The sequence below is a fragment of the Mya arenaria genome, chromosome 8 (genome assembly GCF_026914265.1).
Source record: "Mya arenaria isolate MELC-2E11 chromosome 8, ASM2691426v1".
In the NCBI taxonomy this organism is placed as follows: Eukaryota; Metazoa; Mollusca; class Bivalvia; order Myida; family Myidae; genus Mya; species Mya arenaria.
In genome coordinates this window covers 62,917,173-63,061,351 of record NC_069129.1, presented here as the reverse complement: position 1 = coordinate 63,061,351, position 144,179 = coordinate 62,917,173, and the positions used below count along the sequence as shown (strand labels likewise).

General features: G+C 38.4%; 6 protein-coding genes across 6 annotated transcripts; 4 read left to right on the top strand and 2 right to left on the bottom strand.

Moving 5' to 3' along the window:
• The first annotated feature begins 48,400 nt into the window (after positions 1-48,400).
• Positions 48,401-56,449, top strand: LOC128244452 (sushi, von Willebrand factor type A, EGF and pentraxin domain-containing protein 1-like). The gene is made up of 4 exons (XM_052962455.1): positions 48,401-48,980; positions 49,585-49,800; positions 51,818-56,278; positions 56,433-56,449. The coding sequence occupies exons 1-4, from the start codon at positions 48,401-48,403 to the stop codon at positions 56,447-56,449; spliced, it is 5,274 nt and encodes a 1,757-aa protein (XP_052818415.1).
• A 290-nt stretch (positions 56,450-56,739) lies between these two features.
• Positions 56,740-58,294, top strand: LOC128243472 (sushi repeat-containing protein SRPX-like). The gene is made up of 2 exons (XM_052961267.1): positions 56,740-57,046; positions 57,718-58,294. The coding sequence occupies exons 1-2, from the start codon at positions 56,749-56,751 to the stop codon at positions 58,152-58,154; spliced, it is 735 nt and encodes a 244-aa protein (XP_052817227.1). The 5' UTR covers positions 56,740-56,748; the 3' UTR covers positions 58,155-58,294.
• Positions 58,295-62,209: 3,915 nt separating this feature from the next.
• LOC128244451 (E3 ubiquitin-protein ligase MIB2-like) lies at positions 62,210-69,614 on the bottom strand. The gene is made up of 6 exons (XM_052962454.1): positions 69,594-69,614; positions 69,055-69,157; positions 68,487-68,566; positions 67,562-67,740; positions 63,472-63,692; positions 62,210-62,740 (listed from the first exon to the last, which is right to left on the bottom strand). Exons 1-6 carry the CDS (start codon positions 69,612-69,614, stop codon positions 62,700-62,702), a joined length of 645 nt encoding a protein of 214 aa, XP_052818414.1. The 3' UTR covers positions 62,210-62,699.
• A 2,601-nt stretch (positions 69,615-72,215) lies between these two features.
• On the top strand, positions 72,216-85,469 carry LOC128244450 (acidic mammalian chitinase-like). The gene is made up of 16 exons (XM_052962453.1): positions 72,216-72,511; positions 72,778-72,976; positions 73,781-74,033; positions 74,306-74,409; positions 74,675-74,798; positions 75,064-75,249; positions 76,515-76,637; positions 76,903-77,152; positions 77,974-78,143; positions 80,899-80,982; positions 81,259-81,362; positions 81,628-81,751; positions 82,017-82,202; positions 83,471-83,593; positions 83,859-84,108; positions 84,933-85,469. The coding sequence occupies exons 1-16, from the start codon at positions 72,448-72,450 to the stop codon at positions 85,106-85,108; spliced, it is 2,520 nt and encodes an 839-aa protein (XP_052818413.1). The 5' UTR covers positions 72,216-72,447; the 3' UTR covers positions 85,109-85,469.
• Positions 85,470-87,721: 2,252 nt separating this feature from the next.
• On the bottom strand, positions 87,722-117,270 carry LOC128243140 (uncharacterized). Its single transcript, XM_052960703.1, has 19 exons — positions 117,135-117,270; positions 113,449-113,548; positions 113,009-113,094; positions 112,159-112,223; positions 111,667-111,812; positions 108,784-108,911; positions 108,038-108,103; positions 106,605-106,677; positions 106,053-106,222; positions 104,113-104,301; positions 103,702-103,814; positions 100,780-101,315; positions 99,865-100,028; positions 95,678-95,801; positions 94,835-94,918; positions 94,491-94,661; positions 93,698-93,796; positions 90,495-90,612; positions 87,722-89,907 (listed from the first exon to the last, which is right to left on the bottom strand). Exons 1-19 carry the CDS (start codon positions 117,225-117,227, stop codon positions 89,862-89,864), a joined length of 2,571 nt encoding a protein of 856 aa, XP_052816663.1. The 5' UTR covers positions 117,228-117,270; the 3' UTR covers positions 87,722-89,861.
• Positions 117,271-117,304: 34 nt separating this feature from the next.
• Positions 117,305-137,482, top strand: LOC128243139 (protein O-glucosyltransferase 2-like). Its single transcript, XM_052960702.1, has 9 exons — positions 117,305-117,632; positions 121,542-121,747; positions 123,234-123,445; positions 127,168-127,245; positions 128,162-128,334; positions 128,846-129,083; positions 129,591-129,800; positions 135,150-135,239; positions 135,507-137,482. Exons 1-9 carry the CDS (start codon positions 117,436-117,438, stop codon positions 135,666-135,668), a joined length of 1,566 nt encoding a protein of 521 aa, XP_052816662.1. The 5' UTR covers positions 117,305-117,435; the 3' UTR covers positions 135,669-137,482.
• Positions 137,483-144,179: the final 6,697 nt, after the last annotated feature.

Below are 144,179 nucleotides of genomic sequence, written 5' to 3'. Positions count from 1 at the left end.
TGTGACTCATCTTACATGGGGGGGTGTAAGATGAGTTTTTCCAGCATCGGTCACATGACCGGAAACACACTTCCGGTATCCAAGAAAAAAAACCCTGTTAACATTGATAGTTGAGAGACTTACTCAGGTTTTACAACAAAACCAAAAATATTCGCAGTCAGGCATATACTTATAATAACTGTTATGTATGGACGCTGTAGATAAAACAAAAGACATTATTATCCAGTTAACTGTAACTCTTTATCCAGTACCCGAGCATTGGTCCTTAATCGACTTGTAAGGAAGTGTATTGTCATTACGTTGACGAACACACGGCGAAAGATGTTTTGAAAAATGAAAATGAATATTGTGGCACATAATCAATAGCAATTCAAATAATTATCATTATAACACATATCCACCTAAAGATGCCACTTGGTTACACCATTAAAGGTAAGAACAATTTGCTGCTGATATTCGTTGATCGTACATGCTCATTTGTTCAAAAATAAACACTTGAAATTACATCTTTTGTTTAATGTTGTCTTTCTGTATTAAACTTAAACTAGCGTTTACATACACATGCACATCAGACCCATTACACGTAGCCTCAATCTTTACACCATACACATGAAATAAACCCGACAAGCATACTTTGAAAGGGATATATTGTAGTTAACCTGTGGTCAATCCATTGCAATTTTACTTGTTCATAGCATACTGAGTGAAAATGCTGCATATAAGAACTATAACTCTATCCACCATTATCAGATAATTATTGCCCTTTGGTACTATTCCTTGTCTGAAGCATACTTTTTAATTTCATGACACTACACGCAATGGTAATGAACAATATCTTTTTAATAAAAAGAAATGCAGTGTAGAAGAACCATAACTCTTCAGCTATTTACATACTTGTTGCCCTTTGGTACCCTTCCTTATCCGGAACGCCATTGAATATTACTGCATGGATTTGAATTACACTTGGTAGAATGGTGAAACAAATTGCCATTGAAAGGAAACTCCAGTGTACGAGAACCATTACTCTTTTTCAGCTTATGACATACTGGGTTATTGCCCTTCGTTACTTGATTATGTCAGCTGATGATTTATTTTACTTGAATGATTTTAATGAAAAACACTATACAATGTTTAATCATGACTAGTGGCAATGCATTTTACCATAACCTCTAAGTCAGGGCCACTTTTTATATTAATACTTTGCTATTCCTCTATCAAGGCGGCATTCGGTGTATTCGGTGTACACTTATGTAACAGGTTCTGGGGTTATATTTTTCAAGTACATGAAAACCTATTTAACATTCATTTCGTAATGGACAACGCATAACAAATGCACACCTGCGACAGAACATGTGAGGTCACCGTCTCTGTTCGGCTTGGTATCGTCGGGGTGATTGTGCAAAACACCAACGTCACCAGACGGTGTGTTCCCACTTTCCCCAACCGCTATTTTTTTCCTATAAAAATTGAGGTCGGGGTTCGGGGGTGTATTGTGTGCTTAGCGGTCGGTGAATAGCAGTTTGAAAAGTGGGAACAAACCACCAGACCAGCGTTACTGTTCCCTCCGCGGCGCCCTTGTTTGTATCCTTAACAGTCGGAAATACCGTAAACATGGAATGGAATCATTTGGAATTTGTTTTCGGAATTGTTTGGGCCATGTTTGTGGGACGAAGTCTTGGAAAATGTCACAGTTGGCAGATGTTCGCTTGTCCGGCATATACGTGTATTCTGGTATTTGATAGAAATACCTACAATGTAAATGGTATTTTGATTCCAGTGGTAACCACATCTAATGTCGGTATCAATTGCATGTGTTCACGAGTGTAAAATGTAATACGAATAACGTAGGACCAAATAAATGTCAATAATTGTATTTTAAACAAAGAAAGTGGAATTGTTATCGAGCATGTGCGTCACAAGGACGTTTGAAAGAGCCTGCATGTCTGGGAGCAAGATAAGTGATACGTGTTATTATGTGCGCCCCAGTTGTACAGCAAAGGCGGGACCGACAAAGCGTGTTGCGGGGACGCCCGGCTGAACGACAGAGGGCGGGACCGACAAAGCGTGTTCCGGGGACGTCCGGCTGTATGACAGAGGGCGGGACCGACAAAGCGTGTTCCGGGGACGTCTGGCTGTACGACAGAGGGCGGGACCGACAAAGCGTGTTCCGGGGACGTCCGGCTTGGTGACAGAGGGCGGGACCGACAAAGCGTTTTCCGGGGACGTCCAGCTTTGCTACAGAGGGCGGGACCAACAAGCGTGTTCCGGTGACTTCCGGCTGTATGACAGAGGGCGGGACCGACAAAGCGTGTTCCGGGAACGTCCGGCTTGGCAACAGAGGGCGGGACCGACAAAGCGTGTTCCAGGGACGTCCGGCTGTACAACAGAGGGCGGGACCGACAAAGCGTGTTCCGGGGACGTCCGGATTGGCGAGACCGTCGATGTATGTGTTACGGCACTTCTAAAATAGATCTGTACAGACTGTGCGACGAACCGGTGATGAGCCTGTAGGGCCTTGGCTACGGAAAATATGTCTTATGGCTACGCGACAGGCTTACAGCGTAGTAGTGACGCTTCATACTTTCGCCCGACAAAGCGATCGACGTGTTGTGGACGCTTACATGTGGCACACCGGCCGTATATTTTGTCTTTTAAAATATCTTGCTCGCAAAAAAGGAAGAGTTTGTTCTCAAAAAAAACAGCAATCGTAAACGAAAGTGTGTGCTAGGCTTGACTTGAAAAGCAGTTTTATAAAACATTAAAAAATAAGGACCAACAGCGAATTAATAATCATATCACTAAATTACAATGATAAACAGATTTAATCTAAGATGAAATTATAAAAAAAAATCACCTCATTCAAAAATATTAGTTGTGTTCTTTTTAATGCTTTAGAGTGTTGATTCCGTGCCGGAAAACTGCTTTTATTGCACTCGTAAGATCTCAATTAGAATATGGCTCAATTATATGGGACTCATACCTGAAAAAAGATTATGATATACTAGAAAAAACGTGTATTCTACAGACTAGTGATGCTCTACAATATAGCAGGGGGTATGGTGCCGGCAGTGGACCCTGATCTTTACCTGACTAAAAAAACAATCGCTGCATAAGCAAAGGCAAACGCGGATTTTTTTTAACGTCTGATTTAATAGATAGACGTGTTTCAAATAACACACGTTCATATAATATTCCCTTTGCTCACTCTGAACAGTATACGCATTCATTTTTTGTGGAAACACTTGTAAATTGGAAAAACCTGGAAGACAGTGTTGTGTGCGCATCTACAGTCGAGGGCTTTAAAAAAGCTCTCCCACAGCGTTACTACAACCCCTACCCCCGTAGATATTTGCCAGAAGTGGCCCTTCTACGTATCAGCACAGATACAGATACAGAGAACAAATGCAACAATTTAGCGTCCACAATGCGGGACTGATCTTATGTAAGTGACGTAGCCAAATTGAAGTCACGACGTTATGTTTCACGCAAATCAATTGACGCCATTTTACCATAAATATCTGTATAATTTAAAAAAGCTATTAAAGGAGAAGTGAAAACATCTTAAGTGTCACTAAATAGCACGAACTAAGACAAAATGAAATCATGATGTGTGTCACTAATGTGAAATCTTGGAGTTGCCTTTATAATGAAGCCGCAGACTGGAAATCTATGGTCAAAGGGAGGCAACTCAATTATATATCATTCAGGAAAGCTTACGCGCTAGCCGCCCTTTTCACTTACTAACATTTACAAGAAGAAATTGGGATATCATGGATGCAAAATGTATTTTCAGGGATCGACCCGAAGTCCAAACACGAACCGCAGGGCAAGTTGCATGCATATAAATTAGGGATATTCGATCAAACGTTTGGTATTCGAATGTCAAAATCGTTATTCGAATATTCGAAAAAATAGTGCGAAAAAGAGAATAAAAACCTTTTGCCTACAACACTGTTTTTTGTTTATAAAGTCCGCTTGTCTTGTTTTTACAACGATAGACCCCTAATGCCAGAGGTGTGAATGTGATGACAATACACTCAACACGCGTCATATGTCATTTAGGGACATATCGTCGGGTACTATAAAGATTTCCCCTTATGTTACAATAAGTGGCTAGGAATCGGCTTTAACACCAATGTGTTGTCTTGGCTGAATATTAAGTTGGGCAACATAGCCTAAATCGCAGTGATGATATGAATGCCATGAGCTACAATATTGTTGTGACATACATGTGCTTTAAACGGTTTTCCATGTTTCGTTACATATTATAAATGGAGGTACATGTACATAACACGATGCCATTGTGGTATCAATAACGTACACGCTTTTCAAAAAAATAATTTCTTGGTAGTTTCCCAAAAATTTAGATCTGTTCTATTTCGAGTTATTTCATATGACAAAGTTGAAAGCATTGATACCAAAATCAGCTGATTCTGAGACAATTACTTAAACCAATGTCAAAGCTGTCCATCTGTGAGAGAGCAGCTTTTATACTTATTTAGTATTTAATGATTTTTTCACCTTTATTTTTTTTTTCTTATAAGCAATTGTTCCCCCACAATTGCGCCGTAATTTGTAACATTTATTGTACCTTGTTACTTTTTTAAGTATCTCATCAAATTTTAAGTGAAAGTAAAACATCCCGAATGCAGCATAAATTAACCACTATTACGTCATAATATTACGTTGAATCAACTATAGCAGGATATTCGGACATGCGTGTAAACCTAGATACGCCTGCCCGAATACCCTGTTACAGTTATTTTCATTGTATATTTCCTCATAATATGCGTATGCAAGGGTAGTTCACAAAGTTCTCAGAAACCCATTTTGCTGCATATCAATTTAAGAAAGTTCGTAGCGTTCGTACCCTGACAAAAATGTAAGAATAACACAAATGCTTTGTATACATCTTTATAATATAGCACCATAAATAGTATTAAATATGACAAGATTTATCTAATACAAAATATGTATGGTCAAACAATTAAAAATCTTTCAAAACAACAGTCTAATGACAATTATTATGCATGATGTACATCACATTTTCAAGTTTCAGGAGTGAATCAAAAGCACTATGGTAGCACTTAAGTATCTCTTGAAATATCCATTTAAAGAAATGAAAGAGATTCTCGAACAGATTTGCAGCGTTCCCTTACGATACAAACGTGCATATCTGCATTGAAATGATATAAATAAAATGTACGTTTAAACCTAAATATTCGCACACATTAATTTTCACAGAGTCACGTACATAACTAAACTCCAAACATGAAGTTTCTACCGTGTCTCAAAACCCTCATATATAAACATGTATATGTACGTGAGCATCCTCCTATAATAATGTTACATTGAAGGTTTCAATGGCATTTTGCAATGTGTTTTTGCAGTCTACAGTTACTGGAGAGCTCGGCTCCACATATCTGACACAGGTGGCCCTCGTGGCTGCGCATATGCCTCGCCAAAAACCTAGTGGTGATCAACTTCGCGCAAAACCCGCAGTTTACGCGCTTCGTATGTGGTGTCATCTCGTGGGCGCTGACATAGCCATACTGTCTAAAGAGATGGCGTCTCAATCGGGTCATCCGAGGGGTCACGTGGTGGTCATACTGATGACGTCGAGCCTCGTTCTCACCAGCGCACTTTCGGTTGCAGGCATGACACCAGAAGATGTGCGAAGATGTCGTCTGCTGGAAGGTTGACTTTGCGACGCGGTATCTCTGGAAGCTGTCCCAATCATCTGGGGTGAAGGTGAACTGCGGGACACCTAGGTTACACGATACAGCCGCGGGCGACTGGAATTGTGGCATAGAGCTGGCTGGAGAAACATTAGGGGACAGTGAGGATCTACCCAGGATCGCGTCCACAGAGAAAGGCAGATCGGGCATATTGTTTGCAGAGATAGATGGGGCTGTAAGAGGGTGAGTGACATCAGCTGAACGACCTGGCCATGATGATAACGTCTGGGGAGCGATGTCACGGTAGACTCCAGAAATGTAAGTTGGCGCAGCGCTAGCGTCAAAGTAGTTGTAGCTGATGTAGGACGGCATGGTGTAGTAGTCTGCTGTGTTGACGTCACTTTCGTCTGGTGATGAGGCTGAAACCAGCGCCTCGTAGCGGTGCTGGGTCTCGTCTGCGATGAACTCGTTGCCATAGTGACACGACATGACGTCATGATTAACGGTTTTGGAGGACTTTCCCGAAGCCAGCGATAGCAGGTCGGACATGAGCGACTGAGCGTCCATCTGAAATTAAATAAATATAATAAAATATAGTTTAATGGCAATAATTGTTCACACGGGTGCGTGGATACACAAATGAACATTTCCGTTACAACCAATCGGTTCTCGTGTTAAGATATACAAATTAATATAATGTTTCACTTCCAACTACAAACATACTATTCCAATGGTTTTAGACAGTGACCTGTGAAAGGTTATCGAACTTAAACAAAGTGACCTTTGTAGTTGTTGGCAGTTTCCTGATGTTTGTTATACTGTCATGTTGACCTAGATACCATTCTGACAAAGTTCCATAAAAGTTTTTTTGAAGGGCATTGTGTACATTAAACCTCGTTTATGACTAAACCGTACTTGTCATAGGTCTTTTCGGTCTGAGTGTGATATAGTTTGGTGGTTTTATCGAACATCTTTTTCTTTCGATTTAACGTTAACCATAAATCTACCTATCCTAACACTCTAGCACCAATCAATGTTCTGTAGCCCACTTAGCCGTTCAACCGTATTAATTTATGGGTGGTTGTGCATATGTGAGAGTCCGTACCGATTTGCGGAACCAATGAAACTGCCATATTAAATCATGAACCTTAGCCAAATGGCCAACGATACACAACGAAGCAAGTTTCATAATTGCGGACCCAACATCAGGTGCAATGTTTTCCCAAAGTTTCTCAAGTTTACTGTTATGACACTGAAATGGTATTCTATACTGTTTTTTTGTGCGTGAATATTTAGTATTAAGAACTAAACTTATATTCTATTCTAGGAAAAGTATAAAAATGAAATGTTGTTTAAATAGTGTAAAAGTTAATTAACAACCAATTCATTTACATCGTGAAAGGGGGCTGACAATTTTCTAAGACCATGGCCAGCAAACCTACATGTCCCAAACACATGAGGTGATAATACGATTGCTACGGTTCCACATGTACCCTGCATAGTATGTACCATCTGTGAACTATTTTAAAAATTAGCCATGCTACGTTCGTTGGGGTTCAAGTTAGAGATATATTGTCAGTTATTTACTTTACTGCCGAAAAGCGTTAGCAACGTAAGAAACGTGACTGCAAGTTGAAATATTTAATGCTTGGATTTACAAAAAAAATGTTCAATTGAGTATCTAGACAGCTTAAACAGAAGTAAAAATACTCAATTTGAACATATTTAAAAATGGCGATGTTTCATACATCATCCGTGGTTTTGATTTTGTTGATTTGATTTTTTACCAGTTTACATGTATGACTTTATCTTCAAAAAGGGACCGTTTCATAAAGCCACTTTAATAAGTAAAAAAATAAGTAAAAAAATCAACTGAAATAAAATATTTTTTTAACAACGAATATTTTAAATACCCTCTTCTTTTTATCAAATTTATTTGTATTCCTTCATTTTTTTGGATATTTTCCCTGCTTATTTTCATAGTTTAATGTCACTTAGTTGTCCTTAGATGCTTTTTGAATATGACACCAGAGCCCCAGCCTAATGGGTACAGAATTCCTTGCAGTAAAGTGGCCTTCACGCACAATATAGCTGCTTTATAATAGTGGATTTTACGCATCATAATTATATGCTTTTATCTTCAAAACTCGCACAAACACGTCGTATCCATGTGTCAATATACATATAAGGTAAAGCAGAGCTGTTTTTCACTTAATAACATAAATATTTTGAAATATTGAATCTCCTTAACAGAATTCAGGGTGTCTGATCATAATTTGGCCATTGAAACAGGGAGATACAATAACACACCTGAAGAACAAAGAGTGTGTGTAAGTTAAAGAATAAAGTATCTTTTTTAGTATGTCCAGCATATATAGATTTGTTTGATGTCTTGTAGATGGCCTTCTTTACACAAATTTGAAAAAAATAATGTCATTAATATCAAGACCGGCTCTAATTCAGCGTTCTATTTCTAATACAACATGAAGAACATGGCTTGGTTATTTGTACTAACTTGTGCTCTATTTTACTTTCTAAAATGCATTTAATCTTACACGTGCTAAATTCCACACTTCGTTTTCCTCAAAATGTTATCGCTATTAACTTTGTAAGTTTTTAATGCGAAATAAACTACTATTGTATTGTATTATTGTATTGTTTTTCCTTAAGAAACATTGAACCAATCAAAGAATCAGCCAATCAGTTACTTCCCATACAGTACATTAATCACTGGCACCATGCACATCACGTGACCATACATATAAAATATCACATTCCGTAGAGATTGTTTATTTTTCGTATTTTAACCTCAATGCACCCTGAATAATCGCCATATAATCAAACTATCCAAAAAACAAAAAAGTCCAGCTAAACTCGCTCATGCTATGTCACTACATAGGAGAAAGTTATTTAGTACGTACAGTTTAAGCAGCAGTGAAAACTTTACCCCAAAAAATCAATATTGCGCTAACGCTACAAGGCTCATATAAAAATGAACATTATCACATTAGCACAAATTTTTAACATTTTTAAATTTATTTGGAGAAAAAATAACAGCTGTTCAACTTTGTATACATCAGATATAGTTTGACATCTCTCATAATATAATCAAAATATGTTTAACCACTGTCTTTATGGGGAAATACTATTTTTTTTATTTTATTTTATAAAGCTTTGTACACAGTTTGCCTTCGGTTGATGTAACTATATTATGCCTAAATCCAACCATAATTTCAACCGAAATGGATAGCGAGCAATATCATAATTTTACATAAAATGAAGCGTTTTAAGAAATCTGTGTATACCTTTTCAGGTAAATTAAGGTTAAGTTGGCAATCAATAGTCTAAAATAGGTCTAAATACCTAATTTTCCTCTACAAACTAAACATTGCTTTACGAGCTTGCTCTGTTACATGTTTCTTTGCTGATGAAAAATATTTTTCGGTAACAAAACTGCTAGATATATGAAACTTAAACTATTGTAACTCACTAATTGTCTCTCTTTCGCCTCAGTTTATCGCCAAATACCATATCAAAATTAATTTTTAGGTTCCACTAACAGCAATAAGAGTTACATCTTCAGAACATCTTCATCTGGCCACTGTAACATAGCGGGCCGCTGCAGCAATAATGAACTGGTTCAATTTATTAAATGCAAACTACGTGGGTTCTCTAAAAGATTATCAGTTTTTACCATGTTAAATACGAATAATAAAACAGATGATTTAAATCTGAGTAAAGTGAAGTACTTATCAGACAGAATCGTTGATAACTCTTTGTTATACCTGATGTATATTGTAACAGTTAATAGTTGTAAGGAAATGCATTTAATTTCAAAATAGCATATACTGTAACTGTTGTTCGGAATAAACATTGATAACAAGTGACTCTCCTATTGTATTATATAAATTTACCTAATAATTGAGTAACACTGTTGCAAAGTAATTATTAAATATTAATTCTGTAATATGAAATGTTCAGCATCTTACTGCCTGCAATGTAACCAAATTGAAATACAAATCAAACAAGAAATCAGTTGCATGTCTGAAGGCCCTAAATCGTGTGACAAAGCTCCAATTTAACTTGTAGCATTTCACTGTCTATTGGAAATTAAAATTGGATAATATTAGCATCCCTCGGACATTTATTTTATTTCTTTGAAGTTATATTGCATTATCTTATAAAACAAACAAAATAACTTCATTAGCTACCAGACAATGTCCATGTTGCAATTCAAATTGCACTGCAGACGCATATCAATAATAGAAGGGAGCCGGACCCCCCCCCCCCTCTCCCCGGACAAAATCCCCCCGCTTATTTTTGTATAGGTGGACATAATCCTTTCCATCATTTTTACAAGGCGGACATAATCCCCTCATCATTATTTTCTAGACAGACAATACAACCCCTAAGGTTTTTTAGTAATATTATCTATTTTATTATCTATGTGCAAGACTTTTAGAGAATATGTGAGATTACTTTGAAATAATTGTCTTTTCAAACAAACATGTAAAGTTGTTTTTTTATTGTTGGAATTTCTTAATTAGCTGTAATTATGTTTAATTGATATCATATGAATAATAAGATTATTTATATTCAATTCAATTCAATAGTTTATTAGCACAAATATTCAAGTTCATCGCCTTTACTTCTGGCGGTAACATTTGTTTACATACATGAGAAGAGCATGATATTATAATACACAGATTAAAAACACTATTATGATATTGATAATTCACGTAAAAAAAGTAATTATTAACGTGAAATTGCTTAAACAGTGGCGTACCTTAATCCTTTACAGAACAATACCTATAAATTGACCACCCTCGCTAATGCGGTCAGGCATGTTTTGACAGTAGCGGGTATGTTAGTGATGAAAAGTGATCGTTGTAAGGCCACTGTTCAGAGCATAATTATTAATTGTTTTAGTTCACTGATCAGACTTAAGAAGAAAAAAGAAGAAGAAGAACAACAACAACAACAAATACACAATTGTTTCAAAAGCAAGCAATAATAGTAATACAAGAAAAAAAAAGAAATAAAATAAAATAAACATTTATTGGTTTATGATACTTTCTCGTCTTAAAGTTGAAAGATATACATATTTAGCAAGTTTAATTTGTGTACTTTTCTGCTCAGCTGAAATTAACAATTTAATTTTTTGCATTGTGGGCCAATGACAAAAATATCTAGGTAAGCATTCAATCCGTATGTCTCTGTAAAAAGGACATACAAGCACAAAGTGAAACTCATCTTCAACAACATTCATTTGACAAAATATACATTTACGTTCAGATTGTTCTATATTTCTAAAACGGCCTTCTTCGATTGCAAGTTTGTGAGCTGAGCATCTTAATCTGGTTAGCGAAATACGATGCTTGTCGTTTTTAATACAATTAAGATAATTCTCGTAACCAAACTTACGCTTTATACTACACTAAGTTTTTAATTTGGATGACGTGTCTAATAGAGAAAACCAGTGTTGGCAATACTGATCATGTAATCTTTGTATGACACTGTTTAATTGAAGAACGGAAATGTCATTATTGTTCCATAAATAACTAAAACCTAAACTATTAAGCAATTGCTTTACCTCTAATGCCCATGACCCACGAATATTATTATTCACTTGACCCCAATACACTTTATGTACCAAAGAACCGTGATGCTTAGTTAAAATTTTGTACCAATATTTCAGAATTTGCTTTTTACGTGCAATATCTCAGGGAAACCTCCCAAGCTCACCATAAACAGAAGCGTTTATGGTTTGAATTCTCACCTTTAATATCTGTTTAAGAAATTGTAAATATATTCTTTCCATGTCAGGGGCTTTATGAGAACCCCATATTTCTGCTCCATAATTAAATATAGGCATGACCATGCTGTCAAATAGTTTAAGTTTTTCATTTATCCCCAGTGAAACAACGTCAAAAAGTGAATTCAGTGAATAAATAGCCTTTAATGCCTGGTCGGCTAAAGCCTTTTGCGACTGATAAAATTTGCCATTTGAAGATAGGGTGACTCCTAGATAAGTAAATTTTGATACACAAGTAAACTTATTATTATCGTAAAATATATCAATGTTTTCAACTTGAGTACCCAATTTGCAAACCATTGCTACAGTTTTCTTGGTGTTATCAGTGATATTCCATTTTTTTGCAATAATCATGAAGCTTGTTTAAGAGTATTTGTAGGCCAGAAGCAGAGTATGAAAACAAAACAGTGTCATCTGCAAATAACAGAAGGAATATCTGTAACTCGTTAAGTGACACAATATCAGCATTATCATCATATATATGGGTAGACATATCATTTATAAACATAATGAACAGAAGTGGCGACAAGGTTTCCCCCTGTTTAACACCCACATAACTTTCAAAATAGTCCGAGCAATTGCCACTTGAACGAACACATATTTTGACAGACTTATACATAGATTGTAACATTTTAACAAATTTTGAGGACACATTATTGTTGAGGAGCTTAAACCATATGCCGTTCCTGTAAACTAGATCAAACGCCTTTTTAAAGTCTACGAATGCTCAATAAAGCTTTCGTCGTTCATGTTGTATAACTTTGTTAATAATTGATTGCAAAACAAAAATGCAATCAATTGTACTTTTATTTTGCCTTAACCCAAATTGATATCGTGTTAGTATATCGTTATCTTCCGCCCATTTTCTTATCCGAGTATCTAACATAAGTGAAAATATTTTAGAGAACATACTAGTAAGCATTATTCCTCATATACGCATATATAAGGAGGTTGTTCATTTAGTAATTACAACTGGTTCACAAAACAAGTTGTAGTATACTAACAATACGTTTTTCACTCTTATAGCGTGACACCTTACTGTGTTATAACTATATGTATATATTTTGCATGCCATCATGACCATGCCTGCCATAGGCATTTGTATGTCGTTTTTCCAATAACCTTTGAACCTTTTGCTTCATTATCCTTGGCCTTCATGGCAGCCTTTCAATCCTGCTAATCTAAGCTATACTTTTACTAGTATAACTTGTTGAGTGTTTTTTTCCCGTAACTATCTACAAACCAATGATTTAAGACTGCTGACAAAAAATAGATCGGAGATTTTCGTAGTTCCGTTGGGAAATTAATGTTTTATGGCTTAAACCGTTACCAGCGGTTTAAGAAAAATGCATAAAACATAATTTTTTTGAATTTAAATATGAAATTGCGGATCTGATTTTTGTCAGCAGTCTTATATCACTGGCTTTCATGGATTTTCGCAAAAATTGGCTCGTTCCGGGACAAAAAATAAAAAAAAGTTGTCAAAACGTTTAATCTGAGAGAGTGCAGCTTAAAGGGACTCGTTTATGTTAAATACCTTAATTTTAACAATTTTTAACAGCACGATTGGCACTTTATATCATTTGTGAGTATTGCTGTAATGTGAATTTGGTAATTGAATTTAAATGCCTACTTTCACTCAGGACACAAACCCAATCATCCGATATCATTTGTACACGAGATTTCCAGCCATCAACATCTAGCATTGTTGCTGATGAATGTTGGGCGAACACCAAAGATATCGTTCAATAACGAAAACTTATTCTTGTTCGATAAACCGTCTTCGTATTTCTTTTCGAGTGAGCCGATGGTGTCTCCTTGTCCCATTTCAACATTCCAATAAACTGCCCGTTAATTAAAACTTTTTTAACAAGGTTATTGCTGAGTAGGGTTCACTTCGTTCGATTAGTATTCACTGAAGTCAGAACTCATACAATGGCATGATATTTTCTAGGGAAAGTTTTATTGAAGAAAAAAACCTATTGATAGCAATAAACTTGTGCTCTTTCAAACTGTCTTTGCAATCGTTGACTTGCATCTTGGTAATTTAAGGGAAACGAATTATATATTCAGAACAGTTTGTAAGTTTTCCACACAGATTAGTCATTCTTCTCTGGAAACAATTACAAAACATTTTTGTTTTGTTTTTAAGGAGTTTGCTGAATAGCAAGAACGAAATACAAAGTAAGTGAATTGTGACTGTATAAAGGATCACACCAACGTATCGGAATGAACTATCGAAAATAACATTCTTAAATTAGATTTATAAGTAATTTAACTATCCATTTATTCAAGGGTTGTCAATCAATTCATGACAATAAACTTAACACACATAGTTTATCTAAAGATTTACAAACGTTTACGCCTCTATTTTATTATGTTCGTGCTGAGAACATTTCACTCACACATCTCAACAAATCATTCAATATGTATGAGTGTAAAACATGAGATAGCAATGCATGGAGCACACTATATGTATGAGTGTAAAACATGAGATAGCAATGTATGGAGCAACTATATGTATGAGTGTAAAACACGAGATAGCAATGTATGGAGCACACTATATGTATGAGTGTAAAACATGAGATAGCAATGTATGGAGCACACTGTATGTATGAGTGTAAAACACGAGATAGCAATGTATGGAGCACACTATATGTATGAGTGTAAAACACGAGATAGCAATGTATGGAGCACACTATATGTATGAGTGTAAAACATGAGATAGCAATGTATGAAGCAACTATATGTATGAGTGTAAAACATGAGATAACAATGCATGGAGCACACTATATGTATGAGTGTAAAACATGAGATAGCAATGTATGGAGCAACTATATGTATGAGTGTAAAACATGAGATAGCAATGTATGGAGCACACTATATGTATGAGTGTAAAACATGAGATAGCAATGTATGGAGCACACTGTATGTATGAGTGTAAAACACAAGATAGCATTGTATGGAGCACACTATATGTATGAGTGTAAAACACGAGATAGCAATGTATGGAGCACACTATATGTATGAGTGTAAAACATGTGATAGCAATGTATGAAGCACACTATATGTATGAGTGTAAAACACGAGATAGCAATGTATGGAGCACACTATATGTATGAGTGTAAAACACGAGATAGCAATGTATGGAGCACACTATATGTATGAGTGTAAAACATGAGATAGCAATGTATGGAGCACACTATATGTATGAGTGTAAAACATGAGATAGCAATGTATGGAGCACACTATATGTATGAGTGTAAAACATGAGATAGCAATGTATGGAGCACACTATATGTATGAGTGTAAAACATGAGATAGCAATGTACGGAGCACACTTACGTCGAAAGCATCTGATTTCATCAAAATTAACTGTACATTTCTTAACAGAATCCTTTACTAGATGCAGTGCATCCCTTAAAAGTTTCACATAGTGTAGGGTGTTAGATATTCATTATTCTCAAACCATATAACCCATGATGATGGACAGCCAAAGTGGAACGATGCCATTGCGCTTACACCCAGCACAAACCGTGGTAAGGCTGAATAAACGCAATATATCATCACCCTCAAAATTTGATTTTAATATCATAAATGTATATAAAATCAAATGCCAGAAATACTCGCCGCGCCATTTCCTGTTATTGCCATCTCTCATAGATTACTTTAAGTATTGAAGTTTACTTAAACATGTAATAAAACCATGAGCATGACATCGACATCTTTCAGGATGACCATACACATTTGGGTTAGCTTTAATATGTAATAATACCTTGAGCATGACATCGACATCTTTCAAGGATGACCATACGCATTGGGGTTAGCTTTAATATGTAATAATACCATGAGCATGACATCGACATCTATCAAGGATGACCATACACATTGGGGTTAGCTTTAATATGTAATAATACCATGAGCATGACATCGACATGTTTCAAGGATGACCATACACATTGGGGTTAGCTTTAATATGTAATAATACCATGAGCATGACATCGACATCTTTCAAGGATGACCATACACATTGGGGTTAGCTTTAATATGTAATAATACCATGAGCATGACATCGACATCTATCAAGGATGACCATACACATTGGGGTTTACTTAAACTAGTAATATTACCATGAGAATGGCATTGACATCTCCAGATACACAGTTATAAAAGCAAACGCGCATTTTGGCGTGCTGCGTACATGAACACCAGGGTATCATGTTTGAATTCCGGAATGCATTTTTATTTTTGTGAGTTAAATTATTTTCCATCAGTGAAAATGTTTCTTAACAACATATAGTCAATTTTAGTGTATTTGGCCGCCATATTTTGGAAAAAACAACAACAACAAAAACAGTATTTTTACAATATATCGGCAAACAATCGTACACAAAATGGTTAAACCATTCAAAAAAGTTTCATATTGTGGAATAACTGAAATTCAATTTATAGACAGTAAAAAGACAATATAACTACAATAATCAAAGTCAATGGCGTAGAGATGGGATGAACTAATACTCCGAGTCAAGAGCGTAGTGGTGGGATGAACTAATACTCCGAGTCAATGGCGTAGAGATGGGATGAACTAATATTCCGAGTCAATGGCGTAGAGATGGGATGAACTAATACTCCGAGTCAATGGCGTAGTGGTGGGATGGACTGTAATACTCCGAGTCAATGGCGTAGTGATGGGATGGACTGTAATACTCCGAGTCAATGGCGTAGTGGTTGGATGAACTAATACTCCGAGTCAATGGCGTAGTGGTGGGATGAACTAATACTCCGAGTCAATGGCGTAGAGATGGGATGAACTAATACTCCGAGTCAATGGCGTAGAGATGGGACGAACTAATACTCCGAGTCAATGGCGTAGTGGTGGGATGGACTGTAATACTCCGAGTCAATGGCGTAGTGATGGGATGGACTGTAATACTCCGAGTCAATGGCGTAGTGATGGGATGGACTGTAATACTCCGAGTCAATGGCGTAGTGGTGGGATGGACTGTAATACTCCGAGTCAATGGCGCAGTGATGGGATGGACTGTAATACTCCGAGTCAATGGCGTAGAGATGAGATGAACTAATACTCCGAGTCAATGGCGTAGAGATGGGATGAACTAATACTCCGAGTCAATGGCGTAGATATGGGATGAACTAATACTCCGAGTCAATGGCGTAGTGGTGGGATGGACTGTAATACTCCGAGTCAATGGCGTAGTGATGGGATGGACTGTAATACTCCGAGTCAATGGCGTAGTGATGGGATGAACTGTAATACTCCGAGTCAATGGCGTAGTGGTGGGATGGACTGTAATACTCCGAGTCAATGGCGTAGTGATGGGATGGACTGTAATACTCCGAGTCAATGGCGTGGAGATGGGATGAACTAATACTCCGAGTCAATGGCTTAGAGATGGGATGAACTAATACTCCGAGTCAATGGCGTAGTGGTGGGATGGACTGTAATACTCCGAGTCAATGGCGTAGTGGTTGGATGAACTAATACTCCGAGTCAATGGCGTAGAGATGGGATAAACTAATACTCCGAGTCAATGGCGTAGAGATGGGATGAACTAATACTCCGAGTCAATGGCGTAGTGGTGGGATGAACTAATACTCCGAGTCAATGGCGTAAAGGTGGGATGAACTAATACTCCGAGTCAATGGCGTAGTGGTGGGATGAACTAATACTCCGAGTCAATGGCGTAGAGATGGGATAAACTAATACTCCGAGTCAATGGCGTAGAGATGGGATGAACTAATACTCCGAGTCAATGGCGTAGTGGTGGGATGAACTAATACTCCGAGTCAATGGCGTAAAGGTGGGATGAACTAATACTCCGAGTCAATGGCGTAGTGGTGGGATGAACTAATACTCCGAGTCAATGGCGTAGTGGTGGGATGGACTGTAATACTCCGAGTCAATGGCGTAGAGATGGGATGAACTAATACTCCGAGTCAATGGCGTAGAGATGGGATGGACTGTAATACTCCGAGTCAATGGCGTAGTGGTGGGATGAACTAATACTCCGAGTCAATGGCGTAGTGGTGGGATGAACTAATACTCCGAGTCAATGGCGTAGTGGTGGGATGAACTAATACTCCGAGTCAATGGCGTAGTGGTGGGATGAACTAATACTCCGAGTCAATGGCGTAGTGGTGGGATGAACTAATACTCCGAGTCAATGGCGTAGTGGTGGGATGAACTAATACTCCGAGTCAATGGCGTAGAGATGGGATGAACTAATACTCCGAGTCAATGGCGTAGAGATGGGATGAACTAATACTCCGAGTCAATGGCGTAGTGGTGGGATGGACTGTAATACTCCGAGTCAATGGCGTAGTGATGGGATGGACCAATACTCCGAGTCAATGGCGTAGTGGTGGGATGAACTAATACTCCGAGTCAATGGCGTAGTGGTGGGATGAACTAATACTCCGAGTCAATGGCGTAGTGGTGGGATGAACTAACACTCCGAGTCAATGGCGTAGTGGTGGGATGGACTGTAATACTCCGAGTCAATGGCGTAGAGATGGGATGAACTAATACTCCGAGTCAATGGCGTAGAGATGGGATGAACTAATACTCCGAGTCAATGGCGTAGTGGTGGGATGGACTGTAATACTCCGAGTCAATGGCGTAGAGATGGGATGAACTAATACTCCGAGTCAATGGCGTAGAGATGGGATGAACTAATACTCCGAGTCAATGGCGTAGAGATGGGATGGACTGTAATACTCCGAGTCAATTGCGTAGTGGTGGGATGGACTGTAATACTCCGAGTCAATGGCGTAGTGGTGGGATGAAATAATACTCCGAGTCAATGGCGTAGAGATGGGATGAACTAATACTCCAAGTCAATGGCGTAGAGATGGGATGAACTAATAGTCCGAGTCAATGGCGTAGTGGTGGGATGAACTAATACTCCGAGTCAATGGCGTAGTGGTTGGATGAACTAATACTCCGAGTCAATGGCGTAGTGGTGGGATGAACTAATACTCCGAGTCAATGGCGTAGAGATGGGATGAACTAATACTCCGAGTCAATGGCGTAGTGGTGGTATGGACTGTAATACTCCGAGTCAATGGCGTAGTGGTGGGATGAACTGTACTAATCAGAGTCAATGGCGTAGTGGTGGGATGAACTAATACTCCGAGTCAATGGCGTAGTGGTGGGATGAACTAATACTCCGAGTCAATGGCGTAGTGGTGGGATAAACTAATACTCCGAGTCAATGGCGTAGTGGTGGGATGAACTAATACTCCGAGTCAATGGCGTAGAGATGGGATGAACTAATACTCCGAGTCAATGACGTAGTGGTGGGATGGACTATAATACTCCGAGTCAATGGCGTAGAGATGGGATGAACTAATACTCCGAGTCAATGGCGTAGAGATGGGATGAACTAATATTCCGAGTCAATGGCGTAGTGGTGGGATGGACTGTAATACTCCGAGTCAATGGCGTAGTGGTGGGATGGACTGTAATACTCCGAGTCAATGGCGTAGTGGTGGGATGAACTGTACTAATCAGAGTCAATGGCGTAGAGATGGGATGAACTAATACTCCGAGTCAATGGCGTAGTGGTGGGATGGACTGTAATACTCCGAGTCAAAGGCGTAGTGGTGGGATGAACTGTACTAATCAGAGTCAATGGCGTAGTGGTGGGATTGACTGTAATACTCCGAGTCAATGGCGTAGTGGTGGGATGAACTGTAATAATCAGAGTCAATGGCGTAGTGGTGGGATGGACTGTAATACTCCGAGTCTATGGCATAGTGGTGGGATTGACTGTAATGCTCCGAGTCAATGGCGTAGTGGTGGGATGAATGTAATACCGTAATACTCCGAGTCAATGGCGTAGTGGTGGGATGGACTGTAATATTCCGAGTCAATGGCGTAGTGGTGGGATGAATGTAATAATCTGAGTCAATGGCGTAGTGGTGGGATGAATGTAATACTTTGAGTCAATGGCGTAGTGGTGGGATGAATGTAATACTCCGAGTCAATGGCGTAGTGGTGGGATGAACTGTAATACTCCGAGTCAATGGCGTAGTGGTGGGATGAATGTAATAATCTGAGTCAATGGCGTAGTTGTGGGATGGACTGTAATAATCTGAGTGTATGGCGTAGTGGTGAGATGAATGTAATAATCTGAGTCAATGGCGTAGTGATGCGATTAATGTAATACTCCGAGTCAATGGCGCAGTGGTGGGATGGACTGTAATAATCTGAGTCAATGGCGTAGTGGTGGGATGAACTGTAATACTCCGAGTCAATGGCGTAGTGGTGGGATGGACTGTAATACTCCGAGTCAATGGCGTAGTTGTGGGATGAATGTACTACTCCGAGTCATTAGCGTAGTGGTGGGATGGACTGTAATACTCCGAGTCAATGGCGTAGTGGTGGGATGAACTGTAATAATCTGATTCTATGGCGTAGTGGTGGGATGAACTGTACTAATTGGAGTCAATGGCGTAGTGGTGGGATGAACTGTATTATTCCAAGTCAATGGCGTAGTGGTGGGATGAATGAAATACTCCGAGTCGATGGCGTAGTGGTGGGATGGACTGTAATACTCCGAGTCAATGGCGTAGTGGTGGGATGAATGTAATACTCCGAGTCAATGGCGTAGTGGTGGGATTGGACTCTAATACTCCGAGTCAATGGCGTAGTGGTGGGATGAATGTAATACTCCGAGTCAATGGCGTAATGGTGGGATGAATGTACTACTCCTAGTCAATGGCGTAGTACTGGGATGAACTGTAATACTCTGAGTCAATGGCGTAGTGGTGGGATGGACTGTCATACTCCGAGTCAATGGCGTAGTGGTGGGATGGACTGTAATACTCCGAGTCAATGGCGTAATGCTGGGATGGACTGTAATAATCTGAGTCTATGGCTTAGTGGTGGGATGAATATAATACTCCGATTCAATGACGTAGTGTTGGGATGGACTGTAATACTCCGAGTCAATGGCGTAGTGGTGGGATGAACTGTAATAATCTGAGTCTATGGTGTAGTGGTGGGATGAACTGTACTAATCGGAGTCAATGGCGTAGTGGTGGGATGAACTGTGCTTTTCCGAGTCAATGGCGTAGTGGTGGGATGGACTGTAATACTCCGAGTCAATGGCGTAGTGGTGGGATGAATGTAATACCGTAATACTCCGAGTCAATGGCTTAGTGGTGGGATGAATGAAATACTCCGAGTCAATGGCGTAGTGGTGGGATGGACTGTAATACTCCGCGTCAATGGCGTAGTGGTGGGATGAACTGTAATACTCCGAGTCAATGGCGTAGTGGTGGGATGAACTGTAATACTCCGAGCCAATGTGGCAGGATGTGGCGTAGTGATGGGATGAACTGTACTACTCCGAGTCAATGGCGTAGTGGAAGGATGAACTGTAATACTCCGAGTCAATGGCGTAGTGGTGGGATGGACTGTAATACTCCGAGTCAATGGCGTAGTGGTGGGATGGACTGTACTACTCCGAGTCAATGGCGTAATGCTGGGATGGACTGTAATAATCTGAGTCAATGGCTTAGTGGTGGGATGAATATAATACTCCGATTCAATGACGTAGTGGTAAGATGGACTGTAATACTCCGAGTCAATGGCGCAGTGGTGGGATGAACTGTAAAAATCTGAGTCTATGGCGTAGTGGTGGGATGAACTGTACTAATCGGAGTCAATGGCGTAGTGGTGGGATGAACTGTACTTTTCCGAGTCAATGGTGTAGTGGTGGGATGGACTGTAATACTCCGAGTCAATGGCGTAGTGGTGGGATGAATGTAATACTCCGAGTCAATGGCGTAGTGGTGGGATTGGACTCTAATACTCCGAGACAATGGCGTAGTGGTGGGATGGACTGTAATACTCCGAGTCAATGGCGTAGTGGTGGGATGAACTGTACTACTCCGAGTCAATGGCGTAGTGGTGGGATGAACTGTAATACTCCGAGTCAATGGCGTAGTGGTGGGATGGATTGTAATACTCCGAGTCAATGGCGTAGTTGTGGGATGGACTGTAAAACTCCGAGTCAATGGCGTAGTGGTGTGATGAACTGTACTAATCTGAGTGAATGGCGTAGTGGTGGGATGAACTGTAATACTCCGAGTCAATGGCGTAGTGGTGGGATGAACTGTACTACTCCGAGTCAATGGCGTAGTGGTGTGATGAACTGTAATACTCCGAGTCAATGGCGTACTGGTGGGATGAAATGTACTACTCCGAGTCAATGGCGTTGTGATGTGATGGACTGTAATACTCCGAGTCTACGGCGTAGTAGTGGGATGAATGTACTACTCCGAGTCAATGGCGTAGTGCTGGGATGAATATACTACTCCGAGTCAATGGCGTAGTGGTGGGATGAATGTAATACTCTGAGTCAATGGCGTAGTGGTGAGAGGAACTGTAATACTCCGAGTCAATGGCGTAGTGGTGGGATGGACTGTAACACTCCGAGTCAATGGCGTAGTGGTGGGATGAATGTAATACTCCGAGTCAATGGCGTAGTGGTGGGATGAATGTTCTACTCCGAGTCAATGGCGTAGTGGTGGGATGAATGTACTACTCCGAGTCAATGGCGTAGTTATGGGATGAACTGTACTACTCCGAGTCAGTGGCGTAGTGGTGGGATGAACTGTAATACTCCGAGTCAATGGCGAAGTGGTGGAATGGATTGTAATACTCCGAGTCAATGGCGTAGTCCGAGTCAATGGCGTAGTGGTGGGATGAACTGTAATACTTCGAGTCAATGGCGTAGTGGTGGGATGAACTGTTATACTCCGAGTCAATGGCGTAGTGGTGGGATGGACTGTAATTCTCCGAGTCAATGGCGTAGTGGTGGGATGAACTGTACTAATCTGAGTCAATGGCGTAGTGGTTGGATGAATGTAATACCGTAATACTCCGAGTCAATGGCTTAGTGGTGGGATGAAAGAAATACTCCGAGTCAATGGCGTAGTGTTGGGATGGACTGTAATACTCCGAGTCAATGGCGTAGTGGTGGGATGAACTGTAATACTCCGAGTCAATGGCGTAGTGGTGGGATGAATGTAATAATCTGAGTCAATGGCGTAGTTGTGGGATGGACTGTAATAATCTGAGTGTATGGCGTAGTGGTGATATGAATGTAATAATCTGAGTCAATGGGGTAGTGATGCGATTAATGTAATACTCCGAGTCAATGGCGCAGTGGTGGGATGGACTGTAATACTCCGAGTCAATGGCGCAGTTGTTGGATGAATGTACTACTCCGAGTCAATAGCGTAGTGGTGGGATGGACTGTAATACTCCGAGTCAATGGCGTAGTGGTGGGATGAACTGTACTAATCGGAGTCAATGGCGTAGTGGTAGGATGGACTGTAATACTCCGAGTCAATGGCGTAGTGGTGGGATGGACTGTAATACTCCGAGTCAATGGCGTAGTGGTGTGATGAACTGTACTAATCTGAGTCAATGGCATAGTGGTGGGATGAACTGTAATACTCCGAGTCAATGGCGTAATGTTGGGATGAACTGTACTACTCCGAGTCAATGTCGTAGTGGTGGGATGAACTGTAATACTCCGAGTCAATGGCGTAGTGGTGGGATGAACTGTACTACTCCGAGTCAATGGCGTTGTGATGTGATGGACTGTAATACTCCGAGTCTACGGCGTAGTGGTGGGATGAATGTACTACTCCGAGTCAATGGCGTAGTGGTGGGATGAACTGTACTACTCCGAGTCAATGGCGTAGTGGTGGGATGAATGTACTACTCCGAGTCAATGGCGTAGTGGTAGGATGGACTGTAATACTCCGAGTCAATGGCGTAGTGGTGGGATGGACTGTAATACTCCGAGTCAATGGCGTAGTGGTGTGATGAACTGTACTAATCTGAGTCAATGGCATAGTGGTGGGATGAACTGTAATACTCCGAGTCAATGGCGTAATGTTCGGATGAACTGTACTACTCCGAGTCAATGTCGTAGTGGTGGGATGAACTGTAATACTCCGAGTCAATGGCGTAGTGGTGGGATGAACTGTACTACTCCGAGTCAATGGCGTTGTGATGTGATGGACTGTAATACTCCGAGTCTACGGCGTAGTGGTGGGATGAATGTACTACTCCGAGTCAATGGCGTAGTGGTGGGATGAACTGTACTACTCCGAGTCAATGGCTTAGTGGTGGGATGAATGTACTACTCCGAGTCAATTGCGTAGTGGTGGGATGAATGTAATACTCTGAGTCAATGGCGTAGTGGTGAGAGGAACTGTAATACTCCGAGTCAATGGCGTAGTCCGAGTCAATGGCGTAGTGGTGAGATGAACTGTTATTCTCCGAGTCAATGGCGTAGTGGTGGGATGGACTGTCATTTTCCGAGTCAATGGCGTAGTGGTGGGATGAACTGTACTAATCTGAGTCAATGGCGTAGTGGTGGGATGAATGTAATACCGTAATACACCGAGTCAATGGCTTAGTGGTGGGATGAATGAAATACTCCGAGTCAATGGCGTAGTGATGGGATGGACTGAAATACTCTGAGTCAATGGCGTAGTGGTGGGATGAACTGTAATACTCCGAGTCAATGACGTAGTGGTGGGATGGACTGTAATACTCCGAGCCAATGTGGTGGGATGTGGCGTAGTGCTGGGATGAACTGTACTACTCCGAGTCAATGGCGTAGTGGAGGGATGAACTGTAATACTCCGAGTCAATGGCGTAGTGGTGGGATGGACTGTAATACTCCGAGTCAATGGCGTAGTGGTGTCGTGGACTGTACTACTCCGAGTCAATGGCGTAGTGCTGGGATGGACTGTAATAATCTGAGTCAATGGCTTGGTGGTGTGATGAATGTAATACTCCGAGTCAATGACGTAGTGGTGGGATGGACTGTAATACTCCGAGTCAATGGCGTAGTGGTGGAATGGACTGTACTACTCCGAGTCAATGGCGTAGAGGTCTGATGGACTGTAATACTCAGAGTTAATGGCGTACTGGTGGGATAAATTGTAATACTCCGAGTCAATGGCGTAGTGGTGGGATGAATGTAATAATCTGAGTCAATGGCGTAGTGGTGGGATGAATGTAATACTCTAAGTCAATGACGTAGTGGTGGGATGGACTGTAATACTCCGAGTGAATGGCGTAGTGGTGGGATGGACTGTACTTATCCTAGTCAATAGCGTAGAGGTGGGATGGACTGTAATACTCAGAGTCAATGGCGTAGTGGTGGGATGAATTGTAATACTCCGAGTCAATGGCGTAGTGGTGGGATGAATGTAATAATCTGAGTCAATGGCGTAGTGGTGGGATGAATGTAATACTCCGAGTCAATGGCGTGGTGGTGGGATGGACTGTAATACTCTGAGCCAATGGCGTAGTGGTTGGATTAATGTAATACTCCGAGTCAATGCCGTAGTGGTGGGATGAATTGTAATAATCTGAGTCAATGGCGTAGTGGTGGGATGAACTGTACTACTCCGAGTCTACGGCGTAGTAATGGGATGAACTGTACTACTCCGAGTCAATGGCCTAGTGGTGGGATGAACTGTAATACTCCGAGTCAATGGCGTAGTGGTGGGATGGATTGTAATACTCCGAGTCAATGGCGTAGTCCGAGTCAATGGCGTAGTGGTGGGATGAACTGTAATACTCCGAGTCAATGGCGTAGTGGTGGGATGAACTGTTATACTCCGAGTCAATGGCGTAGTGGTGGGATGAACGGTACTAATCTGAGTCAATGGCGTAGTGGTGGGATGAATGTAATAATCTGAGTCAATGGCGGGATGGACTGTAATAATCTGAGTCAATGGCGTAGTGGTGGGATGAACTGTAATAATCTGAGTCAATGGCGTAGTGGTGGGATGAATGTAATACTCCGAGTCAATGACGTAGTGGTGGAATAAATGTAATACTCCGAGTCAATGGCGTAGTGGTGGGATGGACTGTAGTAATCTGAGTCAATGGCGTAGTGGTGGGATGAACTTAAATAATCTGAGTCAATGACGTAGTGGTGGGATGAACTTTAATAATCTGAGTCTATGGCGTAGTGATGGGATGGACTGTAATACTCCGAGTCAATGATGTAGCCGTGGGATGACTGTAATACTCCGAGTCAATGGCGTAGTGGTGGGATGAACTGTACTACTCCGAGTCAATGGCGTAGTGGTGTGGTGAACTGTAATTATCTGAGTCAATGGCGTAGTGGTGAGATGGACTGTAATAATCTGAGTCAATGGCGTAGTGGTAGGATGGACTGTAATAATCTGAGTCAATGGCGTAGTGGTGGGATGAATGTAATACTCCGAGTCAATGGCGTAGTGGTGGGATGGACTGTAATACTCCGAGTCAATGGCGTAGTGGTGGGATGAATGTACTATTCCGAGTCAATGGCGTAGTGCTGGGATGAACTGTGATACTCCGAGTCAATGGCGTAGTGTTGGGATGAACTGTACTACTCCGAGTCAATGGCGTAGTAGTGGGATGAACTGTAATACTCCGAGTCAATGGCGTAGTGGTGGGATGAACTGTACTACTCCGAGTCAATGGCGTTGTGATGTGATGGACTGTAATACTCCGAGTCTACGGCGTAGTGGTGGGATGAATGTACTACTCCGAGTCAATGGCGTAGTGGTGGGATGAACTGTACTACTCCGAGTCAATGGCGTAGTGGTGGGATGAATGTACTACTCCGAGTCAATGGCGTAGTGGTGGGATGAATGTGATACTCTGAGTCAATGGCGTAGTGGTGAGAGGAACTGTAATACTCCGAGTCAATGGCGTAGTGGTGGGATGGACTGTAATACTCCGAGTCAATGGCGTAGTGGTGGGATGAATGTAATACTCCGAGTCAATGGCGTAGTGGTGGGATGAATGTACTACTCCGAGTCAGTGGCGTAGTGGTGGGATGAATGTACTACTCCAAGTCAATGGCATAGTGGTGGGATGGATTGTAATACTCCGAGTCAATGGCGTAGTCCGAGTCAATGGCGTAGTGGTGGGATGAACTGTAATACTCCGAGTCAATGGCGTAGTGGTGGGATGAACTGTTATACTCCGAGTCAATGGCGTAGTGGTGGGATGAACTGTACTAATCTGAGTCAATGGCGTAGTGGTGGGATGAATGTAATACCGTAATACTCCGAGTCAATGGCTTAGTGGTGGGATGAATGAAATACTCCGAGTCAATGGCGTAGTTGTGGGATGGACTGTAATACTCCGAGTCAATGGCGTAGTGTTGGGATGGACTGTAATAATCTGAGTCAATGGCGTAGTGGTGGGATGATTGTAATAATCTGAGTCAATTGCGGGATGGACTATAATAATCTGGGTCAATGGCGTAGTGGTGGGATGAACTGTAATAATCTGAGTCAATGGCGTAGTGGTGGGATGAATGTAATACTCCGAGTCAATGGCGTAGTGGTGGAATGAATGTAATACTCCGAGTCAATGGCGTAGTGGTGGGATGGACTGTAGTAATCTGAGTCAATGGCGTAGTGGTGGGATAAACTTTAATAATCTGAGTCAATGGCGTAGTGGTGGGATGAACTGAAATAATCTGAGTCTATGGCGTAGTGATGGGATGGACTGTTATACTCCGAGTCAATGATGTAGTCGTGGGATGACTGTAATACTCCGAGTCAATGGCGTAGTGGTGGGATGAACTGTACTACTCCGAGTCAATGGCGTAGTGGTGTGATGAACTGTAATAATCTGAGTCAATGGCGTAGTGGTGGGATGAACTGTTATAATCTGAGTCAATGGCGTTCTGGTGGGATAGACTGTAATAATCTGAGTCAATGGCGTAGTGGAAGGATGGACTGTAATAATCTGAGTCAATGGCGTAGTGGTGGGATGAATGTAATACTCCGAGTCAATGGCGTAGTGTTGGGATGAACTGTACTACTCAGAGTCAATGGCGTAGTGGTGGGATGAACTGTAACAATATAAGTCAATGGTGTAGTGGTGGGATGAACTGTAATAATCTGAGTCTATGGTGTAGTGGTGGGATCTTAAGAATAATCTGAGCAAAAAGACGTAATACTAAGATGCACTGTAAAAATCTGATTCAATGGCTTAGTGGCGGGATCTACCGAATTATCTGAGCAAAGGGCGATATGCTAGGATTCCCTGCACTAGTTCGAGTCAATGGCGTAGTGGTGGGATAAACTTTAAGATTCTTAATGGCGTAATGCTAGAATACACTGCAATAATCTGAATGGCTTAGTGGTAAGATGTACTGCAATAATCTGAGACAATAGCTTAGTTGTAAGATGCACTGCAATTATCTGATTCAATATCTTAGTTGTATGATGCACTGCAATAATCTGAGACAATAGCTTAGTGGTAAGATGTACTGCAATTATCTTAGACAATAGCTTAATGGTAAGATGTACTGCAATAATCTGAGACAATAGCTTAGTGGTAAGATGTACTGCAATTATCTTAGACAATAGCTTAATGGTAAGATGCACTGCAATTATCTGAGACAATAGCTTAGTGGTAAGATGCACTGCAATTATCTGAGACAATAGCTTATTGGTAAGATGCACTGCAATTATCTGAGACAATAGCTTAGTGGTAAGATGCACTGCAATTATCTGAGACAATAGCTTTGTGGTAAGATGCACGGCAATTATCTGAGACAATAGCTTTGTGGTAAGATGCACTGCAATTATCTGAGACAATAGCTTAGTGGTAAGATGCACGGCAATTATCTGAGACAATAGCTTAGTGGTAAGATGCACTGCAATTATCTGAGACAATAGCTTAGTGGTAAGATGCACTGCAATTATCTGAGACAATAGCTTAGTGGTAAGATGCACTGCAATTATCTGAGACAATAGCTTAGTGGTAAGGTGCATTGCAATTAGCTGAGACAATAGCTTAGTTGTAAGATGCACGGCAATTAGCTGAGACAATAGCTTAGTTGTAAGATGCACTGCAATTATCTGAGACAATAGCTTAGTGGAAAGATGCTCTGCAATTATCTGAGACAATGGCTTAGTGGTAAGGTGCATTGCAATTATCTGAGACAATGGCTTAGTGGTAAGATGCACGGCAATTATCTGAGACAATGGCTTATTGGTAAGATGCACTGCAATTATCTGAGACAATGGCTTAGTGGTAAGATGCACTGCAATTATCTGAGACAATAGCTTAGTGGTAAGATGCACTGCAATTATCTGAGACAATGGCTTAGTGGTAAGATGCACTGCAATTATCTGAGACAATAGCTTAGTGGTAAGATGCACTGCAATTATCTGAGACAATAGCTTAGTGGTAAGATGCACTGCAATTATCTGAGACAATAGCTTAGTGGTAAGATGCACTGCAATTATCTGAGACAATAGCTTATTGGTAAGATGCACTGCAATTATCTGAGACAATAGCTTATTGGTAAGATGCATTGCAATTATCTGAGACAATAGCTTAGTGGTAAGATGCACTGCAATTATCTGAGACAATAGCTTAGTGGTAAGATGCACTGCAATTATCTGAGACAATAGCTTAGTGGTAAGATGCACTGCAATTATCTGAGACAATAGCTTAGTGGTAAGATGCACTGCAATTATCTGAGACAATAGCTTAGTGGTAAGATGCACTGCAATTATCTGAGACAATGGCTTAGTGGTAAGATGCACTGCAATTATCTGAGACAATAGCTTAGTGGTAAGATGCACTGCAATTATCTGAGACAATAGCTTAGTGGTAAGATGCACTGCAATTATCTGAGGCAATAGCTTAGTGGTAAGATGAACGGCAATTATCTGAGGCAATAGCTTAGTTGTAAGATGCACTGCAATTATCTGAGGCAATAGCTTAGTTGTAAGATGCACTGCAATTATCTGAGACAATATCTTAGTTGTAAGATGCACTGCAATTATCTGAGACAATATCTTAGTGGTAAGATGCACTGCAATTATCTGAGGCAATAGCTTAGTTGTAAGATGCACTGCAATTATCTGAGGCAATAGCTTAGTGGTAAGATGCACTGCAATTATCTGAGACAATAGCTTAGTGGTAAGATGCACTGCAATTATCTGAGACAATGGCTTAGTGGTAAGATGCACTGCAATTATCTGAGACAATGGCTTAGTGGTAAGATGCACTGCAATTATCTGAGACAATAGCTTAGTGGTAAGATGCACTGCAATTATCAGAGACAATGGCTTAGTGGTAAGATGCACTGCAATTATCTGAGACAATAGCTTAGTTGTAAGATGCACGGCTATTATCTGAGACAATAGCTTAGTTGTAAGATGCACTGCAATTATCTGAGACAATGGCTTAGTGGTAAGATGCACGGCAATTATCTGAGACAATGGCTTAGTGGTAAGATGCTGGTAAGATGCACTGCAATTATCTGAGACAATGGCTTAGTGGTAAGATGCACTGCAATTATCTGAGACAATAGCTTAGTGGTAAGATGCACTGCAATTATCTGAGACAATAGCTTAGTGGTAAGATGCACTGCAATTATCTGAGACAATAGCTTAGTGGTAAGATGCACTGCAATTATCTGAGACATTAGCTTAGTGGTAAGATGCACTGCAATTATCTGAGACAATGGCTTATTGGTAAGATGCACTGCAATTATCTGAGACAATGGCTTAGTGGTAAGATGCACTGCAATTATCTGAGACAATGGCTTAGTGGTAAGATGCACTGCAATTATCTGAGACAATGGCTTAGTGGTAAGATGCACTGCAATTATCTGAGACAATGGCTTAGTGGTAAGATGCACTGCAATTATCTGAGACAATAGCTTAGTGGTAAGATGCACGGCAATTATCTGAGACAATAGCTTAGTGGTAAGATGCACGGCAATTATCTGAGACAATAGCTTAGTTGTAAGATGCACTGCAATTATCTGAGACAATAGCTTAGTGGTAAGATGCACGGCAATTATCTGAGACAATAGCTTAGTGGTAAGATGCACGGCAATTATCTGAGACAATAGCTTAGTTGTAAGATGCACGGCAATTATCTGAGACAATGGCTTAGTATTAAGATGCACTGCAATTATCTGAGACAATAGCTTAGTTGTAAGATGCACGGCAATTATCTGAGGCAATAGCTTAGTTGTAAGATGCACTGCAATTATCTGAGACAATAGCTTAGTTGTAAGATGCACTGCAATTATCTGAGACAATAGCTTAGTTGTAAGATGCACTGCAATTAGCTGAGACAATAGCTTAGTTGTAAGATGCACTGCAATTATCTGAGACATTAGCTTAGTTGTAAGATGCACTGCAATTATCTGAGACAATAGCTTAGTTGTTAGGTGAACTGCAATTATCTGAGACAATAGCTTAGTTGAAAGATGCACTGTAATACTCAGTCAATGACGTCCTAGTGTGTGCACGCCGTTGACACATGTTATTCATTGTATTATCCGTTTAATTATACACGTATTCTTTTATGCTTTGCATTCATTTCTGTCTTTTTAGTCTTACTTAACAATTCTACAGGCTGTTGAATCTGTGTTACATAATTCTTAACTTGATTCTATATGGACATTTATAAGACTTGATTTGAATTAAATATAGAACATTACTGTAGTCAAAAAAACAATTGTTACATTATTGACAGATATCGCGTTAATGTCACTGTGTGAAATTACAAAATCCTATACTCTGAGAAATAAGTATTTACAACCAGGTGATTCAATATTTGATGAGACATATTCCAAACTGCTAAGTGTTGGCTCAATTTAACAAGTGCATACTTAAGAGGTGAAATATTGTCCAGGCTCATTACCAATGCATATCCAAACATCACGGTATTACAACTAGATATGACATTGCGAATGTTCAAAATCAATATATTGACATCCCCGGTAAAATAAAGACATATTCCAATATAGTTTGAGACACATGAAACTGGTCTCGACCAGTTAGTAATTAAAATCAGCGACATTGACGCTTAATAAACAACAACAACAACAAGCACGACAACAACAACAGCAGCAACAACAACAGTTATAACAAAAACAACAACAACAACAACAAGAGCATCAGTAACAACAACATTGCCACGATCTTTGCTATTGTAGTCATTGTCAGGTGACAGTTGTCAATGTCAGGTGATAATGGTCAATGTCAGGTGACAGTAGTCAATGTCAGGTGATAGTGGTCAATGTCAGGTGACAGTAGTCAATGTCAGGTGATAGTGGTCAATGTCAGGTGACAGTTGTCAATGTCAGGTGACAGTTGTCAATGTCAGGTGATAGTGGTCAATGTCAGGTGACAGTAGTCAATGTCAGGTGATAGTGGTCAATGTCAGGTGACAGTTGTCAATGTCAGGTGACAGTTGTCAATGTCAGGTGATAGTGGTCAATGTCAGGTGACAGTAGTCAATGTCAGGTGATAGTGGTCAATGTCAGGTGACAGTTGTCAATGTTAGGTGACAGATGTCAATGTCAGGTGATAGTGGTCAATGTCAGGTGACAGTAGTCAATGTCAGGGGATAGTGGTCAATGACAGGTGAAGTTGTCAATGTCAGGTGATAGTAGGCAATGTCAGGTGACAGTTGTCAATGTCAGGTGATAGTAGTCAATGTCAGGGGATGTCAGGGGATAGTAGTCAATGTCCGAGGATAGTAGTCAATGTCAGGTGATATAAGTCAATATCAGGTGAGAGTTGTCAATGTCAGGGGATGGTAGTCAATGTCAGTTGATAGTTGTCAATGTCAGATGACAGTTGTCAATGTCAGGGGATAGTAGTCAATCTCAGGTGACAGTTTTCAATGGCAGGTGACAGTTGTCAATGTCAGGGGATGGTAGTCAATGTCAGGTGACATTATTGTTTATGTAGTATGATTTTCACAAGTCTGGACGATTAGATCTTACCATCAACTATGTAGCTCCATATAGAAGAACACATGTATATACCTACTCATTAATCATATATTTTCATCAACCATTAAGCTTAAAACGGCATTTTTATTTTTTGAAAATTCCATACCCAGTATGTCTAGTACATGTCGCGTACGTATGATTTGATGGCTACCCAAATATCAACGTGCAATCGGAGCATCTCGGCCATTTTCCTTCTGTCAATGTCAGCGGATAGTAGTCAACGTCAGATGATAGTGGTCAATGTCAGGGGATAGTAGTCAATGTCAGGTGATATTGGTCAATGTCAGCGGAGAGTAGTCAATGTCAGGGGATAGTGGTCAATGTCAAGGGGTAGTACTAAATGTCAGGTGATAATTGTTAATTTCAGGGAATAGTGGTCAATGTCAGGGAATAGTGGTCAATGTCAGGTGATAGTGGTCAGTGTCAGGTGATAGTGGTCAGTGTCAGGGGATAGTGGTTAATGTCAGGTGATAGTGGTCAATGTCAGGGGGTAGTAGTCAATTTCAGGGGATAGTGGTCAATGTCAGGGGATAGTGGTTAATGTCAGGGGATAGGAGTCAATGTCAGGGGATAGTGGTTAATGTCAGGGGATAGTGGTCAATGTCAGGTGATAGTGGTCAGTGTCAGGTGATAGTGGTCAATGTCAGGGGATAGTGGTCAATGTCAGGGGATAGTGGTCAGTGTCAGGTGATAGTGGTTAATGTCAGGGGATAGTGGTCAATGTCAGGGGATAGTGGTCAGTGTCAGGTGATAGTGGTCAATGTCAGGGGATAGTGGTTAATGTCAGGTGATAGTGGTCAATGTCAGGGGATAGTAGTCAATTTCAGGGGATAGTGGTCAATGTCAGGGGATAGTGGTCAATGTCAGGGGGTAGTAGTCAATGTCAGGGGATAGTAGTCAATATCAGGGGATAGTGGTCAATGTCAGGGGGTAGTAGTCAATGTCAGGGGATAGTGGTCAATGTCAGGGGATAGTGGTCAATGTCAGGGGATAGTGGTCAATGTCAGGGGGTAGTAGTCAATGTCAGGGGATAGTTGTCAATATCAGGGTATAGGAGTCAATGTCAGGGGATAGTAATAAATATCAGGTGATAGTGGTAAATGTCAGGTGATAGTGGTCAATGTCAGGGGATAGTAGTCAATGTCAGGTGACAGTGGCCAATGTCAGGTGATAGTAGTCAATGTCAGGTGATAGTAGTCAATGTAAGAGGATAGTAGTCAATGTCAGAGGATAGTAGTCAATATCAGGTGACAGTGGTCAATGTCAGGGGATAGTGGTCAATTTATGTGGATAGTTTTCAATGTCAGGGGATAGTGGTCAATTTATGTGGATAGTTTTCAATGTCAGGGGATAGTAGTCAATGTCAGAGGATAGTAATAAATATCAGGTGATAGTGGTAAATGTCAGGTGATAGTGGTCAATGTCAGGGGATAGTAGTCAATGTCAGGTGACAGTGGCCAATGTCAGGTGATAGTAGTAAATGTCAGGTGATAGTAGTCAATGTAAGAGGATAGTAGTCAATGTCAGAGGATAGTAGTCAATATCAGGTGACAGTGGTCAATGTCAGGGGATAGTGGTCAATTTATGTGGATAGTTTTCAATGTCAGGGGATAGTAGTCAATGTCAGGTGACAGTTGTCAATGACAGGTGATAGTAGTCAATGTCAGGTGATAGTAGTCAATGTTAGGTGATAGTTGTCAATGTCAGGGGATAGTAGTCAATGGCAGGTGACAGTTGTCAAAGTCAGGGGATAGAAGTCAATGTCAGGTGACAGTAGTCAATGTCAGGTAACAGTTATCGATGTCAGGTAACAGTGGTCAATGTCAGGGGATAGTAGTCAATGTCAGGTTATAGTAGTCAATGTAAGGTGATAGTTGGCAATGTCAGGGGATAGTAGTCAATGTCAGGTGACAGTTGCCAAAGTCAGGGGATAGAAGTCAATGTCAGGTGACAGTTGTCGATGTCAGGTAACAGTGGTCAATGTCAGGGGATAATAGTCAATGTCAGGTTATAGTGATCAATGTCAGGTGATAGTAGCCAATGTCAGGTGACAGTTGTCAATGCCAGGGGATAGTAGTCAATGTCAGGTGACAGTTGTCAATGTCAGGGGATAGAAATCAATGTCAGGTGACAGTTGTCAATGTCAGGTGATAGTAGTCAATGTCAGGGATAGTAGTCAATGTCAGGTAATAGTGGTCAATATCAGGGGATAGTAGTCAATGTCAGGTGACAGTTGTCAATGTCAGGGGATAGTAGTCAATGTCAGCTGACAGTTTTCAATATCAGGGGATAGTAGTCAATGTCAGGTGACAGTAGTCAATGTCAGGGATAGTAGTCAATGCCAGGTGACAGTTGTCAATGTCAGGGGATAGAAATCAATGTCAGGTGACAGTAGTCAATGTCAGGGATAGTAGTCAATGCCAGGTTACAGTTGTCAATGTCAGGGTATAGTAGTCAATGCCAGGTGACAGTAGTCAATGTCAGGGATAGTAGTCAATGCCAGGTGACAGTATTGTGTATGTTCTGGTTGTGTTACAGCCTTATGATCAGGCACCCGCAACACATTTCAAGCGCAGATTCGTCGTTATTGTAGTTGGAGCAAAACTTTGTAATAATTATTGTTTAATTTTGGTGTTCTTAGCCATTTACTTTATTTTCAGAATAAAAAAAATAACTATTCACCATCTTAGTCTCTGGCACGCAATAGTTTTACGATGTTTAGCGCTACTGCATTTAACTCAATGACAAAGTTTAACTATGGCAGTTGTTTCGTAACGGTTTTATCAGAATCTGTCCGGCGGTGTGATAGGCGCAGACATGCGCGTAAGCATTAAATATATATTTTGGGAAGGCGTTTCTTTTAAACCTCGTCATGCAATGTAATTGATATCGATTGTTTTGTCGATTACGTCTCTTGTCTGTGGGACACAAACATACGAGTTATTCTAAGGCATGCCTAAAGTTTGGTTACATAATAACAAGTTCATATTAGGAATGCAATGAAAAATATAATTATCAATATCACGTGTCCTATTCACCGCATGGCGTTTGAACCCCATTAATAATTGAATTAAATGTTTACTTAAGTATTTGAAAAGGCCGGAGCTTCAGATCTTGCTGTACTATGTGAAGAGAAGTCTGAGTTTATGGAAGAAATGAAATCAGTAGAAACTGCTGAAAAAAAATATAAAGAGTAAACATATAATCGTGGAATTCCTGGAAAACTGCTTGTGATATAACAGAGTTTTAATTTTAATCCCATGAAAACAGTTTGATTAACATCATGGTAGAAATCGTTCATAATAAGTGAAAAAGGTAATTCAAACTACAAATACTTTGATTGATTTTACTAGACATTATTTTTACAATAAAATACATAGTTCATTTGGTTAAAACATTTCCTTTACAAACGTTTTACGTATACACGTGTACTTGTTTTATTGGGCTGTAACACATATATACGGATATAAGCGTCCATAAACAATTGTTTAATCATTTACTATTTAATCAACTTATTTGTTCTAAAAAAGTATTCGTTTTTTTTTCAGGAAATGCGGGCATTTCTTGAAAACTTCGTCTGTAGAATAGTATACGTGTTTTCCATTTTGATATTTGGTAAGTTTTATCATGTTCAACTTGCATATGACGGAATGCTATATATTTATTATTGTACTCATTTATTATATATTGTCCACTCATATTCTATTACTGATGCAATTACCAAATTGATTTTCAAAAAATAACGTTTATTTACGAATACACGCACGCACGCACGCACGCACGCACGCACGCACGGGTTGACGAGCCGCGAAGTAATATCGTCCCGAGAGCTTTAACTTGAGGGCCGATGTTACTCGGCCGGGCCGATATCACCTCCTGGTCTCATAACCGTGTTATTATATGTGGCGGACCAGTGTCAAGGTCGGTACTTATGACGCCCTTGTCTGATGTTCTTCGTAAAGATAGATACTGCATCATGTATACATTAAACCAGTATATTCATAATCAACATTGATGGAATACATTGCTACACTGTAGTATTTTAAATGTTCACCTCCTTCATAACAGTAATTGATTGGTGTAGTTGTCAGCATAACGTAGCGCTTCTATATGCTTGTATATGTGAACATGTTTCTAGTTAGTGCAAATGTACCCATATCAATACAGTTTTATTTACCCAATTCGCATATATACGACGACTTTTACCCTCGATGGCAAATATGTGCATATAAACGCAATAACCCACAGCGGAGCAAATTTTAATCATCTCGGGAAGCAAAAGTTGGTCTTAAAAATGAAGGATTGAATTAGATTTCCCACGTTACTACAACATGATATAGATGATTATTTTTTTATCATATGTGAGTTTAAAAGGGTGCTGTTCCACTGATGTCGTAAATACTCTATTCTCTGATATTAGAATTATTTGTACTAAAATAAGCTTTTAACAGATATTGTCATTTTAGTCCACTTAATGAAACCTTTTGATCATATATTTTTGGAAATGCATAAAGGTTAAAGATGTATGAATGTGGAATATAAAGATAAATATTTTAAACTGTGCGTGATATGTATTAAAAATTCAAATATTGTGTTAGATCAATGTCAGTATTTTCTTATTTCCTTAGTTTTTCTATTGGTTTGCGTTCAAGGGAAGGATAGAGGATATTAAGATGAACTTGCATGATGTTAATTCACTGTTTCTTATATAGTTTTGTCTTTATATAATAATTATTGTTATTGTTTTTATTTATTTTTTTATTTTTATGATTATGATTATAATAATAATAATAATAATAATAATAATAATAATAATAATAATAATAATAATAATAATAATTATTATTATTATTATTATTATTATTATTATTATTATTATTATTATTATTATTATTATTATTCAAAAGCAATTCAAGATGGAAGTATAATGGCCATGACATACGATTGTGATTAATTAAAGTTGTAATTTTGCATAAATCAGGAACACTGCATAGGTAAAGCACTAAACGCAATGAACGTTTTGTATTTTTGTATTGTAAACGCCTTGATTTTGACTTAAAACCCTAAAACTAGTGTCAGTCATTGGCTCTATCTTGAATTACCTTGCGGAGGTTTGGGGGTACACCAAATCCAAAACGTTAGAACGAATTCAATTTAAATTTTGTAAAAAAAATATTGCGAGTGAAAACTAATACTTGCAGTGCCTGTGTAAATAGACAATTCGGCAGCTATCCTTTATATAAACTTGTATATCTGCGTAAAATACAATATTACACCTAAGCTTTTACCTCCGACACTAATATTATCAAAACATATGTTATCATATTTACACAAAAACAATATACTAGTATGACATTTCTTAACTACTAATGCAAATGAATAATCAAGTATCATACTTAATTAAAATTATATAATAATGATAAAAGGAAAACAAATCAGAAGTAGTTATGGAATAATATTATTGCTATAAATGACAAACTTCGTTGCACATGTCATACCCAGTTTCATAACCATGCCGATGAATTATTTCTATCCTGCTGTGAATACGCCGCGGGGTACAGTTGAATACACAATTTCTGGGCATCGAATTTCTACAAAATTTACATAAATGTTCAAAGAGGACCAAAAGATATTTAAAAATACATTATTTCAAAAAGTGCATTTGAAAGAGAAAAAAATTCTGCATCGTAATCCGCTTGAAGCTCAGCGATCGGATGTCTATAATTACTTTAAATAGCAAAACATTTTTAGCTCCTTCTTATTTCAATGTAACTTTTAATGACCAACAAAACCCTTAAAAAGGACCAAAATGTAAAAATCATACAATTAATACAAAACCATCATCTTCAAGGGCAAGAATTATCCTAACATATATGTAGGAAGTAAGTTGATCTGTTGAAAGACTAAGTAGTGAGAACTGTTTAACCATATTTTCCCTATATAACTTTAAAGGCACTTTCGCTTCAGCGGATTTCTCCGAAGTTGGAAATGTAAGCAAAACTCCGTATATCTGTAAAGGATGTCGTAACTGGGTGTATACTGTTAAAACATATTAAATGATTTTGGTTTAAGCCATATCTTTGATAATGTTCTCAATATCGATATAAAGATATTCTTAGGAGTATTCAAATGTAGAATACACGATTGTTTTAGACAAAACTTAGGAAATAGCACAGAGTTAGACGTATTCTAAACCAATGTAGAAAAAACTTAGGTAATTTGCCATATAGTTTTTAGATTTTATTTTTGTAGATTACGACTGTCTGTGTATCCACTTGGTTTTTAAATTGGTAGATACACAAAAAATAACATAGCTGGGAACCAAGGATATTGTCCATGTTGCAATACCATTGATTTAGAAGAAGAACTTCACTTTGTTTGTGTTTGTCCTTCTTTATATCTGAATTCTTTGAATAAAGAATTGATAACCATTCCTAATGTTAGAACGTAATTTTGTACATTGTTATCCTTTTATACTAATGAAGATTTTACAACTAATGATATAAACTTTAATGCACCGCATGCAATTGTTATAGTTTTGTATATTTACTCATTTGTATGTTTTGTTTGTTACTATGCGTTGACATATTTATACATGTATCAAATAATTTTAAACAATATGTGTTGTTGATAATGTACTCTGTACACGTCCCACTGTCCGCCTGTCTGTCTGTGAAAGCTACTTCATTGTGTTTTATGTACACAAACTAGAGGAATTTTGATTTAAAAATCACAATCCAGTTTTGCCAGGGGCGGTATATTTTGCCCTATACTGGAAAACGTGAGTAATAATGCATTCTCATTGGAAAAAGAATCTTAATAATATTTGAACAATATCGTTATTAATGATTGGTTGTATATGTGTATGGTTTCAGCAGCTGTTTCCGCACCGCCATGTGTAAATGTTGCAACATGTACTGGCTGCGTCTATGAGAGCAAATGCGAAACAGTAGCGGCATCCGATGAAGCAGGATGCCTTGACCTTATCAACACGGATTCTTCGGTGTACGCGGTATCATATATAGGTAATGATGTAGGCGGTATCATATATAGGTAATGATGGTACGATATCATATATAGGTAATGCTGGTACGCCGTATCATATATAGGTAACGATGTAGGCGGTATCATATATAGGTAATGATGTAGGCGGTATCATATATAGGTAATGATGTAAGCGGTATCATATATAGGTTACACACCACCATTGTCATTTCCTCTATAATTCAATGTGAAATGATTATTTTTAGACAACATTTAAAGGCATTTCGAGCGAATGCAGACTATGATAAACATATATATTCTTAAAGTACAAGCTTTAAATTACCTTTTAAGCCAATAAAAAAGGGGGTCAAGTTATTCCTAAGAAAAATCTCTCCACATGAAAAACAAACTCTAAAAATTGCACCGTCCGCCATGACAGTTCTTCCAAAATGACCTTTCAACTATAGGGCAGCAGTTTATGCTTAATCTCTATTCTAAATGATAAATCAAGCAATAATAGATACTCGAGGTATAAAAGTTTCAGGAATAATGATATTGTTGATTTACAGTGTATTGAGCATGTGAAAACAGGTCTATCAGTCATAAAAACATTATTTTTTTATTGAGAATTTTCCACACAACGGAAGTACATATGACGCAATGGTGACGTCATACCTATAAGGTAATGATATAGGCGATATCATATATAGGTAATGATGTAGGTGGTATCATATATAGGTAATGATGGTACGCGGTATCATATATAGGTAATGATGTACGCGGTATCATATATAGGAAATGATGGTACGCGGTATCATATATAGGTAATGATGGTACGCGGTATCATATATACAGTCGAACCTCGCTATGTCGACGTCGGATAAGTCGACTTTCCGGTTATGTCGACTTTTTTTCCGGTCCCGAATTTATTCCTTGTTATTCTTTACAAAATAAATCTGTTTGTGTCGATTTTTTTATCTCAACTTTTTCGCTATGTCGACCTCGTTTTTCAGTCCCAGTGGTCTAATTTCACACATTTCCTATGTTCTTTATCTTTATGTCGAACTGTAGATCGAGACGTAGGTGTGAAAATATTCATGACGGTTTGCGGCATGTCACAAAATATCGTGCGTGTCAATATAACAAACTGTCATAATTGGGGGTTACAAAAATGTAATTGGTAAGTGCGAATAATTAAAGTTGTTTGTTTATGTATTTAATTAAAGAGACATTTATTGCTCAAGCTCTTTGGTATTGTTTTAAACATGAACATTTTATTGATAAGATATCAATCCCGAATGGGAACAAAAAGAATAACTTCAAAATGTCAAATGTTAGTTCCACTGTTCTGGTCGACCAATTCAGAGAAGGACCCGGAATAAAATCTTACAATGTACAAATGTATGCAATTGTGGTTTTATATGTGTTTTGTGTGATCCATAAACGTAAAAGAAATACATTTGACACAAATAATTCTTCTTTTGTTTCACTTTATTTTTCAATATATAATATATAATAATTTTTATATAATAAGTTTGCTGTTTTCACGACGACAATATTTAACAAGACCGTTCAATTGTGGAGGTAAACATCGTACAATCCAACTCAAACGTGTTGGGATTGGTGATATTTTTTGTAATTCTGATGAGTCGACTTTTCGTTATCTCGACTTTTTTCACTAGGTCCCTAAAAAGTGAACATAACGAGGTTCGACTGTAGTAAATGATGATACAATGAGCGATTAAAATCAAATAGTTGTCGTTGAGGCCCAAGATAGTTGTCGTTTAGACAGTTGTGGTTGAGGCTGAGGCCACAGGTAGTTGTGGTTGAGGTCCCAGATAGTTGTCGTTTAGATAGTTGTGGTTGAGGTCCCAGATAGTTGTCGTTTAGATAGTTGTGGTTGAGGCCCCAGATAGTTGTGGTTGAGGCTGAGGCCCCAGGTAGTTGTGGTTGAGGTCTCAGATAGTTGTCGTTTAGATAGTTGTGGTTGAGGCCCCAGATAGTTGTCGTTTAGATAGTTGTGGTTGAGGCCCCAGATAGTTGTGGTTGAGGTCCCAGATAGTTGTCGTTTAGATAGTTGTGGTTGAGGCCCCAGATAGTTGTGGTTGAGGCCCCAGATAGTTGTGGTTGAGGCCCCAGATAGTTGTGGTTGAGGCCCCAGATAGTTGTCGTTTAGATAGTTGTGGTTGAGGCCCCAGATAGTTGTCGTTTAGATAGTTGTGGTTGAGGCCCCAGATAGTTGTCGTTTAGATAGTTGTGGTTGAGGTCCCAGATAGTTGTGGTTGAGGCCCCAGATAGTAGTCGTTTAGATAGTTGTGGTTGAGGCCCCAGATAGTTGTGGTTGAGGCCCCAGATAGTTGTCGTTTAGATAGTTGTGGTTGAGGTCCCAGGTAGTTGTGGTTGAGGTCCCAGATAGTTGTCGTTTAGATAGTTGTGGTTGAGGCCCCAGGTAGTTGTGGTTGAGGTCCCAGATAGTTGTCGTTGAGGTCCCAGATAGTTGTGATTGAGGTCCCAGATAGTTGTGGTTGAGGTCCCAGATAGTTGTGGTTGAGGTCCCAGATAGTTGTGATTGAGGTCCCAGATAGTTGTGATTGAGGTCCCAGATAGTTGTGATTGAGGTCCCAGATAGTTGTGATTGAGGTCCAAGATAGTTGTGGTTGAGGTCCCAGATAGTTGTGGTTGAGGCCCCAGATAGTTGTGATTGAGGTCCCAGATAGTTGTGGTCGAGGCCCCAGATAGTTGTCGTTTAGATAGTTGTGGTTGAGGCCCCAGATAGTTGTCGTTTAGATAGTAGTGGTTGAGGCCCCAGATAGTTGTGGTTGAGGCCCCAGATAGTTGTGGTTGATGCCCCAGATAGTTGTGGTTGAGGCCCCAGATAGTTGTCGTTTAGATAGGTGTGGTTGAGGTCCCAGATAGTTGTCGTTGAGGTCCCAGATAGTTGTGATTGAGGCCCCAGATAGTTGTGGTTGAGGTCCCAGATAGTTGTCGTTGAGGTCCCAGATAGTTGTCGTTTAGATAGTTGTGGTTGAGGCCCCAGATAGTTGTCGTTGAGGTCCCAGATAGTTGTGGTTGAGGTCCCAGATAGTTGTCGTTTAGATAGTTGTGGTTGAGGTCCCAGATAGTTGTCGTTGAGGTCCCAGATGGTTGTGGTTGAGGCCCCAGATAGTTGTCGTTGAGGCCCCAGATAGTTGTCGTTGAGGTCCCAGATAGTTGTCGTTTAGATAGTTGTGGTTGAGGCCCCAGATATTTGTCGTTGAGGTCCCAGATAGTTGTGGTTGAGGCCCCAGATAGTTGTGGTTGAGGTCCCAGATAGTTGTGATTGAGGCCCCAGATAGTTGTGGTTGAGGCCCCAGATAGCTGTGGTTGAGGCCCCAGATAGTTGTCGTTGAGGTCCCAGATAGTTGTGGTTGAGGCCCCAGATAGTTGTGGTTGAGGTCCCAGATAGTTGTGATTGAGGCCCCAGATAGTTGTGGTTGAGGCCCCAGATAGTTGTGGTTGAGGCCCCAGATAGTTGTCGTTGAGGCCCCAGATAGTTGTGGTTGAGGCCCCAGATAGTTGTGGTTGAGGTCCCAGATAGTTGTGGTTGAGGCCCCAGATAGTTGTGGTTGAGGTCCCAGATAGTTGTGGTTGAGGCCCCAGATAGTTGTGGTTGAGGCCCCAGATAGTTGTCGTTGAGGTCCCAGATAGTTGTGGTTGAGGCCCCAGATAGTTGTGGTTGAGGCCCCAGATAGTTGTGGTTGAGGCCCCAGATAGTTGTCGTTTAGATAGTTGTGGTTGAGTCCCCAGATAGTTGTCGTTGAGGTCCCAGATAGTTGTGGTTGAGGCCCCAGATAGTTGTGGTTGAGGCCCCAGATAGTTGTCGTTTAGATAGTTGTGGTTGAGTCCCCAGATAGTTGTCGTTGAGGTCCCAGATAGTTGTGGTTGAGGCCCCAGATAGTTGTCGTTGAGGTCCCAGATAGTTGTGGTTGAAGCCCCAGATAGTTGTGGTTGAGGCCCCAGATAGTTGTGGTTGAGGCCCCAGATAGTTGTCGTTGGGATAGTTGTGGTTAAGGTCCCAGATAGTTGTCGTTGAGATAGTTGTGGTTGAGGCCCCAGATAGTTGTGGTTGAGGCCCCAGATAGTTGTGGTTGAGGCCCCAGATAGTTGTGGTTGAGGCCCCAGATAGTTGTCGTTGAGGCCCCAGATAGTTGTCGTTGAGGTCCCAGATAGTTGTGATTGAGGCCCCAGATAGTTGTGGTTGAGATTGAGGCCCCAGATAGTTGTCGTTGAGGCCCCAGATATTTGTGGTTGAGGTCCCAGATAGTTGTGGTTGAGGTTGAGGCCCCAGATAGTTGTCGTTGAGGTCCCAGATAGTTGTCGTTGAGGCCCCAGATAGTTGTGGTTGAGGCCCCAGATAGTTGTGGTTGAGACCCCAGATAGTTGTGGTTGAGGCCCCAGATAGTTGTGGTTGAGGCCCCAGATAGTTGTGGTTGAGGCCCCAGATAGTTGTGGTTGAGGCCCCAGATAGTTGTGGTTAAGACCCCAGATAGTTGTGGTTGAGACCCCAGATACTTGTCGTTGAGGCCCCAGATAGTTGTGGTTGAGGTTCCAGATAGTTGTGGTTGAGGTCCCAGATAGTTGTGGTTGAGGCCCCAGATAGTTGTCGTTGAGGCCCCAGATAGTTGTGGTTTAGGCCCGAGATAGTTGTCGTTGAGGTCCCAGATAGTTGTGGTTGAGGCACCAGATAGTTGTGGTTGAGGCCCCAGATAGTTGTGGTTGAGGTCCCAGATACTTGTCGTTGAGGCCCCAGATAGTTGTGGTTGAGGCACCAGATAGTTGTGGTTGAGGCCACAGATACTTGTCGTTGAGGCCCCAGATAGTTGTGGTTGAGGTCCCAGATACTTGTCGTTGAGGCCCCAGATAGTTGTGGTTGAGGCCCCAGATAGTTGTGGTTGAGGCCCCAGATAGTTGTGGTTGAGGTCCCAGATACTTGTCGTTGAGGCCCCAGATAGTTGTGGTTGAGACCCCAGATAGTTGTGGTTGAGACCCCAGATACTTGTCGTTGAGACCCCAGATAGTTGTGGTTGAGGCCCCAGATATTTATGGTTGAGGTCCCAGATAGTTGTGGTTGAGGCCCCAGATAGTTGTCGTTGAGGCCCCAGATAGTTGTGGTTGAGGTCCCAGATAGTTGTGGTTGAGGTCCCAGATAGTTGTGGTTGAGGCCCCAGATAGTTGTCGTTGAGGCCCCAGATAGTTGTGGTTTAGGCCCCAGATAGTTGTCGTTGAGGCCCCAGATAGTTGTGGTTGAGACCCCAGATAGTTGTGGTTGAGGTCCCAGATACTTGTCGTTGAGGCCCCAGATAGTTGTGGTTGAGGCCCCAGATAGTTGTGGTTGAGGCCCCAGATAGTTGTGGTTTAGGCCCCAGATACTTGTGGTTGAGGCCCCAGATACTTGTGGTTGAGGCCCCAGATAGTTGTGGTTGAGGCCCCAGATAGTTGTGGTTGAGGCCCCAGATAGTTGTGGTTGAGGTCCCAGATACTTGTCGTTGAGGCCCCAGATAGTTGTGGTTGAGACCCCAGATAGTTGTGGTTGAGACCCCAGATACTTGTCGTTGAGACCCCAGATAGTTGTGGTTGAGGCCCCAGATATTTGTGGTTGAGGTCCCAGATAGTTGTGGTTGAGGCCCCAGATAGTTGTCGTTGAGGCCCCAGATAGTTGTGGTTGAGGTCCCAGATAGTTGTGGTTGAGGCCCCAGATAGTTGTCGTTGAGGCCCCAGATAGTTGTCGTTGAGGCCCCAGATAGTTGTGGTTGAGGCCCCAGATAGTTGTGGTTGAGGCCTCAGATAGTTGTGGTTGAGGTCCCAGATAGTTGTGGTTGAGGCCCCAGATAGTTGTGGTTGAGGCCCCAGATAGTTGTCGTTGAGGTCCCAGATAGTTGTGGTTGAGGCACCAGATAGTTGTGGTTGAGGCCCCAGATAGTTGTGGTTGAGGTCCCAGATAGTTGTGGTTGAGGCCCCAGATAGTTGTGGTTGAGGCCTCAGATAGTTGTGGTTGAGGCCCCAGATAGTTGTCGTTGAGGCCCCAGATAGTTGTGGTTGAGGCCCCAGATAGTTGTGGTTGAGGCCCCAGATAGTTGTGGTTGAGGCCCCAGATAGTTGTGGTTGAGGCCTCAGATAGTTGTGGTTGAGGCCCCAGATAGTTGTGGTTGAGGCCCCAGATAGTTGTGGTTGAGGCCCCAGATAGTTGTCGTTGAGGTCCCAGATAGTTGTGGTTGAGGCACCAGATAGTTGTGGTTGAGGCCCCAGATAGTTGTCGTTGAGGTCCCAGATAGTTGTCGTTGAGGTTCCAGATAGTTGTGGTTGAGGCCCCAGATAGTTGTCGTTGAGGTCCCAGATAGTTGTGGTTGAGGCACCAGATAGTTGTGGTTGAGGCCCCAGATAGTTGTCGTTGAGGTCCCAGATAGTTGTCGTTGAGGCCCCAGATAGTTGTGGTTGAGGCCCCAGATAGTTGTCGTTGAGGTCCCAGATAGTTGTGGTTGAGGCACCAGATAGTTGTGGTTGAGGCCCCAGATAGTTGTGGTTGAGTCCCCAGGTAGTTGTCGTTGTGGCCCCAGATAGTTGTCGTTGAGGCCCCAGGTAGTTGTCGTTGTGGCCCCAGATAGTTGTGGTTGAGTCCCCAGATAGTTGCCGTTGAGGTCCCAGATAAATATCGTTGAATACCCCAGATAGTTGCGGTTGAGGCCCTAGATAGTTGTGGTTGAGGCCCCAGATAGTTGTCGTTGGGATAGTTGTGGTTAAGGTCCCAGATAGTTGTCGTTGAGGCCCCAGATAGTTGTGGTTGAGTCCCCAGATAGTTGCCGTTGAGGTCCCAGATAAATATCGTTGAGGTCCCAGATAGTTGCCGTTGAGGTCCCAGATAAATATCGTTGAAGCCCCAGATAGTTGCGGTTGAGGCCCTAGATAGTTGTGGTTGAGGCCCCAGATAGTTGTCGTTGATTCCACAGCATCAGAGATAATTTATTACGATATTTGTTAACTTATTTTATTATTACTTTATATTGAGAAATTCCATAACATACACGTTCAAAATACCATTTACTGTATCATTACGTTATATATTGAAAGGTTTTGAGGCAATTGTGAAATGTATATGGCATCGAAATTGTTACTCTAATCATAACGGGTATTAACATACCAATACATGTATTTAGTTACAAATATCCAGATTCAATGATCGATTATGGTTGTCCATTTCAATTCGATTATAGATTTTGAAATCTGTCTGATTATCCAGCAGCAGCCAATTGTATAAAACCGGTTATCTTTTTGGTTTGGTCAAAGTTATCCGAAATGTTTATCGATTGGTCAATATTTATCCAATAATTTTTTCTAACCAATCAAATCATTGAAAAGTGTTCACTAGCCGAAATATAACCTTTGGACAACTTATCCAAGTTTTATACAAATGGCTGCAGGAGACGATGCAAACCAGTGTTTCAGTCATACTTGCGAAGGAATAGTAAAAGCATGGCAAGGCGGACAAAATGGACAAAATGGCCAACAAAACGGACAAGATGTACAATATTCAAAATATCGAACATGTGCCTCAGGTAATGAATGCGCGAATGGTTGTAAACAATGTAATGAATGTTAACTTAAAAGTGGTATTGCAACCATTAGTGACAACATATATTTATAAATGTATACAATTTATGCATGTACGTTCCAATTATTGCTTAATGTTCGTCCAACAGTTATTCATTTAACATTAAGTATTGCCAATATTATGAAAAAATGTAAATCATATATATTTCGCGATATAATGATTGTATTCGTCCGGTGGGGAAATCCTTTTTGGCATCATTATCTAAATGCAAATCTAGTGATTTCGTTTTCTTTCCAGGTTGCTTTAATTACACACTTTCATCTTCTAACGGTACAAAACTTTCCGGAACATTTACTTTCGATCATACTTTTGCATCTATCGTCGATATGGACGATTGCCTTCGACAATTTGAAGAGCTGGGGACTACAGGAACTTTGCAATATTATTTTGGTACCCCTCGCAACTGCTCGGTATTGAATACATGTACGCCAGATTGTGCTTTGACGTCTGATGTAAACCATATGATCTACGAACGGGTCTGTCATGACGGTAACACTGACTTTCATTGCACATGTTGAAAATGAAACAAAAAACGTGTATTCGTTTACATTCATGGCAACACCCATATTTTTTCACCTATTTGTAAAAGTACACATCATAGTCAATGCAACGTTTTTTTTTCTTATTCTGCATTGTTTTCAATTTGATGATGGCTCTAGTGAAGCTTATATTTTTTTATCAAGTTTTCAACGAAACCAGATTAGAATGGGGATATCGTTGGGCGGGGTTGGCGTACGGGCGGGCGGGTGTCAAACTTATGTGAAGAGCTAGCTTGGGGTTGCTTTTAAGGGGTTGTGGTCAACGTAAAGGTCACTGTTACTAAAATCAGAACATTGGTTTTAGCCCAATAACTGAAGTAAGAAATGATGGATATTTATGAAAGTCTGTGTGTAGGTAGCTTTCAAGAAGAACTAGCTTTGGATTGCTTTTGATGGGGAGGGGGTCGAAGTCAAAGTCACTCCTATTAAAAATAGAAAAATGGTTTCCGCCCAATAACTTAAGTAAGAATTGATTGATAGTTTTGAAAGTTGGTATGAAGGTTGCGTATGTGAAGATGTGCTTTTTATACGGGGTCAAGGTCAAGATGTTACTTACTTTTCACTGTAGTATGTTTATGTATTGTGATTTATATGCGATGTTTTTCCATATTACTTCAGTTTCAACTTGCCAAATTCCAACCAATATTACTAACGGATACGCGAATTATACGGGGACTAATGAAAATGATGTCTTAACCTACCAGTGTCAGGAAGGATATCAATTATCGTACAATGTCACAAATATTTGCAATGGTACGGTGTGGATAGGGAATAATGCACCAAGCTGTTTAGCAGTACAATGCCAAGAACTTATAGTCCCAACAAATGGCTTGCGCAACGACATAACTGGAAATATATACGGATCTGTAGCACAGTTCTCTTGCATAATGGGATATTACATTTCTGGAAGTGCTAACATTACGTGTCAGGCGTCTGGGGAATGGAACAGTTCAACTCCCCTTTGCACCAAATACAACTGCGGAAATCTAGAGATTCCAGCTGACGGAAGCATATACAACTCATCAGGAACGGAATACGGGGCAACTGCATATTTTTCATGTAGAGATGGATATTATCTGACTGGTAGTCCAAACGCTACGTGCAACACAACAGGCCAATGGGATAACCCCGAACCGAATTGCACCATATACGACTGTTTTTCCTTGAACAACATAACAAGTGGATATGTAGATACTCCCGATGGAACAACTTTTGGAGAAACAGCAACTTACGCATGTTTTCCCGGAAATGACCTCACCGGAAATGCTACTACGCAGTGTCTTCATGGAGGAGAATGGAGCTCCAAACCACCGATCTGTGTCGTTAAAGATTGTGGGAATGTTACTTTACCTGTTAACGGTTTTGTGGACGATACGAACGGATCAACCTTCGGCGAAATCGTTAAATACAGTTGTGCAACAGGGTACGATCTGGCTGGAGACGCGGCTAGAATATGTGGAGCCGACGGTAAAGAGATATTGCATAGTTACTTTCAACCTAAGAGATACTTTGCGATTACATGTGCAAAAAACACTTTCATTAGACGATTGCCTAAGGCTTGAACCTTAAATACGTATAAAACACGGTGGGGCGGTTTTGATAAGAACATGAGTTGAAGTTTTTATATTTATTTATTTTGAGGTTTTCAAAATGATATTATCAAGCATCGGGTAAATACAAAATAAATTGATATACACACTTTTTAGAATTAATTGCTATTTGTTCGCAAGTGTTGAAATATTTAAAGCTGCACTTTAACATATTAATTGTTTTGACATTTTTTGTCTTGCAATGAGCTAATTTTTGCGTAAATATCTGGAAAGCAGTGATATAAGACTGCTGACAAAAGAGCAAATTGCAGAATTTATATTTACGCTCAAAAATTAATGTTCAATGGTTAAACGCGTTACTAACACTAAAAATAATTTTCGGCAGTTTTCTAAACAACTGAGATCTGTTTTATTGTTGGTTATCTTATTATGACTGAATTAAAGGCATAGATGCCCCAAATCAGCTGAAACGACTGTGAGAGTGCAGCTTTAATGCCTGTTTTCAAATTTAAAACAAACAGGGACCTGGAACTCGTCTGATCCTAAGTGTGAAATTCATGATTGCGGTAATCCTGGAAACGTGGATAATGGGAATGTGCAAGTCAAAAACGGCAGTACCTACCAGAGTTCTGCTTTGTACACTTGCAACAATAGATATATGATTTCCGGCGACAATGCGTACAGAATGTGTACACCGACCGGCTGGGAAGATCCGGCCCCTGAATGTGTTAAGGAAGGTTAGTTTATATGTGGTGGTTCAATGTTATGCAGCATCGTTTCCTAGCACGAGGTTCTGTTTATAACGCGTCGAAAAAAAAATTAAAATATTATTTGGTATTATACGTACTGTTTTAATTTGTCTAAAATAGGTATACGTTTGGACCCCCCCCCCCCGCCCAATGTGTACGTAACATACGTACACGTGAACGCATTTGTAATACTGACAATAAAAACTTATATCCAAAATTCACCAATTCATTATATCAATATGCATTTTATATAAAGTAACACCAGGCCCCAATTTCTCGAAACTTCTTAAGCTTAACAGGCTTAAGTCGCTTATTTCAATTAGCCAAAATACATACTGAAAATGTTTTTTGGTAAATAAAAAATGGTTTATTCTGATAATCATACAGATTATTCCTACATGATTTCTAAAAATTCTTGAAGAAGTAAATATAACACATTTTATAGAATAACAAAAATAGTGAGCTTAGCTTAATCCTGTTATAAGGGACTTAAGAAGTTTCGAGAAATTGGGGCCTGCTTCGTTTCAAAATACTGATTTCTGGACAGTGTTGCACTTACTATGACAATCGAACAAAGACGGCAATAGTCATACTGTATGCTGTAAATATATATGTTTTATTACTCGACAAGAGCATGGTTGCATATATATATGTTTTATTTTTGTACAGCTTGTCCTTCACCCCCAATTACTATGAACGGAATGATTATACTGTTGGACAACAGTACGTTGGTTGGAAGTAAATACAAAGTCGCTTGCGATCCTGGTCTTAAACCGAAACCAGGCGGTCCACGAACATGCAAAAAATCAAATCTGGCGTGGACTGGTCCTAATATAACGTGTGAAATACCTGGTGAGATTCTCTGTTATTTAATTGCAAGTCGACGTTGAATGTTGTTGTAAATAGTTGGTTTTATACATATACTAGTATATAGGTCCTTTTTCAGTTTTCAAACTAAGTAACAGATTCCTTAAAGTTTAATTTAAATGATAACTCAATTTCAAGCATGTTTTGATTCAAACTTTGGATGAAACGTGTGTTTAATAGAGACTGATCAAGTTGTGTGGCCAATATTATAAAGTCGGTGTTGCTCATCGTTTTGTGGTTCAAATGTTCATATTTTGCTGTATAATTACATCATCGAACATTTGTTTCAACATTACTTTTTTCGTTTGATAGATGCGCACAATGGTAGGTTTTATCACAAACACTGACCATACTTTATACGCTATGATACATTTTCAGAGTGTATACCGCCAATCCAGTACGGTGCAAATATAACGGTAAATGGTTCACGACCTGGCGATTTCGCATTTTATGAGTGTTTGCCGGATTTCAACATGTCGACCACAGATGCTTACCGGACATGTTTGATTTCGGAGTTATGGAGTGATCCCGAACCACTGTGTTTAGGGCGAGATTGCGGCGAAGTGGAAACTATAACAAACGGTTCTGTGTTGACCCCTAATGGAACACGGCATCCCTACAGTATATATTACGTGTGTGACGAAGGCTTTAACAGTATTGGAGACAGTATTAGAACCTGTCAGGTTAACGGGTCGTGGGATAATTTGAAACCTAATTGTAGCATAGTGGATTGCGGTCCACCTCCAACGCCTGTAAACGGGTCTATTGCGGAGCTCCTCGGCACTTCATATGGCAACAATGTAACATTTCAATGCAACTTTATGTTTAGGTTGAATGAAAGTTATTCAAATCACAGCACTTGTTTGGCAAATGGTAATTGGTCGCATCCGATTCCAACATGTGATCACATTCATACAGGTAGGCACATCTTATATATGTATTAATTGTTTTTCTTTCAATATCCTTTAGATCTTATTCCATTTACTAAACAGTTTTGATCAGTGCGTTTAAATCATATAAATGTGGCCCTGTATTCCCGTTGTATAATGAAACTTTAAAGTGCCAAGCAATATATTAGTTCGTTCCTTATACAAGCTAATGTGTGATAGTTAATACAATACGTTTGGTCTTATTTAAGAATGTGGTATTCCCGAAAATGCATCAAACTCACAAGTAACCTTTACCGGTACTGGATATAATGGCACTGCGACTTATACTTGTCACTATGGTTACACGTTATCCACCAGCGAAAACAACCGCACTTGCTTGCTAAACGCAACATGGAGTGGACCTCCGATAAATTGTTCTCTTGTTCACTGCTTCACACCCGAACAGATACCTAACGGAAATGTTTCTACACCTTCTGGGACAGCTTTCGGACAGAACGCATCATATACTTGTAACGAAGGTTATAAATTAACTGGTGGTTCAACCATCACATGCAACGCAACAGGACAATGGAATGGTCCGGTACCGAAATGCACAATATACGATTGTGGTGAACGTAACTTAACAAAGGGCCTCGTAAACACATCCACCGGAACACAGTATGAGGCAACTGCTTACTTCTCCTGTAATGATGGATACTATCTGATGGGTAGTCCAGACGCTACTTGCAACGCAACAGGCCAATGGGACAGTCCTTTACCGAATTGCACAATATACGATTGCGGTGAACCTTACTTAACAGACGGTGTCGTTAACACATCCAATGGAACACAGTATGAGGCAACTGCTTACTTCTCCTGTAATGATGGATACTTCCTGACAGGTAGTCCAGACGCTACTTGTAACGCAACAGGCCAATGGGACAGTCCTTTACCGAATTGCACAATACATGATTGTGGTGAACTTAACTTAACCAACGGTAACGTAATTACATCCACCGGAACACAGTTTGAGGCAACTGCTTACTTCTCCTGTAATGATGGATACTTCCTGACAGGTAGTCCAGACGCTACTTGTAACGCAACAGGCCAATGGGACAGTCCTTTACCGAATTGCACAATACATGATTGTGGTGAACTTAACTTAACCAACGGTAACGTAATTACATCCACCGGAACACAGTTTGAGGCAATTGCTTCCTTCTCCTGTAGTAATGGATACTTCCTGACAGGTAGTCCAGATGCTACTTGTAACGCAACAGGCCAATGGGACAGTCCTTTACCGAATTGCACAATACATGATTGTGGTGAACTTAACTTAACCGACGGTAACGTAATTACATCCACCGGAACACAGTTTGAGGCAACTGCTTACTTCTCCTGTAGTAATGGATACTTCCTGACAGGTAGTCCAGATGCTACTTGTAACGCAACAGGCCAATGGGACAGTCCTTTACCGAATTGCACAATACATGATTGTGGTGAACTTAACTTAACCAACGGTAACGTAATTACATCCACCGGAACACAGTTTGCGGCAATTGCTTCCTTCTCCTGTAGTAATGGATACTTCCTGACAGGTAGTCCAGATGCTACTTGTAACGCAACAGGCCAATGGGACAGTCCTTTACCGAATTGCACAATACATGATTGTGGTGAACTTAACTTAACCGACGGTAACGTAATTACATCCACCGGAACACAGTTTGAGGCAACTGCTTACTTCTCCTGTAGTAATGGATACTTCCTGACAGGTAGTCCAGATGCTACTTGTAACGCAACAGGCCAATGGGACAGTCCTTTACCGAATTGCACAATACATGATTGTGGTGAACTTAACTTAACCAACGGTAACGTAATTACATCCACCGGAACACAGTTTGAGGCAATTGCTTCCTTCTCCTGTAGTAATGGATACTTCCTGACAGGTAGTCCAGATGCTACTTGTAACGCAACAGGCCAATGGGACAGTCCTTTACCGAATTGCACAATACATGATTGTGGTGAACTTAACTTAACCAACGGTAACGTAATTACATCCACCGGAACACAGTTTGAGGCAACTGCTTACTTCTCCTGTAGTAATGGATACATCCTGACAGGTAGTCCAGATGCTACTTGTAACGCAACAGGCCAATGGGACAGTCCTTTACCGAATTGCACAATACATGATTGTGGTGAACTTAACTTAACCAACGGTAACGTAATTACATCCACCGGAACACAGTTTGAGGCAATTGCTTCCTTCTCCTGTAGTAATGGATACTTCCTGACAGGTAGTCCAGATGCTACTTGTAACGCAACAGGCCAATGGGACAGTCCTTTACCGAATTGCACAATACATGATTGTGGTGAACTTAACTTAACCAACGGTAACGTAATTACATCCACCGGAACACAGTTTGAGGCAACTGCTTCCTTCTCCTGTAGTAATGGATACTTCCTGACAGGTAGTCCAGACGCTACTTGTAACGCAACAGGCCAATGGGACAGTCTTTTACCGAATTGCACAATACATGATTGTGGTGAACTTAACTTAACCAACGGTAACGTAATTACATCCACCGGAACACAGTTTGAGGCAACTGCTTCCTTCTCCTGTAATGATGGATACTTCCTGACAGGTAGTCCAGACGCTACTTGTAACGCAACAGGCCAATGGGACAGTCCTTTACCGAATTGCACAATACATGATTGTGGTGAACTTAACTTAACCAACGGTAACGTAATTACATCCACCGGAACACAGTTTGAGGCAATTGCTTCCTTCTCCTGTAGTAATGGATACTTTCTGACAGGTAGTCCAGATGCTACTTGTAACGCAACAGGCCAATGGGACAGTCCTTTACCGAATTGCACAATACATGATTGTGGTGAACTTAACTTAACCAACGGTAACGTAATAACATCCACCGGAACACAGTTTGAGGCAACTGCTTACTTCTCCTGTAATGATGGATACTTCCTGACAGGTAGTCCAGACGCTACTTGTAACGCAACAGGCCAATGGGACAGTCCTTTACCGAATTGCACAATACATGATTGTGGTGAACTTAACTTAACCAACGGTAACGTAATTACATCCACCGGAACACAGTTTGAGGCAATTGCTTCCTTCTCCTGTAGTAATGGATACTTCCTGACAGGTAGTCCAGACGCTACTTGTAACGTAACAGGCCAATGGGACAGTCCTTTACCGAATTGCACAATACATGATTGTGGTGAACTTAACTTAACCAACGGTAACGTAATTACATCCACCGGAACACAGTTTGAGGCAATTGCTTCCTTCTCCTGTAGTAATGGATACTTCCTGACAGGTAGCCCAGATGCTACTTGTAACGCAACAGGCCAATGGGACAGTCCTTTACCGAATTGCACAATACATGATTGTGGTGAACTTAACTTAACCAACGGTAACGTGATTACATCCACCGGAACACAGTTTGAGGCAATTGCTTCCTTCTCCTGTAGTAATGGATACTTCCTGACAGGTAGTCCAGATTCTACTTGTAACGCAACAGGCCAATGGGACAGTCCTTTACCGAATTGCACAATACATGATTGTGGTGAACTTAACTTAACCAACGGTAACGTAATTACATCCACCGGAACACAGTTTGAGGCAACTGCTTACTTCTCCTGTAGTAATGGATACTTCCTGACAGGTAGTCCAGATGCTACTTGTAACGCAACAGGCCAATGGGACAGTCCTTTACCGAATTGCACAATACATGATTGTGGTGAACTTAACTTAACCAACGGTAACGTAATTACATCCACCGGAACACAGTTTGAGGCAACTGCTTCCTTCTCCTGTAGTAATGGATACTTCCTGACAGGTAGTCCAGATGCTACTTGTAACGCAACAGGCCAATGGGACAGTCCTTTACCGAATTGCACAATACATGATTGTGGTGAACTTAACTTAACCAACGGTAACGTAATTACATCCACCGGAACACAGTTTGAGGCAACTGCTTACTTCTCCTGTAATGATGGATACTTCCTGACAGGTAGTCCAGACGCTACTTGTAACACAACAGGCCAATGGGACAGTCCTTTACCGAATTGCACAATACATGATTGTGGTGAACTTAACTTAACCAACGGTAACGTAATTACATCCACCGGAACACAGTTTGAGGCAACTGCTTACTTCTCCTGTAATGATGGATACTTCCTGACAGGTAGTCCAGACGCTACTTGTAACGCAACAGGCCAATGGGACAGTCCTTTACCGAATTGCACAATACATGATTGTGGTGAACTTAACTTAACCAACGGTAACGTAATTACATCCACCGGAACACAGTTTGAGGCAATTGCTTCCTTCTCCTGTAGTAATGGATACTTCCTGACAGGTAGTCCAGATGCTACTTGTAACGCAACAGGCCAATGGGACAGTCCTTTACCGAATTGCACAATACATGATTGTGGTGAACTTAACTTAACCAACGGTAACGTAATTACATCCACCGGAACACAGTTTGAGGCAACTGCTTACTTCTCCTGTAATGATGGATACTTCCTGACAGGTAGTCCAGACGCTACTTGTAACGCAACAGGCCAATGGGACAGTCCTTTACCGAATTGCACAATACATGATTGTGGTGAACTTAACTTAACCAACGGTAACGTAATTACATCCACCGGAACACAGTTTGAGGCAATTGCTTCCTTCTCCTGTAGTAATGGATACTTCCTGACAGGTAGTCCAGATGCTACTTGTAACGCAACAGGCCAATGGGACAGTCCTTTACCGAATTGCACAATACATGATTGTGGTGAACTTAACTTAACCAACGGTAACGTAATTACATCCACCGGAACACAGTTTGAGGCAACTGCTTACTTCTCCTGTAGTAATGGATACTTCCTGACAGGTAGTCCAGATGCTACTTGTAACGCAACAGGCCAATGGGACAGTCCTTTACCGAATTGCACAATACATGATTGTGGTGAACTTAACTTAACCAACGGTAACGTAATTACATCCACCGGAACACAGTTTGAGGCAACTGCTTACTTCTCCTGTAATGATGGATACTTCCTGACAGGTAGTCCAGACGCTACTTGTAACGCAACAGGCCAATGGGATAATCCTTTACATACAACTTGTTCTCTTGTTGACTGCTTCACACCTGATGAAATATCTAATGGAAATGTTTTTACGTCTTCGATGACAACATTTGGACAAAACGCTACATATACTTGCAGCGAGGGTTATAACCTGACCGGAGCGCATATAAGAACATGTCAAGGAAACGGATCTTGGAGTTTTGATACACCATCGTGCTTGCTAGTTGAATGCGGGGATTTGCTCCCTCCGACAAATGGAAACATTGCTGTTTCCACTGGAACGACATTTGGACAGCAAGCTGTATATTCGTGCCAACACGGTTACGACCTTAATGGAGCCAACACTCGGACGTGCACCGCTAACGGCACCTGGAGTGGATCACCGCCGGGCTGTATAGGTATTGTAGCAAATACTGATTAATGCTCAACTTCAATGAAAATGCATAACCCTTTTTATTTAAACAAGTGTATTGTGGAGAAATTAACGAGTCAACAAATGGTTATTGTTGACAAATAAGTAGAGCATGATGTGTTTAAATGACGATTGAAATATTCAAGAAATAGTGCGCTGATCTTGATTGACATATAATTGTTTAAGAAATTGGGTCCAGGCTTCAAGTAAAAAGTTTAATCTATATTGGTCCTAACCGTTCTACATGGTATTTTCCGCCTCTCTTCCGTGAGCTTACGAGCTATCAGAATCACTTTTCAAAGCCCCCCAAAATGGTATTTTTTTCAACCGCGTGTGAATCTCATCGGTGTATTACTGTCTCTAAAACAGGGACAGGGTGCTCTGTTTTTCCATACCATATGACCTCATATCAATTGCTAAAATGCGAGAATTATTCCCAGGCTTATAAATACTGACAGGGGACTGTAGCTAGTACTTAATCACAATAATTATTGTTTTTTTATATTATTCATATATATATATTTATCATAATCAAAGGTTGTTTTATTCCTTTTAAGTTAATTTGTGAAGGGAATTGTGGCCATAGGGTGTGGCATAACAACGCCCCCGTTGTCTTCGTAGAATATGTATAGTTTGTTTATTTTTTTCTTCTTCTAGTGTCCCTGGGAAAAGCAAGGACCACGCCGTCACCAAAGAAGCTGTACATAATGCCTTGTATATGTTATGAACACCACGAATGGGAGAATCTGACGCAAGAAGAGATCATAGATCAACTCGTTAAAGACCTGAGCATCGACGTGACCAATACGACACTCGCCCAGTCAAGGCTCATCAGTAGGTCAGACCCGAGAGCATCGTCTGCCGCTATAGGAACAGTTGCTATTAGTTTATTAGCTGTAATATTTGGCACTGTAGCGTGTTTAGATGTGTTAACTATATGGAAAGATAAACGGTTTTCCAGATGTAGAAAAACTATATCAAGAAGATGTCGTGGAAGAAAAATATATGATGTGTCATCCGTTCCACATGACACACACATTGAATTAAATGACCAAGACGATGTAAGAGAAAGAATAACATTTTCTTCGGCATAGATGCGTCAAATTATGCCATGTTGAGTGACTTAATCAAGTTTGATTATATAACGCTCATTTTCAATTATACGTTTTGGGTCATTTTGGAACTCCTCAGCTTTTATCCATCCAGGAAAACCTCAAATGCCGGTACATCAGTAGAAGTACTTCGTAAACTTATAGATAATAGTATAAATTATTTGTAATGCTTTAACTTGTATTTTGTATACTTAAGTTTAAATTGATTGCTAGTGAGGTGAATTATAACTGCATAAATAATTAAGAGATTCAAGAGTAAAGTCATTAAGTTTAGCTGTGAAATTGAAATTTCTACGCGATATAATCGTAGCGTAGTTAAATATAAAGATTTCTGACATTATAAACCCTCCGTAATCATCCGAGGTTGTTTTCGATGGAAAATGGCCGAGGTTTCTGAATGCGTTTTAAGTATATTAATAGTTATAAACATGTCTGTGTTTATATTTTTTGTTAAAAGAGTATAAATATTTGATGTGAAACAGTGCATAGATATAGCACAAATACGCCTGTTTGTTAAAAAGAAATGAAACGATAAATAATAAATAAAAACGGTTGACAAAAAGTTAAAAACCAACTAGCGTATTAAATTCTGGATCATTAGCCCAGGGCCCATTTTATGAACGGTCTCAAATCTGCGTTCAGTCTCTATGCTTAAAACTACAATATAAATCCTTTTTTTTCTTTCTTTTTTTGGGTGGGGTGGGGTGGGGGGTAACTCTCATTCTTGATGACAACCTTTAAAGATGCACTCTTACTCTCAAATAAGATTTACCGCAATTAAAACAATTCTATTAGTTTTTTCTCATGAATATGTTGATGAACATCATTTCCTCTAGTCTCTAGAAATGTTATTCTAATTCAAAACATGTACTTGTGTAATAATTCAAAATATCAAGATTATAAATATTGTACTCTTTTGGAAAGCGTATTATCTCATTTATAATGTAGATTAATAATTTAAACATAATATTTATAAAGCAAAGCTTGTACTAAGGAATTAACTTTTAATGTACAACAATGTATATGCATGAAACATCCTTGTGCTCAGTTCAACTTGGTGTAAACCTCCTGTTTTAAACCACAATTAATTTTAATACTCAAATTATTGAAAGGCGTTTATCTTAAGACAATTTTCTTGGTTATTTCCATATAGTAAACATTTTCATTTTTCTTTAAATTGAACAAAGTAAATACGACTCCTGGTGTGCTACATTAAGTTAAATTATATTAAAGGAAAAGTAAATACCATTAACAAATGACAAGTGTTGCTTAAGTTTAACACTTGAATGTTAAACTTATGGTTGAACACACTATTTCCACAGCCAATTTGTAAATAAGATGTTTGTTTAAAGTTAAACGATAGACGGCATGGCGTCACGCAGTATGATCCGTCTGAATTTAGGCTATCATAACAGTCGCTGACATTAGCTTACTGTTTCGGTCTGTATCCCTGTGCCATGAAAGCTCATACACTGCAAGCAGGGAAACAAAAACTCAAACGGTAGTAGTAAGCGTTAACGTCAACGCGAAGTATAGGTGTTTGCGGCCAGTGACGCTTGCAGTGTAAGCTAACGTGAGCGACCGTTAGCGGTAACTGAACTCCGGGCTGCGCTGAGTTCAGTCAACGCGAAGTATAGGTGTTTGCGGCTAGCGACGCTTGCAGTGTAAGCTAACGTGAGCGACCGTTAGCGGTAACTGAACTCCGAGCTGCCCTCCAGTCAACGCTAATTATAGGTGTTTGCTGCTACCGTTTGCGATATGGTTCCCCGCTGGCAGTGTATGCGCTACGATGCATCAGGGAATTCAACATTTAATATTCTATTAAAATGTTTGTTCGAATATGTATGTTTTGCATTGTATATTTGTTGAAATGTCTGACCTAAATCAAATAAATAATCTGCAAATGTATACTTTCGATGACTACGTGTTATTCTATGCACGGTGAGTGTGGTAGTTTTATTTAACGGCGTCAATGACCTATCCATGAGCGTCGGCTCGGAGAGAGTTTTAGTACGATTGTAGGGTATAGTACACAAACAGAGTGTTACATTGGTCTTTATACATGTGCCAGGGTATAGAACTGGCAAACGGGACCTCCGTTTAGCGTCCCTCTCAGAAGACAGCTGGTATTTTTTATTGGTTAGGCGGGGTATCAAACCTTCGGCCCCTATATTCAAAAGAAAGAAAAACTGTTAAAATTGAAATTGATTTGACTCGTTCTTGCTTTATATTGAAAAAGGCGTTTTTACGTTCTTATATTAAACAGTGAATTACTCAGATCTTAATCGTTCTCTATTCACCCAAAAGCAAAACCTATTTTCCTAAACGTATTATGGTCTGTGTAATATATTTCCAAAACACTGCAGCTGAAGTCGGGTGAAAGACCTAATATTTTAAAATATATATAACGATCTTAAAAGTCCACTTACACTGACAGACATTTATTTAAGGAATGAATTGCGGGGTTGATGTCATTATCGGGGATATGAACGCAATTGGGCTGGTCAAAGTACGCGTTCCGACCACTTATTTAAATTTGGTTTTTGACGGTTTTTGATGATATGTAAAAGTTATATGATATGAAATAAGCTCGTAATGATTAGGAATTGTCGGAGTAAGCGTAGCGAACGAGCCTTTCTTTATCATTAAGATATAAATTCCCGTCATCTAACTGACTAAGAATACAACCTCATTGGCTGACACATTGTACAAGCTAAATCTGACGCAGGGAGTGTGTATCGGATCATTGGCAGTAGGCGGACGTTTTTAAAAACACAATATATCTGCATAAGAAGAAACAGTCATCTTTTTCTTAAACGTGTTTGTGCTTTTGATCTATAAAAAAGCATAATGAGGTCATGTCACAATTAAAATAAATGTTGTAATTTCAAAAAGAAAAAAACGTCGATAATAGACAGTTTGATTAAACAAAATGTTAAACAAATTGTATAAATGGAACAGTATCTCAAGAGAGATTCTTATTTAAAAATATAGTGAATGTGGTACCGTCTTCATTAAAAACGGGGCCTAAATTCTTCCACATACTTACGAGTTTCTGGCCTAAATGCGTTGTTTGTTCTTCCCATTGATATCAAGCCCTTTGAAGTATAGAGTAAAAAAATCAAGCATGGCGTTGAGTAGAATTGGAAAGTGTCCCACTTTCAGGTATGATTAGTTGCAGCAATGTAGGTGACGTGCACAGAAACTGGCTGGCCTCCATTTAACCGGGGCTGGTCACATGTAGGTGCACATTGTACACAGTTCGTTTTCCACCAACGCAACATGATTGAACGTAGCAAGGACGTGGCGCAGACGCAGCATGGACGTGACAATTTTACATCTTTGATTTTCTCGAAGAACACGGCATCGTCGCAGAGTCCTTGGATTTTTTAGAACTCCAGGGATGCTGTCGGAACATTGTAAGGTGTGATTGGGGCATTTTACGTTTAAGATGCCAATCACCGTTATGACACAACCACTATTTTGGCTCTTAATTACTAGTATTATGTTGACCACGATGAAGGTACATTCCCCCTTTTTTATGAGGGGTGATTCGATATAAAAAGTAACCGAGTTTTCTAAAATTGATCAAGACTAGCTTTTGCTATATATATATAGATGCGTACTGGGCAAATTTGAGGCGTTATGAAAACACCCAAAACGCGCACAATTCATAGCTTTATTCATTTATGACGTTAATAGTTAAAACTGCGAGTATGAATATATATCAAATGGCATTCTCGTTGTTGACACGGCAAAAACACTGATTCTTTTGTTTTCAAACATTTGCCGAGTATTTAAAAACATACATAGAATTATTATTTTTCATTCGTATTTCATAATTGAGTGCAAGCATTTTAATATCACTAATTAACTACCCGATATTTCATCAACACACTCATTCTGATCAGGATTCAGGTGTTCAGATAAAAAACAGCCACTATTGGCCATACAAGGTTTTTCTAAGGTTTGACCTTGCATTTTTACCGAAGCTGACCTTGTGACCTAGTTTTTTTTACTAGAGATGACCCAAATTTGAACTTCATCATGTCACCATTAAGAAAATCATTCTAATCACGTTTTATCCTGGGGTTTTAAATATGTTGACGATCGACGACGGGCACCGGAAGTCTATCGCAATACCTTATATTGAGCTCTTCGTTCTCAGTTGAGCTAAAACTTAATACTCTCGCAATGGTATGCTTTACATGTATGTGCACGTGGAAACCGTGGTATGTTGCTACAACAAATGAAACGCTCCTCGTATATAACGTATTTAGGGTTAATACAATACAATAAGTATGGTGAATATTCAGAAATTACCAGTCAGGTGCCGAAATCAACATGTGACAGTGTTACAATGTATGCAATTATAACAGGTATACACTCATACAGGAGGTTATGTTCATAAACACAGAAAAAAAAAACATTTAAAATATTTCAGTTTGTTGTTGTAGTACTTAAGAGTATAGCTTTATGATACAAGTGTTCATCCGTTCAAAGCTGGTTGAATAAAGCCCACGCCCTTCACAGAATAGTACAGGAATCACTCGACACTGGCTGGTTATCTGAAAAAAGTTAACCCCTTTTATTCCTATAATATACAACAATGAACTGTATAATACCGTTATACAGTGCAGTGGGTTCTGTTTTATATACAACTCCACGAACTTACAAACCTCGTAGAAATGAAATAAGGCATTTGCAAAATCATTCCTCATACAACACGAACTATCCTTGTCCATTAACTTACAAATGTGGGAATATAGATGTGTTAAATGCAAAACCCTATCACTATCAGAAAATATTAACTATGCCATCTAGTCAGGGTGACTTCTCATTCCCTAAATGTAATGTTAGGCTTAAAATAAGGTATTAAGCATTTCCTTCCCACGACCGACTCGAAAACAATCGGCCTGACCCCAATAATTTTATTGCTGCAAGAGGGAGAAGTCTTTTATTTCTATTTTGGATAACTATAATTTTGGAATAAATTAATAACACTATATCCGTAGTTTAGGGAAAAACAATATATACAAAACTATTTATAGACCGACCAACACTTAATCTACCCTGGGTCGTGGTAAAGGAAATATAATAATTATATGTTTTAGTGTAATGTATAGCTCATTATACAATTTTTTCCGTCTATTCCTTTGTTTTATTATCAGCTGTATTAATTCAAATACAATCATCAAATGCAATCATTAAGCTGTTTAATATACCTGTAAATCTTAACCTCAGTCTGTAGTTTCCAATTACCCATTAATACACATATATAACAATTAATGACACTTACTTTTGTCGACCCTCTTCCGAATGTCTTTCTGACAAATGGGGCACTTCTTAAACCGGAAGCAGCATTTCTCACATGACACCTTGTGCTTGCAGGGTTCAAACCTGACTATGGCCTCGAGGGCCGAGCATTTATGACACATCTGTTTTGCAGTGGTGAAGATCTCCTTTTCAACCTTGGCTGTTTTGGGTCTCGTCTGATGCCGTTCTGGTTTTGTGGGTTTGCTAAAAGTTATTTTTTTATTGCAAATATTTGTTGATAATGTTTGCAATCAAAAGACAGTCGTATTTAAACAGTTATCAGTTATAATCGAAACTTTAGATTAAATATAAGTTTTCAGGTTTTACGACAGTCGTACACACAAATACCACGTAGTATAATTACTTTCCTTAATACAGTACATCACTGTCACCATGAACATCACGTGACCATAGATACTATTAGTATTATAAATTATCTTAAATTTTAAATATATGTGCTTGTATTTTAATCTCAGTCTCTTGAAAATAATTGAAATTCTATAAAACTATTGAAACGAAAAGAGAGAAAATAAAATATTAAAAAGAATAAAAGTTTATAAAAAGTTTATATAAGGCCAAAAAGAATTATAATTGTTTGTTAAGGGTAACCTTCCCAAATTTTTAAGGTAGGGTAGGTAGGGATTTTTTTTTGATTTTTTTATAAAAAAATTCAAAATCTGTCGTAAGTTCAGAGTGTTTCCTTGCACATGGCAGTCTGTCCTACATTACTGTCATTGCCTGACTTTGTTTTATCATATAAACAATAATTATGATCGTCCAATTCGCATTTATCCGCCCTTCGTAACTCTCTATTCGCTAACGAATATTTTTTTGCTCAGAAACGGTAGTAGTTAGGGTCGGCGCATTTTTATAGGTAGGGTCGGGTTACCCGAAACAGACATTATTATTTTTTAGGCCTAATCCAACTGTAACGGTGACAGAGATCTAGTTCCTGCTTGACACTTCGTAGGAGATTGCCCTACAGATTGAAAGTCAATCGGTTTTCTGTACGTGAAGGGGAGCAACTACAATCTATGGATGGTGTTAACCTTCCATAACGGACATGATACTACTACTACTACTACTACTACTACTACCTACTGCTACTACTACTACCTACTACTACTACTACTACTACTACTACTACTACTACTACTACTACTACTACTACTACTACTACTACTACTACTACTACTACTACTACTACTACCTACTACTACTACTACCTACTACTACTACTACTACTACTACTACTACTACTACTACTACTACTACTACTACTACTACTACTACTACTACCTACTACTACTACTACCTACTACTACTACTACTACTACTACTACTACTACTACTACTACTACTACTACTACTACTACTACTACTACCTACTACTACTACTAACTACTACTACTACTACTACTACTACTACTACTACTACTACTACTACTACTACTACTACTACTACTACTACTACCTACTGCTACTACTACTACTACTACTACTACTACTACTACTACTACTACTACTACTACTACTTCTACTACTACTACTACTACTACCTACTGCTACTACTACTACTACTACTACTACTACCTACTGCTACTACTACCTACTACTACTACTACCTACTGCTACTACTACCTACTACTACTACTACTGCTACTACTACCTACTACTACCTACTACTACTACTACTACTACCTACTGCTACTACTACTACCTACTACTACTACTACTACCTACTACTACTACTACTACCTACTACTACTACTACTACTACTACTACTACTACTACTACTACCTACTACTACTACTACTACTACTACTACTACTACTACTACTACCTACTACTACTACCTACTGCTACTACTACTACTACTACTACTAATACTACTACTACTACTGCTACTACTACTACTACTACTACTGCTACTACTACTACTACTACTACTACTACTACTACTACTACTACTACTACTACTACTACTACTACGGCTACTACTACTACTACTACTACTGCTACTACTACTACTGCTGCTACTACTACTACTACTACTGCTGCTACTACTACTACTACTACTACTACTACTACTACTACTACTACTACTACTACTACTACTACTACTACTACCTACTACTACTACTACTACTACTACTGCTGCTACTACTACTACTGCTGCTGCTGCTACTACTACTACTACTACTACTACTACTACTACTACTACTACTGCTGCTGCTGCTGCTGCTGCTGCTGCTGCTGCTACTACTACTACTACTACTGCTGCTGCTGCTGCTGCTGCTGCTGCTGCTGCTACTACTGCTGCTGCTGCTGCTGCTGCTACTACTACTACTACTACTACTACTACTACTACTACTACTACTACTACTGCTACTGCTACTGCTACTACTACTACTACTACTACTACTACTACTACTACTACTACTACCTACTACTACCTACTACTACTACTACTACCTACTACTACCTACTACTACTACTACTACTACCTACTACTACCTACTACTACTACCTACTGCTACTACTACTACTACTACTACTACTACTACTACTACTACTACTTCTACTACTACTACTACTACTACTACTACTACTACTACTACTACTACTACTACTACCTACTACTACTACTACTACTACTACTACTACTACTACTACTACTACTACCTACTACTACTACTACTACTACTACTACTACTACTACTACTACTACCTACTACTACTTATTGAACACGACGAGAAGTTGTTTGCTGTAAATTAAGTTTTCACTACTTATTGAACACGACGAGAAGTTGTTTGCTGTAAATTAAGTTTTCACTACTTATTGAACACGACGAGAAGTTGTTTGCTGTAAATTAAGTTTTCACTACTACTACTACTACTACTACTACTACTACCTACTACTACCTACTACTACTACTTCTACTACTACTACTACTACCTACTACTACTACTTATTGAACACGACGAGAAGTTGTTTGCTGTAAATTAAGTTTTCACTACTTATTGAACACGACGAGAAGTTGTTTGCTGTAAATTAAGTTTTCACTACTTATTGAACACGACGAGTAGTTGTTTGCTGTAAATTAAGTTTTCACTACTTATTGAACACGACGAGAAGTTGTTTGCTGTAAATTAAGTTTTCACTACGTATTGAACACGACGAGAAGTTGTTTGCTGTAAATTAAGTTTTCACTACTTATTGAACACGACGAGAAGTTGTTTGCTGTAAATTAAGTTTTCACTACGTATTGAACACGACGAGAAGTTGTTTGCTGTAAATTAAGTTTTCACTACTTATTGAACACGACGAGTAGTTGTTTGCTGTAAATTAAGTTTTCACTACTTATTGAACACGACGAGAAGTTGTTTGCTGTAAATTAAGTTTTCACTACTTATTGAACACGACGAGTAGTTGTTTGCTGTAAATTAAGTTTTCACTACTTATTGAACACGACGAGAAGTTGTTTGCTGTAAATTAAGTTTTCACTACTTATTGAACACGACGAGAAGTTGTTTGCTGTAAATTAAGTTTTCACTACTTATTGAACACGACGAGAAGTTGTTTGCTGTAAATTAAGTTTTCAGTAGACTTGGTAAAGAAATGCTGGAAATACTCCTCCTTGCCGATCTCACAATGGCAAGCACCAATATGAGTAATGGTTACCATGAAAGCAGGTGGCCCTTATACATGTTGTAATATTGGACATTTCATATTTATGTGGTAAATAGCATATGCTTTGTTCAAATAGTTCAAGTAAGTGTAGTATATTCCAGTAGTTGATTCATTATTTATATTTGTATTTTAAGTGTTTAAATATTTGTAGTATTCTACAATATGTTTATTCATATATTTGACAATTTAGATAAGGAAATAAATGTTTAATATATTTCAAGTAATACCATATAAATATTGAAATACGCAATGCAAATATCAAAGTTTAGAACATACCTCGTTTATGAAATTATACCACATAAATATAAGATATTGAATATTGCAACATTTGACTCGCCAAAATATTGGGGTTACGGTCTTTTTACAAATACAACGTACTTTTCAGTGGCATATTTAAGCACGCCCTCCCGAATGTGTGTTATTTGACAGCATGTGATGGGAGTCTGTCCTTTGTTGTTCCTCGCTTCCAGGTTGGCGCCATGTTGGTACAGGAAGTTGGCAATCTTGATCCGCTCCACGTCCTCCGACAGGTTTCGCAAGCCCAGAATGTTTAACAGCTGATTTATGAAAATCGCCATATAAATACGTTTATAATATGTCAGTGTAGTTTGATTGTAGCTTAACGACTTTAAGGTGATATGAAACACTCTCGAGTCCGTTTCCTACAGTCCGTATAAACAATGAATGATTTTTGAGAGGTCATTATAATGTGCCCTTGGTGGGGTATGAATCTATTACCTTTTCGGTGAGAGGCGTGCACAAATACATCTACTGTACTCGCGCCCTCTTTTGAACAGTTATCAGTCATGCTGAAGCTTGGTAAATCAATATTGTATGTCGGTTTCTCTGGCGCAACATCTTGCCAACAAAAGTGACTTATCTTGACGTAAAATAATATAAATGTCTTCACCATCATTTTGAAATAAATCAAGTTTAAACTAAATTGTTCATTTTTTGCATTACAACCTTATTTAAATGTTCCCTAATTTACTTATTTTTCACAGTGTTTTTTAAAATATTCTAAATTAATGGATATTTGATTTAATAGTTTGCTGGTTTGTAATCTAAAAAAAGTTTCTAATATAGTTTTATTTAACATTATCTAAGTATTGGTTTAGCTTATAGACCATTAGTGAAACCGATCACAATGTTAGTATGTGTTATAGCAAGGTTTGTCCCAGGGTTCCAAGCTGATTTTGAAATTAAAAAATAACACATATAAGCTACAATTAGGCCTCAATAAACAAACTGAACACGTGCTCCATTTATATTCAATTAAAGATACACAGATAGTTGTTCTTACCACTTGGTCCGTCCGCCTCCCCATCATGCACATGTGTAAGGCCGTGTCACCGTCCTTGTCCTTCAAGTCAAAGTCAGCTTCTGGAAGTGTTACATAATTCCACATTCAGCCCTGACATTGTCATACAGAACCGTACGTACACCAAGAACTGTGAAAACCCACCGAAACATCGTTGTCCAATCCTTCAGTGCTAGGGAATACACATTGGTTAGTTCTGAACATTGCTTTGTTAACAAATTGAAATTACATGTATATGATAACTACAATGTTCTATGCTTAAATCTAACTGAATTTAATTTATACCAGCCTATTCGAGCTCATATGTGTAGTTTTAAACCTAACATATTATTTAAAACTTTCTCGAGTCGGCTTCCTGGGTCAAACTCACCTGTACTGAGTGTTCATGTTAGAGCACACAAGAACATCCCCGACAAGGGAATGAACGTTTGACCTCCTGGTCGGGAGGGGGGCACTTTACCTCTGTACCATCCCAGCCGTTTTAACTCAATTTTGCCTGATATAAATTAATTATCGGTCTCAAAGATATAATCTGATTTTTATTATTTACCGTACTCCAGCAATAATTTCGTTATGTCGAAATGAGCCTGGGATGCTCCCAACATAAGAGGGGTGGCTTTTTCATTTGTCCTTGCGTTAATATCCACACGACCCTAAATATAAATCCACAAACCGGTTAAGGAACAAGTCACGAACATATTTCTTTAATTCGACAAGACTTATGAGATATTCGTTTGGTAAGTTGTTGACCTGACTGCGGGATGCACGAGTATTGTCCCTTTTACTGAACAAAAAATCAGATTTTGGCAAGCTTGAAATGAAGGGAACGCCAGTCAATAATTATATGATAGAATACATGTATATCATTGTTCATTTAGTTTTGAGTAACAATCTTTTGCAAGAGTAAACAAATATACTGTTACCATATACGTACTGCGTATAAATGACGAGGTTTACCCTCGGGGACAAACTTGCTCCTGTGGGCAACTTTACACGGGCGGAAAATATGTGCATATAAACGCAAATACACATGGGGTAAATTCCCCCTCGAGGACAAACTTTTCCAGGTCTTGGGGTGGGGAAATTTACCCCGTTGGAATGTTTAGTCATATGAACGTTACGATTGATTTGCCTCGGGGGTAGTTCGATTTGGCGGAAGTACGAGTACATGACACATAAAACAAAACAAAAGCAGGAAATTGTTACAAAATCATCGATCCTTAATTTTAATTGTCAGCAGACTGTTTCTACAAAAGACAGTCGCATTTACTTGAGAAGTTATCAACTGTAAACCACTTGGGAAGTTATCAACTGTAAACCATTTGGGAAGTTATCAACTGTAAACCATTTGGGAAGTTATCAACTGTAAACCACTTGGGAAGTTATCAACTGTAAACCACTTGGGAAGTTATCAACTGTAAACCCATGTTTGAGTAGTTGTGATGATTGATTTTAACATGAAAGCCGTGAATACGTGCTGTTTAAAAGTTTCCTGATAGGATGACATTTTCTTTGCAACAACATAATATTGCTGAGTGAATAAGAGTGATAATAAATACAGGTATTGATGTAATACGTTACAATGTAGTAATATTAGCTTCAACTTTTTATATACTGTTCTTTTCAACACAAAATATTGGCATTTTATAAAAAAAATAACACACACGCACAAAAAATCATTTTTCATCATACAGACACAGACGTCCAAAGTTATAACGTGGGTATATATTCCTCCGATGGCAAAGTTGCTCACGTGGGTATATTTGCCTCCGATGGCAAAGTTGCTCACGTGGGTATATTTGCCTCCGATGGCAAAGTTGCTCACGTGGGTATATTTGCCTCCGATGGCATATTTGCCCCATGTGCAAATGCTCGGCGTGTATAAGGCAACATTAATTAGAGGGAAATTTACACGTGCAAGTCTTTATTTATTTATTTATTTATTTTCTTACTGAATATTCTTGCAGTTACGATGGCATATAGAATATATTTCCAACTCGTCCTAATGCACCAGTCAATTGTAACCACGCCCCTCCCAGGTCCGAGGGTATACCGAGGATAGCCAGGGAAATGGGCCGTGTTTTTACCTTTCAGGTGGCCCCGAAGTGCCGGGTGAATGCGGTGGTTTTGTCTTCGCGCAAAATACAGCGGGGAATGGGCCTTACCTAGGGTCCCTTGGGTGCGGGGCCATTTGTCGGGGATTTCACCATCAATTCGTCTCTGCAGGACGGGGATTTTACCCGGCTTTGCTGGACCGAAAGCACAGTCCCCGCTATTCCCCGGACCTGGGGGAGGGCGTGGTTACAATTGACTGGTGCATGAAGACTTGGTCATCAATCATTCGTGGACACGACATGCTTAGTCGTGGGAAGGCGTCGGATCTAACGGTGAACGCGGAACGGCAACGTAATGGAACATGGAGCAACCGATCTGAATCCAGAAAACCTCACTGCTTAATTTTGAAGATCCGAGCCCTTCATTTATTCCGTCGTTTTAATTGAGCCTTTATATATATATATATCCATCCTAAAGCAAAATTATAATTACTGTTCATCATTATACAACAACATAGTGGTTAATAGCCGGGAACAATTTGTCCCACATATGGGATGTTCTAAACCGAGCCTAGTAAACAATGCTGTTTTGCACTGATTGATACGAGGTTAGTCATACACTCTATCTTACTTCTAATTTTAAAAGTACAAACATCTTCATGGGATAGATACAGCTGAATGTCGATAGCTGGGACATGTATATCCTGTAACACTGCACCGTGGACGGATGCGGTTTAGTCTCAAGGAGTCAATCATGGGTATAACTATACAGGGAATCGCCGTAACTGGACGTACCTAGTACATGGCACGTAAAAAAGTAATCGGAAATTATTTAAAAACCTACGACTAATACGTTCATGACAGTAGGTCTGTTGTAAGCCACATCCAGACTTTAAAATAATAATACTTGGAATAACAATTAAAAAGAAAACTTAATTTGCCAAGCCTAATGTTTTAATGTCTTGTTATAACAGCTCTTTTCATTGGTTCTTCATTTGATAATACGCACATGATCGCACTTATGTAATTGCATGTCGCTTTCATTTGTTCGCGCTATTTAGAATTCATAACAAGTTAAAACCAAAACCGATTAAGTATTATACTCGTAATGGTATAGAACCGACAAGTAAACAAACAACATGCACCACATATATATTAACACCATAAATTTTATACAAGGGCGTAGCCAGACCAAAATTGATGTTCTAGTGTTTTTCGGGGACATGCTCCTGTGCTGTTTATGTACTATATACGCCCACTCCCGCCCCCACAACAACAACAACAACAAAAACACCACCGACAACAACAACAACAGAACATCAACAACATAAAACATACACACACAAAGGCTAATTCCTTTACCCCAAACCTAGTTTTGAATAGTTTTTTTTAACTTTTTAAAATACCATTTATGGAAATCATGTGAATGCCCGTGCCCACAGTGTACACATGGAGCTACGCCAGTGAAAAAATGTAAATTGTAAATCGAAATAAACCATCTCGTTGGTGGATGAAGTTGAGTGACATTCATGAGGCCTATTTTCTTGACATAATTAATAACCTTCAAAGCTTCGCGACGCAAGTATGAGTTTGAACCTGCGCAGAGGACGTATCAATTAATTACTAGTAAATTATATTGACGATTTAGATGATGAATCATAAGTTATCAAAACGGAAACAGGAAGAGTATATAACAGGATGGGACGGCCAGAAGACAGTCAACACTGCATGAACCGCCTGTCGATATAATATCATAAAATACAGCTTAAACTGGCAGTGAAACTAAGTTTTCATAAATGAGATAATTGAAAAATCACGAAACATTGTTCATCAGTACTTAAATTGTGTTTGCTTTTTCTTTTCTTATTAACAGAACTGTCGCCAGGACAATGATAAACAAAATATGGATGACAACCGCTGTCACTCTGCTGATGGTATGCTGTCAATCTGAAGGTAGATAATTTAATAGTAATTATTATTATTATTATTATTATTATTATTATTATTATTATTATTATTATTGTTAATATTGTTAATATTGTTATTATTGTTATTATTATTATTATTATTATTATTATTATTATTATTATTATTATTATATTATTATTATTATTATTATTATTATTATTATTATTATTATTATTATTATTATTTATTATTATTATTATTATTATTATTATTATTATTATTAACATGTAAATCTTAATTCATATTATCAGGAACCCATGACGAAACTGCCCCTGCACATGGCACGTACAAGCGCGTCTGTTACTATACTAACTGGTCACAGTACCGGTCGCCCCCAGGACGCTTCACCCCAGATGATATCGACCCACGACTCTGCACCCACATCATATTTGCGTTTGCCAAGGTCGTGAACAGCGAGATACACACTATTGAGTGGAATGATATACAAATGTGAGTAAAATTTCGAGGATGAACTTAAAAAGAAAGAAATCATACAGTTTAGTTTTACGTCATAGTATTTCTTGTTGTTTTAAATGTGTGTTTTTTGTTTAATTATTAGACTTTTGAATGGGATTTTTTTTCCTTTTTGGATTACGTTTCAAATAAAAAGAAATGGTGAGATGAACTCAGCCGTTTTCAGTAACTTCATGTGAAAATCCAGAAAGCTTGAAGCCTTAAAATTTCTCCATAACCTTAACTGATGTATAGTACTATATATTTGAACTGGAACGAAATTGCATATTATTGAAAATGCATAAACATACATAAATATTATACGCACACACCCAAAGACTGCGTGAAAGTGTGAAAGTTGTTAAAATGGGAAGTCATAATGGTGTTTTAAGAAAATGAAATATTATTGCAAGAGGTGGAATGATTTCTGAGATACAACATGGTCTATCATGTTTTTTTCATTAACCGTACTATAACCAAATTAAATTAAGTGACATGTATGTATAATTGACCTTCATGGGGTGTTTTTACATAATGTTTGTCACTTGCGAACTAGTGGGGTGGGGGTGCACCCGGCGCCATCCCGAACCTTTAATAAACAAGTATGCACTGCACCATTTTAGAATAAAGGAAATATTCGGAAAAGGTCGGGGCGGGCTGCCCCGACCCCAATGGCCATGTTAAGAGCCGATATTTGAGTTCCTTGGGAAAAGGGGAGGCTCTATTTGTTCACATACAGTTTACCACCTTTTAAGTCCATGTCCTTTATCCGCCCTGATAGTAATATTCTTCATTTTACAGGTTTGAAAAGCTCAACGCTTTGAAAAATCGAAATCCGGGTTTAAAAACGCTTATTGCAGTGGGTGGATGGAATGCTGCAAGTAATGAGTTCACGAAAATGGTGTCATCAGTGGCGTTTAGGCAGAAGTTTGTTCTATCAGCGTCGGCCTTCATCAGTCGCTATGGTTTCGACGGCCTCGATCTGGATTGGGAATACCCCGGACAGAGAGGAGGAAAGCCCTCCGACAAACGAAACCTTGTAAAGCTTCTTCAGGTGTGTGTGTGTATGCGTAATGGTGACCACCTTTTGCATTGAAACGATAAGATTTTTAGTTTCAGACTACACTTAAATATCATAAGTGCCTTTTAAATTGTCTACCAAGGAAATAAACTCTATCACGGCAATAAGAGCTCGAAATAAAAATTAAAATATGTATCATTGATACCTCGAGTTCTGCATTACACTTTTTAGCACTTTAACATTGCCTAGTTTTTTTGTATTATACTACTAGTATCACAAAATTAATGTTGGTTGTTCCATGACAGCATCTGCACCGCGCGTTCACGCCGAAGCATTATCTCCTGACGGCGGCCGTTCCGGCGGGCAAGAAGAACGTTGACGTCGGCTATGACGTACCCCAGCTTGCCAAGTAAGTTTTTGGGACAATACACACATTGATATTGCAGTGTAATGGATAGCTCATATGAAAAGGATAAATTTGTGAATTGGAAGATCAGTTACGTTCTCGGTTTCCCCCGAGACCCTATGATCAGCCTTGACCCCCTCCCAGGGAGAGAGAAGTACACAGCTAAGACATTCCCTCGATGAAAAACTAATAAGACTAAAGGCTATGACCATTGTATTAAAATACGAAAACATAATTCAGTTGTATATGTCAATTGTTTCTCTTCCAGGTATCTAGACTTTATCAATGTAATGACCTACGACCTTCACGGTGGCTGGGAGCGGCAGACGGGCCTCAACTCGCCCCTGTACCCGCGGACGGGGGAAACTGGCGCCGAGCGGGAGCTTAATATGGTACGTCAGGCAGCATAACGGGATTGCAAGCAGGATTTTAAAAATCGGGCGGTAGAATCTGTGACATACACGCCATAAACCCTATTCATTAGTAAACAGCCTAGCTATTGCTCTGTTTTGGTACAAAATGTACACATTATTTCAGACGTTAGCTTTCGACTATACTGAATTAAACGTTGCATAAGACGACATCTCATGCTGCATTACATGTTATGCATTACACTTTTTAGTTTTTATTGATTTATTAATTAATGATCTGTTACAGCAATGGGCGGCAAATTACTGGGTAACCAAGGGAGCGCCCCGCCACAAACTGGTGATTGGCCTGGCTCTGTACGGACGCTCCTTCGCGCTGACGTCCCCCGCACGGACGGACGTCGGCGCACCAGCCACCGGCCCCGGACCCAAGGGCAGATACACTGGAGAGGCAGGATTCCTCGCGTACTATGAGGTATGATAACTAGCTTATTTTAATCACCTTTGACGGTTAGGCACTCTGTCGATAATTGAACGGGGTTTCCTTCATTTATTTTCTGACGAAAAACATAACGTATTATCACTGACGGATTTATATTTAATACGTAGACCATTGAATAACTTGGATATCTTCAGTTTTGCATCAGTTTGTTAATGCATGGTATACTAGTAAGGCCTCAAAAATGTTTGGTTAGGGTAACATCCTTCGCCAAATTAGGTAGGGTAGGTAGGCTTTATTTATTAGGCTTATATAAGAATGTCATTTTCATCAATGCGGAATGGTGTTAAAGTTATCTTCTGTATAAGCATTTAAGGTTTCAAACTACATATTTAATTATTTTTCTTTACATTATTTTTTAACATTTTTTTTTCAAACTGACAATAAAAACCGTAGGGTCGGGGCCTATTTCGTAGGTAGGGTGGGGCTACCCGAACCAAATGTATTTTTAGGCCTAACAGTCAGTTCCTTCTATAGTGTTAGTTGCTGGCTGTTACTAGAACATCCAGTTGCACTGATTTACGATCATCGACGTGATTCAATGTCATAAAAACCTGAATGATGGATGCGTCCAACTAACATATGGTCTGGTTTTTTTTGGCAGGTGTACTTCATGTCTACATGCAATCTATCTTTCCAAATCATTTTACTTCGATCAATAAATGCATTTGTTCACTAAATATACCGGCTAATTTTCGTCATTCCATTATAAAATCTAGTTAAGTAAAGTAGGGCAATCTGTACAACTCGTAGTTTAAGATGTATACAAAGTTCACACAGTTTATGACTTGTATCGAAAAGCCTGTTTAAATAGCGTTTATAAATTACGTAGCTGTATACGTACGCGTCGAAGTAATGTCGTTGTATCTGATAAAACAAATAACATTTACGTGGTCAAGTCTAACGTTCCATTAAAAAATCGTTATGCTTTAAAAGGGAGCAGCATATTTCTATTAGAAGGGTTCGGGTTCTCGAATGGACTTAGACCATATAGAAACTAGACCAAGGTGGTAATGTAAGTGAACATTCCGGGCATTTGGCGTGTACGGATAATAAGCGCAAACGTTCGGGCGTAAAGTAGGTAGGCCGCACAAAGACCTCACATGACGTACACTGACGCGTCATACGACTCACACATGTTTGTTTCTTCTGTTGGTGGTTTCGCATGTCTCATTAAATATTTAGCTTTGACACAATTAAAGATTGAATTTGACTTGTAATCTAGTGTGTTTTTATGTCAGATCTGCGCGATGCAGGAAAGTGGGAAGGGGCGGACGATCTGGCAAGCGGAACAACACACGCCGTATTACGTTAACGGAAACCTCTGGGTCGGCTTTGACAACAAACGCAGCATCACGGAAAAGGTATTAACTTTGATAATGAATCAGTAACTCGCATAACTGGTCTTACACACTTACTAAAAAGGCAAAATTTATCCATATTATGGTTTCTGCACTCAGCGATTTATAACTTCATTGTATGCGATCTTAAACTGTTACAAACAACCTCCGTTTTAAACCATACCCATAATTAATGCCATTTTTACATTAGAGCAGTGACTGTTTGCTAGTATGGTCGAAGTCACTAACTATTGTACACACATTAATTCATGATTTTGATCAATCCCAGGTGAAATGGTTAATGGATAACAAGTTCGGTGGTGCGATGGTCTGGTCCCTTGACCTGGACGACTTCCGGCGCACGTGCCGCACCTCTACCGAACGTTACCCGCTTCTCTCCACCGTCAACCGCCTCCTTGCTTCCGGTCAGCAGCCAACGACACCAGACAGACGGATTGAAACAACGACGTCACGACAGAAAAACCATACTGTCGTCACCACAACTTCGTCATCGACCACTACGATCCACTCCAAAACAGGTGGGTAATGGTAAAAAATGAGAATTTACTATCGAGCTTCAAAATTTATAACATGAACATGATCGATTTGTTTTAACTTTATAATGCTATGAATGCTGTTTACTCTTCAATGGCGTTTGGAATTCGACCCACAAATCAAATAAGCTAGTTGTCTGATAGCTTTGTTAACCACAATGTTTCAGTTTTTATGGTGAACCCATGTTAATTCAAAATGACCCTTTAATCCTAATCTATATCGAAGGTTTTGACTTGTTGATTACTAATATGGAAATAACGTGCCTGAAACTAAATTGTAAATAAAAGATAGTGCAGTTTGTGTGTGTGTGCTCTTTTTCGAACTGAAATAGGATCTGAAATAACATATATGCAATGTGTTGTTTTTTTCAAGGCCAAAAACGGCTTGTTTGTTATAATACTTTCTGTCTATTTAACATTTTCTTTCTATTGAAGGGGCTTTATTTGTAGAAAAACAAAACAAACTAAGTTTCTGTTGGCTTTGAAGATGGCAAAAATATGGAGTGTTAATGTCCTGTTTCAGATGAAATAAAGAGAAAATTGTTAACTGTATTAACTTTATGTGTAATGTATTCTGAGTCACTTTATTTACATACAAGTCACAAGCAAGCAAACCAATGCATTTGGGTGAGCAGGCATAAACATTTAACATAATTGTTCATCGAGTTGCAGAAGACGTATGTGAAAAGCTAATAACACGTGCTTCACAGATTATTCGGAAATGGGCTGTGTAATGTTGAAGTATTCTTCTACAATACCATAAGAACATAATAAAAAAAACTTCTGTTTTCTCTTTTAATATTTAGAGTTCACCTGTACGGGAAAGACTGATGGGTATTACGCGGACCCAAGCAGCTGTAAGCGTTTTTACCGGTGCATCTTCCAGCGGAAGTACGAGTTCTCGTGCCCGGGTACGCTGGTCTTCAATCCAAACGCAGGCTTCTGTGATTGGCCAAGGAATTACCCGTGCAAACACTAATAAAAGAAATCCAGTGAAACAGTACTGTACAGTGACTGCCTGTCTCTGCCCAAATATATCTTATACCAAAGACGTTTACAAGCGCAATTTTGGAACTTGCACCGATAAGAGGTCTTTCGTTTAAGGTGGTTATGTAAAACCACAAAAAATAACGAGGCAAATATTGCGCAATTCCAAAACTCGTTCATTGCTTGTACATTATATTATTGTTTTCGCCAGTTATCCCCCAGGGTCTGTAGCCATTAGTTACATTCTTATTTTTCCATTCGGTCATTTCTTTACAAATCTAGTCCAGAATTTTACTTGTTAATTTCTAAACCATGTCATACTCTGTTTTCTACTGTTGCTTTACTACATGAAATTATTTATTTTTTATACATGTCTTTTTTGTAATTTTATGTTTACATGTATTTCAATAAATATTTTGCTACTATGACACTCTCTTATTTGTTGTGTTGTAATGAAAACGGGACAGGGTTTTATCACATTTAATTCTTCATACAAAAAGACAACAAAGTTCATAAAATATACAAAAATCAACAAAGTCAGTGTTAAAAGCCCATTCACAGAGCCCGCAATATAGCCCATGTTAATCTCATACTTAAAGAGGCTGATTATTATGGCCACCTTTTTTAATTAACCAGGTATACTATCCATTTCGAAACATATTACATATACTTTATAGGTCAATATGCCAGTCTATTTGATTTTTCAAGTAAACCTTTGATCTAGTTTTTGAAACCCACTTCATTTTAAATCTGCATTCTCACAGATTTAACATTTTGAAAACATTTTTATTTTTTGTTTTGGAACTAGCTAATTTTTGCGAAAATCCATGGAAGCCAGTTATATAAAGCTGCTGACAAAAAAAAACAAAAACAGATGGCAGATTTCTATATTTAAGTTCCAAAAAGGATGTTTTATGCATTTTTCTTAAACCGTCAGTAACATAAATTTTCAAACGGAAATATAAAAAACCAAAAATCTGATTTTTTGTCAGCAATCTTAAATCATTGGTTTGCAGAAATGTATGGAAAAATTAGCCCTTTCCAAGACATTTCTTTTTATATAAAAATGGTATATCTGTGAGAGTGAAGCTTTAAACTTATGTTCTTGATCTAATAGTTTGTGTTTAAGATATAAGTCATAAGATGGCCCCATTATTCAATGTTACGAACTTCAGATGATCATCAGATAACCACTGACGTACCTCCAGATGTGACCTAATTGGTGTCATTAAAGATTAATCATCCTAGCACTTATGAGCCGTTACTCGATTAATAATCTAAAATCATCTTACATCAACCCAAAAACGTAACAAGAAACACTTATAAAACAGGAAACCAGCAATAATTCATTCTTAACCACCAATAAAATAAAAACATGAAATTAAAGGTCAGTGACCTTTAACTGAGGCTCATAGAATTACCAGCTGGTAAAAGCACAGACCTATAGACCTGGGGCGGTATTCATAAAACGTCTTAAGTCCTTTCATAACTTAAGTCACTTTCCTAATTTTATTATCTCAAGTCATATGAAATAAAATGTAAAGAATTTCCGAAATTATTTCTTTTGACCTTATTGAAAAACATCCTTTATTGTTAAAAACACTTATACATTTCTTTTCATTTGACTTCGAAAATTTTAAAAAATCAACTTAAGATAGGAAATGATTTAAGAAATTTTATAAATATAGCCCAGGCTAACAGGCCCATGGTAATAGTTAGAGATATATATAACTAGGACAAAATACTGTTAAAAATGGATCACTTTGACATTCGTTGAAAATAGCCAAAGCTTAATATCAAAAACTATTTACTTAAAAAAACACACATCATTATTTGTTTTGTTCATGTAAACGTTACTGTATAAGTAAATAAGTCCACATTTCAAAACACTGTTTGCTTGTGGTAATGGAAGGGTTTATGTTTATTTCAATAACATTGTAATCAATCCTCTTACAATTTTTAATCCACTAGCTGTCACAATTTTTTTTGGGAATTTCAAATAAAAAATGAGGCATGCATCATCCCCTTAAATAGTTGTTTGTCAAATTCACAGTTCTTGAGTTTGACATCATGTTTAAACAAAAACAAAAATGTATGTTGCTTCTGACATAACATCTTAATGCACCAGTCAATTGTAACCACGCCCCCCCAGAAAATCCCGGGTTAAAGCCTCGCCCTGTGGGGACAAACTGCTGGAAAAATCCCCGACAAATGCCCCCGCACCTGGGAATACCTAGGTAAGGCCCATTCCCCAATATATTTGGAGTGAAAACAAGCCACCGCATTCAGCTGGCACTGCGGGGTGAATGACAGGTAAAAACACTGCCAATTTCCCCCGCTATCCCCAGTATACGAGGGGCGGTGGTTACAATTGACTGGTGCATACCATGTGAACTTGTGCTGACTTTCAATAAACCATAATATTTTTCAATTCAATATATTAAATAGTTTGACAGTCAGAGAATTGTTATGTGATAGATGAAATTATTTTATAAGAAATTCAATGTTTGGAATGACCTGTGCTCATATGATAACGGTAAAATAAGTACAGTATGAGATTTGCATTGCTGGTAATTTAATACTGATATGCAAGTTTTGTTGAATAACAGTCTGTTAATATAAAAACAAACAGTATTTACACATGTATCAACATCTATGGTAGAAAACTTCAAAATCTTAAAGACATTTACAGTAAATACTAGAGAAAAATATACGTTTAACAATGTTTTAAAAATTGACGTCACAATGATCGTGATCTGGATTGGGAATACCCCGGACAGAGAGGAGGAAAGCCCTCCGACAAACGAAACCTTGTAAAGCTTCTTCAGGTGTGTGTGTATGCGTAATGGTGACCACCTTTTGCATTGAAACGATAAGATTTTTAGTTTCAGACTACACTTAAATATCATAAGTGCCTTTTAAATTGTCTACCAAGGAAATAAACTCTATCACGGCAATAAGAGCTCGAAATAAAAATAAAAATTAAAATATGTATCATTGATACCTCGAGTTCTGCATTACACTTTTTAGCACTTTAACATTGCCTAGTTTTTTTGTATTATACTACTAGTATCACAAAATTAATGTTGGTTGTTCCATGACAGCATCTGCACCGCGCGTTCACGCCGAAGCATTATCTCCTGACGGCGGCCGTTCCGGCGGGCAAGAAGAACGTTGACGTCGGCTATGACGTACCCCAGCTTGCCAAGTAAGTTTTTGGGACAATACACACATTGATATTGCAGTGTAATGGATGGCTCATATGAAAAGGATAAATTTGTGAATTGGAAGATCAGTTACGTTCTCGGTTTCCCCCGAGACCCTATGATCAGCCTTGACCCCCTCCCAGGGAGAGAGAAGTACACAGCTAAGACATTCCCTCGATGAAAAACTAATAAGACTAAAGGCTATGACCATTGTATTAAAATACGAAAACATAATTCAGTTGTATATGTCAATTGTTTCTCTTCCAGGTATCTAGACTTTATCAATGTAATGACCTACGACCTTCACGGTGGCTGGGAGCGGCAGACGGGCCTCAACTCGCCCCTGTACCCGCGGACGGGGGAAACTGGCGCCGAGCGGGAGCTTAATATGGTACGTCAGGCAGCATAACGGGATTGCAAGCAGGGTTTTAAAAATCGGGCGGTAGAATCTGTGACATACACGCCATAAACCCTATTCATTAGTAAACAGCCTAGCTATTGCTCTGTTTTGGTACAAAATGTACACATTATTTCAGACGTTAGCTTTCGACTATACTGAATTAAACGTTGCATAAGACGACATCTCATGCTGCATTACATGTTATGCATTACACTTTTTAGTTTTTATTGATTTATTTATTAATGATCTGTTACAGCAATGGGCGGCAAATTACTGGGTAACCAAGGGAGCGCCCCGCCACAAACTGGTGATTGGCCTGGCTCTGTACGGACGCTCCTTCGCGCTGACGTCCCCCGCACGGACGGAAGTCGGCGCACCAGCCACCGGCCCCGGACCCAAGGGCAGATACACTGGAGAGGCAGGATTCCTCGCGTACTATGAGGTATGATAACTAGCTTATTTTAATCACCTTTGACGGTTAGGCACTCTGTCGATAATTGAACGGGGTTTCCTTCATTTATTTTCTGACGAAAAACATAACGTATTATCACTGACGGATTTATATTTAATACGTAGACCATTGAATAACTTGGATATCTTCAGTTTTGCATCAGTTTGTTAATGCATGGTATATACTAGTAAGGCCTCAAAAATGTTTGGTTAGGGTAACATCCTTCGCCAAATTAGGTAGGGTAGGTAGGCTTTATTTATTAGGCTTATATAAGAATATCATTTTCATTAATGCGGAATGGTGTTAAAGTTATCTTCTGTATAAGCATTTAAGGTTTCAAACTACATATTTAATTATTTTTCTTTACATTATTTTTTAACATTTTTTTTTCAAACTGACAATAAAAACCGTAGGGTCGGGGCCTATTTCGTAGGTAGGGTGGGGCTACCCCAACCAAATGTATTTTTAGGCCTAACAGTCAGTTCCTTCTATAGTGTTAGTTGCTGGCTGTTACTAGAACATCCAGTTGCACTGATTTACGATCATCGACGTGATTCAATGTCATAAAAACCTGAATGATGGATGCGTCCAACTAACATATGGTCTGGGTTTTTTTGGCAGGTGTACTTCATGTCTACATGCAATCTATCTTTCCAAATCATTTTACTTCGATCAATAAATGCATTTGTTCACTAAATATACCGGCTAATTTTCGTCATTCCATTACAAAATCTAGTTAAGTAAAGTAGGGCAATCTGTACAACTCGTAGTTTAAGATGTATACAAAGTTCACACAGTTTATGACTTGTATCGAAAAGCCTGTTTAAATAGCGTTTATAAATTACGTAGCTGTATACGTACGCGTCGAAGTAATGTCGTTGTATCTGATAAAACAAATAACATTTACGTGGTCAAGTCTAACGTTCCATTAAAAAATCGTTATGCTTTAAAAGGGAGCAACATATTTCTATTAGAAGGGTTCGGGTTCTCGAATGGACTTAGACCATATAGAAACTAGACCAAGGTGGTAATGTAAGTGAACATTCCGGGCATTTGGCGTGTACGGATAATAAGCGCAAACGTTCGGGCGTAAAGTAGGTAGGCCGCACAAAGACCTCACATGACGTACACTGACGCGTCATACGACTCACACATGTTTGTTTCTTCTGTTGGTGGTTTCGCATGTCTCATTAAATATTTAGCTTTGACTCAAATAAAGATTGAATTTGACTTGTAATCTAGTGTGTTTTTTATGTCAGATCTGCGCGATGCAGGAAAGTGGGAAGGGGCGGACGATCTGGCAAGCGGAACAACACACGCCGTATTACGTTAACGGAAACCTCTGGGTCGGCTTTGACAACAAACGCAGCATCACGGAAAAGGTATTAACTTTGATAATGAATCAGTAACTCGCATAATTGGTCTTACACACTTACTAAAAAGGCAAAATTTATCCATATTATGGTTTCTGCACTCAGCGATTTATAACTTCATTGTATGCGATCTTAAACTGTTACAAACAACCTCCGTTTTAAACCATACCCATAATTAATGCCATTTTTACATTAGAGCAGTGACTGTTTGCTAGTATGGTCGAAGTCACTAACTATTGTACACACATTAATTCATGATTTTGATCAATCCCAGGTGAAATGGTTAATGGATAACAAGTTCGGTGGTGCGATGGTCTGGTCCCTTGACCTGGACGACTTCCGGCGCACGTGCCGCACCTCTATCGAACGTTACCCGCTTCTCTCCACTGTCAACCGCCTCCTTGCTTCCGGTCAGCAGCCAACGACGCCAGACAGACGGATTGAAACAACGACGTCACGACAGAAAAACCATACTGTCGTCACCACAACTTCGTCATCGACCACTACGATCCACTCCAAAACAGGTGGGTAATGGTAAAAAATGAGAATTTACTATCGAGCTTCAAAATTTATAACATGAACATGATCGATTTGTTTTAACTTTATAATGTTATGAATGCTGTTTACTCTTCAATGGCGTTTGGAATTCGACCCACAAATCAAATAAGCTAGTTGTCTGATAGCTTTGTTAACCACAATGTTTCAGTTTTTACGGTGAACCCATGTTAATTCAAAATGACCCTTTAATCCTAATCTATATCGAAGGTTTTGACTTGTTGATTACTAATATGGAAATAACGTGCCTGAAACTACATTGTAAATAAAAGATAGTGCAGTTTGTGTGTGTGTGTGCTCTTTTTCGAACTGAAATAGGATCTGAAATAACATATATGCAATGTGTTGTTTTTTTCAAGGCCAAAAACGGCTTGTTTGTTATAATACTTTCTGTCTATTTAACATTTTCTTTCTATTGAAGGGGCTTTATTTGTAGAAAAACAAAACAAACTAAGTTTCTGTTGGCTTTGAAGATGGCAAAAATATGGAGTGTTAATGTCCTGTTTCAGATGAAATAAAGAGAAAATTGTTAACTGTATTAACTTTATGTGTAATGTATTCTGAGTCACTTTATTTACATACAAGTCACAAGCAAGCAAACCAATGCATTTGGGTGAGCAGGCATAAACATTTAACATAATTGTTTATCGAGTTGCAGAAGAACGTATGTGAAAAGCTAATAACACGTGCTTCACAGATTATTCGGAAATGGGCTGTGTAATGTTGAAGTATTCTTCTACAATACCATAAGAACATAATAAAATAAACTTCTGTTTTATCTTTTAATATTTAGAGTTCACCTGTACGGGAAAGACTGATGGGTATTACGCGGACCCAAGCAGCTGTAAGCGTTTTTACCGGTGCATCTTCCAGCGGAAGTACGAGTTCTCGTGCCCGGGTACGCTGGTCTTCAATCCAAACGCAGGCTTCTGTGATTGGCCAAGGAATTACCCGTGCAAACACTTATAAAAGAAATCCAGTGAAACAGTACTGTACAGTGACTGCCTGTCTCTGCCCAAATATATCTTATACCAAAGACGTTTACAAGCGCAACTTTGGAACTTGCACCGATAAGAGGTCTTTCGTTTAAGGTGGTTATGTAAAACCACAAAAAATAACGAGGCAAATATTGCGCAATTCCAAAACTCGTTCATTGCTTGTACATTATATTATTGTATTCGCCAGTTATCCCCCAGGGTCTGTAGCCATTAGTTACATTCTTATTTTTACATTCGGTCAATTCTTTACAAGTCTAGTCCAGAATTTTACTTGTTAATTTCTAAACCATGTCACACTCTGTGTTCTACTGTTGCTTTACTACATGAAATTATTTATTTTTTATACATGTCTTTTTTGTAATTTTATGTTTACATGTATTTCAATAAATATTTTGCTACTATGACACTCTCTTATTTGTTGTGTTGTAATGAAAACGGGACAGGGTTTTATCACATTTAATTCTTCATACAAAAAGACAACAAAGTTCATAAAATATACAAAAATCAACAAAGTCAGTGTTAAAAGCCCATTCACAGAGCCCGCAATATAGCCCATGTTAATCTCATACTTAAAGAGGCTGATTATTATGGCCACCTTTTTTAATTAACCAGGTATACTATCCATTTCGAAAAATATTACATATACTTTATAGGTCAATATGCCAGTCTATTTGATTTTTCAAGTAAACCTTTGATCTAGTTTGTGAAACCCACTTCATTTTAAAGCTGCATTCTCACAGATTTAACATTTTGAAAACATTTTTATTTTTTGTTTTGGAACTAGCTAATTTTTGCGAAAATCCATGGAAGCCAGTTATATAAAGCTGCTGACAAAAAAAAAACAAAACAGATGGCAGATTTCTATATTTAAGTTCCAAAAAGGATGTTTTATGCATTTTTCTTAAACCGTCAGTAACATAAATTTTCAAACGGAAATATGAAAATCAACAATCTGATTTTTTGTCAGCAATCTTAAATCATTGGTTTGCAGAAATGTATGGAAAAATTAGCCCTTTCCAAGACAAAAATGGTATATCTGTGAGAGTGAAGCTTTAAACTTATGTTCTTGATCTAATAGTTTGTGTTTAAGATATAAGTCATAAGATGGCCCCATTATTCAATGTTACGAACTTCAGATGATCATCAGATAACCACTGACGTACCTCCAGATGTGACCTAATTGGTGTCATTAAAGATTAATCATCCTAGCACTTATGAGCCGTTACTCGATTAATAATCTAAAATCATCTTACATCAACCCAAAAACGTAACAAGAAACACTTATAAAACAGGAAACCAGCAATAATTCATTCTTAACCACCAATAAAATAACAAGAGATGTTAGTGAAACATTTATGCCCCCTTGGGAGCCAAATTGTTAGTAGGATTTGGACACTTAAATAAAATATGGACAATCAGAAAACCTTTTTTCAGCTTACAGTCACACTGACCTTGACCTTTGACCCACTGACCTCAAAATCAATAGGGTTCATCTGCTGGTCATGACCAATAAGCCTACCTAGTATGAGGTCCCTGGGTCAAAGCGTTCTCAAGTTATTGATCAGAAACCGTTTTTCATGTTAAGGTCACACTGACCTTGACCTTTGACCCACTGACCTCAAAATCAATAGGGTTCATCTGCTGGTGATGACCAATACACATACCAAGTATGAGGTCCCTCGGTCAAAGCGTTCTCAAGTTATTGATCGGAAACCATTTGGTATTCCGACCGACCGACAGACAGACAGACAGACCGACCGACATGTGCAAAACAATATACCCCACTTTTTTCAAAAGGGGGCATAAAAACATGAAATTAAAGGTCAGTGACCTTTAACTGAGGCTCATAGAATTACCAGCTGGTAAAAGCACAGACCTATAGACCTGGGGCGGTATTCATAAAACGTCTTAAGTCCTTTCATAACTTAAGTCACTTTCCTAATTTTATTATCTCAAGTCATATGAAATAAAATGTAAAGAATTTCCGAAATTATTTCTATTGACCTTATTGAAAAACATCCTTTATTGTTAAAAACACTTATACATTTCTTTTCATTTGACTTCGAAAATTTTAAAAAATCAACTTAAGATAGGAAATGATTTAAGAAATTTTATAAATATAGCCCAGGCTAACAGGCCCATGGTAATAGTTAGAGATATATATAACTAGGACAAAATACTGTTAAAAATGGATCACTTTGACATTCGTTGAAAATAGCCAAAGCTTAATATCAAAAACTATTTACTTAAAAAAACACACATCATTATTTGTTTTGTTCATGTAAACGTTACTGTATAAGTAAATAAGTCCACATTTCAAAACACTGTTTGCTTGTGGTAATGGAAGGGTTTATGTTTATTTCAATAACATTGTAATCAATCCTCTTACAATTTTTAATCCACTAGCTGTCACAATTTTTTTTTGGAATTTCAAATAAAAAATGAGGCATGCATCATCCCCTTAAATAGTTGTTTGTCAAATTCACAGTTCTTGAGTTTGACATCATGTTTAAACAAAAACAAAAATGTATGTTGCTTCTGACATAACATCTTAATGCACCAGTCAATTGTAACCACGCCCCCCCCCCCCCCAGAAAATCCCGGGTTAAAGCCTCGCCCTGTGGGGACAAACTGCTGGAAAAATCCCCGCCAAATGCCCCCGCACCTGGGAATACCTAGGTAAGGCCCATTCCCCAATATATTTGGAGTGAAAACAAGCCACCGCATTCAGCTGGCACTGCGGGGTGAATGACAGGTAAAAACACAGCCAATTTCCCCCGCTATCCCCAGTATACGAGGGGCGGTGGTTACAATTGACTGGTGCATACCATGTGAACTTGTGCTGACTTTCAATAAACCATAATATTTTTCAATTCAATATATCAAATAGTTTGACAGTCAGAGAATTGTTATGTGATAGATGAAATTATTTTATAAGAAATTCAATGTTTGGAATGACCTGTGCTCATATGATAACGGTAAAATAACTACAGTATGAGATTTGCATTGCTGGTAATTTAATACTGATATGCAAGTTTTGTTGAATAACAGTCTGTTAATATAAAAACAAACAGTATTTACACATGTATCAACATCTATGGTAGAAAACTTCAAAATCTTAAAGACATTTACAGTAAATACTAGAGAAAAATATACGTTTAACAATGTTTTAAAAATTCAAAACACTCCACAGCAAAACCTATCAAAATGACAAAAAAATAACAATCACAAAATAATGACAACATGTCCGCACCGGAACCGACAGTATGTCAAATTCATCTTACTTAACAAGAAAATCTGTCAGTCTTGAAGAGCTTGACTCAATGCTTAACTTTCATCATTTGTATCTAAAAATATTGAAACCAGCTTTATTACAGAAAATAACAGTTCCAGTGTATGTATACCACGTGATAAATTACGTCCTTTATGCTACATCGGAAGGCAATATTTTGCTTAAAATGAAGACTTTAAACAAAGTTAAATTTTCATTTACTACACAATTTTACACTGAGTTAATGGTCCTTTTAAATTATACTTACTAAAATGCAACATATATAGAATAGGAGAGTTAGACATGTTTGTATTCTGCTCTGTATACTTTTTAACCTTCCCCATAGGAGAGATGTTATAATGTTAGCTTTCAGCTATCTTTCCAATCCTTATCATGATATGTGTTTATTATGTGTTGTTTCAATGTATATTTATTAAATCAATATTTTTTAACCTAAACGTTTCAATAATGTATATATGACAAGGTTGATATGAAAAATGACCACGCCATAGTCACCATGCTCTTGACATATACATGTCAGTGATGTCACCATAAACCAATTATTCATAATTGTTTAATTTAGTCAAACATTCCTCAAATCATCAAATGCACATCAACTTGAATTTCAATAGATTCTCACGCTGAATAACCTTGACAGAATGAAAGTACAATTAAGGAGATGATTCCAATGAAGTGTAATTTCAATTGCTTTAAATACAATACACAAAATGATCAAATGAGCTACTTTGAACACTTAGAATTAAGTCTCAGTGAATCAACATGGCCTTGATGCATCATCAGTGCTTACACATGTATAAAAACAACAGATCATATACCGCATGTCGTTACAAACATCTATAAATATCAACAAATACATGGAATTGTTTCAATGGTTTTGATTTCTATCTTATATAGTCAGACTCTTCATGAAGTGTTTAGGGTTGGTGTTTCTGGTAAATATTAACTGCAAATTAATGTAAATTTATGAGGTTTTTATTTCGCACTTGTTTGGCATTGGTCAATTTTCAAAATTTTTGCAAGATTAAAATTCACCACAACAATGTAAAATTATATTCATCAGCAAAACTCGGTAAAGTTATATTCACATAGATTTTAAATGTATGACTTGGTTCACAAAAATGTCATAAATACTAAATGAAAGTTACGAACCAACAGTATTTTTAAGAAGAAGTCTAATACAAGGTTGACAAACTACTAACATCAACTACGTCACAGAGACCCTATCTTGAAAAACCTGGGCCCATTACAATATCCTGCCCTGACAGTAGCTGTGAGCAGACTGCATCATTCAGCCCAATCTTCTCTCATTCAAGAGAAAATTAAAATCAATCATTAACAAACTGTTCCAATAAAGGAAATTTATAATAAATAAATGCATGATCCCATACACATGGAGTCACAATACTTCCAAATCCTCCGGTCATACAACTATTCAGGAAGCATTCAATGTGTTGTTGAACTCTCTTGACTTGAAAAACCTGAAAATAATATCCAGTAATATTAATATACATGTTATACACAAATACAGGTTGGTAGATATTAACCCTCATGGGCAATATGTTTAGCAGACTGCAAACACAAGACCAAATAAGTAAATATAACTCAACTTACAGAAGGACAAAAGTAGTGAGCTTAGCTAGATCATCTGTGAAAGTCACATAAGTTCTCAAGACAGATGGATAGATGGACAGACGATAAGAGAATCTCTAAATGCCTACAACCATTTTTTTAGGGGGCATAAAATGAACCCATTGGGGATAAGTAAAATTTGAAAATACAAAATTTTAATGTACGTACAAAACAATTGACAAATAACCTAATTGTCACAATCCATTGAGTATGTCCCATTTGTGAAAACACGGACAGCAATAATTTGATTAAACATAAAACATTACAGCTGCACTCTGACAGTATTGACTCATTTTGGCATCAATGCCTTCAATTGAGTCATACACGTTTACGAGAAAAAAGGTTTGTTCCATGACAAAAAATAAAAAAGTTGTCAAAACAGTCAATCTGTGAGAGTACAGCTTTAAAAGACATTATATTTATTATGACAGCTGACCTGTTGAGTGCATCCCCACCCTTGTCTTTGATCACAGCACGTGCAGTTTTGTTCTCCCGGGCAAGTGTTGTCAATAGCAACTGGAAACAGCTCTTTGTCTCCTCGGCAACTGTGTTTGCTGTACAAGATTGAAATATGATAAATATTATCAGTGAACATCAATTAAACATAGACATTATTGTTGAGATTAAATCAACTGAAATCAAAACACTTGAAACCCTACGTCTAACCTCAATAAATAAGGTGTTTTGTATAGAAACATACAAGCTAACACCGGAAGGCACCCTCTTCCTTCACATATTTATATCATGTAAATATGTCTCCCTATAGAAATGAGGTAATCTCTTTTTAAAATAACTTTAACTTGAAACTAGATGTTCACTGAAAACTGATACTTCAACTCATGCATTTAGTGACATATAAATTTCTACTGTCTACTATATAAGAAAATAAAATATGGACAATCAGAAAACCTTTTTTCAGCTTACAGTCACACTGACCTTGACCTTTGACCCACTGACCTCAAAATCAATAGGGTTCATCTGCTGGTCATGACCAATAAGCCTACCTAGTATGAGGTCCCTGGGTCAAAGCGTTCTCAAGTTATTGATCGGAAACCGTTTTTCATGTTAAGGTCACACTGACCTTGACCTTTGACCTCAAAATCAATAGGGTTCATCTGCTGGTCATGACCAATACACCTACCAAGTATGAGGTTCCTGGGTCAAAGCGTTCTCAAGTTATTGATCGGAAACCGTTTTTCATGTAAAGGTCACACTGACCTTGACCTTTGACCCACTGACCTCAAAATCAATAGGGTTCATCTGCTGGTCATGACCAATAAGCCTACCTAGTATGAGGTCCCTGGGTCAAAGCGTTCTCAAGTTATTGATCGGAAACCGTTTTTCATGTTAAGGTCACACTGACCTTGACCTTTGACCCACTGACCTCAAAATCAATAGGGTTCATCTGCTGGTCATGACCAATACACCTACCAAGTATGAGGTTCCTGGGTCAAAGCGTTCTCAAGTTATTGATCGGAAACCGTTTTTCATGTAAAGGTCACACTGACCTTGACCTTTGACCCACTGACCTCAAAATCAATAGGGTTCATCTGCTGGTGATGACCAATACACATACCAAGTATGAGGTCCCTCGGTCAAAGCGTTCTCAAGTTATTGATCGGAAACCATTTGAAACCGTTTTTCATGTAAAGGTCACACTGACCTTGACCTTTGACCCACTGACCTCAAAATCAATAGGGTTCATCTGCTGGTGATGACCAATACACATACCAAGTATGAGGTCCCTCGGTCAAAGCGTTCTCAAGTTATTGATTGGAAACCATTTGGTATTCCGACCGACCGACCGACCGACCGACAGACAGACAGACCGACCGACCGACCGACCGACCGACATGTGCAAAACAATATACCCCACTTTTTTCAAAAGGGGGCATAAAAACTGACAGGTTTGTGGTCACTAAGCCGGGCAAGTGAGTTTTCTAAGGGTACTCCGGTTTCCCTCACAACACAAGATCACACTTTTGTATTACACCATGCCAAAGCGAAGGTGATAAATATAATGTTGTTATAACTTGTTTCACAATCGTTGTAAAATAAACAAGTTAAAACTAAACCCATTATTTTTTCTGTTAATGATACACATATTTCTATACTCTGATAAAACGCCTAAATCAAATTACGACTGCCTTTGATAATATCCTATCATTTAAAGCTGCACTCTCACAGATTGAATGTTTTGACAACTTTTCTTTTTTTTGTCTTGGAACGAACATTTTTTTTTGCGAAAATCCATGGAAACCAATTTTATAAGACTGCTGACAAAAAAATCAGTTTGCAGATTTTTATATTTAAGTTAAAAAATTGATGTTTTATGCATTTTTCTTACACCATTAGTAACGGTTTAAGCCAGAAAACATTAATTTTTGAACAGAAATATGAAAATCTACGATCTGATTTTTTTGTCAGCAATCTTCTATCATTGGTTTGCAGACATTTACGCAAAAATTTGCTCTTTCCAAGACAAAAAATAAACAAGAGATGTTTGTCAAACATTATGCTCCCCCTGAGCGCCATGTTGTCAGGATTATATAGACAATTGAATGAAATTTGCATGGACTGAAATGACAGCTGATTTCTCACTGACATTGGATGCTGTTGAGGCAGTTTCAAGATTATGACCATTCAAAGTGTGAGGATAGAGTATGTTATGACCATGATCTTTGACTCTATGACTTCAAAATCCATAAGAATCTTCAGCTGGTCACCAAAAACCTGAATGTCTAGTTTGAGGGCCATGGGTGCAGGCATTGTCAAGTTATCACACAGACAAGCTTTTTTTGTTCAAGGTCACTGTGACCTTGACCTTTAATCCAATGACTCCTAAAATCTACTGGTCAGGCCCAGCCTCCATGTCAAGTTTGATGATCATAGGTCCAGACATTGTTGAGATATCATTGGGAAAAGTATTGCTAACTTTTTCGCATTAAAGGTTGCCCTGACCTTGAACTCCGGCTCGAGGACCCAAAATCTAAAGGGGGTCAACTACTAGTCAGGGTCAATCTTCATGTCAAGTTTGATGACCATAGGTCAATGAATTGTTTAGTTTGCCTTCAAGGTCACTGACGTTGACCTTTGACCCGATGACCTAAAAATCAATAGGGGTCATGTACTTGTCAGGCCCAACCTCCAAGTCAAGTTTGAGGGCTATGGGTGCAGGCATTATCGAGTTATCACTCGGACAACTCTTTATCATTTAAGGTGTGTGACTGTGACCTTGACCTTTGGCCCAATGAACCCCAAAAAACAATAGTGGTCATCTACTGGTCAGGCCCAACCTTCATGTCAAGTTTGATGACCATACTTCCAGGAATTGTTGAGCTATCACTTGGACAAGCTTTGGTCTACCGACGGACCGACCTACCGACCGACATGTACAAAGCAATATAACCCTCTTCTTGGAAGGGGGGGGCATAAAATGGTTTATCTGTGAGAGTGCAGCTTTAACCCAAAAATACAATACTAAATCAAACTTTATGAGCATTTCCTTCTCAAGGGTTAATGTGTGACTAGTTAGTCTAGTTAACAATAATGAATATATCGGGATGGCTCAACGTCAGGTATATTGTTCCTAACACAAGAACAGCCTCCAATCAGAGAATCTAACATTATCCCTCTTACGTTTGACATCTGAGATGACCTTGATCATGGAAGGCAGCCAGGATGACGCCAATATCAGGCCCGGCAACTCCCCATACAGGGGAATACAAGCTGCAAACGCTGAAAATAGATGGTTTTATCCGTTATAGAATATCATGTGTCATATTCTATCATTTCATGCTTCATGTGTCTTATTATATTAGTTCATGTTTTTCGGTGGTTTAAGGCAGCTGTTCAATACAGTCTGAATGCTTTGCAGAAGGGTTGCCCATACAATTTTGCTAATTTCGGGATCATTTATCAAAAAAATGGGTGAAGCCTTGCCATCAAGCACACTCCACATGTATTTCTCAGAGTGGCAACTGAACAGTTGCAGTTTAATGCTGAAACCTATCTGAAGTAGCCACAGGTCGACACGGAAGAATGCCACTAGTTCTGAAATTGACTCTCAATCGTGCCGAAAGGTTGCGGAAATATAGCAGAACATGCTGAAGAGATGCGGAATCATCTTGTGGAGCATTTAGCATTGATTCAGCTTCCTTTAGGGACCGCATGGCATGGTTCAAGATTACAAAGCCTCGCAAAAGGCTTTCCTAAGATGCCGATGATGTTTAATTTAGATTTTTTATACTCTGGAATATTCTGACAATCTCATACAAATCAAACAATAAATAGATCTAAAATAATATTAATTAAAGTAAGTTCATTTCTTTCACAAGAGAAGGCCTTAGAACATACATATAACTTGTTAAGGAATTGTATAATCATAACATTTTTAGGAATAATCTTAATTCAACATTTATTCTTAGCCTACCTTGCATGCTAAGGAACCATGTTTGTGAGATCTGTTCCCAGACGACCTTGTATGGCTCAACAATGTCAAGGACGGCTCCCTTCTTCTTGTGTCGCGCTGTGTAAGCCCCGCTCAGGAAGCGAACAGACGACTGGTAAAACTTTTTGATGCTCTCAGGCTCTAGAAAGTCTCCTGGAATAACAGTAATAATTTTTTTAATAGAACTTAAATCTAATATGTTTACTTAGGGAATCCTAGCAAGAGTTTAATTTATCACTGTCCAAGCTCTTTGAAGCACTTAACATGGTTATAAGCAATGAACAGTGATTAACTGACACAAAATGGTGTTAAATTGTGAGACATACCTGCAGTTTTATTGAGTGCTCTCATCAACATGAGTCCTAGGGTGATCAGATGGGACCACAGCACTAACAGCTTGTCTTCATGTTCTGGGAATATACACACAATTGAGAGAGTGCTTCAGATAAAAACATGGCACAGACATTTGCTTGAGTGAGATTTGATTTACTTAATATTGAAAGCATTGACAAAATAAATACATGTAAATATATAATTTGGAAGCTATTAAGACTTCTGCCAAGAGAGTGCCAAATGTTGCCTGCTTTTTATCAATTGAAAAAGGGGCATAACTCAAGTATTATGAAATTCAGAGTTATGTGCTTTGCCACACCTATGCATACTGTTACTGGGAACATGTGTAAATGTTTCATGTGAGTATTTTCAATGATTATTGAGTTATGGCCAAGTTTATGGTTTACATGACTTTAGACAAGAATAACTATATGCCTGTTACTACAAGAGTTACCTGCCTTGCTACACATGTGCATTTTATCATGGATAACATGTGTACAAAGTTTCATGTGAATATGTTTTTTTTAAATATTTTTTTTGTTATGGCCAAAGTTAAAGATTATGCCACATCATGATAATGAAAACATTGGCAACTTGCTAAGGGCTATTCCTTTAAAAAATATAACACCCAGGGGAAAGGCACTTTTAAACTATAGCACACACCGAAAGAAGAAATTTTAATCTTTTGGGGTCTAACTTAACGAACAAAGCCACCCACCCTTATACTATTTAAATAATTGCCTTCCCCCCATGGTTTATATGTTTTACTGAAATAGCCCTAAATATAGGTGTAACATATTTCTTCATGATAACAATCTCCATAAAAATTAACAAACCTATGAGATGGATGCCTTTGACAACCAATAGAAGGATATGAGAAAATTCCTTGTTCTCGGGTACGACAGCCGGCTCAACGATGATCAAGTTCAGGAATATGTTGCACAGGATCACAAGGCAGGACTGCAATATGTCAAAATATCCCATCATAATTGTTGCATTTACCTTAAATTCTTCGTATTTTTTACACTGTTCACAGGCTCTTAACCAGATGTGATTATGATTTACATGTCAAAAAAACATTTGATAGAAGGTTGATATGGGAAAACAAGAGGCCCAAAAGGGCCTATGCTCTACTGGCATGGCTTTTGTGGTCATATCAATCCAGAGCATGTATGTATGGGTAAAAGGCAACAGACATATGGTTTATGTTCTGTATTTGGCTTACCTGAAAACGTAGCACGTTCAACATCTGAGCTCAGAAAGTATTGTAAGCAGATTAGTTCCATGAACTATTTTAATATGTGCCAAGTAAAAGTCATCTGACAAAAAAAAAATGCTTTCAAAACTGTACTCATAGTAAAAATTTCTGTAGTTTTAAAAGTTAAAAAAGTTGGTCAAAAGGTCAAAGTCAAGGGCATCCTAGGAAAACATTGATCAATTTGAACAAACATTCACAATCAATTGTGCTGAAATGGATGCAGGAACACACAAAAAGATTTTCAAACCTTTCTAGATTTATGTTAACCAAACCAGTGAACCCTGGGTATGGCCAGTAATGACACCAGGTGCATAACTTAAACATTCACAACCAATTTTGTTAAGATGAATGCGCAAACTACAGAACTTAAAGCTAAAAAATGGCTTTTGGGCTTTCAACAAGAACAAGGCAGAGTAATTCACAAAATCAGCTGCAGAAGCAAAAAGCAAATTGTCTCTCAAAATCCTAGACTTGCAAATTGTCTCCCTTAACTCTAGACTTGAATTTACATGTACATGTAAACTTGGCAAAAATAGAATTCGCTCATGCAGACCTGGCTAAAAATAGAGAGCATTTCTTTAAAACTTTCATGGCCCATAATCTCGGCATTCATGGACGGATCTGGCTGGTTTTCGAAAGGAACCGAGCTCTAATGGATGTCTAGATACTGTACAAGTTTCATTGAGATACAATAAAAACTGAAGACTGTATCATGTTCACAACCAATTGTTTACACAATAGCATTTTTTTATACTATCAAGGGCCATAATCTAGGCATGCATGGGCGGATCTGGCTGGTTTTCGAAAGGAACCCAGCTCTAATGGATATCTAGATACTGTACAAGTTTCATCGAGATACAATCAAAACTGAAGACTGTATCGTGTTCACAAGCAATTGTTTAGACGCACGAACGCACGACCGCACGGATGCACATACTACGTACACATTACCATCGCATAAGCTCTTCTGGCCTTTGGCCAGTAGAGCTAAAAACACATATTATATGCAATGTGTCACAAGTATAAAAGATGCACTCTTACTCCCACATGAGATTTACCACAATTAATACTATTGCTTTATTATTCCAAAAAGGATGAATAAATGTCGAAAACAATGGTTCTAATGAAGGATACCTATTTTGATTTGAACAAAATGAGCATAAAACATGGTATTTCTACCTTATGAGGCTATAGTAGACCACAGTAAATTTTTTAGCATTCATCAATCATTTAATATTTTTGCGTATTCAGCTATTAAATACACGGTTACAATCTCGTTATCAGTAATTAATATTTTCCATAAATGCATTATTCAGTAAGGGCTATTCCAGTTAAACATATGTCCCACCCCAGGACGGCAAAATAAAGAAATTCTGTAGGGGGTAGGTCTTTTTCTTAATTTGCTACTGTAGGGGGTGGTGATAAGTCCAATTTCGCTTCTATAGGGGGGCGTCATTTTCTTTTTTGCTTCTGACCGTATCTGCTCATTTATATTCACTGCCCGATGGTGAAATACCGTTTTTTTTATCCATATAACATATTTTACCGAACGTCGTGTACAGAATTGGTTTGGATACAAATTTTCGCGATATTACGAGTCGGTTCCGCGGTACCGGAAATCAGAAGAAGTTGCGTCCCTTGACAACAAGATGGCGGAGGCGCCAGAATTTGTAAAGTCGTGGTCGAAGACCAACCTACAAAATTGGCTAGAAACCAATAGTTGCGCCGCATGTGTGGATACGTTTCGTGGTAAGTATTCCAAATTGACAACAGTTGTCTAGAATTTTATTAGAAATCATAATTTGTACGTATTGCGTAAATGTTATAAATCCGAATGTTTCGTCCCCTTAACATTTCGACCACAAGTTATTTTTAGGTTGTATATAATTACATGGGTGAAAGTTTCTTGCCGTTATCCACCGTTCTTGCCGTTATCGTAAATCGTACATTCTCGGTCAGTTCCGATCTTCTGTCCACATCTTTTTTCCAACATATAGATCTATATAGGAAAAGTTCTGTCAACACAATCTGTTTAGTTTTTCCGTCATTTTTTAATGATTTTTCAAAAAGTTTCGGAAGTTGCTATAAATAACTATAGAATGACTGAATAACAGAGAATTTTTTAACCAGAAACGGAGAATGGTGTCTTGCGGACTGTCAATAATGTATATGTCTAGTGAATTTGTAGAGGCATATATGCTTAGGATTTAAACAATAAAGCGAACATCAGAATTTGCATGATCTAATCAGAAGACTGGGATAACAGGTAACAGAGTTTTATTGTCTATCTAACTGGGAAAAGGTGGTATTTCTGAACACGGGCACTAGCCAATTATGAGTCAGAAATACTAGACCAAGCCTTTTCTATTTCTGTCTTGTCCAACTCCTATTTAAAAGTCATGCAACAGTATTATATAAATCAAATTTGGCTCTGTCCTATGGGGAAGTGCTGCCGATTTTTTTTGTACTTGTGGACTTTGTTGCATTAATACATGATTTTGTTTTTCATCCATGCGGTTTCCCATGGCTATTTCGGGCTTTTCAGTTTCAAACACTCACCCATGTATTAAATGATGAAAATTCACTCTCTTTTTTTGTGAACTTTGAAAAAAAATGTTCCGTAAATACTGCTATTGAATTGTGAAAATGATATATTACAGCTGCAGGAGAAGCTTGTACTTGAGCGATCCCCAATCAATGGTAAACATAGAATAGTGGTGGCTATAGTATAGTCCCCAAATAATGGCATTTTGACTTCATTATGTTGCACTTTGGGGATCGTTCAATTATAAGTGTTCCCAATTGGAGAATCAAAGGTAATAAACTGGTGTGGTGAATCTTTATAGAATAGATCCGTATTAATGTATCTTTGTACATAGATGCTAGATTAACTTGCAAAGGCTCAATACTAATATAAACATTTATTATATGCCTCTCTCTGATATCGGGTATTTTCCCTTGTATTCCTAGAGTGGAATACAGAACCTTGTATTCCACTGAGTGGAATCCGATTCCGTATTCCACTGTAGCTCACGTACTACACCGATTCAAGGGAACAAACAAGCAGCCTCATGTGGCTTAATATGCACTTATAGCAACATATGAAGAAACAAGAGAACCGTGGTGTGTAGGTTATAGTCCATATAATGGAAAATAACCAAATTTATTAATGGAAAATAACAAAATTTATTACAAGCGAAGCCCAGTAATAAGTTTTGTTATTTTCCATTAGATGGGCTGTAACCGACTTATAGTTCACCCTAGTTTCTAAGCCAATCATCGAACAAGGCCGTATACAGCGTGCCCATTGGCTGCTCGAAGTTCATTTGGCGCGCGCCATGTAACTTATTGGGTGCAGATGTGATCTTATATGAAACCTATTCGAGCAAAGATTTGAAAATCTCTGGGTGATGATTGGCTTAGAAACTAGGGTGAGCTATAAGGTCCTATATAGCTCACCTGATCAAAGAGTTACAAAAGAGTAATTGCAAATAATCTTTGCATATAGACGTTAAAAAAATAAACTTCTCAAGGGGGTCTGAATTTGCTCAGTAAAGGGGGTTCTTTTCTCATCAAATAAACTTCTGAAGGGGGATGGTCCATTTTGAAAGTGCCTTCCTGGGGTGGGACATATGTTTTACTGGAATAGCCCTAAGTAGTTTAAGGTTTATCAGACAATATTTATGTTTACTATACATGTGTATGCATTGATTTTGAATAAGAGTGTCACTTTAACTTTTATTTTTTGAGATATGACTGACTTACCAGTGTTTCCCTGCCCCTGGCTCCGTGGGTGATCAAGCGTTCCCAGGCCCTCCACATGTACAAATCAAGCACACCCAGAGCCCCACTCTCCATCAACAGCTTCCGTGGCTCTTCCTCTGCTGTCAGGTGACACAGGCCAGGTAACAGGTAGTGCAGGATGTCAGCTATAAAGTAGAAATGGAGATATATTAAATCTTACGTCTGTAATTACTCGATTTTAAACGACTTACATGTGGCTTGTTTGAATTTTTCAAGGTCCTGTTTTTCGTTTTCGCCATTATAATGGGGTTTTAAATTTAAAATGCGATCCTTTAAACATTCTGAATTTTAAATTTGTCACCATCACTTTGCAAAATTTGTGAATATCAATTAATTCAATGTGAGATCAATTAATTTTATGTACATCACGTTTTAAATCAACAAATTACTACAAACAATAGTGTGAAACACATCAGATAATGGGAAATTGCTGCTGTAATTTGTCTTGCGTTAACACGAAATTTTCTGGCGTATCAACACCAGTGTCCACAAAAACTTTTTTTTTTGCCAGTACAATAAATACATTTCCAACAATTTATACATAAAAAAACTCAAAGTATGAAGGCCAAGGATATCAAAAATTTGTTGATGACTTTATTTTGTCCTATAAGTCAACAAAATGTCCTACTGGAGCCACATAGACATCAGACAAAATGTCCTACTGGAGCCACATAGACATCAGACAAAATGTCCTGCATGCTTAAAAGCTTAAAAGAGTTATTGAAAGGCATTTTTCTCTCAGACTGGAAATAACCTTGAAATCCTATATTTTACCAAATATTGCATTGTTATATCTGGTTAAAGAATTTCAAGCACTTTACACACCATCCTCTTAGTAGGCCTTCCTACATGCTAAGAAAAACTTAAATTCATTACCTTTAACATGTAGCTCCTGCAACTCTTCCTCAGTGAGGATGTCTTTCTCGAGGTTAGCATCTCTAACCCTCTCCTGCATTGCGTCTGTGTACCCATCCTCATTCTCTGCATCTGTTGACACACCTTGAGACTTTGTCTCTGGTCCAGTCTTGTCTGGTTCCCCCTCAACTTCAGTATGAGTGTCTATCACAGTATTTATGTCTAAAGTGTTCCCATTGGATTTCATTTCTACATCAATACTTGGTTTAGTAATATCCTCTAGGTTTTGATCCCTTTCAGATTTCTTCTCACTCTCTGGTCCACTATCACAGTCCATTTCAACCACTTTCCCTTCTGTTTCACTGCCATTAGATTGTCTTTCACCATTTTTCACTGTGTCACTTTCAGATTTGTCCTGTTTGACTGGTTGTTCTGTATTTGAGCTACTAGTTGCATCAGCTATATTTTCATTACTATCAAGTTTAAGATCACTTTTCACTGTCTCGGTTGAAGCATCTTTACAGTCGGGTTTATTTGATGGGGGAATGCACATTTTACTGCAAATCAATGATAAGTAAATTATCAATTTTTATCAAGAAAAATACTATTTGTTCTTTTCCGTCCATATTAAGGGTGAAAGCGAAAAGGTTCTATCTGCTTCTTTATTTAATGTCACTTAGAACCTTTTCGCATTCACCCTTCCATTGAAAGTACCTTGATGATTAATCAAGGGGCATAACTTGATAATTATTAAAGGGACTATACACCAGATTGGCACCAAGACAATTATTAAAGGGACTATACACCAGATTGGCACCAAGACAATTATTAAAGGGACTATACACCAGATTGGCACCAAGACAATTATTAAAGGGACTATACACCAGATTGGCACCAAGACAATTAATATTTACATTAACACTTCATTCCTTAACGATGGTTGTTGTTTATCAATTTCAAATTTCAAATTTTATCTGTATAAAGTGCAATGGCATTTTCCATCGAAATCGCGTGGGTTTGTTGGATACTTCTGTCCTGTCATTGGGCGCAATAATACTAATGGGCGGGGCATATTTACTATGGAACTATTTTTTCAATGAAATCGTAGTAAAATTATTGGCAACATGCAAAACTGTTATCTGCAGTAAAGCAGTTAAAACAAGATAAGCAATGGTAATTTGATTAATTTTAATATAGATGATTTCATGATGGATGGAACAGCTATTTTAACCATTATTTGTTTTGATAACTAATTTAAGCCTGAAAATAAATTTTGTAAACATGTTCTTGATAAAATGTACAGCATCTTAGCATCAGAGAAAAAAATATTTGAAATTTCTTTGTTCATTGCATACGACGTAATGGAATCATGTCCATATATAAAGTCGTATGTTCTGAATAAAATTGACAGAAATAACTAAAGTTCGGAGGAGTTAGTCGTTTTAGACATAATTTAGTGCTTTTAATAGTCAAAATAATTGCAGAAAAAACTATTTAGTAAACACATTAGCTTGCCAGGAAAGACAACTCAGTAGAAAATATGTAAGTTATATGTGGTTTATTTCATGTTTTGGTATTTGTATGCAGCTACATTATATATGCTAAAATATGCTTTTGTGCAAAAGTTTGCATCGTTGACCAACTTTCGGTCAGAAACCAGGTCGCTCAGCCTTCATTGTTATGATGCGGACCCTGAGAGCGCATAAGTAAAACAAAAAAACGGGCATTAACGGCACGTGAATTTACTGAATAATGCACGTTTTCTATAGATAACGCCCGGGTTTTTGCGTTTTAATACACCACGATAACGGACCGAAAAGACACATTTTATGCAATAATACGTATTTATAATATTCTTGACCTTGAAAAGATAGAAAGTAAACATATAAATAAGGAACTATTTTATCTGTGCATTCATTGTGGTATAAAATTAGGTTACGATAGCTGTTCTAATTTACCCACCGTTGAGAACAACGAGAGAAAGAAAAAAGAGAAAATGCTCTTGAATAATCAATTTATTTTAGCAGAAATGTAGATTTAAATGAATGTAAATATAAGTATTAAATTCTGACTCCACCCATTTTGAACAGCCCCATTGCATACCATACTCCAATAAAATGCAACATGTCGAATTTTAATCCTTAATTAAAGGGACTTTACACCAGATTGGCACCAAGACAATTATTAAAGGGACTTAGCACCAGATTGCCACCAAAAAAGTTTCTTTCTGTAACGAATCTCAGGGCAATTATTTAATAAATGTTTTACTCTTTGATGTTATAATTGTAAAAAAAATACCATAATCATAATGTAAAAAAAAAATCAAGTCGGAGACTGGGTTTCGAACCGGTGACGCCGAAATTGCAGTCCACTGTTGTATCCACTGTGCTACGAAGGCTTATCCTAAATGGTTGGAATAAGCTGTATACCTAATTTGATTATATCACGTGATAAAATCTACTAGCCAATCATGCATAAGGAATGAATTCTACTAGGTAGACATACCTAGTTCTCTTTTTTTAATGGAAAAATACGAAAAAACTGCAAAAAATAAATTAATTGTGAACTATGTGGTACTTCAGTTAGTAAGTTTCAATGCATTGTACACCAAGTTTATGTCAGTTTTCGACAATTTTCTTTTTTTTTCACTAATTCATCATACCGAGTCCAGCCCCTTTAAAACAATGGTTATGGGCTTTTCTATTCATGTGGTTATTGTCAATGGTAAGAACACTACAAAGTTTCATATGAATATTTTGAAAGGTTTTAGAATCATGGCCAAGGTTAAAGATTTTGCACCCAATCACCAACACCAAGGCCATGACAATCTCTTGGACATTTCTTGTTTCTCAATTTTTTGTTTCTTGATAATAAGACCAGCTAATAAAAGTGTCTGTCCGTGAAATGACTCAACCTAAAGACACATAATTCTGTGATATTTACCTGAGTTGTACAAGGAAGGGAATGAGATCGTAGATTTCCTCTCGGAGTGCGGCGGTCTCCTCCGCCATCCAGGCTCCTAACACACGCACCGTCGCCAGCAGGATACTGTTCCACTGGATAATTCAAATAAAGTTTATGATTCACATGTATTAATTGCATTTTGGGGACATAAAGAGTCTAACTTTACAAGGACTGATTTCTTTATAAAACTTAAGTTGTTTTACGGCAGACGGGTTCAAATGCAGGTTTGAAATTTGCCAGAAGGTATAATATATTTTCATTTGGCAACTCCTTGCATTAAACCCTGGACAATGTGAAATCACTTACTAAGGGTTTACAGCTAATCTTTGTAAATGACCAGTTATATATTTCAGATTTTTTAAAATATTAACCACACTGAAATCTACCCACCTGAAGTTCTGGTGTGAGTGCCACCCTCTTGAGAAAGTGTATAACAGCCCCGAACGCACCCACCATGGCGCTGTGTAGTTGAACAACCTGCCGTTCCTCAAGGTCCAGCGGTGGACCAGACGACAGATGGTTGATAACGTTCTCCAGGTAAGTGTAGCATGATGAGAGTAGTCTCCCTTTGGTGTTTGCCTGAGAGGGGTTAAATGGATCAGCAGAAATTACACATGAGAAAAGTTGAAAGTAGTATATTGTCAAACCACTTGTCAAAAGTATTTATCATCACCTGCAGGATGATTGAAATCTCTCAACTAAATAATAGTTTCAAATATTCTTCATTCTCATTCATCAGGGGTTTGATAATGATAAATCTACCAGTTTTTGTGGAACGCATAGCATCATCATTCTGGTGTATGAGAATGATATACTTAAATCAGTACATGTTCAAAATTATCATATTATTTTCAGATCAAATTGTTTTTAGCAGGATTGCTTAATTAATACAGGTGTAGAAGAAGCAGTACCAAAAGCTAACAGGAACAATGCGAGTGGATACCAATACCTGTCATTTATTTTCATTTGGTCAAAGGGCAGGGATTTACAAGTAAAGATACAGTCAAACCTGGTTGAACGGTCACCTGCTTTAAATGGCCACCGGCCTTAACCGGCCACTCCAAATTCCCCCCGTACGTTTTTACTATATAATGTACGTGCATTAAGCAGCCAACTGTCTAACGAGGCCACGGCCACTAATTTTTGTCCCCATGAAGCCATATAATCACTAATTAGCGGCCACTAATCCCTTGTCACTGACACTTCCGAATTTTTCCAATACACAGCTTTTTTTGCGTATAGAAGTTTACGGAAAAGAACGACGGCCTCGGATATCTCCGTCATCCAATGAAAATGAATATTGCATCACACGATTGACATGCGTGTTTACTCATCGAGAAATCATATTTATCACACGTCGGCGAATGTTTTGATCAGAATTGACACAATTAATAAGATAATTAAATCATTATGAAGTGAACTACTAGTATTAAATACCGACAAAAACACCGGTTATTATGAATTCACAGTTTGCATTGTCATTCGACGGCGTGAAACGAGTTACGATTTTTATTCACTTCAATATTATTTTTTAAAGTGAACGGATTTATATTTCTACGAAGGGATATTTAAAATACATTGTTCCTTAACTTTGATTATGGCTAAAAAAAGAAAGACTAATCGAAAGTGTTTGACTCTAAAAGAACGTGTCGAGTGTATAAATTGCCGTAGTGCAAGAAGTGTTGCCAAGGAATTTAACTGTTGACGGACACAAATCAATGGAAATCCAAACACAAAAAGACAGAGGAAAATTACAGGAAATATGTATGCACATGTAGTTGTGTAAATGTGTAGACTGATATGTGGTGTGTTTTGTTTATGTCTCGTATCAACATTTATCTAATGTATTTTAAATACAAATTTGAAATAAAGTTAGTTTATCTATACAAATGTATTTGTATTCAACGTTCTTCAATAATATTAATATTGATACAGATGTTATTGATTGTGGTGTGAGGTGGTGGTTAAGATACATACTCCATCTCTGAATAAAGCTAAAGTGGCGGAAATGTCAAACCTGGATTAAGTGGCCACCTGTCTTAAGCAGCCACTTTGATCATTTCCCAAGGGTGGCCACTTAACACAGGTTTGACTGTATACAGGAGATCATGTACCCGTAACTATTTGCTAAATGAATATTGAAACAAGCAACACCTGTATTTAGCTCCAGCTTAATATCATTAACTTTATTGAGTAATGGGCATAGATAAAAAATTTTGTAAAACAAGCAGCAACAAGTATAAATGACAAAAACAGAGCAAACAATCTTAGAAAAGTAAAGATGCTAAACAGACAAGGAAGTTTCTTATCCGTATTAGCAAGTTGTATACCTGTGTGAGATCTGTGTCTTCCAGCACCATTCTGACCTCAACACAAGAGAGATGAGTGGTGAGTAGGAACAGTTTGAAGTCGGGTGTGTACGGAGGCTGGAGAGAGTAGATCCCACACACCTGCACCATCATGGACGCCAGCTTCAGGGCCGGCTCACGCTGCTCTGAGCCTGTCAGTGCATTATGAGAATGTTAAAAACAGTTTTGAAGTCAGGTGTGTACGGAGGCTGGAGAGAGTAGATCCCACACACCTGGACGCCAGATCCAGGGCCGGCTCATGCTGCTCTGAGCCTGTACATACATTGTGAATTTTATTTAACCTGAATTTGGATGCTTATCAAATCCAATTGAACTTTTAACATAATAATTGTTTTTTTGCATGACTGTCAGATTGGTGGTAATCTATTGATTTACTGTGATTTTAAAATGTTTGCTACAATGCCAGGTAGACATGCACCCAATAACAGCCTATGACTGAACAATAAAGTTAAACTATTAAACAGTTAAAATATAGAAGACATCGTGATTGAAGTAGCCAGTCCTCTTACTCACCTATCTTACTCCGCATGATGTTGTCAAGGCCATGGACAATCGGTCTGATCCATGGAGGCTCCACAGTTTCCTCCTGGGGTGATATTTAAATGAGACTAAAATAAGTTTATTTGAAGTCAAAAAATATTTCAACTCAAAGAAATATGACAGACATGATGAATACACCAAGACATTGTCCTGATACCGGAACAGTCAAATGCCTTTTTTTTGAATTAACAACAAGAGCATGTGCATTTTAAACCGACTAAGAAATTTCATAAAGAGTAGATGCAATACTTAAATAGCTTCTAGCAACACAGTATTTTGCAGACTATTTTAATTTTTCATGGGTCATAACTATTTGTCATCCGCAAATTGCAGGAACACAACTTACCAAGCCAACCACCATTTCTATGAAGTTTCATGAAAGTAGGTGCAATACTTATGGACAGACAGAAAAACAATATGTCTGCCCAACATACGTGTAGGTATTGTAAAGAGAACATAAAAATATATCCACAACTATCAGAAAAATTGTTACAGAGTCGTTGTTCGAGATAATTTAGCAAGTGATACAAAAAGCAGACCAATCTTTTTTCCATGTACACTGTACATTCAAACATGTTTCTATAATTGCTTTGATCAAACAACTTTTACTCTCGATTCTTTTTTTACATCATTTCCACTCAGTATCTTTATGGAAATGTTGAATGTGGATGTAAAAAACCAGCTGCAAATGCCACTTAAGCAACTCTTCGAATACAGTTGAACACCATTAATCCGAAATCGTAGGGACCCAACAAATTACTTCGGAATAGCGGTGTTTGGAATTAACATTTTTAAAAAATGACAACACATGTATGCATTCGGATTGTTCGGTGGTGGGTCGAGTGAGCAATGCGGCGATCGAATCAGATGAGATAGACATTTTTGAATGATATTAAGATTAAGTTAGCCATTATGTACACACTACATCACCTAAATTAATCGCTCATTTTCTGAAATCGATGTTTGTACTATACGCGTGTTCAATGCCATTCTTTAACAAGCGCTAATTGTGCTCCATTGTCACCCCAAGCCAATGTTTGAGTGTATTTGCAGAATGGTGTGAAAAAACTTCGACCAGATCGAGTTCGAAATAAGAATTGATAAATATGTGTGAAAAACCAAATCGGGTCCGTTATATTTACTTTGGAATAGCGATTACTTCAGAATAGCGATTTCAAAATAAAGACCAAAAAATAAGTTTGTAAAATCAGGACCGAAAAATACTTTCGAAATAGCGATAATTTCGGATAAACAGTGTTCGGAATAGCGGTGTTCAACTGCATGTGTTCCAGTTACTCCATTGATAATAATTTATTTACTACATGTAATTATAAACCTATTATTTGTCAACAGATTGTGTTAGTGACAAGTGGTGACCAATACATGGTTATTCCCATATTACTTACCTTATCATTTGGAGCAGCAGACAAAAGGAACACCAGCGTTTTACACATCTCAAACTTATGGATACTCTGAAAATAGTTTTTATATACTATGATAATGAGAAAGAGGATTCCACAATCCAGCATGTAAACCAAACCATCTTTTATTGGGTGATATTGCTTGCTTGGAGTTTATTACAAACATTACACATTTTCTTGTTTAACAGTACACTTGTTTTTAAATAACTATAAAATAAAATGATGTCATTCTGAATTTCAACATTTTTTCCAAAATGTTCCTCTTTCTTATAAATGTATTATGCATCAAAAATAATTTTACAAATACCGTAATTTCAATTGTTGCCATTTAATATAACACTTTCTGAAACTTGTTACAGAAAAGTTGTTTTGATCATTTTTTAAGTTTTCCTATTAAAACTGGTTTCATGAATTCTTGTATTGCATGGCTACTCAATTAAGAATGTATATTTTCTGAAGCAGTAGGTACAGTAAATATACAATGTTACATGTGCATGAGTAGGATATGAAATCTAAGGCATGTTAGACAAAATGCTATCACATAATAATGTAACTTATGTAAGTAATGATTCAAACCAGCTACCTTCATACTGTCAGAGTGAGAAAACAATTTTTCATTCTTTATGATTTAATGCAAGTAACAAATGAATACATGTAACTAAGCACAAATACATACATGTATATACAAATCATCTGCTGCTTTCAAAAGGGGCCTAACCATGAGTACATACCTCATCCTCTACAAACTGTTTGCCAAGGAAGTTGACGTACTTATGGTAGGACCATTCAATCCCGTCCCAGGTGTCTGGCCCAAAGCACGACACCATGCAGCAAATCAGGTCGTGGGCCTTCTCATAGCCTGAGGAAAAAGAGGTAACATTTACATGCAGCAGATCAGGTTGTGGGGCTTCTCATAGCCTGAGGAAAAAGAGGTAACATTTACATGCAGCAGATCAGGTCGTGGGCCTTCTCATAGCCTGAGGAAAAAGAGGTAACATTTACATGCAGCAGATCAGGTCGTGGGGCTTCTCATAACCTGAGGAAAAAGAGGTAACATTTACATGCAGCAGATCAGGTCGTGGGGCTTCTTATAGCCTGAGGAAAAAGAGGTAACATTTACATGCAGCAGATCAGGTTGTGGGGCTTCTCATAACCTGAGGAAAAAGAGGTAACATTTACATGCAGCAGATCAGGTCGTGAGGCTTCTCATAGCCTGAGGAAAAAGAGGTAACATTTACATGCAGCAGATCAGGTCGTGGGGCTTCTCATAACCTGAGGAAAAAGAGGTAACATTTACATGCAGCAGATCAGGTCGTGGGGCTTCTCATAGCCTGAGGAAAAAGAGGTAACATTTACATGCAGCAGATCAGGTCGTGGGGCTTCTCATAGCCTGAGAAAAAAGAGGTAACATTTACATGCAGCAGATCAGGTCGTGGGCCTTCTCATAGCCTGAGGAAAAAGAGGTAACATTTACATGCAGCAGATCAGGTCGTGGGGCTTCTCATAGCATGAGGAAAAAGAGGTAACATTTACATGCAGCAGATCAGGTCGTGGGGCTTCTCATAGCATGAGGAAAAAGAGGTAACATTTACATGCAGCAGATCAGGTCGTGGGGCTTCTCATAACCTGAGGAAAAAGAGGTAACATTTACATGCAGCAGATCAGGTCGTGGGGCTTCTCATAGCCTGAGGAAAAAGGGGTAACATTTACATGCAGCAGATCAGGTCGTGGGGCTTCTCATAACCTGAGGAAAAAGGGGTAACATTTACATGCAGCAGATCAGGTCGTGGGGCTTCTCATAACCTGAGGAAAAAGAGGCAACATTTACATGCAGCAGATCAGGTTGTGGGGCTTCTCATAGCCTGAGGAAAAAGAGGCAACATTTACATGCAGCAGATCAGGTTGTGGGGCTTCTCATAACCTGAGGAAAAAGAGGCAACATTTACATGCAGCAGATCAGGTCGTGGGGCTTCTCATAACCTGAGGAAAAAGAGGCAACATTTACATGCAGCAGATCAGGTCGTGGGGCTTCTCATAACCTGAGGAAAAAGAGGTAACATTTACATGCAGCAGATCAGGTCGTGGGGCTTCTCATAACCTGAGGAAAAAGAGGTAACATTTACATGCAGCAGATCAGGTCGTGGGGCTTCTCATAACCTGAGGAAAAAGAGGTAACATTTACATGCAGCAGATCAGGTCGTGGGGCTTCTCATAACCTGAGGAAAAAGAGGTAACATTTACATGCAGCAGATTAGGTCGTGGGGCTTCTCATAACCTGAGGAAAAAGAGGTAACATTTACATGCAGCAGATCAGGTCGTGGGGCTTCTCATAACCTGAGGAAAAAGAGGTAACATTTACATGCAGCAGATCAGGTCGTGGGGCTTCTCATAACCTGAGGAAAAAGAGGTAACATTTACATGCAGCAGATCAGGTTGTGGGGCTTCTCATAACCTGAGGAAAAAGAGGTAACATTTACATGCAGCAGATCAGGTTGTGGGGCTTCTCATAACCTGAGGAAAAAGAGGTAACATTTACATGCAGCAGATCAGGTTGTGGGGCTTCTCATAGCCTGAGGAAAAAGAGGTAACATTTACATGCAGCAGATCAGGTCGTGGGGCTTCTCATAACCTGAGGAAAAAGAGGTAACATTTACATGCAGCAGATCAGGTTGTGGGGCTTCTCATAACCTGAGGAAAAAGAGGTAACATTTACATGCAGCAGATCAGGTCGTGGGGCTTCTCATAACCTGAGGAAAAAGAGGTAACATTTACATGCAGCAGATCAGGTCGTGGGGCTTCTCATAGCCTGAGGATAAAGAGGTAACATTTACATGCAGCAGATCAGGTCGTGGGGCTTCTCATAACCTGAGGAAAAAGAGGTAACATTTACATGCAGCAGATCAGGTTGTGGGGCTTCTCATAACCTGAGGAAAAAGAGGTAACATTTACATGCAGCAGATCAGGTTGTGGGGCTTCTCATAACCTGAGGAAAAAGAGGTAACATTTACATGCAGCAGATCAGGTCGTGGGGCTTCTCATAGCCTGAGGAAAAAGAGGTAACATTTACATGCAGCAGATCAGGTCGTGGGGCTTCTCATAACCTGGGGGAGAACATTTATTATTTTTAATTCTTGCAACTGAGATGAATCACGAAATCTGTCCCAATTGCTAGATGAGAGTCTGAGATCAACAGAAAACTTGAGATAAGACTCTAGTTTCTCAGAACATCTCAAGTCCCTTATAACAAGATTAAGCTTATCTCACTATTTTTGTTTCTATACAAGTTGTGTAGTTATAATATTTTTAAGAGGTTTTAAAACTTTAAACGGAAATTATCTTTATGATCGTTGCATTTAACTTTTTTTTTCCAGTAAAATCAAGAGCAAGTATGAATTTTGGCTTAATAAAATAAGTAACTCAAGTTTGTTACAACTAAAAACTTTCAAGAAATTGGGGCCAGATCATGCATCTTTTCATAACCTAGTGCAGAAGTGATGAGAATATGCTTAAACATATTTCATCCTTGATGCAAAGCAATCAGTTTATGTATGGAAAACAAACAATTTATTTTATCTCAATGATCATAACACTGATTTCTTGATGTGGTCTCTCACCAAATGTTTGTGTAACAACAACATCGCAGAAAGCTGCCACAGTGCCGGCGGCCAGCATGGTCTCAAGGCCAGTCAGGGACTGACTGAGACTGTTGAAACAGTCGTACGTGTCATCTATCAGCTGTTCACCGTCAACGTCTCCCTCACTGGCAAAAATGTAAGGTTTAATAAAAAATACTGTGTAATACATGTATCAAATCTGGATTTAATATTATTCTCTAATATTTGTTAATATAACTGATTGTTTGTTTTTAACCAAAGGCATGTATAATCATTTGCTGATTTTGCTAATGAATTGAAACTGAATTGATTGTATCATTGTATCAAAACAATCGTTCTGATAATGTTGTTGTTTCTATGATTTATTTATTTAGTTTCAATGTGTCATCCTTAACATATACAGGACTTTTGATAGTAACTTAGTTTGTACTATATTCATGGATAATATACAGTTTAACTTTACACATGTTTAAAACAGCACAAATAACTAACCTTGGGTTTGTGACAACTATGTTGTTGAAACATGCCACATTTTCTCTTAATACTAGACTCTCAGCCTGTAATGTAAATAAAAAACAAATGATGTACATGTATTCATGAGAATGATGCTTTAAGCCCTCAAATACTCTTTAAGTCAGGATGACATACACAGGCAGACCAACCCATAAAAAATCCAATGGGCGCAGGCACACACGAGCAGATCTACCCAATATGCAGGCACACATGTGCTGGTCAACCAATAAAGCACCCAAGGGGCGCAGGCACACATCTGCCGATCAACACATAAAGCACCAAATTGGAGCAGGCATCTGCGGATCAACCCATAAAGCATCCAAAAGGCACAGGCACACACATGCTGACTAACCCATAAAGCTGCCAAAAGGCGCAGGCACACATGGGTGTATCAAACCATAATGCAGCCAATGGACGCAGGCACACATTTGCCGATCAGCCCATAAAGCTGCCAATGGACGCAGGCACACATTTGCTGGCCAACCCATAAAACACCCAATTGACGCAGGCACACATGTGCGAATCAACCCATAAAGCAGCCAATAGCTGCAGGCACACATGTGTGGATCAACCCATAAGGCAGCCAAAGGGGGCAGGCACAAACGTGCGAATCAACCCATAAAGCAGCCAATGGGCTCAAGCACACATTTCACCATTTAAAGATTTTAAAGATATTTTAAGAAACTATATTTTAAATAATCACAGTAATCAGTTATTTGTTTAAGAATAATAAAAAAATAGTCCTTAAATGCTTACACCATCTTTTTTTCAAAACTGCTATTTAAAACTATATGAGACTACTGTGACAGTTCTAGCTATTTCTTCGTACCACTTGTTGGTCTGTGCAGAGAGCTGATAACACTGACAATGCCACTGATTTGTAAATGTTGGCTGGGCAATCTGCTGGTACATTTTCTGAAAAGTAAACCTCTGGTATAGCACCCCAATTCAAATTTACCTTTTTTCTACAGACAGACAGCTTTTGACATTAAAACAACAACAGCATCATAAGCGGTAAGTTACAATTATACATAACAAGTTCATGCAGCAGCAAACCAACAGTACTGGTTACCTGGGAAAATTCAAAAAAAACAATTTCGTCTTACATTTGGGACAACTTCCCTCTCGTGCATAATATTGAAATCACAAGTAGAATTGATTGAGTTTACTGTTTCAATAACTATATAAACTTTAACAAATCTACTTGTGTGGAAACCCCAGAGCGAGATAGGCAACTTTACTGGTAAAATAGCAATTTAAAAAACTTACTTGTTTTCAATAGTCTAGAGATGAATTTACTCCCAACAGCATCCAATATTTGTCTTTTAACTTCTATGTCACATTTGTCGCTTTTTGTTATTTTTGCAACCTGAAAGTTGAAGGAACAAAAGCTGTCACAATAACAGACAAATGTCTAAGAGTTAGATACATGTAATAAAGTCCATGCTTCTGACACTCCTTTTCACTTATAATGCTCCTATGGAGCCTAACACAAATTCATAGTTTTGAGTTAAGTATCATACATGTACCTATAAGTTTTATCAACAGTTAAAAGCAAAATTCACCTGTAATGTTTCAACTAGATATCAGCATGTGCCATGTTAGTTATCATGTAGAATTTCAAATAAATGAAAAAGTAGATGAGACTGGAGTATGTCTAAATGTACCTACATGTATGTGTAATGGATTGAGTAATGAGCCTGGCTCAAACTAAAAAGGGAAAAGCCATAGAGTGGAAGAATGTATTGTGTGTTTACTATAAAAAGACAGGGCTGTTTCATACTAATTTATTTAAGCTCGTTTGTGATGAAAGCTGTTAGCTTATAAAATCACTCTGGAGTCCATTTCCTGGGCAGAAACCAATACTGTGTCCTTTATGAGAGGCCAGGAGAAAGTACCCCTTGGGGAGATCGAACCCACAACCTCTTGGGTGAGGGGCGGACACCTATACCACTAGACCACTCTCATCCTTAAAGACAGGGTTGCATTTTAATAACTTGGTATACCAATACAGCTAGTATACTGAGTGAATATTAATGCATACTTTGATAAGGTTTACCTTTACGTTGTTTTTTTTCTTTATTCACGATTGTTGGGATAAGAGTAAGGTTTGTGCACATAAACTGGTTTAAACCCCCAGTAAATTTACATTTTATTGTCTTCCAAGGCGGTACCTAACAATCCTTGAAATACACACCTAGATTTTTTTATACAGTATAGATGCACTGTGTTGTTTGTGGAGTTTTGTGCTGTTGTTCCATGTTTCTTGTTTGTGAGCTTCACTAATTCAATAAATGTACCTCAATCTGGACAATGCGTCAATAATTCAATTAGCGTCGAGGGCTCACCCTAAGTCGAAATTTGAGGGAGAAGTCGTAGGCTGAAAAAATCACTCTTCCCCTCCCTCCACCCCCATTTATTTTTTAAAGTAGATAAATTATAGTGATACATATAATAGTGAAGCATCAAAATTTCAGAAAATATATACAATATAAACTAGAGATTGCTTTTTTGAAATAAATGATGAACATGAAATTTGTAATTTTGGACTGCAGACGAACCAACAGTGAAGTTTGGTTTATTCACCTGTATTAAATAGAGAAGAGAAAAAAGTGTTGCTGATTAATCTTGGAAAATGTAAACGAAGTTTGCAAGGATGAAGTTTCTGGGCGCAAGCATTATTCTATTATTGATCGGAAACCATTTTTCAGCTCAAGGTCATCGTGACCTTGACCTTTGACCTACAGATCACAACATCAATAGGGATCATCTACATGACCAACTTGCATACCAAGTATTCAGTTCTTGGGTGCAAATGTTCTTTAGTTACTGAACGGTAACCGTTTCTTCACCTGAAGGTCACGGCAACATTGACATTTGACCTCAAAATCAATAGGGGTCATCTACTAGTCATGACCGACAAGCATACCAAGTATGAAGTTCCTGGGTGCAAGCGTTCCTTATTTATTGAGCGGAAACAAAGTGTGATGTACAGATCTCAAAATCAATAGGAGTCATCTTCTAGTCATGACCAACTAGCATACCAAATATGAAGTTCCTAAGTACAAGCTTTCTTTAGTTATTGAGCAGAAACCATTTTTAAGCTTAAGGTCACTGCCAACATATCGTTTTTTTACCTGAAGGTAACCTTGACCTTTGACCTTTTGATCCCAAAATCAATATGGGTCATCTACTAGTCATGAACAACTAGGATACCAAGTATGAAGTTCCTGGACCCAAAGGATCTAAAGTTATTGAGCGGAGACCATTTCTTCAGCTCAAGGTCACGGCGACCTTGACCTTTGACCTAGTAACCTCAAAATCAATAGGGGTCATCTACTAGCCATGACCAACTAGCATACCAAGTATAGAGTTCCTGGGTCTTAGAGTTCTATAGTTATTGAGTGGAAATGAAGTGTGATGTACCGACTGACTGACGGACTGATGGACTGACTGACGGACAGGGCAAAAACAATATGTCTCCCCATGAATGGGGAAGACATAATGATAAAGATTTCAAAAAGGTAAAAAAGAGAGAAAAATATTTTCTGACTGTTGTACATAACATTTATTCAATGGATAATAAGAATTATGCATGTACTATTAATTCTGTTATTCAATGCATCCGAATATGCACTAGCGATTGTGCAATGACATTTTTCTCTTTTCTGTTTTCAGTTTCAATTACAAGTTCCGGACATAAAAACAAAAAACTTGATGTTTCTATTGCCAATATTCCTATAATTGTTCTTTAATATAAATGGCAAAGCAATTCAAAGGTATGTAGAACCTAACTGTGCTGTACACTGACAATGATTTAACTGTGTCAAACAGTTCTACTTTCACTTTGATTAAATATGTCAGGAAGTAAACAGGCACCTGTTTCCCACTCATTTGAGACAATGTTAGTAAAATGTTAATTTTCTGTTATGTATTTAAAACTTAAATATCTTTGTTTTAATTTTAGCTAATAAGTAAAATATATTTAAACGAAAAACATAAAATACCAAATTTGATACTGATATTTTAGAATTATTGTTTTTCTCAGCCATCATAGTTAGCGATATCTGCTTAAGTTATTCATTAATTTACATAATGGGCAGAGTCATTGACAACATTGTATGATTGAGTTTGACTGCTGCTAATGGACACAGTTACTGGTTAGAAACAGATCGATAATCACTTGTCACTTCTGGCGTTTGTTACTCTTGACATGTGTTTATATACATTAAATGAATAAACATACATTTTATATTTCGCTTTTTGATCATTTTTTTAACTTTCGCCGTTGTCAAGGCGACTTAGTCACTGGAGTCTCCTGGTAGGGTGTATTCTTGAGTAATGAGCATATAAAAACACAAAGCTTCGAGTTTAATATTGGCATGTTGTTATTTTTTATTCACATAAGGAAAAAACGGTAGCCCAGTCAGGCTAGTTTCTGCAGAAAATTGGTAGCCCGAGCTGAAATCATGTAGCCTAGAGCTATCCAGCTGGGGCCAATTTCAAACACTGGGTAGATATAAAACTATAATTCTTGTGATTTAGCCAGTTATAGATAGTGACTTTGTATACAGTTTTTATAATAATTATCACACTAACTACACTTTTTCTAATCTAAGAATTCATTGTTGGGGAAGGGAGTGGGCGTGGCCATACGGTTGTGGCATAACCATGCACCCAATTTCCTGTGGCCAGAGGTTGCAGAACTAACTAAGTTTGAGTAAGCCATGACTTTATAATTAGCAGAATCAGAACGTTTCAGGCAAAATAAATATTTGTACAATTTATCATAGTCTTTCGCTGGTAGATTATAATTATTTTTTTAAACTATTATGATTTATCAAAAAAACTGTATTTGTTAGTAGTTTTTGTTTACAATTGCTATCGCGAAATTGCATGACATATGCAAATATTGGCTTTCATGTGTTATCAATGAATTTTGCAACTCTACATACCATTAATAAGGCTGCAAACTTTTCATTGTCTGAATTTGCTTCTTTCAAAGCTTTCAGATAGTTCGAAACATCTGTAGTTTTCTCCGTTTCCATGATCAAAGTCAATCAGTGCGACCGGAAGTACAATGAGTTGAATATTCCTCTGCATCAACAAAGCGCTTGACATCAAAGTGAAAGTAGACACAGTCAGAAGAAGGAGTCAGAACTTTGTGTTTGTTTGTTGTGATGTTTATTGTTGATTTTCGTGTTTATATCTTTGCTACAGGTGTAATTTGTTTCATCTAAAAGTAAACAGCGAAACATGTTAAGTTTATATCACGTTATTTCTTTTTGTGTTATGCTGTTGTCAATAATTTCGTCTGCACATTCCGGGAACACAGACACAGAAGAAGACATAGACTGGTCAAAAACGAAAATATGGGGACCAGGGTTAAGAGCAGACTTTTGTGTACCAGCAAGATACTTCTTTATCCAGCTTATTAAGTTCAACGGAGACAAGTGAGTATCTTAAAGGCTTAAATTCTGCACCTGTCACTGCATGTACCATACTGGCATACATTGATAATTTTCTGAGAAAAATTAGGATAAAAAATAGGATAAAAAATGTACAAAAGTGGGTACAATGAATTAACTGTCTGCCAAAATATTATTAAGCACATGAGTGTGATAAATGTTCAATGCACACACTATGATTTAAATTGTTGCAGTATAGAGGTAAGTGTAAATTTTAAGTATCTTTACTTCTTTAAGTTGAAGTTTAACAGATAAAATATCAATTTTTACACAAGTTATACATCATTTGAATGAAAGAAAATTTGAAGGTATGTAAAATTACTAACATGAAATTTGATCATCAAAAAATAGCTTAAAAGTTCTACGGTGAGTTCAAAAGAGTTTGTTAGTGAAAAACAGCAAAACTTGTTTGTAAAATTGTTCATGTTATTCTTTTTCTTTCCACCGAAAGCTAAATGCATACACATAGGAAAGAGAAACAATTTTCTTTCATCTCCATTGTTGTAGTTACCTATCAAAGACTATGTGTTGACAAATGGAATTGTTCCTCAATTTCTATTTGGACAAAATGGTGACTTTTGTCATTTATGTTGGCATTTGAATAGCCCACATTACATACATATTTCGAAACTGGCTTAATGAACAACCATATATTTTCATCCAAAAATTACTATGCTATGAAATTTAAGTGTCAATTGTCTACACAATGGACTTGGATATAGTAATATTTAGTAAAGGATATCATTATATTATAAAACTAAACTTAATATGCTCAAACAAAGACCTTGTCAAGTTGTGATCGATATGTTTAGATTTGGTTTGATAGATACCGGTATTTCAACGACTGTCAATTTTTTATAATTACAACTTTAAATTAAAACATTAGGATGGTCATATGGGTGGTTTAATCCAATCATTTAAGCTGCTTTTACATGTAAGCACAAAAGCACAAAATTGTAATTATGATAATAGATATGAAATCATAGGTAAAGAATGTCATCAAACTGCTCCATGATAAAAGTGTGCACATTCATTAGACAAAGAAACCATGAGATACAACATTAGGATGCGTATTGAACAAAATTGCTGTTGTTGCTGCGTGATTCGATGAAATGTATTGCTATATCTATCAGATATTCATGTAATTTGATTGTGTATGTAACTATATATTTCTTAATTAAAATTATTAACAGTTCTTTTGTGTGGTTACAGTGAATTTACAGTGCAATTTACAGCCTTCTGAATGCTATCAAGCCTTGCGAAAGTTGCAATTTTCCCTTAAAATATACCATTTCCCTAATCTGACAGTTAATACAGTTTCACTGAATAAATGAAAAAGCAACATATTTCTTGAAAAACAAACAAGTTCTGTACAAGACCCTTCCCAAGCAATATTTAGTGTTTATTTTTAATCTTTGCAATGATTAATTTGACAGGCCAAGCACAGCCCAGAGCCAACTTATCATTTAGAAGATGAAAAACAAATGCTTACTTTCTTAGTGTGAAATGCAGTGTGAATCCCTTTATATTAGCCAGTGCACATGCCTGAGGTTTCTGAACCCACTTAATAAAACAATATCCAAATGAAAACTTGACAGATGTTTTCTTAACTAAATGGAAATTTGGCAGTTTTGGAATCTGCCTTATGGATTTTTTGATTGCAAAGCTCTTGTAAATGCTTATTATGGATCTGTCATGTGATCCTATTGGTGTAGGCATGAACACTCGATCATACAGTGAAGTGTAGTTATAAAAATATGCATATTTGCTATTATATCAGCTATTTTGGCATGGTATTGTATTTCAGCAATTTTGAAAGTCAGAAATTTTCCCAATTCGGAAGTCAAAAGTTGTGATTCAGATTGTAGATGAATTATACCATAATCTTTCATTCTAAACTGTTTTTTTTCCTCAGAAAATCACTGTTATGTTGTATCCTTATTTGTGCATGATCTATAGATAAATGTCACACATTTTGAATTTATATAAAACCCATTTACCTACCTGAACGTAATGTTTATTTTAATTAAGAGCTGTGACTTGGTGAATCACTCGTGTTTTTTCCCTTCTGGCAAAGGTGTTTTTCTTATTTGACAGGAATATATGTTTTTATTGTTTTAACAGTTGTTATGTTGATGGTTGACTGACTACAGTATCAGGCTAATAATACTGACCTGCAGATTAAAAAATCATTTTAAAATTCAGCCTCTGTCTTTGGTTTGGGAAGAAGAAGTTTACTCCTCCGGTGAGGTCCCAATGAAGTGCCTTTGTTGAAATACTTTACATTCAACATATTGATTACATTAGTTAATTTTTGTCCATTTCCTAATTATATAAGTTTGGGCTAAACAACTCATGGGGCCTCAAATGTGGAAATAAATGCAGCTTGTCCATGAGGTGGTACTAAATTTGTGTTACAATGTACAATCATTCATGTTACAAAATTGTGCACTAATTAATGTTACAATGTGCAATAATTCATGGTAAAATGTGCAATAATTCATGTTCCAATGTGCAAGAATTCATGTTAAAATGTTCCTCTCTGTTATAATGGTGTTGATGGCAAGGTTTTGTCCCAGGTTGTGGTTGATGTATAATGAGGTGAAAGTCACTGCATCAAAAACACTTATGGTCTTTGTCAGATTTCTGTGAATTTTTCCTCAATGGCATCAAACATCTTTTACAACAAGGTCTAAATGCAGGTCTCACAATTGATGAGATCTCAGTATATTTATTGCTGTTTGCAGATGACGCAGCTATTTTGTCAGAGGCAAGGGAGGGATTACAAGAATCTTTAAATGAATTTAGCACTTATTTTAGCAAATGGAATTTGACAGTCGATGTGGAAAAAGGTTGGCGTATAGGTGAAAATGATAAGTGGACTTGTAATGATCAAGCTGTTGATATTGTCAAATTATTTAACTACCTCGGTGTTGTATTTTCCAGTGGTGGATCTTCCATGCAGGTGGCTAGCACACTGGCTGGCAATGAATTCGCATAAGGCCTTGCTCAAGAAATTTATTGATATTACATTTATTCTATTTGCTGCATTTGTTTTGTCTAGTTTGAACTATATCAGAAGTGTGGGGCTATATTCAGACAGGGGTGATAGAAAGGGTACATAAAAAATTCTGCAAGTGGGCTCTAAACCTCAAACACACTACAAACTCCTTGTCACTTAATAGAGAATATTAAAATCTATTATATATTGAGCAGTCCATTGGTTTCTCAAGTTATACAATGAGAAACGAGATAATTGTATTCTTAGGGCAACTATTACGGAGCAATACAGAGAACTACATGATAACCCACAAACTGGGTTGCTTTTGTAAAATTTATTTCAGTCATCTGGGTTTGTGGTCAAATGGCTATATCCAGAGTCTGTATTCCTGCATTTGTCCCAAGTTCACAGACAGATTACAAGATGAGTTTATAAACATACATTGCAGTGATTTTTACAGACCAATTTAGGGCCAAGTTTTGGGGGATCATTGCCAGTTCTTAAACATACTTTTTTTCCAAATTGAAAAATTACATTCCCAATTTCTGTTTTGTAAAAAAATAATATCATAAATACATTGGACTCAAAAACTGATTTTTGTAAGGACAAATTGGTGTCTTCTGAAAGTACAAACTTGATCACTTTCATTATCTTTTCTGGCTTTTTTTTTAAAAGCATTCTTCTTCATTTCCAGGCAGAATTGGATTTCCCAATTTTCCCAGTCAGATTAAAGCGCTGGCGCCATTCACAAAATGATGAAACAACAACACTGCATTGTTCAAATTTAAGAACACTCTGATTACAGTTTTCTTAGTTATAACTTAGACTAGATTTTTATCATAAGCATTATTTCTATAAAGCAATATAATCTATAAATTCCACCCTTTACACAGTTACACGCAGTCTGCAGGTGAGAGGCCTTTCGAGGTCGGGCTTTCCCAGGCGGGAGGACAGCGTGTGCGGGTGTATATGCGGGTCCTTGACAAGAAGGACGGCATGTACCTCATCACTTTTCGCATCTACGAGACACTCAGAGATCTGCAGATCACCATCACTAAGGATGATAAACAGCTAGGAGATTCACCCTTCTCACTGACAGGTGAGATTAAATTATCTATAAATGAAATTATTGAGTGTCCCTTGTTCGATATCAGTATTGGCGTGAAGAAGAGAGCCTTGCTTTAACATACCCATATAGCTGTGTGTGATGGTAAATTACAATAATTGCTGTGCCTTCAATAACTAGGTATTAATCATTTAGTGTAATTAATGTTTTTAGTAGAAAAAAAATGCTGAAAGTAATTGTTTGCTTCCAACTTCTAAAACAATTTTAAAGACAGGCATCTTGTTAACATTTATTTGAAACTTAATTGTATTTTATTCATAGCTTTCTCATTTATACTACTATTAAATGTTTGAGAACATTGATGAAGATGTTAAACAGGAAAAATTAGGGGTAGCATTCATCAGTTTTTATAACTCTTTAGTGCCAGAATGCTTTCTCATCAATACTTCTATCAAAAGTTTGAAAAAATAAATGAAAAAGAATAACAATAAAGAGTAGACCATTAATACATTGTTATTACTCAAAACTTGTTTCTAATTGATTTAGGACTATGATATGGGAGAAAAGCCATCTGATCTAGTCAGCTGGTTTGCTACCCACACTTAAGTTGTCACCAACTACCTCAATTTATTACTTTATTACTTAAGCATGTCTTCTTACGGCTTCCCCAGGCCTTTTAAAATAACCTTCGTGATAAGTGTTTCATTACCACTTTCATATTTAGATAAAACTTTCATAAAAGTAGTAAATGGATGATCTTGTGCACTCTGATATGGCAATTATGTTGCAAAATTATTATATTTTAATGTTTTGTTTGAACTAACTAAGTACACATTTGTCCCAAGGATAATTACACTAAGGTTATCCATTTGAAAACAATGCTTTTATCAGTACTAAAATAGAATATTGAATCACAATGTTTGTATTTAATTAATTAAAATGCTTCAGTTTATAGGCCCTCTGCCAATGGAATCACAAGACAGATTCTAATAGAATCATTTAGAAAGCCAAAATGAAAATCAACGTTATATTAGGTCAATAGTTGTTTTTATATGGAATTACATTGGCAGTTCAGCCATGCAGGCTGACAAGTATAAAGATATTTGCAACAACAATAAGATAGCTGGTTTTATATTATTTTGTGAAATAAACAAATTGGCAGCTGGCCAGTGCGTGCCTGGCTGATACAGATTTTATGGTTAAAAAAACAAAAATCAATGATAATTTTTAATAAGTTTTCCATATATCAAATACAACTTTGGTTTATTTCAATAATATGCATCAGAATTGATGTACTTACACAGCATACCGGTATTTATAGGCAATTAGATTTATCTTGATCTGATAATTAATTTACTGGAATGTTAACATTTGCTAAAAAATATATCAGGTATTGTTATTTGTTAAACAACAACATATTACTTTCATTGGATTAACAACCATGGAATTATTTATAAATTTACCTTGCTCTATGGACAAGACCATTTATCACGAGACAATCAGAGCCAAATATTTTCAGGCCCAGTCCTTCAAGATCAATGTTACTGTCCTCAACCCAGCCTACAGCAATGGTATGACACAATGTCCTGCCCCCAGTCATACACTCAGATCGAGTCAGACCTGTCCATTTTTCGTCAAGTTGACCTAGAAGAGACTGCTGCTGAAACGATACAGCGGTTTAATATCTCCACGGCTCATAGTCTCGCTAGGTACAGGGTCATCGGAAATAAGGTCAGTTCAGCTCATAGTCTGGCTAGGTACAGGATCATCAGAAATAAGGCCAGTCCAGCTCATAGTCTGGCTAGGTACAGGATCATCAGAAATAAGGCCAGTCCAGCTCATAGTCTGGCTAGGTACAGGGTCATCAGAAATAAGGTCAATTCAGCTCATAGTCTGGCTAGGTACAGGATCATCAGAAATAAGGCCAGTCCAGCTCATAGTCTGGCTAGGTACAGGGTCATCAGAAATAAGGTCAGTTCAGCTCATAGTCTGGCTAGGTACAGGATCATCAGAAATAAGGTCAGTCCAGCTCATAGTCTGGCTAGGTACAGGATCATCAGAAATAAGGTCAGTTCAGCTCATAGTCTGGCTAGGTACAGGATCATCAGAAATATGGTCAGTCCAGCTCATAGTCTGGCAAGATACAGGATCATCAGAAATAAGGCCAGTTCAGCTCATAGTCTGGCAAGATACTGGATCATCAGAAATAAGGTCAGTTCAGCTCATAGTCTGGCAAGATACTGGATCATCAGAAATAAGGTCAGTTCAGCTCATAGTCTGGCTAGGTACAGGATCATCAGAAATAAGGTCAGTTCAGCTCATAGTCTTGCTAGGTACAGGATCATCAGAAATAAGGTTAGTTCAGCTCATAGTCTGGCTAGGTACAGGCTCATCAGAAATAAGGCCAGTTCAGCTCATAGTCTGGCTAGGTACAGGCTCATCAGAAATAAGGCCAGTTCAGCTCATAGTCTGGCAAGATACTGGATCATCAGAAATAAGGTCAATTCAGCTCATAGTCTGGCTAGGTACAGGCTCATCAGAAATAAGGCCAGTTCAGCTCATAGTCTGGCTAGGTACAGGGTCATCAGAAATAAGGTCAGTTCAGCTCATAGTCTGGCAAGACACTGGATCATCAGAAATATGGTCAGTCCAGCTCATAGTCTGGCAAGATACAGGATCATCAGAAATAAGGCCAGTTCAGCTCATAGTCTGGCAAGACACTGGATCATCCGAAATAAGGCCAGTTCAGCTCATAGTCTGGCAAGATACTGGACCATCGGAAATAAGGTCAGTTCAGCTCATAGTCTGGCCAGGTACTGGATCATCGGAAATAAGGTCAGTTCAGCTCATAGTCTGGCTAGGTACAGGCTCATCAGAAATAAGGTCAGTTCAGCTCATAGTCTTGCTAGGTACAGGATCATCAGAAATAAGGTTAGTTCAGCTCATAGTCTGGCTAGGTACAGGCTCATCAGAAATAAGGCCAGTTCAGCTCATAGTCTGGCTAGGTACAGGATCATCAGAAATAAGGTCAATTCAGCTCATAGTCTGGCTAGGTACAGGCTCATCAGAAATAAGGTCAGTCCAGCTCATAGTCTGGCTAGGTACAGGCTCATCAGAAATAAGGTCAATTCAGCTCATAGTCTGGCTAGGTACAGGATCATCGGAAATAAGGTCAGTTCAGCTCATAGTCTGGCTAGGTACAGGATCATCGGAAATAAGGTCAGTTCAGCTCATAGTCTGGCTAGGTACAGGATCATCGGAAATAAGGTCAGTTCAGCTCATAGTCTGGCTAGGTACAGGATCATCAGAAATAAGGCCAGTTCAGCTCATAGACTGGCTAGGTACAGGATCATCAGAAATAAGGCCAGTTCAGCTCATAGACTGGCTAGGTACAGGATCATCGGAAATAAGGTCAGTCCAGCTCATAATCTGGCTAGGTACAGGATCATCAGAAATAAGGCCAGTTCAATGCTAGGTACAGGATCATCAGAAATAAGGCCAGTTCAGCTCATAGACTGGCTAGGTACAGGATCATCAGAAATAAGGTCAGTTCAGCTCATAGTCTGGCTAGGTACAGGATCATCGGAAATAAGGTCAGTTCAGCTCATAGTCTGGCTAGGTACAGGCTCATCAGAAATAAGGTCAGTTCAGCTCATAGTCTGGCTAGGTACAGAATCATCAGAAATAAGGCCAGTTCAGCTCATAGACTGGCTAGGTACAGGATCATCAGTAATAAGGTCAATTCAGCTCATAGTCTGGCTAGGTACAGGCTCATCAGAAATAAGGTCAGTTCAGCTCATAGTCTGGCTAGGTACAGGATCATCAGAAATAAGGCCAGTTCAGCTCATAGACTGGCTAGGTACAGGATCATCAGAAATAAGGTCAATTCAGCTCATAGTCTGGCTAGGTACAGGCTCATCAGAAATAAGGTCAGTTCAGCTCATAGTCTGGCTAGGTACAGGATCATCAGAAATAAGGTCAGTTCAGCTCATAGTCTGGCTAGGTACAGGATCATCAGAAATAAGGTCAGTTCAGCTCATAGTCTGGCTAGGTACAGGATCATCAGAAATAAGGTCAGTTCAGCTCATAGTCTGGCTAGGTACAGGATCATCAGAAATAAGGTCAGTTCAGCTCATAGTCTGGCTAGGTACAGGATCATCAGAAATATGGTCAGTCCAGCCCATAGACTGGCTAGGTACAGGCACATCAGAAATAAGGTCAGTTCAGCTCATAGTCTGGCTAGGTACAGGGTCATCAGAAATAAGGTCAGTTCAGCTCATAATCTGGCTAGGTACAGGCTCATCAGAAATAAGGTCAGTCCAGCTCATAATCTGGCTAGGTACAGGATCATCAGAAATAAGGTCAGTCCAGCTCATAGTCTGGCTAGGTACAGGGTCATCAGAAATAAGGTCAGGCTAGGTACAGGATCATCAGAAATAAGGTCAGTCCAGCTCATAGTCTGGCTAGGTACAGGCTCATCAGAAATAAGGTCAGGCTATTTACAGGATCATCAGAAATAAGGTCAGTCCAGCTCATAGTCTGGCTAGGTACAGGGTCATCAGAAATAAGGTCAGGCTAGGTACAGGATCATCAGAAATAAGGTCAGTCCAGCTCATAGTCTGGCTAGGTACAGGCTCATCAGAAATAAGGTCAGGCTAGGTACAGGATCATCAGAAATAAGGTCAGTCCAGCTCATAGTCTGGCTAGGTACAGGCTCATCAGAAATAAGGTCAGGCTATTTACAGGATCATCAGAAATAAGGTCAGTCCAGCTCATAGTCTGGCTAGGTACAGGATCATCAGAAATAAGGTCAGTCCAGCTCATAGTCTGGCTAGGTACAGGCTCATCAGAAATAAGGTCAGGCTATTTACAGGATCATCAGAAATAAGGTCAGTCCAGCTCATAGTCTGGCTAGGTACAGGGTCATCAGAAATAAGGTCAGTTCAGCTCATAGTCAGTGGTTATTGTGTAAGTTACTGATGCAAGAATAGTAAAGTTTAAAGTACATATATTTACAAGTGTAACTTCAAATCTTGAAAAAAACACTCTTAAGTAATGGTATGTTATTACCTTGTCTGTGTTTGTGAAGAAGGATGAGGTATTGTGATATCCTTGGTGCTTTTGTTATAGTCAGTCTCATATTACGTGTTGTTGTTGTTCAAAAGATTTTGTCGTGGCCATAATTCAAAAACTGTTCAAGATATTCATCTGAAACTTGGTGCACATACCAGTTACAATACACACATGTACACAGTGCCCATTTATCTGGCTTAAGTAATGTTGAGTTATGGCCATTGTTTGAACAGAAAAATAAGACGAGCATTGGAGTAACTATCACGTGGCTTTTGTCCAGTGCATGGAATGATCTAGTCGAAATTGTTATACTCACCAGATATTTTTTTTTTATGTCTTATATCAATACTTCTTGTTGTAACATGTACCTATGCTTTCAGATTTACAGGAAGACTTATGGCCAGCATGTGGGATTCAAGATGTTCAGCGATGCTATTCTTCTCTCTTTGACTAGGAAGGTATGTTTTCATCTTTTTGATAATGTAATGCTGCTATGGCTAAAGACAAAAACAAAACACTGAAGGCTTTGGATGCACGCTCAGGTATCTTTATAGTGTATTAGGTTAGTATATCTAGTTTTAGCTCACTGTAACGCTCGACCCAGTACCTAAATATGGCATGGACTGTATAGGAATCACATTCTCAAGTCTGTCTGTCCATCCATTCGTCGGGGGACATCTGGACAAGTTTACTTTTCTCTATTATTCTATATGTTTTTGAGATATTGATTTCAAACTTCAAACACATATTGATAATGCAAAAGAAATTTTTATTATTTTGTGTATGTTTTATTTTTAGAGTTTTTCCCCTTTGATTTTTTTTGTACTTTTTTTATTTTCTTATGTCTGAAGCATGACTGAAAAATTCTTTGAGCTATTGATTTCAAACTTCATCTACAAATAGGTCTTATTGATGAAAGAGGCAGTGCACAGGAACCACATGAACCATAACTCTGGCTTCAATTTCTTTTAGTTGTTGCCCTTTGTTAATTTTCGTACTTTGGTCTCGAGCCATCACACAAAAGGTTTTTGAGTTATTTAATGCAAACTTCATATACAGATAGATCACAATTTTCACATATGTTTTACTGGTAGTCCTCATATCAAAATACTTGTAGTAGGAACATTGACTTAATTGATGCCTTCTCAACAACATTCAAGGAACATACATCACTCCCAGTTATACTTCTTATTACAAAAAGGTGGTGTAGTGGGGGTATTCCTCACAACAAGTGATAGCGCTAGTTTAATTTGGGATTGTCCCTGGTTCCTAACTGATGCACAACTATGAACTACTGTTTGGGAAACATTAAGTATACCTCATCCCCCTATAAAAAAACAACTACCTACAAACTACAGCATCATGATATTGTAGGTTGTTTTACCAGACATTGAGTTGTTTGTGAACCTTGGTGACTGGCCGCTGGAGAGGGGATCAGTGAGCAATAATCCTGTGCCAATATTTTCCTGGTGCGGCTCTGACTCCAGCAGGGATATTGTCATGCCAACATATGACCTCACAGAATCATCGCTTGAGATGCTTGGCAGGTGAGCAGGAAATATTCCTTCATATGTGTTATGTTATGGAGGAATACATATATATATAAGAACGACACTAAATGTGCGATATCTAAACTGATAAGCATGTGGCTGTGCCTAGGTATTTAACTTACTAGGGCAGATAACCTTTAGATGATAAAGCTACCATGTAACAATATGTAAACATTTAAGTGGGTATTTTAGGTTCCAGACAAAATCCAGGTTTGTGTGTTTAATGGTTAAGAAAATTTAATCCATATTCAATGCAGACTTGTTCCCCTTGCCTTGTTTACCCTGACTGTTCTACTGGTGCAGCCAGGCTTTGATCAGCTGCAATACTGATGAAAAAGAAATTAAAGGATTATTCCGCCCGTATCAACCAAAAGTGTGAGATTATGCATGATACACATTATAGTGCAAACATGTACAAAAAAGAACCTTGACATTGTTGTCATATTTTGTCCTTGCGATAAACATGTGTTCTTATGTGAATAACTCTTTATTCCTCCCCACCCTACAGACAGAGCCTGGACATATTCCACGTTGCTGGGAAAAGCCCTGCCCCTTGGACTGAGAAAGAAGAAAAGGGGTTCTGGCGGGGTAGGGATTCTCGACAGGAGCGGCTTGACCTTGTAGTCATGTCCCGGGAAAACCCAGATGACCTTGACGCAAAAATGACCAGGATGTTCTTTTTCAAACATGACCAGGAAAAATATGGCGACCTTGTTCAGAATATACCATTCTTTGATTTCTTTAAGGTTTGTTAAACAATTTTCTTATCTATCATGTAATCACTATGTCTTGTTATTAATTTTTGTCTTAGAATGAGCCATTTTTTACTTAAATGTGTTGAAACCAGTGATATAAGACTGCTGACAAAAGATCAAATCGCTGTTTTTCATATTCGCTGTTTACGTTTGAAAAATAATTGATGTTTTATGGCTAAAAGTGTTACTAGCACTTTAAGAAAATATAAAAAAAATTCGGCGGTTTTTCAAACAGTTGAGATCTGTTCTTTTGAAAGTTGACTTGCATGACTGAATTGAAAGATTTAATTCCAAAATAAAATGATTCTGAGGCATATACAAATTGAAATGTCAAAACTGTTGATGTGTAAGAGTGAAGCTTTAAAAGCTAACAGAATACAAATGAAGAACATGTGATCCTGATAATCATTATTGTTATCACAGATCTATAAACCTTATAGATCCTTGTTGTTATTAATTATTCCTATTTACATATTTCATTTCCTGGTTTCCATCCAGTACAAATACCAGATCAATATAGATGGTACCGTTGCTGCGTACCGGTTCCCGTACCTGCTAGCTGGTGACGCAGTGGTTTTCAAGCAGGAGTCAGAGTACTATGAGTTCTTCTACAAGGAGCTGGAGCCCTTTGTACACTACATTCCCTTCAAACACGACCTCTCCGACCTCAGGGAGAAGATACAGTGGGCCAAAGAGAATGATGATAAGGTTGGTGAGACATTGTCAGAGAAAAACATTACAATATCACCAGGTTACCAGTTGCATGTTCCATAACCCTCTCTTAATTTGTTTTTCCAGTTATAGCCCCTTGCAAACTTGCTAACTTTGCTTTAACAGTGTATATGACAGGAATAATTCATTTTCAAATCATTCCCTTGAGAGTGGGTGGTCTAGTGATATAGGTGTCTGCCTCTCACCCAGGAGGTTGTTGGTTTGACACCCATCAGGGAGTAAGAGGTGACTAGTAGTATAGGTGTCTGCCTCTCACCCAGGAGGTTGCTGGTTTAGAACCCAACAGGGAGTAAGATGTGACTAGTAGTATAGATGTCTGCCTCTCACCTAGGAGGTTGCTGGTTTAGAACCCAACAGGGAGTGAGAGTTGTCCAGTGTATAGATGTCTGCCTCTCACCTAGGAGGTTGCTGGTTTAGAACCCAACAGGGAGTGAGAGTTGTCCAGTGTATAGATGTCTGCCTCTCACCCAGGAGGTTGCTGGTTTAGAACCCAACAGGGAGTGAGAGTTGTCCAGTGTATAGATGTCTGCCTCTCACCTAGGAGGTTGTTGGTTTAAGACCCAGCAGGGCGTGAGAGCTATCTAGTGGTATCGGTGTCAGCCTCTCACCCACTAGGTTGCTGGTTTGAGACCCATCAGGGAGTAAGAGGTGACTAGTAGTATAAGTGTCTGCCTCTCACCCAGGAGGTTGCTGGTTTGAGACCCATCAGGGAGTAAGAGGTGACGAGTAGTATAGGTGTCTGCCTCTCACCCAGGAGGTTGCTGGTTTGAGACCCATCAGGGAGTAAGAGGTGACTAGTAGTATAGGTGTCTGCCTCTCACCCAGGAGGTTGCTGGTTTGAGACCCATCAGGGAGTAAGAGGTGACTAGTAGTATAGGTGTCTGCCTCTCACCCAGGAGGTTGCTGGTTTGAGACCCATCAGGGAGTAAGAGGTGACTAGTAGTATAGATGTCTGCCTCTCACCCAGGAGGTTGCTGGTTTAGAACCCAACAGGGAGTGAGAGTTGTCCAGTGTATAGATGTCTGCCTCTCACCCAGGAGGTTGCTGGTTTAGAACCCAACAGGGAGTGAGAGTTGTCTAGTGTATAGATGTCTGCCTCTCACCCAGGAGGTTGCTGGTTTAGAACCCAACAGGGAGTGAGAGTTGTCCAGTGTATAGATGTCTGCCTCTCACCCAGGAGGTTGCTGGTTTAGAACCCAACAGGGAGTGAGAGTTGTCCAGTGTATAGATGTCTGCCTCTCACCCAGGAGGTTGCTGGTTTAGAACCCAACAGGGAGTGAGAGTTGTCCAGTGTATAGATGTCTGCCTCTCACCCAGGAGGTTGCTGGTTTAGAACCCAACAGGGAGTGAGAGTTGTCCAGTGTATAGATGTCTGCCTCTCACCTAGGAGGTTGTTGGTTTAAGACCCATCAGGGAGTGAGAGTTGTCCAGTGTATTGATGTCTGCCTCTCACCCAGGAGGTTGCTGGTTTAGAACCCAACAGGGAGTGAGAGTTGTCCAGTAGTATCGGTGTCAGCCTCTCACCTAGGAGGTTGCTGGTTTAGAACCCAACAGGGAGTGAGAGTTGTCCAGTAGTATCGGTGTCAGCCTCTCACCCACGGGGTTGTGGGTTTGAGACCCATCAGGAAGTGAGAGTTGTCTAGTGGTATATGTGTCCGCCTTTCACCCACGGGGTTGTTGGCTTGATACCCATCAGGGAGTGAGAGTCTAGTAGTATAGGAGTCTACCTCTCACTTAAGAGGTAGTTGGTTTGTTATCAATGAGAGAGTAAAATATGTCGAGTAGTTAAGGTGTTTGTCTGTCACCGTGGAGGTTGTTGGTTTAGGACCTATCAGGGTGTGAGAGTTGTCGAGTGGTATAGATGTCTGCCTGTCACCCACAAGAATTTTGGTTTGATCTTCACTGTTACGTTATGGAGAAATACATATACATATAAGAATGACACTAAATGTGCTTTAACTATGTATGATATCTAAACTAGAACTGATAAGCATGCGGCTGTGCCTAGGTATTTAACACACCAGGGCAGATAACCCTTAGATGATAAAGCTATAATGTAACACTCACCAGGGTGAGATTGATCAATTGGTATACTGTATAAATGTCTGTCTTTTACTTACTAGTAGCACCAGGGTGAGAGAAGTCGAGTGGTAAAGGTGTCCTAATGGGTTGTTGGTTTGAGCACCACCAGGGTGAGAGTAGTCGAGTGGTAAAGGTGTCCTAATGGGTTGTTGGTTTGAGCACCACCAGGGTGAGAGTAGTCGAGTGGTAAAGGTGTCCTAATGGGTTGTTGGTTTGAGCACCACCAGGGTGAGAGTGGTCTAGTGGTATAGGTGTCCTAATGGGTTGTTGGTTTGAGCACCACCAGGGTGAGAGTAGTCTAGTGGTAAAGGTGTCCTAATGGGTTGTTGGTTTGAGCACCACTAGGGTGAGAGTAGTCTAGTGGTAAAGGTGTCCTAATGGGTTGTTGTTTTTTTGAGCACCACCAGGGTGAGAGTAGTCTAGTGGTAAAGGTGTCCTAATGGGTTGTTGGTTTTTTGAGCACCACCAGGGTGAGAGTAGTCTAGTGGTTAAGGTGTCCTAATGGGTTGTTGGTTTGAGCACCACCAGGGTGAGAGTAGTCTAGTGGTAAAGTTGTTCTAATGGGTTGTTGGTTTGAGCACCACTAGGCTGAGAATGGTCTAGTGGTATAGGTGTCCTAATGGGTTGTTGGTTTGAGCACCACTAGGGTGAGAATGGTCTAGTGGTAAAGGTGTCCTAATGGGTTGTTGGTTTGAGCACCACTAGGCTGAGAATGGTCTAGTGGTATAGGTGTTCATTTCTCACCAAATGGAAAGTTTATTAGAGCACCACTAGGCTGAGAATGGTCTAGTGGTATAGGTGTTCATTTCTCACCCAATGGGAAGTTTATTAGAGCTCCATCAGGCTGAGAATGGTCTAGTGGTTAGTGTCTGTCTCTTACCCTAGAAGTTGTTGGTCAATTCTCTCTAGGGGTAGGTCCTATACCTACTCATGGGCTTTGAAAAATGACCCCAGTACTAGTATCTACCTAGGAAACAAACTTCAGAGTGATTTATATCCGCTTTGGGCTTTTTTGATAATTGTGTGATAATAAATTGGAATATACTAATTAATTCCCTTCAGGGTTATTCCAGTAAAAAATATAACCTAAGGGGAAAGGCATTTTTTCTAAGTATATGGAGCGGCTTGACCTTGTCGTCATGTCCCAGGAAAACCCAGATGACCTTGACGCAAAAATGACCAGGATGTTCTTTTTCAAACATGACCAGGAAAAATATGGAGACCTTGTTCAGAATATACCATTCTTTGATTTCTTTAAGGTTTGTTAATGGTTTATTCATCTTACATGTAATCACTTGTTATAAGACAATATAGTAAAACTGCGGTCGTTAGAACAGGCGGTCGTTCGAGAACTGGCAGTCCCTCGAGGTCGGAGCTTGGTCCCGAACATTTTTCCTTCTATTTTCATATAAAATATACTGACCCTGCATAGAAACTTAAATTATTCGAGGAGTCGAGCACTTTAGCTGGTCCTAAATACACATACCATGACCTCAAGGTCATAAGTTCACACTTCATCCTGAACGGGGTTCCGGGATAAACGAACAATTGTTAGGTGTTTTTGCAAGTTGTAAAAATTGTTATGAGAGTTTAAAGGAAGTTTGATAGAGTTTGATAGGGTGTGAAAAACTGTTAATCACTGTTTATGCATGATCGATGATAGTTGATAAGGCATTTGAGAAGTTAATTATGAGTTTAAATCTGACTAATGCCATAATATGTACTGTCATATTTAAATGTTGCTTGTTTAGGAAATGTGTTTTTTGTAGAAATAAACATAACTATTTATTCATTTATATTTGGGGGTTTTCTTTTACATTTCATATACGACAGCTTTTGAACATATGAGCGATTTACAACACATTATCAGTGTCCTAGTAAACAGTCGGATTGATCACTTCAAACTTAAAATACACCGAAAGATATTTCGTTACAGACAGGAAAATTGAAACTCGGGTTGTTCGAAACATCGGTTCCCACAAGGTTTAAGCTTGGACCCCACTGTCATAGAGCGACCGCAGTTTTACTGTAATCACTTCATGAGTGATACAAACACTTAGAATTTATATTTTGAGGATTTAACAAAAACCAAATACAAAATGAACCAAAAGCGATCCTGATTAATAATATTGTTTACACAGACCTATAACCCTTATATAACCCTGTTGCTAATTATTCCTATTGGTATATTTCATTATGGGTGTCTTTTTTACTAATTTGGACCCCAGAAGGGTAAATTTGCTTCTGTAGGGTGATGGTATAGTTTAAAAGTGCCTTCCCCCCGGGGTTATATGTTTAAATTAGGGATGGCAACGAGTAGTAAAATTAATACTCGAGTACTCGGACGATCGTTTGATCGAGTACTCGGGTACTCGATTACTCGGAAAAATTGAATATGTGTTTGCGAAGACAAGATTGTGTATACATGTATCGTTAATGAGGTATTTTAACAAAAGATGATATAAAAAGAAAACAAATGTTGTTTCAGGCTTTTAATTTGTTTTATTTGTTTCATTTTATACAAGTATGCACTGCAGAAATGAACAACAATCAGAATTTCCATGAACGAAAATTAATAGCATACATAAAAAAGTGAACGAAATTCAATACGACGTTCAGTTTTTTAGTTGTTTACTCTACAAATTAATTTTTTAAAATGATAGTTTTTCATACTGTGTAATTGTTGTTTACCTCATTAATATTCATAATTCTTGATTTAAAATATCAACCAATCAATTGTGATAATCATTGCAAAAATAGTTAAAATACGCCCATTAAGAAATCAATTCTCGTAACGGTCGATACTCTTTCACTCGTTAGCGTCCATTGTTTGGTGAAAGGTCTCTAATTGGTATACAATAGAATTGTGTAGGTGAAAGTACCTCTATCAAAACTTCGCTAATTGACATCAGTGCTAATTTGAAATAGGGGTCCTTTGTTGACAGTTTGCAACTATCATAACAAATGTCAACTAATTGATTGAGGTCAATTGTATACACAGCGGGAATTAGAGGGACCATAAATTGTCCTATTGGCAACTAACCAGATCTGATATTTTGTCTGTAAATCGTGTATTTGGTGATTTTTATAGATTTTTTGAATTTTTTTCCGAGTACTCGAGTAGTGATTTGGTACTCGAGTACTCGGATGTTCGATCGAGTACTCGGGTACTCGTTGCCATCCCTAGTTTAAATGGAATAGCCCTCACTTGTAAATACACATATTACTGCTCTTCTGTTACAGGTTCGTGAGATCGGGAAGAATGGGCAGAACTACGCCCTTCAGAGGTTGACACCAGGGGAGGTCTTCTGTTACCATGTGAAAGTATTTGAGGTGAAAGGAAATCGTCTGTTTTGCAAGAATCTTTGTCTTTTACTCAGCTTAAATTCAGCATGTAATAATAAAACTGTCTTCAAACTGACCTGTTTTGCTTACAAGCTTCATTCAATGATTAGGTTTTGATTTTGATAAAATGCACCCAAACATAATAACATTTGTCAACCTTCCTGGGTACTCCCTTGTGTCTGTTTCAAATGTAAAGTTTTTATATGGGAAATATTCTGATTATTGTTGTAATGTTTCTGCTTTTTTATGTTCCAGGAGTATTCTAAGAGACTGAAGTCTCCTCCCCCACAGCCAGATGAGACGTGGGAGTTGGTGGAACAGCCAAAGTCCATCGATTGTCACTGTGATAGGCTGGCACATCCCGCTGAGTCTAAAAGTGCTAAAAAGTCAAAGAAAATGAAAAAGGATGAACTGTGATACTATGCACTGCATGATGTTACTTATACAATTGTGCCATTGTTGGAAAATTGTAATTTCTCTATGAACATTTCTTTAATATTATTGTTATTACTTCAGCTGTCAATTAGAACTATGCAAGTGTGTATTATGTCTGAAAGTTACTGCATGCATTTTTTTATTTTGTATCATAACGGCCTATGTGTATTATGTCTGAAAGTTACCCATGTCTGTATACAGTCTTCAGTTTCTTCAGAATACAAAACAATCATTTTAGATATTAAAGTAATTACAAATAGTAAACGTGTTATACAGAGGCTTTTTAGTAATGCAATACATTGTCTCTGTCACGTGCTCCTAGAAGGAAATTTACATACAATTTACAGTTTTAAAACTGAACTCAGTCATGGGCCCAGAATACTTGTTCTTTTTTCTTTGTGTAACCACATAAATGATTTAGCATGATGCGAATGGGAGCCACACTCCGCCTGGTCATGTGAATGGTTAAATGACCACCAGCGTCTGTTAATTCTCACAAATGTCTTTTAGCATGGATTCTTGGCGATTGTTTAAAAACAACACCTCATTGCATGTCTACAGAATCTCAACAAAGTTTACTATATAAACAAATCTATAACTTTTGGACTTAAATATGAAAATCTGTAATTTGATTTTTTGTAAGCAGTCTTGTATCACTGGTTTCCATGCATTTTCGCATAAGTAGACTCATTCCAAGACAAAAACAAGGTTGTCAAAACGTTCAATTTGCGAGAGTGCAGCTTTAAAGGCAATAATTGTGTACTTGCATGGTCATATTGTTCCCACTGCTTTACATGTATATACAACAACTGCTGCATTTACACTCAGGAATATGTATACTTGTGTAAAAGGTTGTGGATGCCATAGACAAGTATCATACACTTCAAATATAATACTTTACATACTTTATATATCAAGTGGATAATGAGAGGCCATATCATTTCATGAAAACAGTTAAATAAATGCTGGGTTTGCATGCAGGTGACAAACTGAATATATTTATCTACCTGTATTATGATGAAAATGGACTCTGCTATTCAAAGTCTACTACAGAATTGCCTCATATTTTGTGCTTAAATGAAGCGAAAATAGACTGCTATTCAAAGTCTACTACAGAATTGCCTCATATTTTGTGCTTAAATGAAGCGAAAATAGACTGCTATTCAAAGTCTACTACAGAATTGCCTCATATTTTGTACTTAAATGAAGCGAAAATAGACTGCTATTCAAAGTCTACTACAGAATTGCCTCATATTTTGTGCTTACCCGGTAAATGAAGCAAAAATAGACTCTGCTATTCAAAGTCTACTACAGAATCGCCTCATATTTTGCGCTCATATCAAGCTTCGTTAACTGTATAGCATCAACTCAATCATATACATATCATATACCAGCTATAAGCATTTTGTCTATTCTTAAATCTCTTACCTCTCTCTTACAAGTATACATGTTGTATTACAACCAAACTATTTTACCATTTCTGTGTCCAGACAACATCTGGGGCTATTTGTAACCTTTAGTGATACATATAGCTATACTTTAATGTAATATTATTTGTTAGGCTACAATACTGAAATTGTTTTCCACTCCTGTATAGAAATCAATATACATATACCTATGCTTTATATTTATGCAATGTATACTGAAATCCAAATGCTGGTCTCCATTATCTATGCAAGCTAAGAAGTTTGGACATTAACCTTATTTCATGTTTCCTGCTTAACAAAAATATGCTAAGCGTTCTTGTATCAAAATTTCATGTACATGAACGAGATAAATTAGATGTTTAAAAGTATGATTGTTTTAGAATTATATTTTTATTTCCCTATGACACCATGTCCACTGTGATTGGTTGTTGACCGTAGTATGTAATATGTTGTTGTTTCGAACATATTAAGGTCCCCCCCCCTGTGCTTATTGGGTGCGTAATGGCCTTACCCCACCATGTGTCCCATGACTGATAGTGTATAAAATGACATGAACTTGTCTGTCAGTCAACCCAGCTGATCGTTAACTGACCTTTTAATAGGGTCTTGATTAGGCAGGTCTTATCAGTTGACTATTGCTATCGATGATGGCCAACAACAAACTGCATACTACACAGGCAGCCTCCTGGTTGAGCATTTGCTTTGGGTGTAAAAGGTCGCAGGCTCAGGTCATACTGAAATACTTTAAATATTGTGCCAGTACCTTTCTTGCCTAGCAGGGAAATTAGTGAACCGAGTACTGGTTTAAACCCAATGAAGTTGTTTCCCCTGTATCGGTCCTATATATCAAGCCATTAAAGAACCAATATATTTATTAACAAGAAACTTGTGTATTCCACTCAGACCTTGTATCAGGACTACTCTGTTTCTTTAACTCTTCTAATATCTGGATTTGACTGGGAATTGCGGTCACTAATGCTACCTTATGCCCCTTATGGCATTTATACACACTTTAAGGTCGTGATGGCATTATGCTGGAGTCCATCTGTATAACAGCCAATTGGCACAGCAAATTCTTCAAAAACTCTAAGAAACAAACAAGCATTGTCAATATTAGTCACTTACTCAGCCATCTATGGTTATGATTATCCTCATCTTCGGGGTGAATCATTTCAACGAAACCGCGGTGACGCACATAAAGCCTGGTCAGCCTCCGTTTTACTGGGGCTGATCCATTTGTCTTCTCTCGGTTGTGTAATTTCTAGATGTCATTAATTGTTGTTTAACATCCACTTTTTAATCCCCCGGAAGGGATTATCGGAATGCACTTTGTCAGTCTGTCCATCTGTCAGTCCGTCCGTCCGTCCGTCCGTCCGTCCGTCTGTCTGTCTGACTGACTATAACTTACTTATGCATTGATGGATTACCATATAACTTGGTACTAATGTTATCCTCATTGAGACGATGAGCAGTGATCATGACCCGGGTCTATACCTCAAATGTCAAGGTCGCATAAGGTCAGAGTACACATGCTCGCGTCCGTGCTATAACTTACTTCTGCATTGATGGATTACCATATAACTTGGTACTAATGTTGTCCACATATGCAGTGACATTGACCCGAGTCCATACCTTTAAGGTCAAGGTTACACGAGACATTGAAGGTCAAGTACACATGCTCGTATCCACGCTATATTTTACTTATGCACGAATGGATTATCATATAACTAGGTGCAAATGTTGTTCTTATTGAGACCATGTGCAGTGACCTTGACCCGGGTCCATACCTAAAAGGTCAAGGACACACGATACATTTAAAGGTCAAGTACACATGCTCATGTCTGCGTTATAATTTACTTATGCATTGATGGATTACCATGTAATTTTGTTCAAATGGATCTCATTAATTACCTTTGGAAACTTTTGTTGTGGCAAAATAAACATTTCTCCTGGATCTCATCAATTTCATTATGTAAGTATTTTGAAAAACAAAATGTTCTAAAACAACAACAGTTTAATCCGTCTTGGAACTTATCAGGGTTGGAGTCAGTTTTGTGGACAAGATACAAAATATTATTGATATGAAAGTTGAAGAGTATCGGTCAAAGAATAATTTCTTGATGAACTTGAGGAGTCCTTGAGGAACACCCTTAGAAATGGCTCTGAAGACGCTCACTTGATAACCTTTATTGGATAAGTAGTTGTAGATAGATAAAGTGCCTGACAGGTGACGCCATTTGTACTAAGTTCAATAGAAGGAGATTATAGGGCAAGCAATCAAATGCTTAGATAGGTCCATAAGTTACAGCCACCTTATGTTTGTTATTCCCCTTGTCAATACTACTACTGTGTCTCTTGTACACTGGAGTCATTTGGGCTTTTTCAAACTTGAAAAATGAGTGTTTACATGTAATCATGATTACTCGATGGCATGTGTTCTTCTTTACTGACAACTTATCAATCTCTTTAAAGATAAGTTCGTCAATATAGTTAAGATTTTCTTGTATGGATACAATGCTAGGATGGGCAACATATCCATGACAAAAAAGTCTTAAAAATGTACGATCTCAAATCAGTCCTTTAACAATGTGTCATCTTCACACAGTTCAGTTTATTGATTTGCCTTTAATACTTTTTTTTAAAAAGGCCTTACAGCTGGCCGACCAGAGTGACAGATAAACCTTAATCTTAGTGTTCTATAAAGCATTGACTGATAGATTTACATTTTAGACAAGACACAAAGTTACTTTGTTTATTATTCTTTTTACGGTTTTTGGAGGTGTTTTTCTTTCTATAGGTATTCTGCAGCATATGCTTCTTATAGATTCCCTTTATATCTGTCGCCGAACCGAATGTTTTTGGAGGACGATATTCATCTGACATATGTTATAATAAAATCGATTATCGCCGACCTCGGACACAAATAATCGACTTTCGACAATACTCGATCATCGTTTTACCCCTACTTATTACCCCAAAACACCACAAAAGATGTTTGTTTTTCAACCTAATAAGGTTGTTCCGCAAAACTAAATTAAACATGAGTTTTTGAAACGTTTCAATTTTTGACCTTCCCCACCCAACTTTGGACTGTGGAAGGCCCTTAATAAGAATGATTTCATTTTTGAACGTTTGGACAAATTGAAATCCTTTTTTCTTCTGAAACCATATCATGGGAACCATATCGTAAGGGTATGTTCAAACTTAGTCAGAATATTCCCCTTGATCAAGTCATAACCGCATGTAAAAAGTGTGTCACAAGGTAAAATCTTCGAAAAATCTTTGTAACACAGTAGAGGCATTGTGTTTGGTCAACTTTTCATTACACCTAATTAAAATATTCCCCTTGATGAACTCTTGGACAATTCAAAACTTGGTCAAATGTTAGCAAAACATAGGTCACTAGGTCAAATCTAAGTTTCTGTTTTGAACCAAATCATTGTAATGGTTAGTATGATTATGTTCAAACTTCGACAGAAGGTTACCCTGGACGGAATCTCACTGCAATTTAATGTGGATCACATAGGGTCAGAAACTAGGTCACTAGGTTAATTCTTATAAAAAAATATTGGGAACATGATAGAGGCACTGTTCCAATATTCATGAAACTTAATCAGAATGTTTTCTTTGATAAATCATTGACTAATTTGCAACTGAGGTCAGAAACTTGGTCACTAGGTCATCTCTATGAAAAATGAAGTCTATAACCAATTATTGGTATTGACCAGACTTTGTTCAAACTTTGATCAGAATGATCCCTTGATGTAATCTTGGTAGACTTAAACAGTGGACCACACGGGGTCAAAACAATTAGGTCAACACTTAGTGAAATTTAGGAAGATTCCGCTCTAATTTTCATGACACTAAATTCGAATATTTGTCTCGATGAAATCTTGGATTAATTTGAAACTAGGTAACATGGGGTTAAACACTAGGTAAAAATTTAGAAAACCTTGTGAAAATTAGTGGCTACATTGTTGCAACATTTCTAGTCCAATCTTCATGAAACTTAAGCAGATTGTTAACCTTGATGAACTATTTTATGAGTTTTAAACTGGGTAACGTGGGTCAAAACCTAGGTTACCAGCTCAAATATAAACGCTACACTATATGCAATATGCTTAAATTCCAAACAATTGCCAACCGTTTCATATCCCATGTTCAACGTTCAAAAGTATCGATCATTCTGCATCCGTATTGCATGGTTCGGTCCGAATATCTTCTTTGCATAATTAGATTTTAAACTTTTATGGCATCAACCTTAATTTTTTTCCATAAAGACGTTCACTTGGGCTCACGTCAAGTGTGGTCTGCGGTGTGAGTCGATATGTGAGTAACACCTTTACAAACTTCTGCCGAATAGTCCCATGACGTTGCTTCTTTAACCCACTTTCGATTTTCCCTATATCTCGATCTCCCAGACCATTGCCCGCTGCATGGAAACTCGCAACTCGAATGTGCTTTATGCCATTCTTTTTTAATGAACTCGTCAACATCTGAACTAGTTCCAATGTCTGTGACCATTTGCTGGCATAGTCGATATGTAGCAAATGTCCTTTGTAATAGTTCAATTGTCACTGTTGAAGTTTGTTTGTCCGTATCGAATGCTTCGATCCACTTCGAATGAGCATTGATTATGACCAAAAACATTCTCCTCATCAATGGACCTGCATAGTCGACATGCAGTCTCACCAAGGTCGTTGCGGCCATTTCCACGAATGCAATTTCGCTTCTGTGGGCATGTTTCTGTTTGTCTGACATAATTGACAGTCTTTCATATGGTTTCAACTTCAGTGTCCATTAAAAGCCACCATACATACATACATTCTGACTAAGGATTTCATCCTGTTGGTCCTTCGTGCAGCGTGTCCTTTTTGCAGACACACAGCAACTTTTGGCATTACCGGATCCCGTTGCGTCCATAGCCTGACCTGTTGTGATGTTACCGGCGTTTCATCCATTTGTTCAATGGCTAACACAATTTCCGTTGGAATTCCGTTGTCGGAATTTGTTTGTTTTTGTTCAGTAAACCCAGTAGCGGTTTAAAATCCGAAAGCAACACAAAATTTGTTTCCATACAAATAATTGGTAAAAAGTTTCTTGCGAATACCAATGCTAGTGCCTCCTTATCAAGAATTGAATAGTTTTCTCTGCACCTGATAGAGTTCTAGAAGCATACGCGATCGGTCTTTCGGGACCGTCCCATTTTGTATGACAAAACCACTGCAAATCCATACGGCGATACGTCACACGCAGACAGAAACTGTTTTCATGGTCAAAATGAACTAACAAATCTGAAGATGCCAAGAGCTTCTTTGATTGCAGAAATGCCTGATTTTAGTTCTCGCCCCAATGCCATGCTGCCTCTTTTACAAGTTACGGCGTCAAAATCTGTGATATGTTAAGAAACATATGATAAAAGTTTATAATTCCCAGGTAACTTGGCTGATTCTTGTTGCTGAGTGCTGACATTTTCTGTATAGCCTTACCCGTTCAGGTAGTGGTGCAACTCCCATTTCTACGAGCTGGTGTCTCAGATAGACAACCTCGTTTGCTAAGAAGACACACTTTTTTCGGTTCAGCCTAACACCATGCCTCTGTAACCGTTCTAACACAGATTCAAGATTTTTCAAATGTTCTTTGCGTGTTCGTCCGATGACTAAAATGTCGACAACTCTCACAATATAATGTCCCTGTAGCATATTTGCCATGATACTTTGAAAAATTCTGAACAGGACTCTACACCATTAGGCATTCGATTCTACACAAATAAACGTGCGTATTAATGGTGACATATTTCTTCGACTCGTCTTCAAGTTGCAAGAACGCTTGTAACATGTCCAATTTTGAAAACTGTCCCGCCATTTAGCGTAGCACACAAATCTGTTATTTTGGGAATTGGATAATTGTCCAACTTTGAACACTGATGTATTTTACTTATAATCACCACATATCCTGATTGCTTTATCACTTTTGACAATCGGTACAATCGCCGCTGCCCATTCCGAGAACTCTACAGGAGTTATTGTCCTTTCGTTTTGAAGACGTTCAAGCTCTTTCTAAGTGCCTTCTTTCATTGCATATGGTCTCGCTCGTGCTTTACAATACTTTGGTTTGGCATCTACGTCATTGTAGTTTTTTGCCGTAATGCCAGTTATTTCTCCTAATAATTCATATAATACGCTTCCGTATTTGTTCAAAATCGCATTCAAATCATTGTCATCAGTTGCCCACTGACTTTTACCAAAAAACAAACTCTCTCCAGTAAAGCTTTATTTTTACAAGCCAGTTTCTTCCACGGAGATTTGGCCCATTCACTACAATTATCGGCAATACGACGTTCTTGTCCTCGTATTTCACGTTGACCTTGCATTTCCCAAGGATTATTAAATACTCACCAGAGTATGTTTTCAACTTTGCCTTAATTTCCTCCAAGAAATAGAGATTCTTTCAACCTTTCCCTGGTCTCCCGATTAACTATCGTTGCTGATGCACCAGTGTCCACCTCAAATAACACAGTTGTGGAGTTAAGGTTCATTTTTACCATATATGGCTTTGTCTGATCACCAATGCTTTACACTGTGTACACTTCATCATCGCCGTCATTGTCCTCCACAAAGTTCTGCTTTCCTGGTTTCTTTTTACGTTTTTGCGGAAGCTGTTTTTGCTTTTTCTCCGCGTTACAAGCTGATTGCACATGTCCTATTTTTGAACAATTGTAGCAAACACAGTCCTTATATGGACATTCATTCGGTCCATGAGTTGTACCTATGCGCCGATAACCCGGCTTCCCACCTGCTTTTCCAGGTTGGCTGTTCGGAGCAGTCCTTGCTGGCTTGTGCCTATAGATGTTGGTCAACTTTATTCACGGTAGTCGCATTTGCCGACTGATTATGTAAAGTGGCAGCACTTTTTGCCGCCCGTTCCAAGCTTACCGCAATCTCCAAAGCCTTTTCAAAGTCCAACGTTGGTTCTGAAAGTAATCGCCGCTGTATCCTGTCCTCATTAATGCCACCTACGAGTCGATCACGAAGCATCACTTCTAGTGACTCTCCAAATTCGCAAT

Coding starts and splice junctions, on each gene's coding strand:
- LOC128243140 (XM_052960703.1), bottom strand. CDS start 117,227: ATGGAAACGGAGAAAACTACAGATGTTTCGAACTATCTGAAAGCTTTG. Junction 108,104..108,783: donor AACAGTTTGTAGAGGATGAG/GTATGTACTCAT, acceptor AACTATTTTCAG/AGTATCCATAAGTTTGAGAT. Junction 95,802..99,864: donor CCAGGGGCAGGGAAACACTG/GTAAGTCAGTCA, acceptor GACATATTGCAG/TCCTGCCTTGTGATCCTGTG.
- LOC128243139 (XM_052960702.1), top strand. CDS start 117,436: ATGTTAAGTTTATATCACGTTATTTCTTTTTGTGTTATGCTGTTGTCA. Junction 127,246..128,161: donor TTCTCTCTTTGACTAGGAAG/GTATGTTTTCAT, acceptor ATGATATTGTAG/GTTGTTTTACCAGACATTGA. Junction 129,801..135,149: donor CCAAAGAGAATGATGATAAG/GTTGGTGAGACA, acceptor CTTCTGTTACAG/GTTCGTGAGATCGGGAAGAA.
- LOC128243472 (XM_052961267.1), top strand. CDS start 56,749: ATGACAACATTTGGACAAAACGCTACATATACTTGCAGCGAGGGTTAT. Junction 57,047..57,717: donor ATCACCGCCGGGCTGTATAG/GTATTGTAGCAA, acceptor TTCTTCTTCTAG/TGTCCCTGGGAAAAGCAAGG.
- LOC128244451 (XM_052962454.1), bottom strand. CDS start 69,614: ATGACTAAACATTCCAACGGG. Junction 69,158..69,593: donor TGACTAAACATTCCAACGGG/GTAAATTTCCCC, acceptor ATTTATATTTAG/GGTCGTGTGGATATTAACGC. Junction 67,741..68,486: donor GGAGGCGGACGGACCAAGTG/GTAAGAACAACT, acceptor TTCATAAATCAG/CTGTTAAACATTCTGGGCTT.
- LOC128244450 (XM_052962453.1), top strand. CDS start 72,448: ATGATAAACAAAATATGGATGACAACCGCTGTCACTCTGCTGATGGTA. Junction 74,034..74,305: donor ACCTTGTAAAGCTTCTTCAG/GTGTGTGTGTGT, acceptor GTTCCATGACAG/CATCTGCACCGCGCGTTCAC. Junction 76,638..76,902: donor AACGCAGCATCACGGAAAAG/GTATTAACTTTG, acceptor GATCAATCCCAG/GTGAAATGGTTAATGGATAA.
- LOC128244452 (XM_052962455.1), top strand. CDS start 48,401: ATGGGATATTACATTTCTGGAAGTGCTAACATTACGTGTCAGGCGTCT. Junction 48,981..49,584: donor TAGAATATGTGGAGCCGACG/GTAAAGAGATAT, acceptor TAAAACAAACAG/GGACCTGGAACTCGTCTGAT. Junction 49,801..51,817: donor CCCTGAATGTGTTAAGGAAG/GTTAGTTTATAT, acceptor GTCTTATTTAAG/AATGTGGTATTCCCGAAAAT.